General features: G+C 39.8%; 2 protein-coding genes across 6 annotated transcripts; both read left to right on the forward strand.

The window, feature by feature from the left end:
• The first annotated feature begins 1,700 nt into the window (after positions 1 to 1,700).
• PLAA (phospholipase A2 activating protein) lies at positions 1,701 to 36,572 on the forward strand. Of its 4 annotated transcripts, none has more exons than XM_058170915.1 (15): positions 1,720 to 1,797; positions 1,880 to 1,934; positions 4,222 to 4,415; positions 5,268 to 5,368; positions 5,484 to 5,604; positions 9,533 to 9,700; positions 11,338 to 11,473; positions 14,239 to 14,408; positions 16,888 to 17,045; positions 17,150 to 17,369; positions 20,587 to 20,655; positions 22,181 to 22,252; positions 25,842 to 25,934; positions 28,124 to 28,288; positions 35,846 to 36,572. In XM_058170915.1, exons 3-15 carry the CDS (start codon positions 4,244 to 4,246, stop codon positions 36,409 to 36,411), a joined length of 2,211 nt encoding a protein of 736 aa, XP_058026898.1. In that variant the 5' UTR covers positions 1,720 to 1,797; positions 1,880 to 1,934; positions 4,222 to 4,243; the 3' UTR covers positions 36,412 to 36,572. The 4 variants fall into 4 exon arrangements, 3 of the variants coding, with proteins under 3 accessions (XP_058026896.1, XP_058026898.1, XP_058026897.1); XM_058170914.1 differs by lacking the exon at positions 1,720 to 1,797 and adding an exon at positions 2,234 to 2,281 and having other exon boundaries at positions 1,836 to 1,934; XR_009153643.1 differs by having other exon boundaries at positions 1,701 to 1,934; positions 28,124 to 28,362; positions 35,846 to 35,984.
• A 6,591-nt stretch (positions 36,573 to 43,163) lies between these two features.
• Positions 43,164 to 74,581, forward strand: CAAP1 (caspase activity and apoptosis inhibitor 1). 2 transcript variants are annotated; one of them, XM_058170844.1, is made up of 6 exons: positions 43,164 to 43,408; positions 48,166 to 48,366; positions 51,400 to 51,484; positions 56,101 to 56,179; positions 60,446 to 60,519; positions 73,676 to 74,581. In XM_058170844.1, exons 1-6 carry the CDS (start codon positions 43,286 to 43,288, stop codon positions 74,011 to 74,013), a joined length of 900 nt encoding a protein of 299 aa, XP_058026827.1. In that variant the 5' UTR covers positions 43,164 to 43,285; the 3' UTR covers positions 74,014 to 74,581. The 2 variants fall into 2 exon arrangements, with proteins under 2 accessions (XP_058026827.1, XP_058026828.1); XM_058170845.1 differs by lacking the exon at positions 43,164 to 43,408 and adding an exon at positions 43,448 to 45,102.
• The last annotated feature ends 69,598 nt before the right edge of the window (positions 74,582 to 144,179 follow it).

Here is a 144,179-nt window from a genome sequence, read left to right on the forward strand (position 1 = left end):
TTAGTACAATTTTTAGGACCAGATTCAAACTTAATGTTAACCGCTTTAATCTAGATTGCAGAAAATATGACTTCTGTAACAGAATTATCAGTGCTTGGAACACATTACCTGACTCTGTGGTCTCTTCCCATAATCCCAAAAGCTTTAACCAAAAACTTTCTACTATTGACCTCACCCCATTCCTAAGAGGACTACAAGGGGGCGTGCATAAGAGCACAAACTCTTTTTAAACTAGAGTCGCCTCTAAATGAGATGGGGAGCACGTAAATCTAATGAAGTAATAAACACATGTTGTATTATACTATACTATACTATTGTTATATTATATTATGTGGTTATGTTATGTTGTTATATGTAAACCGCTTAGAGAGGGCTGCAAAGCACCATGAAGCGGTATATAAGTCAAAGTGCTATTGCTATTTATTATATATTATTATTTATAACAATATTACATATTGGATAACATAGTCACAGGACTAGTGTCTTCCTGCTAATGTAATTATCACTTTTTGTATGAGTAGAAATGCGACTGTTTCTTCATATACACAACTCCACTTTTTAACAATGGCACATATATTTTTATAGAAGAGTGTGGTACCCTAATGATGCTGCTGTTGCTATATCGTTAGTTACTGCTCTGAAAGTAAATTCACTACTCATGTTAAAAAGATGATGCATCAAACAAGAAAGTTGTAACAAACCTAAATCTAGTGAAAAGAAGTTAAGATCCATTAATTGCAAAACAACTGGGAGGTGCTTATGACTACAAGTCAATGGTAGACTCCTGGCAACTGCCTGAATAATGTCTCTACAGTTTTTCCAGCAAGATTTCAGAAGTGGTTTGCTGTCACCTGCTTCCACCAAACCACCAACATGCACTACCCCTTCTCCGTTGCCTAAATCCTACATTGGGTTCCTTATGGTAGTGCTTACTGACTTATATACAACACATGTCTATAAAAATTCTCAACCATCCAGGTCATGGTTGTCCCAAAGGTACTTTTTTAGGAGGCAACTGGACTTTGTTTTTTCTTTGAAGACATCTTCAAAGAAAAAACAAGAAAGTCCAGTTGCCTCCTCAAAAAAGCACCTTTGGGACAACCATGACCTGGATGACTGGTAATTGCTACAGACTTTTAATTATACAATTTGGGATGAACACCCTTTGAATGGTGTGGGAATAGGAATGGATTTCCAGAGTGGGGGGAAATGCAGATTACAGGAACCAGGAGCACTATTCAGGTGACCCTGAAGACAGGGACAAACCTCCAAGTGCTTCAACGACCCTCTAAAAAGGATGCAAATGACCAGCTGTCTGCAAGGAAGGAATATAAATCCTTCCATTCCCCACTATCCTGTCACAGCTGAAGAAGCTCCTTGGATGAGAAGCAAAAGATCTTCAAAGGAAAAAAACAACAACAAGAAAGTCCAGTTGCCTTCGAAAAAAGCACCTTTGGGATATATAACGAATGTTAAACGCAAGATTGCTCCCCCCGCCCCCGCCCCGTTAACAAGAAAACTAGGGACCTCCCTAGTTCTAGGTAGGTCTCCTTCCGTCCTAATTGATTTCTAAGGCACCTTGGGATTTGTAGTCCTCGTCTGTTTCTCGCCGCAGAGAACTGTGGTTCGTCGTCGTTTTCCGGCGCTCGGCGCTGACGTCGTACAGGGTTGGGGAGGGAAGCAGAAAGTGGGTGGGAAGAGGAAGGGAAGCGGGTGTGGTGACGGCTGCCGGTGGTGCCGCTGCTGGTGCTGTGTCAGTGTATATAATACCTGAGTGCGGGCGGGATGGCCACCCCGGTAGGTGTTTACCGGCTCCGCTGCTCCCTGGTTGGGCACGAGCTGGACGTCCGGGGCCTCAGTTGCTGCCTCTTCCCGACAGGGTCGTTCGTGTCCGTATCCCGAGACCGGACGGCGCGTGTCTGGGCTCCGAACAGGTTAGTACGGTAGTAACGGAGAGGGGAAAGCCGAAGAAGGTGCTGGGGTGCCGGGGTGGATAAAGACGTCCTATAGGGGCTGGGGGCGCTCTTGCCTTGCCAGCGTGCAGTATAAGATCTGATGGGCTTTTCCCCCCCTCCCTTCTTGAAATGGCAATGGTCGCAACTCGATCCTTTGGGAGAGAAATCGGAAGGGAGTTGGAACAATTGGCTGGTTAGGACAATACGCGGGGGGGGGGGTGTCTCTTGGCTGAAAATCTTTCCAAATTACTACTTTTTCCTGTTTTTACTATTATCAGAGGTTGATGGTCCCAGATAGTTTGAACTACAGCTCTCATCAGACATTGGTAGGTGCTTCTAAGAATTGAGGTCCAGAAACCAGGAGGGGTAGATAGTGCTTTTACCTGTCTTTGTAAACGGGCTCGTAATGTTTTTTTTAAAAAAACCAAACACAAAAAAAAGTTGTGTAGATGCTCATCCGTTGTGCATAGATAGATAGTGCCAGAAAATATGCATAATCGAAGTCTATCTGCCTTTATGGAAATAGAAACCAATGTTTTCAGTCGCCGCTGTGGCAGTAGGTTCGATTTCAACCAGAAGCAGCACCAAATCTGGCTTTTGTAGTGGAAGACAGAACTTTTATATGTTGTAATATGAAGCCCAGTTTTTTAAAATTTATAATGACTGCTTCAAGATTTCTTACAAACCTATAACAAAAATACAGTGTTCGTGTTACATGCACCGTCAGTATGAATTCATTATTAGAAATTATTCTCAGGTTTGCTTCTCAAAAATTTTCTCAAACTATTTGCTTAAATATATTATTGCTGTTGTTACCTAACTTCTGTAAGCTTTGAATCTGTTTTTTGTAAAAAGAATAGTGGTTTTCAGAATAATACTGTAAATCTAATTCATTTACACTTGACTAGATATACATATGAAAAACCTGAGTAGAAGTTATTTGATGTATTCTTTGGAGAAATAGAAAGCATTGTACAATTGGAGAAATGAAAAGCAAGCTGACTAAAGAAGTAAGAAGAAGAAAAAGAAGATGTTTCAACTTATAAAGTTTAAATTAGGTCCTTGTGGTTTGTGTCATAATAGTTCCCCTGAAGAATAAGATCTTCGAAGTATTAATCACATAATTTTTTGCAATATATTGAATATATTGAATTATAACTGAATTATTTGCAATAAAGTACATGTATACTTTTTCTTCACATCTCCTTGGTCTGGTGCATTTTTTTCTCTTTGCCTTCCAGTGAATGGGATAATGCTTTCAGTTAAAATGAATATATTGAACAATTACAAATCAAGCCTGCTGTACAGTTAGTTCTTGACTTACAGCCCTTCATATAGTGACTGTATGAAGTTACAAAAAAGTGACATGACCTTTTTTCACACTTATGACCATTCCAACATCCTCATGATCACATGATCAAAATTCAGACACTTGGCAACTGGGATATATTTATGATGGTTGCAGTGTCCCTGGGTCATGTGACCACCTTTAGGACCCTCTGACAAACAAAGTAAATGAAGTCAGATTCATTTAATAACCATATTACTAACTTAACAATTATAGTGATTCACTTAACTATGGCAAGAAAGGTAGTAAAACTCACTTAACTGTCTTGCTTAGTAGAGGAAATATTGGGCTTAATTGTGGTTGTAAGTTGAGGACTTCCTATATTTATATCTCTGGCTGAAACTCAATTGAAAACCCTGGAAGATTCCATAGCTCATTTAAAAAACAACAAATTAAATCCGATCTTCATCTGTTTACTCTATTAGATCAGGGGTGTCAAACTGGCGGCCTGCAGGCCGGATGGCTCGCGTGCAGGCCACGCCCACCCCAACTGAAGGGGAAAAACGTGAAATGTCACATGACAGCAACGTGAAGCCATGAGTTTGACACCCGTGTTTTAGATTGTTTCCATTTCAAATGTATTCCAGAAGAGTTAGGATTTACAAAGAATCAGAGATTTTTTTCAATATGAATTCGAGTTTTGTGGATAAAGGATCACTATAATAAACATTTTTAACCTTCTGAGCTTACTTGTCGAAATGTACATTTTAGTTACAACTCAGTTATTTTATTTTTTAGCAAAACCTCTATTCTTGGATTGCAGAGAAAGTAGGAACTATGACACATTAATAAAGTATATTGTATTTTAATTTTCTGTCTCAAAAGTTTTCTCTAATCTCTTCAGTATATTAACACTTAGAAGTTTTATTTGATTTGTTGATCTGATTTTGGTTATAAATTTGGAATTTTTGTTTTTAGTCCAAACAGAGGATTTCATGAAATGCACTGCTTGAGCGGCCATTCCAATTTTGTTTCTTGTGTGTGTGTCATCCCTCCAAGTGATCTTTACCCCCGTGGATTAATTGCTACTGGTGGTAATGACAGCAATATTTGTATCTTCACTTTGGACAAGCCTACACCACTGTATATCCTTAAAGGTCATAAAAACACTGGTAAGAAAAATCGGTTTTAACTATACAATTAAGCAATTTATGTGTGATTTCCAGTAAAAGGGCGTAACTTGTCATAGCAGCTGTTATATACAGATAATAATAATAATAATAATAATAATAATAATAATAATAATAATAATAATAATAATTTAATTTTTATACAGCCCTTCTCCAAAATATAAACATATTTTGTTAGAAATATTCAAACTTATGTTGCTTTGTCATATTCCAAATTAATAATTCATTCGGCAGGGCATTATGAATGTGCTGGTCACATTTTATGATGCTCTGAGTAGAATAAAGCTATATACAAGTCAATATTAATTTGTACTTTGTACACAATTTTATATTAATATCTATAGTTTTATAAAGGATTTTACATTTGTCAGTTTAGCCTTGTAAATAGGGCAAATACTTAGGGAATGGCTAAGCTAACAATGTTATATTGATATTTCATTTTGCTTATGACCGTAAGTTCCATCACTATACAATGCATCTTTACATTTACATTTCTACTTTGAAAAATCCAGAGCAATTCAGTAATTTGTAGGAATGAGAGAAAGAGTGATAAAAGATATTGAGGCCAGGGGAAACTTAACAGAGTGTTAATAGCTGTATGGAAAGGACATTGCTTTTTTAGGTAATTAATTTGGATGTGGTTTCCACGGTGGTTTAGCATAATTTTTATTGGTACTTCATAAATGAAATATGAAAATCAGAATATGGGATTTTGTTGATATATCTTTAGGATTGAGGTAGTTATCTGAAAAGCTACATCTAAGCTGTTCCTGATTGCTATCATATCAACATTATTTCTAAGTTCAACAATGTTGATTTTATTTTGTTTTCTAGTTTGCAGCCTCTCCTCTGGAAAATTTGGCACCCTTCTTAGTGGCTCATGGGACACTACAGCTAAAGTCTGGTTGAATGATAAATGCATGATGATGTTACAGGTATGGAAACTCCTTTGCTGCCATTAGTGAACAAATAGAAAATGTGTGTGTGTGTATATGCACGCTTCAGAAAACACAGATGGGCTCTGGCAGAGAAAATATCCTTTTTTTATAGGGCCACACTGCAGCAGTCTGGGCTGTGAAGATACTACCTGAACAAGGTTTGATGTTGACTGGTTCAGCTGATAAAACTATTAAACTGTGGAAGGCAGGTAGATGCGAGAGAACATTTACTGGTAGGTAATTGCCTGTACAGATTCTAAATACAAAATTGTGAGAAACTTCTTTTTTTAATGCAAAAATGGATACTCTTCCCTACCCTGAATGTTGAGATACAGAAAGGAAAAAAATCTTATTAATAAATACAAGCATCAGAATATTTTATTTTGCTAGCCTGGTTCAGCTTTGTTTATTCTTGAGAAATGCTGTATTTCAGTTGAGACTTTTGGCTACTGGTCATATCAGTGTTTGATTTTACAGTACACACAGTACAGTACAGTACACACACGTAAACGATCTTGATTGGGTTATCAAAAAAGCTTTTTACATTTCATAAATAACTGAACTATTGCAGGAAAATAATTGGGTTCATTTGATTGATGAGTGAATTGATAGCACTGAGTTGTATTTACAGAAAAAAAGTCTAAGCAAGTTTAGAGTTTAGCAAAGTATCTTCTCAGGTAAGTGAGTTTAAGCCAAGAATTCACTTCTGAGTCCTTTCATATGAGGATAACATTTCCATTGAATGTAGTTAGCTTACTGCCTGAATAAGCTTATTTGCAATTCATGTATTGTTCATTAATACACTGTTAGTACAGAGAATAGGAGAATGTTAAAATAGGAGGCAGGCACTAGAAATTTTTTTTCCTTGGGATAACTAGCTTATCGTAAATATTGTGACCTATTGTAAACTAACAGGCCCAGGAAAATTAAATTGTATTTAGCTGGTCTGTATGCACATTTGGGAAAAATGATTTTTAAAAAAATTTGGAGTTTTATTGAAAGTGAATAAACAGCTTTGGTTAGAATCTAAAGACGTGAAGATTTCTAGCCCTTTCTACTATTGTGGAAGGATATTCTGTGTTTGACTTTCCCACTAGAATGACGATTATTCATCTCTGAAGTCTCTTGTTTTGTGCAGGGTCTGGGCCTGACACCCCAGCAACAGGCAAAATTATTCTATTAGCTAATTAATCTATTAGCAAAGTTTCCTATGAATGATGCTTCATTATGGAAAAGTCTCAGATAGTAAAAGTTAACACCTTCCTTTCTAAAATTGATCAATTTAAGCTGTCTTTCCATATTGGGTGGGGAGGCAGTTAGTATCATACAGGATGTTTCTAACAGAAAGAAATGAAAGTAAATGTATGGTGGAGAAAGCAATTTATATAAAAAAATGGTATAGCTGTTTATGTTACCAATCAACTCTGGTTGGTTTATAACAGCAATAAAACTAGTGGCTATAAATCATAAACCAATGAAATGATTTAAAAAAACCCAAAACTCTGCAACTTAATGTCTATGGAGATTCTCAGTCATCCAGGTCATGGTTGTCCCAAAGGTGCTTTTCCAAGAGGCAACTGGACTTTCTGGTTTTTCTTTGAAGACGTTTTGCTTCTCATCCAAGAAACTTCTCCAATGCTTGGATTCAGAGCTGGATTCTTCACCTTGTCTGCACCTTAATCACCCCCTTAGGATGCCTCACAGGAAAATTCAGTTATCCTTAGTTTATTCTTCCCATCCCATCCCATCGCCTGAGTAAAAAGACAGGTCTGGATGGTCTTCCAAAAAGCTAAAAGAATGGGCTGCCAAATTGCAAGACAATTGCTGTTCCATAAGGTAGGGGCAACCACGGAAAAAACATGCTTCTGAGGTACCAGGTGGTAGGATTTTCTGGTAAAGTATCTGAATAATCTTAGGGAAAGTTAATACAGATAAGAAGAAATGAAAGTTACTTGACCAGTTAGGCATATTGAAACCAGATATTTGGCTCAAATACAAGTAGTCCTCGATTTACAAGTGTTTATTTAGTGACTGATTAAAGTTACAACAGCGCTGAAAGAAAAAGGGATTTACAGCCAGTCCTGCCAATTAACAATTGTTGCAGCATCCCCACAATCACATGATTAAAATTTGAGTACTTTGCAACCAGCATCTGTTTATGACGGTTGCAGTGTCCCGAGGTCAGGTGGCTGCCATCTGCAACTTTCTCAACCGGCTTCTAACAAGCAAAGTCAATGGGGATAGCAGGATTCACTTAATGAGCATGTGGTTCACGTAACAACTACAGCGATTTGCTTAAGGACCACGGCAAAAGAAAGGTCATAAAATCAGGCGCAACTCACTTAGCAACCGCCTTGCTTAACAACAGAAATTCTGGTCCCAATTGTGGTTGTAAATAGAGGGCTACCTTGTATAGAGCTTCGATCAATGGGACACACCAGTTGTTTCTGAGCTTATTTTATATCCTGCATTTTTGGACAGGCTTATTAGGGGAAGATTTCTGTTCCTTTCTGTATTTTGCATTAGATTGCTGGCGAAAGGCTATGGAAAAGTATGCAGTGAGAAAGCTGTTAATTCTCACATTTTTATATGACCGTAGAAGGAAATGAACTATTGTTTTTCCTTGCAAGGTGTTTTTGTGTGTGTGTGTGTGTGTGTGTGTGTCCAAAGCATCACAATTAACATGTAAGGCGTAATATATGACATAAAATTTAAAAGATGAATTTAAAATATTTCCTTGCAAGTGATGCATAGAAGGGCCTTTAACCACCCTATTGTGAGTTAGTTTGCATTCAGTTTCTGTAGTTTTAAAATTCTGATTTGCCTCTTAGGTAGCTAAATCGATATCCCTATCAATGTAATCAGGGTTCTGACAAGGAATGCTGAAGAAAACTATTTTTAAAACTTTTCCATTTTTTTTAAAAAAAACCCATCTTGGTGGTTTATTCACCTCGATGACTTGTTATTTAGTCTGTTTGGTTCAAGCTGTTGCTGCTTTAGAAGTTCCCTAGTGGCCGGCAAAAATCTCCCTAAGGCAGTGATGAAAATAATTATTGCAACCTGTGAAATATTGAGTTTGACTTACCCTGGTAGACTAGTTAACAAGTTGTTTTAAATAACATGAAAACAGTTTTCTACTATCTTAGATTACTGTGCAAAGATCTTTTTTTAAAAATTTCTATGAGATAACTCAAAGTATGATTGATAATGGTTAAGGACTGTTGACTTTCTGTTGGAGATGCCAGTTATTATTTGGGCATGTTCTGTTAATCTGTTATTGCTGGACAGAAAGCTGCAGGGATAGATTGAATTTAATGCTATGTTCTTCTTGACTATATGCTTAATACTTGGAATCTATCAAAATATCAAACATTGTGAATTATTCTGAGGAGGAAGTCACATATAAGAATCACCATACAATAATAGAAGTCTACATCTGATTTTCAGTTTTGATTCTTAATAAGAGTTATTTGTCAACTTTTAAACTAGTTTTTCTTGCCAAAAGAAAGAAGCAAGAAAATTTCTTCTTCTGTGTTCATTTATCGTAATAAAAAAATTGTACAGTATTGCTATTTACAACTTAATGCAAGTCTTCTTTAAGGTTTAGAAATAGTCCAGTGTTGTCGATATTTTCATGAGCCAGTGTGGCTTTAGCTGGGTATTTGTGTATGAAGAAACTCCAATCTATATTAATATATGGAAAAAATATATACGGTAAATGCCCGTGTTGAAAGGACTGCTGTAATTTTTGTATCAGTGAAAATGCTTTTCCATGCAGTAAGTTGCATCATAGATGTATGTAGTATAGATAATACATCAGTATATGGTTCTCCATTTAACTGTAGCTTATGTGCCAACTTAGCTTCTATTCTCAGAGAAAACTCAGGTAGAATAGCAATATTGATTTTATATACCGTATATTATGGATATTGTCTGTATTTAAAAGATTCATCTCACTAAAAGATGAGGAAAGTAAGAGCACTGATGGCAATTACCGTAAATCTGGTTACAAAGCTTGCTTACTGTCATTTAAAAGAGTCAGGTCTTCTTTGTAGGGCTGAGCACAGGGGCATGGCTCTTTTATAGGGAGAATATAAACTTTTGAACAAGTTATCAAAGAAATGGATTTCTAATTTATCAAACCTTTTTCCCTCCCCTAAGGACACGAAGACTGTGTAAGAGGCCTAGCTATTTTAAGTGAAACAGAATTTCTTTCCTGTGCAAATGATGCCAGCATTCGAAGATGGCATACATCTGGTGAATGTCTTCAAGTTTATTATGGCCACACCAATTATATATATTGCATTTCTGTCTTCCCTCAAAGTAAAGGTAAGACTTGGTCTGCAAAATAACTTTCTCCACTTTTTTTTTTCTTTTATAAATGGTAATATCATTATTTGGTTTTCTACATTATTGTCACCGTTAGGATAGAATTACTATTGAATAAAATCTTAGTTCCTTCCCTAATATTAGAATAATCGTCCAAGTTTATTACTTAATGTAATTTGAATTCTTCCATCTGCCGGGGCATTCATGGCCACCTGTCACAAACTCTGAAGTAGCAAGAATTGTAGTAGGAGTGTTTGAGGAATGAATACATAATGCCAAGCAATAATGTGGTTTGATTTTAGTTTAGCAGTTTGTGAGCGCAGTGATTATGATTTAATGTTGTGTGAACTATGTCATTGTGATTTATTCAGTCAGCTGTCCTACAAATAAATAGATCATAAATCAGTTTAACAAGTGAGCCTTAGCAGTGTTCACAGTGTGCTGTCTGGGTTTGTTTAGTCCTTTCGTTTGCCTCTTCTGAACTAATAAATAAACTTTTGTTTGACTCACCTGAGCTAATAATACATGAAAGACTGCTATTTATTTTATTTATATATAAAAACTGTTAATGATGACTGTTGGACATCTTCTTTCATACTATACTAATTCTATTCTACTCTACTCTACTCTACTCTATTCTATTCTATTCTATTACAGGTAATCCTCAACTTACAACAGTTCCTTTAGTGACCCGTTCAAAGTTACAATGGCATTGAAAAAGTGACATCATCATTTTTTCACACTTAACAATGATTACAGCATCCCCATGGTCACGTGATCAAAATTGACGCTTGGCAATTGATTCATATTTATGACTGCTGCAGTGGGTGATGTGATCCCCTCTTGCGACTTTCTGACAAGCAAACTCAATGGGGAAGTCACTTTCACTTAACAACATCATACTGACTTAACAACCACAGTGATTCACTTAACAACTGTGGGAGCAAAGGTTGTAAAATGGGGCAAATTCACTTAAATGTTTTGTTAGCAGCAGAAATGTTGGGCTCAATTGTGTTCGTAAGTCAAGGACTACCTGTACAATATTAATGTTAAGTCTACTCTACTCTAGAGTCTAGTCTAGTCTAGTTCTTGAAGGTTTCTCTAAGCAGGCATTTGAGTTAGAGGCCTAATAATTGGTGCTACTTTATTCTCATGCAATATGACACTGAAAAATTTCATTTTTGCTAAGCAAGCTTGGTGTGGCTTAATTATCAGATTTCTTGGTAGTTTTTCCTGAATTTGTTCAGGTCAGTAGCTTGGCTCCAAAGAACTTCTTTTGTGCAGTGCTGCTTCAATTGTGATGAGTTTTGATCCTAATACATTGCTGCAGAGAACTTCTTCTAATATGGTGTGCAATGTAGCACAGCAGTTGCTGCTAGGTGAAGGGATTTGGTCATGCTTTCAAACACATTATACCCACCCTGTAAGTCTTAACTGTAAGAGAACAAATGTTCCTGATTGTATAATGGTGTTGTGGTATCTAAGCCATTCTACATAATGTAGGAAATCACAGCTTCAAATGAGCAAATATTAAGGTGGAATTATCGTAATCTGCAATATGTTGATGTTTGTATGGACATAATGCAACTGTTAAATTGAATTCTTTTTTATAGTCATGCTTTGTTGCCTCGTTACAGATTTTGTTACAAGCGGTGAAGATCGATCACTCAGAATCTGGAGAAAAGGAGATTGTGTACAAACCATCAGGCTTCCAGCTCAGTCTGTTTGGTGTTGCTGTATTTTAGACAATGGAGATCTTGTGGTTGGAGCAAGGTATCTTGCCACCCATGTAGATAAATTAGTAACAGCACTAGGCAAGAACAGTATTTATCAGTTTTATACAATGTAATTAAATGATTTGCTGTATTTACTAATACTGTTATGTATCACTTCAGAATTATACAAATGACCCTTAGCATAGTTAGGGTTACACTCTGTCCTCTTAGTTAGCTTGCCTGTGAGAAGTGATTGGAAGCTTCTGTTTCCATTTTTGATTAATGAGATCAACTGAGCTGGCTTCAAGAAGCTATAAATAAGAAGAGTCACATTTTGTCAGAGTTCAGTCACTATGGTCAGTATTTTAGCTACTATGGTAAAACTTCCAGTATTCTAAAACTGAAGTTTTGAGATTCAGTCGTATTGCAGCGGGAATAGGTGAAACGTATAATATGAAAATAAGTACAGTATCACATTAAGTGAGAGTTTAAAATACATTGGAGAGTGTGTGGGTTTTAAACAGCAAGGTGAAGTTTAGCAACAAAGTATCACATGAAACAGAAGACATCACATTTTTTCCAAGATTACATTCACTCCCTTCTCCTCTCATCACTTGGGCAGCAACCTGTTTGACTTTGACGCAGGGGTTCCATAGCTGGTAATTAAGTATCAACTGGGCGCCCTTCCCTGGGAGTGGTATTATCCAGCTTTTGGCTGTCTCAAGGGAAAGGCAGTAATTAAGGGTATTGGGGCCCTTTTATGTAATTACTGAATGGATGACATGATGACATGAAGGTAAGGACCATATCTTCATACCTTCCATGATAAAATGTACAGATGAAGTATTTGGTGCTGTTCCTAGAGAAGATTATTAGAAAGTGGAGGTAGATGCCACAAATAGACCAGGGGTTTCCAACCTTGGCAACTTTAAGACTTGTGGACTTCAACTCCCGGAGTTTTCTCAGCTTTGCTGGCTGAGGAATTCTGGGAGTTGAAGTCCACAAGTCTTAAAGTTGCCAAGGTTGGAGACTCTTGCAATAGACTACTGACGTCCCAATCTGTTTCTCAATAACATCTTCAGGAAGTGGTGTAGCTCTCAATAATGAGCTGAATGAGGGATAACATAAATTGAAATTGAATCCAGACAAGATGGAGATGCTCATTGTGAGAGATCATAATTCCAGAGAGGTGTAAATATGTCTGTTCCTAATGGGATTATCCTCTCCCAGAAGGAGCAGGTACACAGTTTGGAGATGCTTCTAGATCCAAATTTCTCTCTAGCTTCCCAGATTGATGCAACCGCCAGGAATGCCTTTTATCAATTTCAGTTGATATGCCAACTGTGTCCCTTTCTGGAAGAAAATGATGTTAAAATTATGATATGTGTGCTGGCAGCCACCAGGCTTGATAATGGAAATGCACCAGTGGTGGGATTCAGCCAGTTCGCACCTATTCAGGAGAACCAGTTGTTAACTTTCTAAGCATTTCGGAAAACCGGTTGTTGGAAGAAATCTCCTTTTGTTTTTTTTCCACTTTATAGGGCTAATCCTGTAAGGAAGGCAGGAAGGAAACATTCTGGTGTTGTTTCTAGCCTAATCTTTATTGCCCTGCTTACAGAAACTGCCTCTCTGGTTAACCCTTATTACATTGTAACAGCTAAGGGGAAGCGCCTAGCGGCGTGAGTGACGTTGAGTTGGCCACGCCCACACAGTCACATGACCACTGAGCCACACCTAGGGCAGAGAACCGGTTGTTAAATTATTTGAATCCTACCACTGAAATGCACTCTATGTGGGGCTGCCTCTATATCTAATTTGGAAGCTTCAGCCGGTACAAGGCCATATTATGCCCGGGCTTTAAAGCACTCCACAGATCGCCAGTTTGGTTCTGGCCAAAACTCAAAGTGTTGATTATTGCCTTTAAAGCCTTCAAACCATTGGAGAGACTATCCCTTTTCTACAAACTTTTCACTTTTGCAGGGATCATCTGTGGAGGTTCACCTATAGTTGCCATGAGAATTTCTGGCAATAGATTGGCATTGGACCTTCTTTGTTGCTACTGTAGTTCTTTTGAATGCACCTCAAGCCATATTGAGGGGCCCAATATCTTTCATTTTTTTATTTTTAAAAAAATTGGTGATTGTTACTTCTAATTATTTTATGTAGTTTACCTGTTTTTATTAGGCTTATTTTAATTACTTTGTTTGATTTTAAATTAATTGTAAACTGCTGAGAAATTTCAGTGGCCGGCAGAATGGACAATAATTCCTAAAGAGCAAATTAGTAGTAGGCAGTGCCTGCTGATATTTTGTATTTGAAAAATGCACCTTGCCTTAGCCTTCTTCCTTTTCCCTAAGTAATTGATCATCCCAATTTAAAACAGAACCTCAATATTCAAAGGTAGAGAACTTTAGATACTGGAGAAAATTTTTCTATAGTTGAATCAGTGAAGTTCTTAGAGATATTGTACCAGCTATTCTGAATTTCATTCTAGTTCAAACTATATTAATCAAAGAAGTCATTTAACACAGGTTTTTTTTTTTATGAATTTCAGCATATCTTCTTCTTTTGTGACTTTAGGGCACATCGTTGGGGTCATGGAATCTAGCGTTTCCATGTCTTTAAAAAGTAGACTGAAATGTTAAAATAAGCCAGTCTGTATGATATTTCATTGCATTATTTTGAATTCATTGGGGGAAAAAAAATCTAAGATGGGGTTCTTTGTGAGCTGAATCTTTTAGACACAAACATAGCAGTAAATGGAAAAGTACTGATGGAAACTACTTTGTTGGATGACCAGAACAATTTTTACTCTTCCTTCAGTGATGGAATTATCAGAGTGTTTACAGAATCTTTGGAGCGCACAGCCAGCCTGGAGGAGATTCGTGCTTTTGAAAATGAGCTTTCTCAAGCAACCATTGATTCTAAAACTGGTGACCTAGGGGACATCAATGCTGATGAGCTTCCTGGTAGAGAACATCTGGATGAACCTGGTATGGCACTGTTGTATGCTATAGTGAAGTGCTGAATGATGGAATAAAAAATAAATAGAAATGTGATCAACTGAATGCATTTAGAGGTAACATTCACATGCTGAGTTCAAAATTTAGGTAATAGCTCCTTAATTGAAGTAAGGACAGATTAACAAAATAGCTTTTGATCCTTGAAATAAAATCTCTGAATTCATTTAAGTCTGGATTTGTCATTATTATTTGTCAACACTATTACAAGATAATGAGATCATGACTTTATTATTCTTATTTTTTGCCTAGCTATGGCAATACCATTCTCTCCATTATGTGTACACGGCTAGTTGGAAGAGAGCTTATCTGTAATCCAGCATATACAGAGTTACAGCAGACTAGAAATCTTAAGCATGTTTATAGACAAAACAAGAACAGCAGACTGGAAACCTTAAGCATGTTTATAGAAAAATAAAACAAGAATAGCAAGGTTATTATTCTTGAAATTTAGTTTTGTTTAGTCTTTCTGATTTGTTCTGTTCTTCTTTCTTATCTTTATTTTTGATGGAACCAATTTAACTCTAGTAAAATATTCAGTCTTAAATATATTTATTTAAAAATGGGAACTTAACTTTTTATTTCTTTGCTGTCTTGTTGGTTTCTTTGCTGTTGCTGCACGATTGCTTATTATTTAAGCAATTGTTTAGTAAGTTAGAGTTATTGTTCAGCTAATGTTTAAAAGATGCTGCAACCAGTCTCAATAGAAACAATTAAATCCTTATTCTTTGGAGTCTATATCTCAGTTCACAGATTGTGGCGAACCCACAATTTGTTTTGAGTTGTGGCATGTTGAACAACCTATTGGAACCCAATTCACATATAAAGCTAAATTGTAAAGCATGACTTATACACCTTAATGGTTTTAATTTATATAACTGGCTGCTTTTTTTTTTTAGAAATAGAGTAGATGGTCTCCTCCTCCCTCCCCATGTAGATTGATCCAAGATGATTTGTGCATTTGCATACATGCATTTTTGAAGTAGGAAGTATTTTGTGATACCTGTCAATTGTGTAGGATTAGAGACATGTAGAAACTTTTACTCCTGAGAATCTCTTACACAAGTTCCAATTTGCGACAAGAGAATGTGCTACAAATTCCAATTTGATTTCAAATCAGTCATGTTCAGTCACATTTTCACAAACTTACAGAATATTATTATATATGCATGTATTATATTTGGCTAATTGTGTAGCACTTTCTTTGTACATACGTATTTATTTATTTGCTTTTAAATCTGTCTTTAGTTGATGAATAATCAAGGGTCTGTCATAAGCATGACATCAAATGTTTGCATTAAGTATGCTACTTTATATTAGAAGTCTTAAAAGCCTTAAACTCTGGGAAGATGAATCAGTGAATTTTATTGGAACACCTTATGACAGAATTCTTACATACATCTGCATATGCTCACTGGAGTGTTTGTTTTGATGTAAGCAACATGCAGAATGCAAAAAAAGGAATAAGAAATAGTCAAGGAAATCAAGAGTCATGAATACAGGTAGTCCTCAACTTATGACTGGCCGCTAAGCCAGTCATTGACTTATGACATGGTTCTGTGGGCCAGTTTTGCCGATTTATTAAATTATGTGTTTTCCCAGTTATTTATTTGCTATCTGTTGCAGTCAGCAGTAGTATTGGTGTACCTTTTATATTAAAGGCGCACCAATACTACCAATCTATGGCTTCTTCCCTCCCCATATGCAGCTACAACAGCATATATGGCACTTCTGGGCCCAGAGACACTGAGAACTATTTGGCCTTTGGTCAATCAGGGTTTTCGCATAACGGTTTCTTCTAAAGAGGGTATAGAGTAAGTTACAAGCCTTAGTTGTACCCATGCTGTTAACAGCATTCTCTACAGTATAAATAGTACAAAGTCACATTTATTGGCGGGTATACCAGAGGCATAACCAAAACTTTACTCTGAAACCTGTTCACGCTACACTGCGCAAGATAGAAATGTTAATTTAGAGCAGGTTTTCTCAGCCTTTTTTACCTCAGAGAAACCCTTGAAATAATCTTTAGACCTCAAGAGAGCTCCTCCATAAAACTGGAAAAAAATTACAAAAATGTCACTATACAATTCACTTCGAGTCCACATTTTACAATGTTTAAAACAATGACAGGTAAGAATTTCCACCAATGCAAGTGGTGGGATTCTGCAAAGTTCAAAAATATTTCTTTTTAATCTTGACATCTCATGGAATCCCTAGTAACCTCAACCCTAATGGAGAAAGGCTGATTTAGACCAATTTGTAAGCCAAGCTAGGAGGTATACATAGTAGGAAGATATGAATGAGAAGAGTTTAAGGCAAATTATATATGCTACTGTATTTTAGGGTAAGACAGACCTTCCAGAACTATCACATTTTAGTGCAGGAAAACATGTTGGTTCTTAAATTATTTTCTGTGGTCATACAATGAATGTTATTTTCTGTACATTTTAAGGTACAAGAGACGGGCAAACGAGACTTATTAAAGACGATGGAAAAGTTGAAGCCTACCAGTGGAGCAGTAGTGAAGGCAAGTGGATCAAAATTGGAGATGTTGTTGGCTCATCTGGAGCTACCCAGCAGTCATCTGGAAAAGTTTTGTTTGAAGGAAAGGTAAATCCTTTTTCCTAAATGACTAATTGTTCAGTGTACTCATCTGTGTGCTTTGAAGAAAAATATAGGAAAATCATTGTTTCTATTTTGACTTCCGTTGAAAGGAATACGACTATGTTTTCACTATTGACGTAAATGAAGGTGGCCCCTCTTATAAGCTGCCATATAATATTACTGACGATCCATGGCTGACAGCATACAACTTCCTGCAAAAGAATGATTTGAATCCCATGTTCCTGGATCAAGTGGCCAAGTTCATAATAGATAACACCAAAGGGAAAACGCTGGGACGCACAGAGGCTGACTTTTCAGATCCTTTCACAGGTAAGGAAAAAAGTGAACTGCTGGAAAAAGCATGACCGAGTTATAACTCTGACTCATTTTTTATATATGTAATGCAGATCTTGGCATTCTTTTGCTTCAGCCATGTTCAGCCAGCACTGATTTGTTCAAATTTTAATCCAGACCTGGCCAAGCAGCAATTTCCTGAAAATAAAATGATACCTCAAACTTTATTAGATAATATGGGCCTAAACTTGTACTTCTTGATCTTAATCAAAGATATTAAGCATTTCGCTGTTTGTGTAGCCCTAAATACGTGCCTTCCGGAGACTCTACAAGGCGTGTTGGCAGAATTTAGCATCCAAAAAATTCAATTCATGGATTTTCATAACAAGGGACAAACAAAAAGAAAACTAGTATAACACTTTTTATTATAAGTTACCCTGTTCTAGATTGAACCAATCAAGCAATACCACCTCTGGTGATAAAATATTGTAAAAGAAAATGCACTAATGTAAAATATGTTCTTTATGAAATATATAGTGTCTTGGCTAATTAAAACAGATCATAGAAGAGAACATACAAGATTCTCGTCCAAGACACCAATGAAGATAATATTTTGGACATATTGTGCATGAAGATCCTGTTCTCATGTGAAGTTTATGATGCTGGCATGAGAAAAAGTTGATGAGTAGCAGCAAGTGGATTTAAGGGAGAGATAAGATGCTTCATTGGAAGGCCTGAATGGTTATGTTGAGGATAGACCCACGATGGCGAACCTATGGCACGCGTGCTGGAAGTGGCACGCGAGTCATGCTGTCGGCATGTGCGGCATCACCCATTCTTCTTCCGGGTTTCCGGGGCACGCATGTGCACCGGCCAGCTAGTCTGCTGGTTACTGGTCCGCATGCATGCATGACGATCAGCTAGCCCTCACGTGTACTGCAGTGACCAACCGATCATCATGCATGCATGTGTGCCAGTAACCAGAAGACTAACTGGCCAGTGCACAAGCGTGCACCAGAAACCTGGAAGTTCATTTCCCAGTGCGTGCATGCCCACTAGGCAGCTCCTCATAGCACACGTGTGCACCGGCCATGCCATCATTGCTCACATGCAGCCCCGGGACATCTACCCCTTGCCAGCCAGGAGTGCTGCCGCCAGTCACTCCCATGCGCCCATTTGCCTTCCTGCCTCATCACCACCACCACCGCTGTGAGGAAAGGCCCCGAAGCTGTGCTGTCTGGGATTCAGAGGAGCAGCCTCTGCCTCTTAGCTGCCACGAGTAGCCTGCTGCCACAGCCTGCTGCCATCTTCTCTGCCCCGCTGGCTGCTTCTGCCCTGCCCGGGAAATGGCTGCACAAAAACTGCTGCGGGCGAGGGGGTGGCGGCAGCAAGGACGGGAAAGCCAGGGCTTCCCTGTCTCCCTGCCTGAGCGGGCTTCTTGTGCGGCTTCAAACCTCCGAGGGGCAGGGGAAAGCCCCGGCTCGCCCATCCTTGCCGTTGCGAACCTTTGCCTCTGGTGGTAGTGGTCCTCACGCTGCTGCTTCTCCGGCAGCACCAGGAGCAGAGGGTCAGGGCTTCAGTCCCTTCCCCTGGAGGTCTGGGGCCGTGCCAAAAGCCAGCTCGGGTGGGGAGACATTGGCGGTTCTTGCACTGCCACTTCCGTGGCAGGAGCAGCCAGTGAGGAGAGAGGGTGGTGGCAGGCTGTGTTGGCAGGCCGTTTGCACTGGGTAAGAGGCAGAGGCTGCTCCTGGAGCAGCCAGGAGGTGATGCTGCTGGCAGGGGGGTGAGCTGCCCAAGGAGGACCGGAAGAGAGTGCAGCTCCTTACTCATGGAGACCCGCCAGCCAGGAAGCGGTCGCGGTAAGCCGTAAGAGGCGCGCCGACCGGGAAGCAGTCATGTTCCCTTGGAAGAAGTGGCAGGAGAGGATTGCACCAACCTTTGCCGGCACGAACGGCCTGCCTGCCTCATGCTCTGAGCAGCATCCAGCATGGCTGGATACTGTGGAGTGCCGGCAAAGTTTGGTGCAGGAGGCTTTCCAGGCCCAAAACAGGGCGTGTGTGTGTGGGGGTGCATGCGCAGGGGACTTTTGCATGCACAGTGTGGGGGTCATACATGGGGGGAGTGTGGGGGAGTTGTGCCCGCATGCGCAGGTAGGGGTGCACAATGCATTATGGGTGCCGGGATGCACGCTTTTTCACACGCGCACACATTTTTGCCACGCAATGACAAAAAGGTTCACTATCACTGCGATAGATCATCTCAAAAGATGGTCTATCTGTGTGGCCATTAAGAATTGATGCTAGCTTGGGATAGAAATTATAAATTAACAATGTCTACTGCATACAAAGAAAATCTTTATAAAATATTTTATAGATGGCATTTTCCACCCTCAAGGTTAGCAAAGATGTTTAAGGATAAATCTGCATAATGTTGGAAATGCCACTAGACACCTGGTTCGTACTATCCTATGTGGATACCCTATCCTATGTCAAAAAACAAAAAAATATTGGACAAAAATACATTCATAGCTGGAAAAAATGATAAAACAACATATAGATTTGAAACCAGAGACATTTTTGTTGGGTATTTTACCAGACAAGTACAACAAAGAGAATGGATATCTGATTTTACATGTATTGATTGCAGCGAGAATAGTATTTGCACAATGGAAAAGTGAAGAGATCCCAATAGATGAAGATGTGATTAGATAAATATTAGAATGTGCAGAAATGGATAAGCTAACACCTACAATTAAGGGGGGAAAAAACCCTGAATATTTCTTGACTTGGGACTTATTTTATCGATGGTTAGCTGATAAAAACAGGAGCTAGAAATGGAAATATATGAAAGGATTAGTGATATAAGGAATGTATGCTAGCATGGTTAAACAAATATTATGGTGATTACTATTAATATTATAATTCAGGGGTCTCCAACCTTGGCAACTTTAAGATTTGTGGACTTCAACTCCCAGAATTCTTCAGCCAGCAAAGCTTAAAGTTGCCAAGGTTGGAGACCCCTGTTATAATTGATATTAATGCAATGAATGTTGTTGTAAACACTTTGATTATTATTTCCTAAAATGACTTGTACCCAGACAACACCCTATTCAATTGAAATTGAAATTTTGGTATGTTATAAAATAAAATAAAAACTTATTACCAAAAAAAAATTGATGCTAGCTTGGTAGTGCATGATCAATCATTCAATATGATAATGAGCTCATTCTTCTGTTGGGTGCATCTTTTCACAGGTAGTGGTCGCTATGTTCCAGGTTCTTCCTCAGAATCTAATGAAAGACTTGCCACAGATCCATTTACAGGTATGACTTTATTCCAAGTCACTAAAAATTGGTTCACAATATGAAAAATACAGTGTTGACTCCATGCATTTAGAGCCAGACAAACATGCCTGACAAAAAAGGAAGAGACTATATTGCTAAATGTGTGCATGAATGTATACGATTTGAGCAGTGGAAACCCATCCTAATAAAGCAGTGTTTTATACCTTCAGATGCAATTTAATGCAACTGAAGTCAGAAAAGATAATGGATTATATTTTGTCCTCATATTTATGAATAATGCTATTGGCCTATATACAGCTTAAAAATGTAGATAGAAATGTGCTAGGAATCTGTGTTTTCAGACACATGTACAATTACACATGGTACATCAGGTATAACGTTTAGATATTTATTATGTATTTATTGATTCTTTCAATTTCTTTAGCTGTCCATCTCAAGTCCATCTTGGCAGCTCACAAATTAAAAAAAACAATCTAAAAGACCAAAACAATATAAGAAAAATAAAAACAATACAAGAAATCATGTAAACAAATTCATAACTGCCATAGTCTTAACTATGGGGCTAGGACGTTGAGCTTGTCAATCGAAAGGTTGGCAGTTTGGCGGTTCGAATCCTTAGTGCTGCCGTGTAACGGGGTGAGCTCCCGTTACTTGTCCCAGCTTCTGCCAACCTAGCAGTTTCGAAAGTGCGTAAAAATGCAAGTAGAAAAAATAGGGACCACCTTTGGTGGGAAGGTAACAGCGTTCCGTGCGCCTTTGGCGTTGAGTCATGCTGGCCACATGACCACGGAAACGTCTTCGGACAGCGCTGGCTCTTCGGCTTTGAAACGGAGATGAGCACCGTCCCCTAGAGTCGGCAACGACTAGCACGTATGTGCGAGGGGAATTTTTACCTTTACTTATAGTCTTAACATCCATCGATAATAATCAACACAGCACAAGCTTTACCACATTCCTGAGTCCCCATGCCTGTGGCAGAACTATATTTTCAGGGCCAGAAACCAGTCTGATTTCCAGGGGATGATGTTCCAGAGGGCGGGAGCCACAAGCTTTTGTAAATAGCTCAACCCTTATGAGGTCTCCTGCAGATCCTGCAAGATTTTAGTAAATTCTTGGCCGTTTGTTTTTTTTTAGCTTTTAAATTTAATTTGGTTCTTGACTGCCATCTAGTGGCATTACTGTCGTTTTGCCTACCAATTGGCGTACTAGGCTATAAATCTAGTATTAACCAAGAAAATGAGAATTGTTTGAGGCTGTTCTTTTTGTTGTTGCTTGCTGTGTTTTTACTTCGTACTCTTTCATTTATATCAGTCAATAGGAAGGCGGTGATTATACCGCAACCCTGTGAGGTGAGTTGGGCTGAAAGATGGACTAGAACTCATAGTCTAGAAAGTACAACAAACTTATATAACTGTATTAAGAATGAAATATGGACTTGATTTTTTGGGGGTCAAAATTGAATGTCTATATAAGCTTCTACTATAAATGTCTATGGAAGCTTTGTAAATATACTTTTATTTGTATATTCTGTTTTGTTTTTAAGGTACTGGTCGTTATGTCCCAGGTGCTACATCTGATCTTTCAACTCCTCAAAGTGGAATTAATCCATTTTCAGGTAAGTGGACAGGTTTTCACAGTTAAGAGATTAACTTGTATTCATTTTTCTCTTCCTTATTTGTCACAGTCAACAAATACAATTCCTTTGTTGCCATTTTCCTGTTTGGCTACCTTTTTATAGCTAGAACCACTGCTAAGCTATCACTGAATAATCATATTTTATATAAACCATGTTTTATTTTACAGTTTCTCCAGGCTTTGAAATATGATTGGTCTTTTAAAAGTATATAATAAGAAGGGTAACTATATTATGGTACAACTGGCTTCATCTATTGTTATAAATGATGGTTTACAAACCACAGCAATCGGATCTACATTACATGTTAAACCTGAACTCGAGAAACCACATTGCTTTCAGCAGTGTGTGAATCATATCAAAGAATTTGGGATATTATTATTATTATCTGTTCATAGCAGTGTGAAGTCACAGCTCTCAGTTCTTCAGCCAATATTAGCTTTCATATGCATCAAGTTCTTTCCAAGAACCTCGGATGTTATGTATCAGTGTATTATTCTTTATTTATATCCCATCTTTGATATTTTTATAAATCTCAAGGGGTGAACATACCTCATACTCTTTCCTTCTATATTCTCCACAATAACCACAAAGTGAGGTGGGTTGGGGTGATAAAGAGTGACTGGCCCAGCTGGCTTTTCAGCCTAAAACTCATAGTCTATTGTAACAGGTAAACGGGATTTATAACAAATGTAGTAGGCCGATCAGGGTATGACGAGCAGAGGTGGTAGGCAATGGCAAATAAAGCAAATTAAAAGAATAAACTTAGTGGACTTACTTTTGACATTTATAGGCTACATCAATAACAATAGTATATGCATTTATGTGCACATGCATTCACTCATGATAATCTTTTAAATATTACTACATTTCAGGTATATAACTTTCAGGTGGGATTTATAAAGCTTACTGCCTTGAATTTTTTAAAGCTATAATTTTGTTGTCATATTTATATTGTTCATACTTTAAGTGGTCCTTAAAGTTTGTGAGCCTTTTGAATTTTTGTTCTTTGTGGATAAATGTGATCTAAATGTAATCTGTTCTCTATACAAGCCTTAAAACTAGATTAAAAGAACCCAATTAAACAAATGAGTCAAACACATGATACTTGTTTATTGATTTATAGTTGATTGAGGAAAATTGTCCAAAACCACATATTTATCTATGGCAGAAGTGGTTGAATATTTGCTTTCAGTAATCGGTGTCCCTCCCTTGAGCAGCAATAATTGCTACTAAGTGTTTCTAATAACTGCTGATCATTCATGTAGTTTGGCTTGGAGGAATTTTAGTCCATTAAAATGTTGTCCATTAAAAGCCCACTCCTCCTTAGATTACATTAGATTTAGATTAGATTTATTAGATTTTTATACCGCCCTTCTCCTGAAGGACTCAGGGCAGTTTACAGCCAATAAAAAACACATATAACAAAAGTTAAAAACCATTTAAAAAACTAATTCAATGTGTGGCATAAAATTTAAAAGAAATAAAAACCCCATTTAAAATTTAAAATCATGTTAAAATCATGTTAAAACTAGCCCTGCACGATGGAATAAAAGAGTCTTCAGCTTGCGGCGGAATGTCCAGAGATCGGGGAGTTGACGAAGCCCCGGAAGCAGCTCATTCCAGAGGGCAAGAGACCCCACAGAAAAGGCCCTCCCCCTGGGGGTCACCAGCCGGCACTGCTTAACCGACAGTACCCTGAGGAGGCCCTCCCTGTGGGAGCGCACGGGTCGATGGGAGGCAACCGATGGTAGTAGGCGGTCCCGTAGATACACCGGTCTTCTGCCATGGAGCGCTTTAAAGGTGGTGACCAGTACCTTGAATTGCACCCGAAAGACCACCGGAAGCCAGTGCAGACTGCGCAGGAGAGGTGTCACATGGGAGCTACGAGGTGCTCCCTCTATCACCCGCGCAGCCGCATTCTGGACCAGTTGGAGCTTCCGGGTGCTCTTCAAGGGGAGCCCCATGTAGAGAGCGTTGCAGTAGTCTAGGCAGGATGTAACGAGGGCATGAATGACTGTGCAGAGGGAAGCCCGGTCTAGAAAGGCTTCAACTCACGGATGTTGGTGGGCTTCCTGACATGAACTTCCTACACCATGTCCTTCCACAAAATTTCTATAGAATTAACACCAGGACTTTGACATGGTATATCCAAAAACATTAACTTTCTTTTGATTTAGCCATTCTTTGGTCATACAACTTGTGTCTTTTGAGGGCCGTGAAAATATTTACAGATCCCTCACATGCTGGACATAAACTGTTTCAACTCCTACCCTCAAAACGACGCTATAGAGCACTGCACACCAGAACAACTAGACACAAGAACAGTTTTTTCCCGAAGGCCATCACTCTGCTAAACAAATAATTCCCTCAACACTGTCAAACTATTTACTAAATCTGCACTACTATTAATCTTCTCATTGTTTCCATCACCAATCTCTTTCCACTTATGACTGTAACTTTGTTGCTGGTAATCCTGATGATTTATATTGATATTGATTGTTCCTGATTGCTTATTTGTACCCTATGATTATCATTAAGTGTTGTATCATTAAGTGTTAAATTGTACCCTATAACCATCATTTGTGTTGTAAACGTTGTACCTTGATGAAGGTATCTTTTCTTTTATGTACACTGAGAGCATATGCACCAAGACAAATTCTTTGTGTGTCCAATCACACTTGGCCAATAAAAATTCTATTCTATTCTAGTCTAGTCTAGTCTAGTCTAGTCTAGTTTAATCTTGCTGCATGAGTCACTTTCTCTTCAGCTTCAGTTCACGGACTTATAACCTTGATATTTTCCTGTAGACATCCCCAAATGATGTTGCTTGTTGGAAACCAGCTGTGAAGATTGCAAATCACAACCACAGGACTGCAGAATGCTGCAGCTGTGAGCTGTCCAGATTGCAATCACATAACCACGGAGGTGGTACAACAGTTATAACTTCAAAGATAGGTCACAAATCTGGTCGCTGTAACTTTGAAGCATCATTAAATGAATGGTTGAACACAAGGAATATTTGTAGCTTTAGATCGGGGTGTCAAACTGGATTTCTTTGAAGGCTGGATCAGCATTGTACTTCTCCGCCGCAGGCCGGAGCATGGCCCCCTGGACCCCGTTTTGGCCGGCAGAGTGCTGCAGGAGGCCATGCAGGCAAAAAAAATGGGGCACAGGGGGCCACATGTGCCCCCACCTGGTTTTGGCTGCCAGAGGCACTGCAGGCTGGTCTTTTGCTATTTGCCAGATTTAAGCACCCTTCCGGCCCATGGGCCTTGAGTTTAACACCCCTGCTTTAGATCATTTTTCTCCATGAAGAAGTATAATATTTTTGTCTCATTTGCTTAAATGTGTTATCTTTATCTAGTTTTAGGAGAAAATGTGGAGAATAGATCACATTTTAGGTCATATTTACTGAAATACTGAAAATTCAAAAAAGCTCAGAAACTTTCAAGTACCCCTGTGGTTGGCAATCAAGTAATTTACTCTTCATTCAATATATCAGCAATAAACTGATTCTCTGCTAAATTGGCTGGGAATCTCTCCTTCTCTTTTTATCTTTATTCTTTAGATCCCAAATCAGTGGTAGCTAGCACTGAAAATATTTATTTTCCAAAGAAAGAAGCTGTTACATTTGATCAGGCCAACCCTTCATTAATACTGGGTGAGTATATTTGTAATGACTTCTTCAATAATTTGTGCAAAAATCTTATTTATTTTTTTGCATATTAGCCTTGAAAAAAAAATACTTTAATCCATTGGTATTTACAAACTTCTTCACTTTAGTTACATGTCCAAGTATAAATATAGAAAGAGAATTTATGCTTTTAATAGAATGAAGCTGCTCTTTGCTTCACATAAAGTATAGGTATTGCAGGTCAATTTTTTCCAAGAGTTTCTGTTTCCCCAACAATGCTCTGTTTTCTCCTATGGGAGAAAATGTTGGACTAGAGTAATGCGAAATGTGTTGTGTTTACTTTTTTGTTTTTCTGATAAGCCATCAGGCATAATCTTCCCTGGGTAACCGTTTTGTTTTCAGGCTGAGCATTAAAAGCGCTGCCTGTTTTCTACTCTCTACATAGCTGAAGACATAAGAGGAGGGCAGTGTTAATCCTGGTGGCAAAAATAAAATAAGAAAAAAATTCCAAAGGAGCAGCCTTTCTGACTATTCAATTTTATAAAAAAGAGGATAATTTGTGAGTTGCACTTACTTCATCAGATACCTTGAGTTTTTAGGTTTATATCTCACCTTTTTTTTTACATATAACTCAAGCCATTAAACTTACCTAAAACTCCTCTCTGCTGATTTCCCCACAACAACAATTCTTTGAGGGGTGTTGGGCTGAAAGAGAGTGATTGGCTCAAAGTCACCCAGACAGACTTTTTGCCTTAGGCAAGACTAGAACTCAGGGTTTCCCGTTTTCTAGCCTGCTGCCTTAAACACTGTACCAAACTAGCTCTCTGTGCACTCTCTGTATAAAGTGAGTGGCAATTCTTGAAAGTTTGTCTCTTTTAATAAAATCTCTTAGTTGGAAAGGTGCCACCTGACACATAGCTGAAATATTTGCTGAAGCATGCAGGTGGTGAACTACAATCAAATGAATTCTTATCTGACAATCAATACAATATAAACCATTTTTGTTCTTGAAACATCAAAGTTAATTAATTTTATTTTACCACATGAATAGCATTAATTATTAAAAAAATAGTTCAAATAGTCTTCCGAAATCCTGGATTCCAATAAATCTGAATTAGCCAGCTCATGATATCTTCTCTGACACAACAAGTTTCTTTAAGTGGGGCACTTATTTGCTGCATTATCACAACTTAGATTTGGTTCTGATATATCAGTTATATTCAAAAATATAAATGCTAATGGTAAAAATTTGGTTTTCAAAAGCTGTCAATAGGTTTTTACTCATTACTTCCCTGATCTTATAACCATTCCTAGTTTCCAAAATGTTCATAAGACTTTCTACATTAAGAATGGATAGTGGAAAGTATCTCAAGGCCACAATACCAAGTCTGATATCAAAGTTTTATGAAGTTATTTTCAAGGACTTAGGATTTCAGAAAGTGTTGCATTGAAAGTCATAACTTTAGCTCAGTAATCATTTTTATATCAGTTTTTGACCAGCATAATTAATTATCCCAGTAGAGACTGTCTTGACTAGCAGTAATTTTTGCCTTGTAAAATCCTTGCTGGTACTCAGGAACCCAAAGCATGTGTTTCTGCCAATATTTAATACAAGTTTAAAGCAGTTAGAAATCTTCTTCAATTACTTTTCATAATTTACACTTGTACTGCAATCTTAAATATATTTGTTTGAAAATATTTTCTACTGGATCTTATTTTCCCTGGTAAATATGCCTGGGACCAAGCATCTACATACCGTGTTTCCCCGAAAATAAGACCCTGTCTTATATTTTTTTTGAACCCTGAAATATGCACTCAAAAGCCCAGTTGGGCTTACTATCCATGTCTAGAGCAAATTTATTAATTGTGGCCAGTCTCATAGTGTGAGGAGATTACTAAAGTTACACCTAATTTGAACATAACGATGGAAAAGCCAACAAGTCATGCATGGATGAAGTATGGTGGGTTTGTCTCTAGGCTATCTCAGTTTTTAAACCTTTTTTTGGAAATTAGTAAAATGTGTTTTATAAACTGAAATTCATTAACTTATATAATTAATGCACACAGGTTGATGTTAAGGAATGCTCATACCTGATTGAATGTGATCCATTCAATAGTTACAAGAAAAATAATGCAATATTTTTATAACAAGGAATTAAATGCATTGTAGAGATAACTGGAAACTCATTTCAAATTATTTCATATCTCCCACGTAGGTAAGATGAAAGAACTAAATGGAGATGTACCTGAAGAACAACAGTTAACTGAAGATGATCTCGATGTTTTAGAAAAGATGCTATCTATAATGTGCAGTGTATCCATGGAAACACCCACACGAGAGCAGCTGAAAACTTTATGGAAAGCTATTAACTGGCCAAATGGTATGCAGTAATTGTTGAGGACAGATCTCACAAATTATATGGACTAAAGGCAGTGTCTTAATACATCCTTTTAAGTAAGCCATTTTTATCCCACACTTACCTTAGATCGGTACACTCCATATTTAAAGTTGACAATTTTTTGTATAGCTACAGACATGTTCAATATGCTCTTTCCTTTTGAAGTAAGCAACATTACGCTGAGTATAAAAAAGGAATAAAAAATAATATGCAAAAGTAATTCAAAGCATAAGAAAGGAGAAAAGAGAATCTAGCTAAAGCTACTTTGCCCTAAAGTTATTCATTTTATCCACATTTTCCTGTCCTTACAAACCATCCTTGTTTCTACTATATCATATGGTGATTCATACCTTGATTTTTTTTTTCCCCTTTAAAATTCTTAATTCTCTCTTTTGGAGGATGTGATCTCCATCCAATCATAATTGTTTTCAGTCTTCTCCTTCCTCTCAACTCTTTCTCCATTCATAATATTTACAGAAAGCCACAAATATATAAACTCTAAGTAGTATAGATGTAAGGAACAATTAAAAACCACATTACATTGCATAAAATGGCCTCTCAGAATCTTCATCGTGAATTTTCATTAAAAAAGAATGGATTAAAATACCTCCTAAAACATTGGAGGGACAGAAGCCATGCATGCCTCCAAGGGCTGCTGTTACATATAGTGCTGTACAGTTAATTACCAAAGAATGTGCCCTCTGGTCTTTCCAGAATTAGAATCTTCAGCAAGCCCTCCATAGATGACCTGACCTGGTCATCCTTAGCAGATGAACCTGCTAAATGTGACTCTACTATAATTGATCATTCTGATTAGAAATATGGCCACTACATTCTATACAAGTCATACCTTGTATTTAAAGGCAGCCCCTTGTAGGATGCGTTGCAGGTTCCATTCATGGTGATCAAGGCAGGAGTTACAGTTGCTGAGATTTCCTTGTCCAGGTAGGTTTGTAACTGATGTATCTGTTAGAGCTGGGCCTCCTGGCCACGATTTCCACCATTTGCTCCAGCAGGAAACACAAATCCAGGAGCCCCTCCTTCCTCAAATCATCAGGTCCGTTCAATCCCATCCTAGAGCAACTACAGCAGAACGTTTCTAATAAAGTTTAATCTTACTTTCAGATGATGATGAATACAAGCTACATAGAAATGTGAATTGCCTTAGGAATTCTCATGAAGCAATATAAGCTTTTATAATGCATATTTTTAAAAATTTGATTATAGTTGTCAAATAAGAGTGGATGCTATAAACTTTCTTAGAAATTAAGAGCAGTGTTAGTTGTAGCACAGTGTTTTGCTATTCTGATAAACGGGTACTTTATTATTCATTACATTCCATAGTTGCCACTGTGTGAATATCCAGGTCTTTGTGTAAGTCTTTCCACTTTGTAGAATTGCTTGACAAACTTCATAGTGTATCTACCCATGAAGAAAAATGCGGAATCCATGTACTAGAACCAACTAAAAGCAGGAAGTTCAGTTTAGATATGTAGTTTGACTAATTGAATGTAGTTTGACTAATTGAAGGACCCTGAGTCCTTCGGGCCGCCCTGAGTCCTTCGGGAGAAGGGCGGTATAAAAATCAAATTAAATAAATAAATAAAATAAATAAAAAACGCACACAGTGAACACATGTTTATGTTTAGATAATGCATTTCCTCTAGGAGGAAAACAATTACTAGGAAAACAATTTCCTAGAGGAAAACAATTCCTCTAGGAAAACAATGTTTGGAGCCTTTTCTTTATCTGTGATTTTTAAGGTTAGGACAATTAAAAAGAAAAAAAGCAGAAAGCAGCAGTGACATATGTCTTGTATTTTTGTCAAGAAAATTATATGGCTATGTCCTTAAGGCCACTAGGATGTAGGTTTCACTTACAAGAGTGATTTTAATGAATTGCTTGTTTGCTTTCCATTTTTTTCCTAATCGTATATCCAATTTTGCAGTTCTTCTTATCTTCTAAGAGCTTCCTGCTCATGAATAGTTGTGTTTTGGAAATTCATTCATTCATTCATTTATTTATTTATTTTATTAGATTTTTATACCGCCCTTCTCCCGAAGGACTCAGGGCGGTGTACAGCCAAATAATAAAACCCCACAAGATGCAGCTGCCCATCTTCCGAAATGTGACTGTTGTTATAAACAGTTGCTTGTTGTTGCAATCAGTTGCTGGACAATTTAGAAAGCTCGAGGCATAACCCATATTCTGTAGGCAAGAATGAGCAGATGGGGGAATTAGTTGGTGGTAGGGTGACATTCTCAGATTTTCCATTGCTGATATTTATTTCCGGCCATCCAGGAGGACGCCCAAGTTGCGAACCACCTCCTTTGGGGCCACTAACTGCCCCAACAGTCAGCTGCGGATGCAGCTGACTGTACCGAATGCCGGAATCCACAGCCACTCCGTCTTGGAGGGATTGAGCTTGAGTCTGTTTCTCCCCATCCAGACCCGTCGGCTTCCAGGCACCGGGACAGCACTTGACCGCTTCGTTGGGGTGGTCCGGGTGGAAAAGTACAGCTGAGTGTCATCAGCGTAGATGATAACTCACCCGAACCCACTGATGACCTCACCCAGCGGCTTCATGTAGATGTTGAACAGGGTAGGCGAGAGAATCGACCCCTGGGGTACCCCACAAGTGAGGCCCCTCGAGGCGACCTCTGCCCCCTGTCAACACCGACTGCGACCGGTCAGAGATAGGAGGAGAACCACCGATAAACGGTGCCTCCCACTCCCAATCCCTCCAACCGCAGCAGGATACCATGGTCGATGGTATCAAAAGCCGCTGAAAGATCTAATAGGACCAAGGCAGAGGAACAGCGCCTGTCCCTGGCCCTCCAGAGGTCATCCACCAACGCGACCAAAGCCGTCTCCGTGCTATAACCGGGCCGGAAGCCGGACTGGAACGGGTCTAGATAGACAGCTTCCTCCAGGTGCCGGGGAAGCTGCCATGCAACCACACTCTCTACAACCTTCGCTAAAATGCGAAGGTTGGAGACTGACGATAATTTCCCAAAATAGCTGGGTCCAGGGAAGGCTTCTTCAGGAGAGGTCTCACCACCGCCTCCTTCAAGGCGGCGGGGAAAACCCCTTCAACTAAAGAAGCATTTATAATCCCCTGGAACCAGCCTCGTGTCACTTCCTGAGCAGCCAGTACTAACCAGGAAGGACACGGGTCCAGTAAACACGTGGTCGCATGCAACCTCCCCAGCAACCTGTCCACGCCCTCGGAGCCACAGAATCAAACTCATCCCAAATAACCTCAACAAGACGAGTCTCTGTCACCTCAGCTGAATCATCGCAATCATGGTCCAAACCATCACGAAGCTGAACGATTTTATCGTATAGATAACCGTTAAACTCCTCGGCTCCACCCTGCAGGTCATCCCGCCTCTTGTTGAAGGAGGAACGGGTCACCCAAACAGGGCGGCCGGGCGGTTATCTGCCGACGCAATGAGGGTGGAAACGAGGCGTTTCGCCTCCCTCATTGCCACTAGGTAAGTCCTGGTAAAGGACCTCACTAGTGTCCGATCAGCCTCGGACCTGCTGGACCTCCAAACACTCTCTAGGCGTCTTCTCCGCGTTTCATCTCTCTCAGCTCCCGGAGAACCAGGGAGCCAATTGAGATCTGCGCCGGGTCAGAGGCAAAAGGCACGACACGGTCCAAAGCCCCAGCCGCGCCCGATCCCAAGCCGCAACTAGTTCTTCAGTCGTGCCGTGGGTAAGATCCTCAGGAAACAGCCCAGGCCCCGTCAGGACCCCCTCCGGGTCCACCAGGCGCCTGGGACGGAACCAACGCAGCGGCCCCGTCTCCCTGCGGTGGTGAGCAGCGGTTCGAAAGTCTAGGCGAAGGAGAAAATGATCTGACCATGACAATGGTTCTTTCACTATATCTCCTAATTCCAGATCATTAACCCACTGACCAGAGATAAAAATCAAGTCTAGCGCGCCTCCCCCGATGTGTGTAGGGCCATCAGTTACTTGAATCAGGTCCAAGGCCGTCATGGAGGCCTGGAACTCCTGGACCACTGTTGATGACAAGCGGCCCGATGGCAAGTTGAAATCTCCCAAGACCAAAAGTCTGGGGATCTCAACCGCCACGCCAGCAAGCACCTCCAGTAGCTCAGGTAGGGCTGTAGTCACGCAGCAAGGAGCCAGGTACGTGATCAACAACCCCATCTGATTACGATGGCCCCACTTCACAAGGAGGGATTCACAGCCAGCTATCTGAGGAACAGTGGACTCCCTTGGCTCCAGACTCTCTAATCACAACCGCCACCCCGCCACCCCTACCCTGGGCCTCGGCTGATGGAATGCACAGAAACCCGGCGGGCACAGTTCTACCAGGGTACACCCCTTCTGTGCCCAACCAGGTCTCTGTAATGCCCATAAGGTCATGGACTCCCTCTGAACCAGATCGCAAATCAGGGGAGCCTTATTAACCACGGACCGGGCATTGCAGAGCATCAGCCGTAGGCCCGAGCTCTGAGGATCTTGACCATCCGGGGAACGAGTAGGGACTGGGGGGCCGGAGCACGTGATCGCCTTTAAACATCGACCACGGGCTCCCAAAGAACGACCCCCCTGCCTCCGCCATATCTGCCCCTCCCACTTACCGTACAGATGGAATGATATTCTCTGCTCTGTTCAAACCCTCCTCCTGTCTTCGGACCAGCTAAAATAATGTCGTGAGCGCTAGGACTGGACATACCCTCCCGACGGGTTTCCCCATCACCCGCCTGCCCCTCCCCCTTTAAAATTCTTAATTCTCTCTTTTGGAGGATGTGATCTCCATCCAATCATAATTGTTTTCAGTCTTCTCCTTCCTCTCAACTCTTTCTCCATTCATAATATTTACAGAAAGCCCCAAATATATACACTCTAAGTAGTATAGATGTAAGGAACAATTAAAAACCACATTACATTGCATAAAATGGCCTCTCAGAATCTTCATCGTGAATTTTCATTAAAAAAGAATGGATTAAAATACCTCCTAAAACATTGGAGGGACAGAAGCCATGCATGCCTCCAAGGGCTGCTGTTACATATAGTGCTGTACAGTTAATTACCAAAGAATGTGCCCTCTGGTCTTTCCAGAATTAGAATCTTCAGCAAGCCCTCCATAGATGACCTGACCTGGTCATCCTTAGCAGATGAACCTGCTAAATGTGACTCTACTATAATTGATCATCCTGATTAGAAATATGGCCACTACATTCTATACAAGTCATACCTTCCAAGTCCTTGTATTTAAAGGCAGCCCCTTGTAGGATGCGTTGCAGGTTCCATTCATGGTGACCAAGGCAGGAGTTATAGTTGCTGAGATTTCCTTGTCCAGGTAGGTTTGTAACTGATGTATCTGTTAGAGCTGGGCCTCCTGGCCATGATTTCCACCATTTGCTCCAGCAGGAAACACAAATCCAGGAGCCCCTCCTTCCTCAAATCATCAGGTCCGTTCAATCCCATCCTAGAGCAACTACAGCAGAACGTTTCTGATAAAGTTTAATCTTACTTTCAGATGATGATGAATACAAGCTACATAGAAATGTGAATTGCCTTAGGAATTCTCATGAAGCAATATAAGCTTTTATAATGCATATTTTTAAAAATTTGATTATAGTTGTCAAATAAGAGTGGATGCTATAAACTTTCTTAGAAATTAAGAGCAGTGTTAGTTGTAGCACAGTGTTTTGCTATTCTGATAAACAGGTACTTTATTATTCATTACATTCCATAGTTGCCACTGTGTGAATATCCAGGTCTTTGTGTAAGTCTTTCCACTTTGTAGAATTGCTTGACAAACTTCATAGTGTATCTACCCATGAAGAAAAATGCGGAATCCATGTACTAGAACCAACTAAAAGCAGGAAGTTCAGTTTAGATATGTAGTTTGACTAATTGAAAACGCACACAGTGAACACATGTTTATGTTTAGATAATGCATTTCCTCTAGGAGGAAAACAATTACTAGGAAAACAATTTCCTAGAGGAAAACAATTCCTCTAGGAAAACAATGTTTGGAGCCTTTTCTTTATCTGTGATTTTTAAGGTTAGGACAATTAAAAAGAAAAAAAGCAGAAAGCAGCAGTGACATATGTCTTGTATTTTTGTCAAGAAAATTATATGGCTATGTCCTTAAGGCCACTAGGATGTAGGTTTCACTTACAAGAGTGATTTTAATGAATTGCTTGTTTGCTTTCCATTTTTTTCCTAATCGTATATCCAATTTTGCAGTTCTTCTTATCTTCTAAGAGCTTCCTGCTCATGAATAGTTGTGTTTTGGAAATTCATTCATTCATTCATTTATTTATTTATTTTATTAGATTTTTATACCGCCCTTCTCCCGAAGGACTCAGGGCGGTGTACAGCCAAATAATAAAACCCCACAAGATGCAGCTGCCCATCTTCCGAAATGTGACTGTTGTTATAAACAGTTGCTTGTTGTTGCAATCAGTTGCTGGACAATTTAGAAAGCTCGAGGCATAACCCATATTCTGTAGGCAAGAATGAGCAGATGGGGGAATTAGTTGGTGGTAGGGTGACATTCTCAGATTTTCCATTGCTGATATTTATTTGAGAAGAAGTATGTTTTAAGAATGGAAAGGAACAGTAAAGTTCTGAGGGTTATGATGCAATATCCATTCTGGTTTTTTTGGCTCTTATTTAAGCGATCTTTCAGAATTGTATAATTTTCAAGTAAAGGAAGGCAAATCTACGTGTCCCAGGATAATGTTGCAGGATCCAATCTGAGCTAGTCAATGGGACCAAAGGTTTATTCTTCCAAGCTTTTGGGCTCATGCTGGAGCCCATCCTCAGGAAACTTAGTATACTACTATATCATCTTACAGACAGGTTAACTTAGATTTTCATAATATGCTATATTCAGTCCATTGTTGCAAATGTTGTGACTTTGATATTAGTACAAACATATATAGATTAATTTTTGGTTAGCCAACTACCTTACTTATTAAATTCAAGTCTCTTACAAGTTGAGCTTGATTCCTGTTGATTTCATGAAGGCGTACCTAACTTTCTTGGCAACAGTACAGAAGCAGTTTGCCAGAGCTTTCTTATTGAATATTTCTTAATTTCCCAGCCTAGTTTACAGCTTGGTGTTTCCTTAATAGCTCTCCTAACCAATAAGACTTAGATTCAGAGTATGTAGAGGTACTACATAGAGGAGATACTATGTGCACACCACATGTATTTCAAACCATTGCTTCCCTTTTATATCCAGATTGCTGAAAAGATTTCCAGTCAGGCCTGGTGCTGCTTAGCTTCTGAGCTTAAACATGTCATCAGCCTAGACATTCTAAATGGAGTCCCTGTGTGTGAGTTCATTTTAATATCCATAATGTTTAGTTTTTCCATTTTTGCCAGTGGGAATATGAAATGTGTTTCTCAGAAAACCATTTCATTCCTAACCTTTGGTGAGTTAATTCTGCTCAGCTATTGGAATAGTGAGAGTTTTTAATTTACTGACAATTCTGTATAATTTAATAGGAAAAACATTGACTGCTTCTGTATTTCTGTTTTTAGACTTTGTCTTTCCAGCACTAGATATTCTTCGATTAGCAATCAGGCACCCCAACGTGAACGAAAGCTTCTGTGGCGAAAAGGATGGCCTTCAGTTCTGCAGTCATCTCATCAAATTCCTGAACACTGGAGGAAAGCAAGCCAACCAGATGCTGGCTCTGCGAATTTTATGCAATTGTTTTATTCACCCAGTTGGCCAAAAGCTCATGATGGCACAGGGGGACTCCATAATGTCACAAGCAATAGAACTGAAGCTGAGCAGCAATAAGAACATTCACATTGCACTGGCTACGTTGGCTTTAAACTATGCCGTTTGTCTACATAAGAGTAACAACATTGAGGGCAAAGCTCAGTGTTTGTCAGTGATCAGCACAGTCATAGAGGTAGTGCAAGACCTTGAAGCTATTTTTAGATTGCTTGTGGCTCTTGGGACATTGATCAGTGATGATTCAAATGCTGTACAATTAGCCAAGTCCCTAGGAGTCGATTCTCAAATTAAAAAATATTCCTCTGTATCAGAACCAGCTAAAGTAAATGAATGCTGTAGATTTGTTCTTAATTTGCTGTAAATCCCTCCCTTAAAAAAAAACACCACTTGGGAGTCTAGGACTATATCAAAGATACCCATTTTCGTATTTTACAAAAAGAAAAAAAAAGAAAAAAGAATATTGTGGACAAACTCTCTGGAAGTGAAATGATCAGAATAAATTTTTTTGCACTGATTTTAAAAGTGTTTTTCTTCGAAACTGTTAAGTGCGTGCTTATTTTAAAGATAATTTTAGTAGCTTCTGTGGGTTAGTAGTAATAAAAATTACTAAGGGAATCTTGATTCATTGACACGTATGACACATTTACTGCTGCTTTTCATCAGGCAGAAATCACTTGCAGAATGGATTCTTGTTTCATCAAGTGCCTCCATTTTGGTAAAACCATCTAGAACGAATTATATCTGGGATTAGATCCACAGGGCTGCATAGAAGAGGTGACTGAAAAGTTCTCTTGAGCAAATAGAAATTTTCTCACTACCAATTGAGAGAGCTGGAAGGAAGTTAACTACATTTAAGTTTTCTATTTTGGAAGAAATTCCAGCAATTGTTTTGATATTAGTTCCTTGCTTATTCTTTGAGCTTTTACATTGTATGACACTGCTAATAGTGGTCTTCATTCTTTATGAAACTGGGGATATATCAGAAAGTTGACTTCCCACATACAGATGTCTTTTTAACCACCGTTCCAGAAAAATCTAGCATACCAGGAAATAAATCTTTTGTATTTCCAGGTGTACTGTGCTCTTTTTCATTTTTGGTTGTCTTTCTATAGAATGTTTCTTCAGAATACATATAGTTCTATCTTTCTCTGAATTTAGTGATAACCTTCCCAGTGTTGAGTGCAATGTTATCTTCAGCCAGCCAGATTTGCAAAAATAATGCTACAAAGTATAAGCTGTCTCATTCATATTGATGAAATGCTCATTCTAAAGTCTAAGCCTTATACCTAAATGTCAGCATTATTTCTTAGTTCCTTATCAGAAACATGCAGCTCCTATGCTTATCATTTCTTGTGGATTTAGAAATGCAGCTGCAATGCTAAATATGCAAATAATTATTTCCATTCTGAATGTTCTCAATTTATTTTGGGAAGTTTCCTTTATAGGAGGTGGTTTCTTATTGAAATGGAAATTGTAAGTAAATTTTGTGTGAGACCTTCCTATCAAGTTTCAAAATCAAAGTCTGAATATCATATTTAACAGGGTTAATAAGATAGTCAAACTTTCATATATGCTGCTAAGACATAAACAAATCACAAACTACAATGTTGGGGTTGAGAAAATGTGTCAAACTGTTCTCTACTGTAGCATAAAGAGTAGCCCCAGCCATTATGGCTTAGTGTAGGAATACAATAATCCCTACGTTGTATTTGCTTCCTTGTACTCAGACAACCCCCAAATCATTCTACCATGAGTGTGATATATTTGAAACAACCAAATTTACTAATTCTGATCACAATGAACAAGATAGTTGGTGCCTATATGCAAAACAATCAGAATATCATAGGTTAAGTTTGAGTAACAAATAATATCTTGGCATCAGATATTAATCTATAATTGATTTGGTTTGCATAACACAGATGAGACCATTCAAAGTTATGGAAATAACAAAAATGTGAGTGGTTCAGCAGACATACATCTTACTGCTTTAGATGGTTGTAGTTCTTCTCTTGCTTTATACAGTACTAGATGATGAAGAAGAAGATGGGACCTCTGACTCATTCCAAAGTCAGACATTTAAGATGAACACATTACACTCACCTCTCTTCCTTTTAAGAGAGACTGCTGGTATAGCTGCCTTTCGGTATCTATAGGTACAAATGTTTGCTGTGGATTGTTATGAAATTGCCCTATTGCCTTGCTGTCAGTTCCACAAAGTGTTTCAATATTCTCTGCAAATAGTTTTAAAAAGCTGCTAGGATCAAGAGAGAATATTTGCAGGCGAATATTTTGGCTCTTCAAGCAGAAGAAACCTGGCAGAAACATTCCTCCAACCCTATAAAAATACTTGAATACTGCATTCCCCTAGAAGAAATGGGCAGAAAACAACCAAGTCTCCAGGGACTTCCTAAAGGCCAATGGACTTAGTAACAGAACCGATGTCATGGTCAGATCATTTTCTCCTTCGCCTGGACTTCCGAACCGCCACCCACCATCGCAGGGAGACAGAACCTATACGCTGGTTCCGTCCCAGGCGACTGATGGAACCTGAGAGGTTCCTGACGGAGCTTGGGCCATTCCCTGAGGATTTGGCCCGCGGCTCGGCTGAGGAACTAGTTGTGGCCTGGGAACAGGCCGCGGCTGGGACCTTGGACCGTGTCGTGCCTTTGCGGCCTCTGACCCGGCGCAGATCTCGTCCGGCCCCTTGGTTCTCCAAGGGGCTGAGGGAGATGAAACGCCGGAGAAGACGCCTAGAGAGTACTTGGAGGTCCAGTCGTTCCGAAGCTGATCGGACACTAGTTAGGTCCTATTGTAGGACCTACCTAGTGGCAATGAGGGAGGCGAGGCGTTCCTACGCCTCCACCCTCATTGTGTCGGCAGATAACCGCCCGGCCGCCCTGTTTCGGGTGACCCACTCCCTCCTTCATCAGGAGGTGCGGGATGACCCTTTGCAGGGACGTGCCAAGGAGTTTAGTGGTTATCTATACGATAAAATCGCTCAGCTCTGGGATGGTCTGGACCGAAATTGGGATGATCCAAGCGAGAGAGAGGAGGCACGTCTTGTTGAGTCTGTTTGGGATGAGTTTGACCCTGTGGCTCCCGAGGACGTGGACAGGTTGTTGGGGAGGCTCCACGCCACCACATGTTTACTGAACCCGTGTCCTTCCTGGCTGGTACTGGCCACTCAGGAGGTGACACGAGGCTGGCTCCAGGGGATTATCAACGTTTCTCTGTTGGAAGGGGTTTTCCCTGCCGCCTTGAAAGAGGCGGTGGTGAGACCCCTCCTCAAGAAGCCCTCCCTGGATCCAGCTATTTTGGGTAATTATCGTCCGGTCTCCAACCTTCGCTTTGTTGCAAAGGTTGTAGAGAGTGCTGTGGCGCGGCAGCTACCCCAATACCTGGATGAATCTGTCTATCTAGACCCGTTCCAGTCCGGCTTCCGGCCCAGATACAGCACAGAGACAGCTTTGGTCGCACTGGTGGATGATCTCTGGAGGGCCAGGGACAGGGGTTATTCCTCTGCCCTGGTCCTATTAGATCTCTCAGCGGCTTTTGATACCATCGACCATGGTATCTTGCTGCGCCGGTTGGGGGGATTGGGAGTGGGAGGCACCGTGTATCGGTGGTTCTCCTCCTATCTCTCCGACCGGTCGCAGACGGTGTTGACAGGGGGGCAGAGGTCGGCCGCGAGGTGCCTCACTTGTGGGGTGCCGCAGGGGTCGATTCTCTCGCCCCTTCTGTTCAACATCTATATGAAGCCGTTGGGTGAGATCATCAGTGGCTTTGGGGTGAGATACCAGCTGTACGCTGATGATACTCAGCTGTACTTTTCCACCCCGGGCCACCCCAATGAAGCTGTTGAAGTGCTGTCCCGGTGTTTGGAAGCCGTACGGGTCTGGATGGGGAGAAACAGGCTCAAGCTTAATCCCTCCAAGACGGAGTGGCTGTGGATGCCGGCATCTCGATTCAGTCAGCTGCAGCCGCGGCTGACTGTTGGAGGCGAGTTATTGGCCCCAAAGGATAGGGTGCGCAACTTAGGTGTTCTCCTGGATGAACGGCTGTCGTTTGAAGATCATTTGGCGGCCGTCTCCAGGAGAGCCTTCCACCAGGTTCACCTGGTTCGGCAGTTGCGCCCCTTCCTTGATCGGGATGCCTTGTGCACAGTCACTCATGCGCTCGTTACCTCTCGCTTGGATTATTGTAATGCTCTCTACATGGGGCTCCCCTTGAGGTGCACCCGGAGGCTTCAGTTAGTCCAGAATGCAGCTGCGCGGGTGATAGAGGAAGCTCCGCGTAGCTCCCGTGTAACACCGCTCCTGCGCAGACTGCACTGGCTGCCTGTGGCCTTTTGGGTGCACTTTAAGGTTTTGGCTACAACCTTTAAAGCGCTCCATGGCTTAGGGCCTGGGTACTTACGGGACCGCCTGCTGTTACCTCATGCCTCCCACCGACCCGTGCGCTCTCACAGAGAGGGACTTCTCAGGGTGCCGTCCGCCAAGCAATGTCGGCTGCAGGCCCCCAGGGGAAGATCTTTCTCTGTGGGGGCTCCCACCCTCTGGAACGAACTTCCCCCGGGTTTACGCCAAATACCTGACCTTCGGACCTTCCGCCGCGAATTGAAAACACATCTATTTATTCACGCGGGGCTGGCCTAAATTTTATTGGTTTTAAATTTATTACTAATTTTAATGGGGTTTTTAGTTTTATATATTTTTAAAGTTTTTAGGCCACCTATATAATAAGTTTTTTAATTTGTATTTTAAATTGTATATTTTTGTATCGTTTTGTTTTATCTTGGCTGTACACCGCCCTGAGTCCTTCGGGAGAAGGGCGGTATAAAAATTGAATAAATAATAATAATAATAATTTTTATTTACATTCTTTAGATTTTTATGGGACCTTACCAAATGTATTATCGAATCACAGAATACATCTGAGCTCATGGATTATATAGTTAAAATCATGGATATTCTGTTAAACAATATTAAAAAGGAAAAGGTTTGCCCTACCCAGTCGTATCCGACTCTAGGGAATGGTGCCCATCTCCATTTCCTAGTTCCTTCAGCCAGCATTGTTTGAAGACACTTTCATGGTCATATGGCTGGCATTGACTATACATTGAGGCACACAGAATGCCTTATCTTTCTACCAAAATTGTACCTGTTTATCTAACTAAGGAGAAATTTCCTGACAGTTAGAACAATTAATCAGTGGAACAACTTGCCTCCATAAGTTGTGGATGCTCCAACAGTGGAAATTTTTAAGAAGATGTTGGATAACCATTTGTCTGAAGTGGTGTAGGTTTCCTGCCTAAGCAGGGGGTTGGACTAGATGACCTCCAAGGTCCCTTCCAACTCTGTTATTCTACCATCTTCTATCTACTTGCAATTGAATACTTTAGAATTCCTAGGTTATTGGGAGCTGGGGCAAGAACAGGAACTCATCCCGTCACATGGTACTTGGGTCTCGAAGTACCAACCTTCTGGTCAACAAGCCAACCTCTTAACTGCTGGGCAAAAAAAAAAGGTGCAGTCATGAATCTTTTTGAGTGTTAAGGATTTTTACTAAGATTTTTCTTAAAAATGAGCAATTTTCATACAGTATATTGAAAGGAAATACCATTACATTTGTGTTTTCAATTATAATGCAACAGGTACAAATAACGGATCTGAGCATGGTGTTCATAGATTCAACTACTGTTTAGAGTGGAACCACTGAAATTCATAGATCACAATTGTGATCAACCAAATCATACAAATTGTAGAACCCTACTTTTCACAATACCAACATTGTGCAAAATTATAAATCAAAGCGAGGACTCTCATAAAATTTTATATTTTACAGGGAACAAACAAATGTCAGATTTCATAATTATGTTCATGATTAATAACTGACTTTAAAAGATCAGTTGTTAGGTGAGACAGTGGGAAAAATTAATCATTCATGATTGTTAAGATACAGAAATCAGATTTGTCCAAGGGGAGTGTACTATAACAATCAAGGATCTATTTTTGGCTTCACTGAGCCCCCAAACCTCAGTCTGATCCACAAAATCTCTTTTGCTTTTTATTATTATTTTTATACTGCTTCCAGATGAAACTACCATCAATTCAAATAATATATTTGAATCCATGAAGTAATTCATGCTTTGTCACCATGAAATTGCTCCAAGGAAGAGTATTTGTTTTCACTAAATCCTTGAGTGAAATCAAATTTACACAGGGTTTTTATTGATTGTCCTGAACTGCACATAAACACATGAAGATACCCATTTTAAATAAATGCAGGGATTCTTAAAGAATGTCAGGCTTTTATATATTTGGATGATTCCATGAAGAGAATTTATTAATTTTTGTAGGCTATCATATTACCAAAGTTGTTATTAACCTGCATGTTTCTTTAGATCCTTTATCTATCCTATCTAGGCTGCCCTTTTCATCTAAATGGTACAACTGCTTATTTCAGATTTTCAAAAAAGATCCTTGTTTGTTATCAATTGTTGGCATTTATTCTTTTTACTGAGTCAGAGTACTGGATGTGGGTTAAATGGCAGCAACCTGAGCAATTTTTCTTGAAGCCGGAATAGTTCTAAGGTCAGCTTTGGACTGATAATTCAGGTAGTCCTCAATTTATGGCCACAATTGAGCCCAAAATTTCTGTTGCTAAGTGAGATATTTATTGAGTTTTGCTCTATTTTAGGACTTTTCTTGCCACAGTAAGTGAATCACTGATGTTAAATTAGTAACACGATTAAATTAATCTGGCTTCCCCATTGACTTTTGCTTGTCAGAAGCTTGCAAAAGGGGATTACATGACCTTGGGACACAGCAACTGTCATAAATATGAGTCAGTTGTCAAGTGTCTGAATTTTGATCTCATGGCCATTGGGATGCTGAAATGATAAGTGTAAAAAATGTCATTTTTTCAGTGCCGCTGAAAATGTCATGTCACTAAATGAACTCTAAGTCGAGGGCTAGCTGTAACGTATCGTACATGAAGGTTCTGTAACAAAAAACAAAAGCCAATAGCTTCCAAATAAAAGATGCTTCTTTCACTCTATATAAGATTTCTATCTCTATGGCGAACAAGTCGCAAGAATGACGCAAGCAAACTGCGACAACGGTCCAGCTGAGCGTAACACTGATCCCGCCAGTCGCGAGATGGCTGTTCGATGCGGTTATTTATTTTGCAAGACCCTTTAAAGGAACTGCAACCGTTTCGGGGTGGCGGACGCCATGACGGGCCGTAAATTCTCTAAAGAGAAGAAGCGACATCGCTCCCGTTTAAGCGGCCCAGAGGAAGGAGGTGGCAGCGAAAGAAAACGGCGCAGCACTGAGGCAACCCGCGGCCTTCCGGAGGTATCCAACAGTCCGACAGCCTTGCGAGGGGAGAGCGGCTGAAATGCGCAGGCGCGTAGTAGTTATCGGAGTCACGTGACAAGAAGGCGCGACTTCAGCCTCTCCCTTCGCGCGCCTGTTTTGGCGGGATAACGGCTGTCTTTTTTTTTTACCTCTTTTAAAACTCGCATCACATAAAAAAAAAAGCCACTAAGGGAAAATCGTTATCTTAGTTCAATCAAATCAAAAGTGGGGTGGCAATCAAATCAAGTGATTAGATTGTGAAGTGAGCTCACCGTATCTTTTAATAGCATTTCTGACTCAGAAAAGGTGCTGCCAGGCTCCTGGTTTCCTGGAAATCTGGCGAGTGGTAGCACCTTTCTTGAGGAAGAAATGCTGTTAACGTTTCTAAACTGTCCGTGTGTTGGGTGAACCCATAAGATTGGTTGAGGGAGGTAAATTCTAGTTCAGGGGTCTCCAACCTTGGACCCTTTAAGACTTGTGGACTTCAACTCCCAGAGTCCCTCAGCCAGCAAAGCAAAGGAAGACCGAGATATCAAGGTCTGCGGGGGAAGGAGTTAGCAGCTTAATCCCTTCCCCGAAGCCCTGCCATGCTTGCCTGAAAATCAGGTGTTGCCATTTCCCCATTGCTCTCTTGGTCTTGTAGGAAGTTAGCACTTACCCCACTCCTAGAAGAATGAAATATTTTAGAAAATATTAAAAAGGGCAGAAAATTATTATTTCCCTGGATAAGAAATGGAGACACCTGTTTTAAAGAAATCAGCTTCCTGCCTCCCCCAACCCTTTGTCAATGGGTCAGAGACAGAAACTCACTCCCCCACACCTTTGTCAATGGACAATTAAGGCTTCAGCCAAGCTCACTCAATCCCCCCCACCTTTGTCAATGGACCATTATTTGCAACACAATAGGACTCATCTAGCAACAGAAACTCACCACATGGCAAGGCTCAGGCAAGCTTGAGAGACAACCTATAATGTTAGCTAAGACCGCTAAACCACCTGGGAGTTTGACAACCAATCAGGGTACATTTCTTATGCAGGAACAGGAAACACCAAGGTGGGGCGCCATAGAGAGTATAAACTCAGGCACTCAGCATCCCTTCTACCCTTCTCCCCTCCTCTTCTCCTTTCCTCTCTGGTTCTTCACTCAACACTTTGAACATGTGACCACCATTAAACCATCTTTCCAAGCAGTCTCCATGTTTCCAGTGACTTTTTCCCCACTTGGAACTGAACCCAGATGGATATTTCTTCCAACAATCTCTTTTCTCATCTGACCATAGCCTGGATCGTAAGCACTTTCTATTACTTGTGGCAGGACATCAAGCCTCATTCGGCTGCGTCCAACTGGTCTCCCAGCAGCAGTGGCATTGGCGGTGTTAAGAGTGGGCAGAGAAGCAACCAGTGAGTGACAGGATGCAGGGCTAGCAAATGGAGGCAAGGTGAGGCTTCCCAGGAGGCTGGAATGTGGGGCAGTTGGCTCCGTTGGTTGCCGTCCCCACCAAAATGACAGCCCCGGCGCAGCGGGGCTGACGAGAGAGAGAAGAAAGAAAGGAAGGAAAAAAGGGAGAGAGAAGGAGAAGAAAGAAAGAGTGATGTGAGTGACATCATGTTGGCCCTGCCCACCCAGTCACAAGCCACGGCCACAGAAACTCACTCCCCCACACCTCTCTTATGCCACCCATCTCATCCAGGTAACTATTAGCAAAAAAACCTTGAAAATTGTAGAAGTAGGTATGTGCAGGCTACCTGTTTTGCACCTGACTATAAAATGTCTTTGTAACCTTTGGCAATGTTTTTGCCTTATGCCTCAAATAAAACTTTTGAACACTGAATGATGGCATCTGGTGGTTTGACCTGAGTAAGGAATGCACAAAAGGAAAACATTTAGCAATTGTAAAAAACACAGTCTTCCTGCAAATGTGAGGTGGTGGCTGTCTGATATAACTGTCAGGGGTCTGCATTACTGTATTTTTACTAGTATAATTTGATATTAGGATACAGAGGCAGAAGTTTAATATCTAGAAGAAGCAATCCTGCAAGACAAGGGGAGAGCTGTCTCTGCAGAATATCCTACTGTATTTATCCAATTTACTTTTTCTTTTTTGAGTGGTGGTCACACTTGTAAACTAATCATTTGGCTGTGCCCACCCAACGGGGGAGTGCCACACTGGAGGTGGTTGATGAATTAAGAGACAATCCACCTCCCCACCTTGCACCTCCTGCTCCATTTCTCCCCATCTTTTAATTATAACTTTATCTTTGATTAGAATTCCATTATAATTCCATTTTTACCATTTTAGAAATATTTATCCTTTATGGTTTTAATGTTGTAAGCAGCCCAGTATAACTTCTAAATGAGATGGGGAGAAAATAAATCAAATAAATAAGTAAATAAATAAAAACTATCAAACAAATAAATAATACACATCTAATGGGAAGCAAATCACTGTTCCATATGTATTCATACATAGTCTTACGATCTGTTGGCCTTTCCTATATGTTTGAATTATGATTTTGGTCTTCCTACTTGGAAAGAATGTCACTAAGCATGATGTGATGTCTTAGTAATAGCACATATAATATATGTTAATACAAATAGTCCTCCATTTATGACCACAACTGAGCCCAAAATTTATGCTGCTAAGTGAAACATTTCTTAAGTGAGTTTTGGCCCACTTTGACTTTTCTTGCCACTGTTATTAAATGAATCATTGCAATTGTTAACTTAGCAACAAAGTTATTAAATGAATCTGGCTTCCCCATTGACTTTACTTGTCAGAAGGTCACATCACATGACCTAGGAACACTGCAACTAGATAAATTCAAGAAAGTTGCCAAGCATCTGAATTTTGATCATGTGACCATGGGTATAGCATAACGGTTGTAGCAGCAACAGCGTGAAAAATGGTCATAAGTCACTTTTTTCAATGCCGTTGTAACTTTGAACGGTCACTAAATGAACTGTTGTAAGTTGAGGATTCCCTGTACATCATTAAAAAAGGAATATTAGTAACTATGTGACTTTTTAATTAATTTAACTGCAAAATCTAGATTACATTTTGGAATGATATTATTATATCCAACAATTATATTCTAAGTATCAGTGAAAAAACATATTTTAAGCATCACAGCATTCCAAAATTTATATATATAAAAGTGAAAACCATTCACGCCGTAATCACAAAATCTCTAGAACCGTAAAGCCTGCAAACTTGAAATTTGCCACATATGTTCCTCTTGGCTTCTAGGTGCTCACTAAGAAAGGATTTTTCCAAATGAGCATCAGAGCATTAGTATTTCATATACAATATTATATTCACACACTCTGATGCTAAGGAGTTAGACATTCTACTCCCCCTCCCCACCTGAAAGGAACACTGTCCCAACTGCCAGTTGCCTTATATTAACATGCTCTGATTTGCTAAACCGGGCATGGGTGTGGCCAGAGTATGACTCATCCGCCTGCGGGCTGGGACATTGTACTCCCCCTCCTGCTCTGTTCCAACTGCCTTTTATTAACATGCTCTGATGCTATGGAGTTATACATTCTACATTAAGTTTCAGGCTTTAAGTGTCAATTTATCAAGCCTGATCACATAGTTTCATAGCGAAGCATGGGTATTCAGCTAGTAAGTTATAAAACACATTGCTCCAAATGACTTCATTGTATCTTATGGATCTTGGTACTGATATATTGAAAATACTGTACCTGAGAACTTCCAGTGTTCTCTCCTACATTTTATGTGTTATTTTTGCTTGTGTGAGCTATTATTGTTTTGCGGCCAACTCACCCTATTTCAATGCTTGTTAAAATGTATCCTTGGCTTTTCCTTTAGTGGCTTGCTTGCTTGCTTTGTCCTGCATGTTCAGTCCTTTGCTAAATTATGGAGCTAATATGGTTATTAATTTGTGACTTTTTTCTGACCTCTAGTAATTGATCTTTGGATCTTTTTATCCTGGTCATCTTCAAGTTTTATAATCTTCTCTAATCTTACATTCATTGCCTTATCTTTTTGTATGGAACATTTCTCTGTAGAAAATCATTCACTTTGTGATAATCAAAATAATTAGTAAACAAATAATGTGATAATTCTCCTTAATTTTTTCCAGTTCCTCTTTTTTCCAATTCAATTCTTCCTCTTTCAAGTAACTTTGAAAGAATTTGATTTTTTTTTAGACATAGCTCTGAATTTTTGTTATTCTCTTTTCATCCCCTTAGATGTTCAAAAATATTGTGTCTCCCTTAAATGACCCAATACTTTACCCTTCATTTATTTCTTAAAACATATAAGTTGTCCCTTGAAGTATATGCAACAATATAACAAAACTCTCTATAAAACATTATTGGTTTCTATTATTGCTTTTTTATTCTGTCAATTAGTCTTACATAATGATAACCTTATTCTATTAGTCTTCCTTTCCAACATTCATTTGTAAACTCCTTTGCTGGCCTTATGATCTTTCAAATAATGTTGACATGCAGAATTGAGCAGCTTAATGAACCATATTAAAATATTGTCACTGAATGTGTCATAATTTAGAGAGTGTTATGATGTTTAGACTATACAACAGTAGGAAGCAATTTTAGAAGCTTCATTGATTCAAACTGCAATTCTATATGGATTCACTTGTGAGTAATCTATACTGAACTCCATGAGACTGAACTGTCAGTTCTTTGTCATAGTTTATTTGCTGAGAATACCACATAGTCAATCAAGTATGTATTGGTTATTTTTGTGTGTGTCATATTTCAGGAAACCAAGTGTATTGCTCAAGTTCCAGAAAAGAAAGATGTGGTAGAAGAGCCCAGTGACATAGAAGAAGGTGGACTAGATCTGACTGTGCAATTAAAGCCTGTCAGTTTCTATATTACGGACAAGAAGGAAATGCTTCAGCAATGCTTTTATATCATAGGGGAGAAGAAATTGCAGAAGATGTTGCCTGATGTTTTAAAGGTATTGAAGTATACCAGTTAGAGCTGTGCAAATTCTTTTTAAAAACGGTGCCTCACAATACATTGGAACAGACATGAAATACTTTTTTAAAAAAAGATTAAAAAGCAAATATGTTTTTATCCATGAAGTGTATTGGTTATGCACACCCATGCCAAGAATAACTTCTGAAATTAGCCTCAGGAGCCTAGAAAAAGATGCAGCTTTAAAAACTGTTCTAAAATAAGTGCTTCATGTGAATATCTATGTTATCACATTTAAGAAAAGACTGAGTATATGCATGTATGTATGTGTGTGTGTCTGTGTGTACACACCAGAGGTGGGTTTCAGCAGGTTCTGACCAGTTCTGGAGAACCTGTAGCGGAAATTTTGAGTAGTTTGGAGAACTGGTAGTAAAAATTCTGACTGGCTCCACCCCCATCTATTCTCTGCCTCCTGAGTTCCAGCTGATCATATATTTTTGAAAGGAAATTAATGTTTTTTGTTTGTTTTCTATTACTTATTTCAATATCACACCAACATTTGAATATCTTCAGAACAAGACATCTGTATCTCAGATTTACAATCCTACCAATTATAGTGGGCTTTTTTTTTTACTTTTTTTTAAAAGAAGTTCTCACTGATTCATCAAGAAAGCTGTAATTGATTAACCTGCCAATTAAACTCTGCACCATTATTTAGTGTGCATCTTATATAATTGTAAGATGGTTCAGTAGTAGTTTATATGGATTAAATAGTTCATCTATTAAGACTGCTGTAAAGGCAGCTAGTGTTTATATATTTGTATATGGATGTATATTAATAAATTCTGTGATATAAATGCTGATGTACAGTCCTTGGGATAAATCAGACTGGAAATGTACATAATGTTAATTACTGTGGCATATGGAATAATGTAATATATAATTACAGCTTTTCCAAGGGGATATTGAAATTTTTCTTTAATTAGACATAACACCAGATAAGAATGTGGCAACCTGGCAGTTTATAAATAAGTCATTTATAATTAAAGAACATACTACTCCCAAAGGATTTTTGACATCTTTGCCTGGAAATAACTAACTAGAAATCAGAAAAGCAGGATTTAAAAATAAAACGGAAACATCATTAAGGTGTTACTATTCTTAAGAATATTGATGAAGCTTTTAGTAGGTGAGAAAGGCACTGATATTCAGTTGTGATATCCTAAAGCTATCTCTGTTTTTCTTTACAATAATTACTTTTGTAAAATTGTTTTAAAAAATCAAAAATATTTTTAAATTAAAATATTTTTTTAAAAAGGGAAGATCAGCAATTGTAAAACTTTTCAGCATACCCCAAAACAACAGGGAATGCCTGTTTAGAAGACTGTAGTAGAGATAGGTTTATGTCAAATTTGGGCTCTACTAGGAAAAAGTTGAGATTGTTGACATGGTTTCAATGAGTTAAACTACTGGACATTTGTGGGATTTCTTGACCCTTTAACTGTTCTGACAATTAAAAAAAGCTACACCTCTAATATTAGAGATGCTTTGGGGCCAGGAAACACATTGGAATATCCAGAATGGCTGACCTACAATGTCCATTCATAAAATGGCTATGCTGATGATTGCAAGTTCCAAAACTATTTCATGCAAGGGCAAATTACTAGGGCTGAAAAAATAGTAACTTGACCACAAAACAGGTTAACTGAATATAATTCATAGTTCATTTTTATTATTTACTTGTAGTTACCCCAAAACATTTTTTCTCTTTAATCAACGATTGATGTATAAGATACATCCCAACATGTATCTTTTGCATCAAATGTGGATCCCAACAAATTCTCTCTGTTTTGTATATTAACATAAAGATTCCCCTCGCACATATGTGCTAGTTGTTCCCGACTCTAGGTGGCAGTGCTCATCTCAGTTTCAAAGCCAAAGAGCCAGCACTGTCCAAAGACCTCTCTGTGGTCATGTGGCCGGCATGACTAAATGCAAAAGGCACACGGAATATCGTTACCTTCCCACCAAAGGTGGTCCCTATTTTTCTACTTGCATTTTTTACGTGCTTTCGGACTGCTAGGTTGACAGAAGCTGAGATAAGTAATGGGAGTTCACCCCATTACACAGCACTAGGGAGTCGAATTGCTGAACTGCCGACCTTTTGATCAACAAGCTCAGCATCTTAGCCACTGAGCCACCGCATCCCTATTTTGTATATTACTGATATATAAACTGCCAATTTTTTCACATAACTTTGTTTTCTCTGTAGTTCTCTCTATTGCAGTCTGGATCATTCTGTTTTCAGTGAAAACAACTAAACAGCTTGCATTCCAGAGTTGTGGCTACTTCATTGTTGGTGGCTTTCAAGAAAAAATGGACAACCATTTGTCTGAGATGGAATAAGGACTTCTGCCTAAGGCAGGGGGTTGGACTAGAAGACCTCCAAGGGCTCTTCCAGCCCTATGATTCTATTGGATTGTTTATGTAAAACGTGTTTAATCCATGATGCTAATTACTTATGCCAATAAATATAAATTATTGACTATATATTTTTTTAAATTAGCCACTTAAGAAAACTCTTTAAAATCATCTAAAAACAGCAGAACAAGTGGAGTTCTAGTATACTGAGCATAATTCACTATATTTTATACTTTTCTGATTTAATCCAATATATGTATTTTAGATTGATAAAAATAATATATAATTACTTACATATATATTTAACTTTTTGGTCAATAGTTTAATGAATATTTATCATGATTTAATAATGTATTAGGTTTGTATGTTATCATTTTAATTGTATTCCTTCTATTCAAAACATAATATTCAAGTTCCAAATCATGCATATCTGGATTTCTATTATTTTTACATTGTTTTATGACACTATTTCATTTTAATATTACTATTCAAAGTCAACTTTTCAGTTCCTTGTTTTAGTGAGTTTAGATTTAATTAGTAATTAATTACCAGATTTTAGTTTGTTTCAAGCATGTTTAAATTTGGCTTATCTAAAGTATCCCTTGTTTTAATTATTGTATAGAAACATTTCTTTTTTATTTAATTTCCTTAGAACTGTTCAATAGAAGAAATTAAAAGGCTTTGTCTTGAACAATTGGACCTTATGTCTGAAAAGAAGTTACTGAAAATTCTTGAAGGTAAATATCATATATACTGAACTAAATTTGAATTGTTTATTCTAAAATTTGAGAGTAACAACTATTAAAGACTAGATGAGGACACAGCTTTGTTTCGATTAAGAAAATTAGAAATATTTTTGTAGTAAAAAGCTAAATACTATATAAATGCAAGTTTACTAACATGTAACTTTTACTGAGTTCAGCAGGATTTCTTTGCAGATCATATATATGGTCTGGAATTATACATATATAATTAAAACCTATGTGTCTTTCTAGACATCAATTATAGCTACTAAAATTAGAATTTAAATATCTGAATTAGAGATGACAAGAGTTGAAAGCCCTCTATTTTATGTGTGCCATTGGATTAATTATTGAGCTTCAAACTATGGAGTAATTCATACCAAAAGGAATCAGTAGCCTTACAAAGATTGATCATTTTGACTCTATGAGTATTTAGGTACATTTGCATCATCTGAAAAAAGAAACATCTTTAGTTTCTGTCAAGTTATACAGTAGGTAGGATCATATAGGCTTCCTTTTCTGCAGAAGAACAACAAGATTTAGGAGGAATTAGAAGAGAATTGGAGACTGATGGTACCGCAAAACAGAATGCAGCAGGAAAAATGAGAAAGAAGTGGCTCCTACTGCTGGGTTATCTTTAGTTTTTGATCTCACTTAGGGCTCCTCCAAGCACTTTCCAAGTCCATGTGAGCCATGGCAAGAGTGAGACTGAAAGGTATAGGAGGTGAAGGAGCAGATAAGTTTTCTTTGGAATTTAGGGATCTATTTAGGGGTCTATTTAGTAAAGAAGTTATTTCAAATACTGAGGTACTTCCAATTCAAATCTCTTTCCTAAATCAGATGGTACATATTGGTTCATGTCACAATCTCAGTTCAGCTGGGAACAAGAGTGGGGTCTAGGACAACTTGCTGCGGCCAACCTGCCATGGCCAACTCACTGCAGCCAACTCGGTGCAGCCAACCCGCCATGGCCAATTCGTGGTGGGATGACTTCTTGTGGCCAACTCACCCTGGGCCAACTTGCTGCAGGACAATTCAACAATTCAATTTTAGGTATTTAAAATAATTAAAAATATTTTAATATCTGATATTCACACTTCATTTTGTCCACCATTTCTTCAATATTAGTGTAACTTGTCTCACAACAAGTTGTCCTGCGGCAAGCTGGCTGTGGCGAATTATCCTGCAGCAAGTTGGCCATGGAAAATTGCCCACACTGAGTTGTCCTAGATCCCACTGTTGTTCCCAGCTGAACTGGTCTGTGACATGAGCCAATACGCACCATCTGATTTAGGAAAGAGATTTGAATTGGAAGTAACTTAGTGTTTGAAATAACTTCTTTACTTGACCAAGTTATCAGAACCTTTGGCTTGTTTTCGAAGACTGATTACTTGGACCTGTAATGTGGTTTGTATACTAATCCTGTTCTTTTCTGCTGAGTTATTTCGCTGCTTGTCTCCGCTTCATCATTATTCTTGCTTGGCTATATGAAAAACCTAGCAAATCCTATCTGCCGGCCCAAAAGCTCAGTTATCCTGTGTAGGAGCTTAGCACTTTGGATGGAAAGAACAAATGTCACATGGCAGGGGATATAAGTGAAATTAGAGAAATGGAGGCCAGGAGAGACTGTTTTTCTGTCACTGTTACTGGAATAGTCTTCCTAAGGTTTGCTCCATATTCGTAACAATCAGGAAACTAAATAAAATGAAATTCTTATGAAGAATGATTGGTAAATAGTTCGCTATCGCCATTTTTAGTTCATCTTCAAATTATTTAAGTTGATTAATTATGTTATTTTAGTATTGATTTTGTTATTATCTTGTTTTCCCCAAAATAAGACATCCTCTGATAATAAGCCCAATCGGGCTTTTGAGTGCATGGCAATAAGGCGAAGCGCTTATGTCAGGGTTCAAAAAAATATAAGACAGGGTCTTATCTTTGGAGAAACACGGTAGTTTATTCATTTTTATGATTAGTGCATTTTTATTAATTAGTTGTTAATTGTGCATTTTTATTAATTAGTTGTTTTTTTATTTGTTTTATTTTTTATGTATGTTTGGGAAACTGCCATGGTCTCTTGATTTGGTGAAATGGTAGTAGAACAATTTATGCTGTATTGGAGAAAAGTAGAATGAATGAACTATCAAATAAGTCATTTGATTTTTAATTATAGAAAATTTTAAAGATGGGACCCTAGAGCATTGCCTTGTCCTCTGAGCGAAACCTCTACTTTATCTGTTAGTGTTTATTCCACCATGAATGCCCTCCATATTTATAGTGTTTAATCCCCAGAATTATCTGGACAGCTTAGTCATTGGGAGTTGAAGTTCATGCATCTAAACGGCGAGAACTTGTTGCTAATTGAGAAATTTGTTAGGGGAATTTTTCCCCATTTTACGACCTTTCTTACCACAGGTTACCAAAATTTGTTAAGTGAATCATTGCAGTTGTTAAGTTAGTAGCATGGTTTTTAAGTGAATCTGGCTTCCCCATTGACTTTGCTTGTCAGAAGATCACAAAAGGTGATCACATGACCCTGGAACACTGCAACTGTCATAAATATGAACCAATTGCCAAGTGTCTGAATTTTTATCACGTGACCATGTGGATGCTGCAACGATCATAAGTGTGCAAAACAGTCATAAGTCACTTTTTTCAGTGCCGTTGTAACATCGAACAGTCGCTAAACGAACTGTAGCAAGTCGAGGACTACCTGTACTGACATACAATAACTATCCCTACAATTTCTAATTCAAGATTTGGCAACTGATCATATAAAGGATTGAAACCTAGGATTTTTTTTCACGCAAAGTATGCAGAAAGCACTGAATTTTCATACGAAGTGTCTTCTCCCTTATTCCTGTGTCTTACAGAAAGAAGAGCAACTCCCATTTTTTTATATCTTCCAACTGTTCATCAACATTGTCTGTCTATGAAAATAGCCTTTCAGTTCATTCCTCAAGTATATAAACCAGCTCAATCTTCTGCCAGACCTACAGATAAAGACAAGGAAATTGTATTGCAGGAGAGAATGAGAAACCAGTGCTGGGATTTGAGGAAGATATTATATGATTTGGATAAAATAAAGCCAAAGTCTGAATAGAAGTGAAGTGATGGCAGGTGTTGATAGAGAAGATCAGTTATTTTAGAGAAAGCAAGACAGAACTAGAATATAAACATCAAACATCCATTTTCTTTGTCCTTATGAAGAAAGCATAAATTCTGTTTTGTAATTGCAGTATGAATAGAAATTTGCCAGTGTCCTTACTTGGCAATCAAGGGCAGCTCCTCCCACTAAAGGTAGATGTGATTACTGAGACATTGTTTGGATATTGAATAGCTCAGTAGTCCCAAATGTATAGATGTGGGCATTTAAAGAAGCACATGCATTAATTATACTGTGCTTTTGTTGTGTGATACATTTATATATTCCTAAAGCAGTGGAGTCTTTTTTGAAATTGTGGATCCCCAATGAACAGTAAGCAAAAAAGTGTGTTTGCATATGCAGCAGACAAATACAGCAGTCGTCTATAATATAACTAGAATAAGACACTTCTAGCAAGTGTAGGGAAATGTAGCTGGAATCTCTCTAAATATGGGGAGATTTAAGATTAATATTTTCAGAGTCAGAGTTGCTCACAAACGTAATACTTTTTTCTTACTTTGCAAATTAAAAATTGGAAGTTGTTTTGTGGGTATCTTTTATGTTCATCTTAATGAGGATTGGTTTTGTTTATTCAAATTACATGGTTGCGCTGTTCAAAATACCAGGGCAGTTTAAGAGCAAATTTAGAACCAAGTGCAGTATCAAATCTTAAAAACAAGTAGGGACAATCACTCAGTGCCATAAAACATACTCTAAAAAAGTCTCAGATTTTGTCTCACTCAGTGTCCTGGCCCAATTCTTCAATGCTTTCTGAAAGGCCAACAGGATTTCCATTTGTATTTTGGGAGATAAGCTGTTTCATCTAATTATTGGGTGGGGTGGGGAGGTAAGCAGATGCCATGGCAGGGAAAGCATTCTTTATTGAGTCCATCATATAGCATTGCTTGCATGATGAATAGCAATAGGACTTAGACTTATATATTGCTTCACAGTGCTTTACAGCCCTTGCTAAGCAGTTTACAGAGTCAGCATATTTTCCCCAACAATCTTGAGTCCTCATTTTACCGACCTCAGAAGGATGGAAGGCTGAGTCAACCTTGAGCCGGTCAAGATTGAATTGCTGGCAGTTGGCAGAATTAACCTGCAGTACTGCATTCTAACCATTGCACCACCAGGGCTCCTAACATAAATATGGGATTTTTTTTTTCTTGTGTGTAAATATGGAGCAACTTCCAGACAGACGATGCTTATCTTAAAACAGCCTGCTACTCTTCTAGGAAAGAGTACACCTTTGGAGCTTGCAGTGCCTTTTATTGCCAACTGTCTATAAAATGCAGATATTTCCTTTACTGATTGCAATTAGAGATTGCTTATTTCAAGCCCCCTTCTGAAACAGATGGACTATCTCTTCCTTGACAGTAATAACAATATTTATTGGTGAATAACATTAAGATAGAAAAATGCTACCAAAACATAACATTTCATATTGACATTTTATTTTAAGGTGAGAGTGGGGTGGATTCTGACAGTGATGATGAGACCAATGGTGCTGAAGAAAAGACAATAGTCGAATCAGCCAGTCAGTAAGTAATTGCCATAAATTAATTTTATTTGTTATTAGATAGTTTGTTTTAATTTTGTTTTGTAAAATGTCAGCAAAATTCCAGCTAAAACTTTGTCAAAACATTGGATGAACTGTCGAAATGTTGGTAAAAATGTATGAAATCTTGCTGCAATATGACAAATGAACAACTGTTGTGGATATTGCAAAAATCAAATAATGAAAGCCTGCAAAATTCCATAAAAAGCCTCAGTGAGCTCTACAGGATGTGCAAATAAACACAATATTGCATGACAAAATATTGTGAAACCCAGATGAAAATACCCTAAAAAATAAAGGACTGCAACGATGGTTAATTCTATACAGTAATTTTTTTCTGTTATTTTCTAAAATGTGATAAATAGTAAAAGTTTGAGACTATTTGCTGTGATTTGGTTAAAATAGTACTTTTTAAAATATTGATCTTGCACGATGGAACCCTACCTACTAATAACATTTTGCATATTTTTTATTTTTATGGTATTCCCAATAGTGCTTTTTAATTGAACTTTGAGCAGATACTATTAAATCAAGAAGTAAAATTGCCTATCTACTAGATTAGAATTCAGATATTCCAAATAGGTATTTTAATCAGCTGTCCAGAATTGTTAGGAATTCAAATTTGATAAATATATCAATCACTTCTTCATGTATGCCGTATGCTTTTCCTTTAAGAACAACTTTTTTTCTTGATTGCACATGTGTACAATGAATTTATTTATTTCAAAGTAAATCCTAATCTTTAATATTGTTCCTCTGAATGTACATAGATTGCAGGGTTCAATTGGGAATCATTGCATTCTGAACTGCATTCATAGGAGGGAATGGCATTATAAGAATTGAACTTGATCTTGAATTGTAATCTGCTTTGATACACCTGGGAGGCAGAAAGGTATACATTCCAACAGTATCCCCTGTAAAGAGATTGTATTACTTCTCAGATGGTAATCATTTTGAGTTATCTGAGGTCCTTGCTAAAGTACATTGTTTCTAGATCTGATTTCTCTTTCTGCCCCTCCAATCTAATATAAGCCTATAGTCGACTTGTTTAGTGGGAGTTATAAAACTTCAAAAGATACAGACATAAGCTAATAGGATAATTATAGAGCTATTGTAAAATCATAGCAGAAAAGGAAGAAAAATCAACCTAATCTAGGGCATTTTACTTTCATTGGCTTTTCCATAAGTGACTTTGAAATGATCTGTTTTTTTTTGTTTTTTTTTAAAGAAAAAAGCGACCAGGCAATATTTAATAAAGTCTTTTGATGTAAATAGATATGGGGGAATAATATTTTTAGAATATAGTAGGTTGTGAGAAAACAACATTTTCCCAGAAATAAATACATATAATGAATCTCTATCTTCTATCAGTTAGAAATGAATTGTGTGATATGACCTTTAAATCTCAAACAATCTTCATTTATGTAAAAAGGTATGCTATAATGACTTTATCAGTTGGCGTAGTTTGGTTAAAATGCAAATTAAGTGGGAAATGTGGTCCCTAAAATTTATACTATTTAGCCACAAGATGGCAGAAAATGCATGCATATTAAAAGACCAATTGCAGCCTACATCAGAAATTCTGTATGTGACAGCAAAGAATTGCTCAACGTTAGTGTTTTGGACAACACATTGTCTTATTAGTATATGTACAGTTCTGTTCTGCTGAAGTGGTTGATAGAAACCAGGTACTACATTTTTCTTCCAGATGGTTTTGTATCAGACTCTTCAGTTGTCAGAAAAATGACAGAGCTAAATAGGTCGGTTGTAACCATTTCCATGACCTCTACTACAAGCCATGTTATTAGAACTAAAGAAGTTACTGTTTTGAGTCCCAAATGAAATTTGCTAGCAAGTTTCAAGGAAGAAAAAATTGTATTATTTTGGAACCTATACCCTTGGGTAGTTTCTTCCTCAATAAAAGTATTTTGTGGCCAGCCATCCTTTTAGTTTGCTGATGATGAGTGCTTGATTATAGGATTATCATCTAATTCAGGAATTGAAGTCTTTATCTTATGTTCAGTTAGAAAAAAGGATATAAAAAACTAGGGGTATCATTGTCAAGTATCCTTCTCCTGTCTGCCAGCATGTATGAAAAATCTATTTTTAGTCTGATTGTAATATACTTTGAAAAACTGGTATTTAACTTGTATTGGAAGGGTATTGCAATTTTAAGGACATTGCAATTTGAATTTAATTCTAATGAACTGTTTGCATGTCCAGCTGTGGGATAATTTCAACATTGTATGTACCATTGATGTTTTGCATAGTTAAAATAGGTAGACATAGATAAAAGTCCTGTGAATTGTATGGTATTGTGGTATGATATTGTTATTTTACAAACAAGGAATCATATGGCATCTAAAACATTGCCAGAATTATTATGGTACAAGATTATTCCATGATAAAATTGTTTGAAGAGCAGAAGATTCTTTGCTGTTTTTTGTTTAACTCTGACCTGCAGTGTCATTGAATGTTTTGATTTTGTATGTATATTAACAAATGTACTTTGCAATTGTTAGACAAAATAATTCAGCTGTGAAATTACTTATATAAATATAAAATAATTTTATGACTAAAATGCTCATTAAGCTCAGCAACTGGACTAGGCTGCCTTGATTTCAAAATCCTGTGGAGAGCTTTATCCTGTTTTCTCAAGTGTATTTTATAGTCTTTTTCCCCCGTTACGGCTTTGTATAAAGACAATTAAACAACAGATAAGGTGCCTCCATTTAGCAGTTTCCCCTCACTGTACAGTAGACATTTTCACATTAAGGTGAAAGCATGTAAAAATCTCTTAAATTGGCCTCTCATCAACTCTTCAGAAAATGTGTTATTTTTTCTTTCAGTTCTGTATAAACTGTCAAACGTATAAGGATATTTTAAAGAGGTGTCCTTGCCACAGTTTTTAGCTAGGCTATTCCTTGTTGCAGATTGTATAATTGCGTCTCCTGAAATCATCTTTCAGTTTTGAGAATAAAGGCTAAATTACTGTTAAAATGTATTCCTTATCATCACTGTGATGATAGCAGTGGTGTTAGCAGTTGCAAATGTAGCATTGAGCACTGCATGTAAGGTTTGAATTTGGTTCTTTATGCAGCAGTTCTCTGAGGATAACCCTCAAGTGGGTTTTATGTTTAGTTCTTATCCAACACTGTAGGCTTATTTTAAGGCATCCTAGTTTGATCCTAAAACTGCTTGTTGGGGAACCTTTTAATCCTATCTAATGTAGAAAGAATTAACTTTCAGATTCTGCTTCTGAAGGTAGTAACACTAGACAGATTCACTGCTGGAGGCTTTGTGGGCCTGCCATTCATAAAGGTAATTGTCTTCAGATGTTTGTAGGTTATTAGTCCTTCTGAGTTCTTCAGTCAGACTTCTTTAGGACTTAAAATGCTGAAGGCCATTCTGGAAGATGGAGCTGGGAAAGTATTTTTATTAAGAAGTCAGAGATGGATTTTTTTTTCTAGAAAGGGTCATAGCCCATTCAGAGAATCAACAATAGGTGTAGCACATATCTTTGGGGTGAGGTCTATGATTAATATATCACATATTACTCTATACAGAAAATACTGAAACTATTGATTGTCATCCCTCGCAGGGAGTATGTACAACCAGGCATTACTCCGAATTGTAAATAAGCTTACTATGTTCCTAGACTCATTAGGTTGTGTAGTTGCAAAGAAAGGCAAACCTTCCTCTTTTAACTGTTATCTGAAATAAAGATTTTGAGTGGAAGCCACACTCACTTCTTTTTCATATTTATTAAAAAAAAACCAAGAACCTGTCCTTCTTTACATTTGGCTATTTTATAATATAGTTCATATAGTGCACTTTCAATGACATAGGGTCTTCTTCTTATGCCCAAATAATATTAAAATATATTATGCCTTCAGAAACCTCTAAAATAATTCTTTAGATTCATTGCATCAAGTTTAGCTTTATCCAGCTTGGTTCCCTCCAGGTATATTGGGACCATAAATTCCTAATTCTCAAGCTGGCTTGGAATTTTGAAAGTACCTTCCTCTATCAGATCTAGAGAGAAAAGTAGCATTAGGGAAACTAATGTAATTTTTTTCTGAAAACTGTCAATATACCGTCTATGCTTCATTGTATTACTATTATTTATGATTATGTCATTACATAAATCAAGCAATAAAATAGAGTGCTAAGCAGGTATTGATATATTTGAAGTGCTTATTTTATAATTATAAAAGGCAAACTAATTTAAATGTATTCTTGTTCTCAGGCAAGACAATAGCATAGATTCTACTTCTTCTTTGAAGGAAGAAAACAAATTGGAAGGGCTGGATTCAAAACAAGGTAGGGATTGGAGAAAATCAAACTGTTTTGTGTTAGGTATCCTGATGTGATGTGACTGAAAATTGGGTGGGTGGGGAACTTTTCGTGCGTGTATATAAATATATTGTAAAGAACCATTAGCATTACGTTTTATGACATAAAACTTTGAATTAGTTTTTTGTTGTCAGATAAGGAGAAGAACAGGCATAGATGGGTTGCCCATTCCCATCAGGTAAACTCAATATTCATAGTACCAATGCCATTTTTTTAACCTATGAGTTTTTCTTCCTGGTAGAATATAATGGATAAAACAGGTAAACTTCAGTAGCAGCATTGTCCTATTGTTCATACAGTTGCCATTTTATATTAATGAATGGTTTTCATTAAACCATACAGGAAAAGGAAAATGGTATTCCTAAACTCACAGTTGTGATGAGGATAAACTCCATCCTTTACTACTTGATAGACATATGTCCGACTTTATTTTGCCCCCAGTTGTGTGGATTTCAGCATCCAGAATTCTCATCAGATGACCTATCTTATCTCCTGTAGAAATTTTAAAATTGAAGCCTACCTATTTGATACCTCAGATTTGTAGTAGGCTGACCTACAAATCTGAGGTTTGGAAAGTTGACAGGAACAATGTGCGTTAGAAATTGTAGGATAACTTATTTTGTTAGTGGCAATTGCTATGAATTCAGTGAGAAATTCCATCTATGGGTCTGTTTGAACTTCAACAGTTCCCCATCTATTCTGTGATAATGATAGGTATGTGCAACAAACTATAGGGTTGGATCAAATAAGATCTTATTAGGATACATATTCCCACTAATTATTTCTTTAGAAATAAATGCTTTGTTTTTCTGTACTAGCCAATTTGACTTGAATAGAATAGAATTATGAGGCAATCAAGCTTTAGTAAAATGATGTGACTTTCTAAGGAATAGTTTTAAATACTGCTTTTTTGCACTCTGGTATGACCTTTGAATTGACATGTTTCCTGCAGATTTGTTCCCTTTCTTTTCTGCTATCAGGGGGAATTGATGACTTCTTGCAGATGATTACTTCTTTGTCCTTTTTATGACTTTATCAGCCACCATTTCATGATGGCTTTAGGCAATGACAACAGTGCTAGTCAGGATGTTAGGTTTTAAGGAGCTTTGGAGAATGTGCAAGCATAAAATGGCAAAACTTAGTAACTGTTCTTATTCTACACTGTGATGCTGAAGATGAAAAATACAAAATCTAAGAAAAAGTGATTCAGAGAGAGAAATTAAGAACCCGGAAATAAATTTCACCATTTTAGTTTAAAGTATAAATGCAGGTTCTCATTTTGATAAAATGAGAAAGATAATGAGAGAAATACCACCAGAGACTTTTATTACGATGTAAAATTACGGATGCAAAAAAAGAGACTAAAGCAGCTCAACTAATTAAACATTTCTTAGGCCATTATAGCCGTGTCATTATTGTGTAGCATACATCTGTGGAGATTTCAATCACTGAAGAAAAAACCCAGGCTGATAACACTTCCTTTCAGAGTCAGATAACTTCTCATTCTTGAGGAAAAGGAGAAATGATTTCTCTAAAAAATACTTTTGCCTCAGTCCCTCAGGACAGTTCTTCTTTCACTTGGAATAGTTGGCCTTTGACAAAAAGAGATGAGTATGCCAGAACATAACTTCTGATCTTTGAACTAGGTTTATTCAGTGGGGAACGTGGGGAACGTGACCACTCACTGAAGAGCTTCTGATTAGTTGAACAGTATATTAAGTAAATATGGACTATTACCCTGTAGCAATGCATAAGAATTTCCATTCCTTAATCCTATTGATTCCCATTTCATTTGGTCTTTCAGACTTCTCATTTGTTTCTGGCAGTATGATATTTGGTTGCTTTTCTTAGGTGGTAGAAGATTAAATATTGCATCTAGTAGGTACAAGTTGAATGTTTGATTATTATGTTGACAACTATTTCTCAGAAGGGAATATCAATGGCTAGATTTTTCAGAGGTTCCAAATTACTGATTTTGAACTTTTACTTTATAACTGTAGTAGTTATAATTCACCCCACACTCTGTCTCTCCTGCTGCACTACTCTGTGGTGTCAGTTCATGAATGAGCAAAGCATGTTGGGAATATATACCAAGAGTATATAATCACAGCAGAGTCATCAGAGCATGAAGGTCATTCCAGCTGCCCAGTTAAAGCATGTAGGCAGCTATATTGGAAAGCAGTAATATAGGAAGATGCTGACAAACTCTTTAGTGACAGTGGCAAAGACTGTGCAGGAGAAGGCAATGGAAAATGACTCCTGCATTTTACCAAAACTCCCTCCTCCACATATGCACATGATGCGTAAGATAAAGTGATTGATGATACAGCACCAGATGATGAGCCCTTAAGGCCAGATGCACTTAACGTGCTATTGAAGAAGAGCTCAGTGGTGTTTATGACATGGTTAGATTAAAGCCTTCAGGATGTCTAGTTGCTGATGTTGCCATGCAGACAAAAAAAAAAAAATCCAAAACGGCAAAAATAGAATTACAGTGGGAATATAGAATGTAAAAAACATGAACACAGGAAAACCAACACCATGAAAGGTAAAATAAAATGACTACAAATTGACATCTTAGACATCAGCAAATGGAAATGGATTGGGATTGCATACTTTTAGTTAGAGCATCATACTATTTACTACTCAAGACATGAGAAATAAGGAACAACAATGCTTTCATAGTTAGGAATGGCTAACAGTTCAGTTCAGTTCGCCATTCCTAACCATAGCATGGCTGCAGTTCAATAAGCGACCTAGTGATATCAATTAGACTTTATGAAAAAGCCTTTAACATGACAGTTTTAAAGTTTATGCTCCAACCACTCATGTAGAAGAGAAGGAGGTTGGTGAGTTTTTATGATCACATTTAATTTCAGATTACCCAAACAAATTAGTAGTGTATCAATGAAGGCATTGAAAAAGGTATCAAGATGCTGGGGTACGTACACCCACAAGAATCAGAATCATACAAGCAGTGGCTTTACGTGTGATACTGTATGGAAGTGAAAGTTGGACTTTGAAGAAACAGAATAGAAAGAGTGTTCATGGTTTTTAATTTTGGAGTATTCCCAGTTTTGAACTTTGGAGAAGATTCTTGAGATTACTGTAGATCACGGGTGTCACTTGTCATGTGATGTATTGCGATGTTTTTTGGCTTTGCGGAGCCGGAGTGGGCGCGGTCTGTGTGTGACACATCCAGCCAACAAGCCACCAATTTGACACCCCTGCTGTAGATAGTCAAGAAAACTGACAAATGGATCATCAAAAATACCAATCCCCCCAAGTATCCCCCAAGATGCAAGGGACCAGGTTCAAATTATCAAACTAGACCTATTATGTGAAGCTTTTCTCTAGAAAAGTCCATAATGCTGTTAACGGTTAAGCAAAAGAAAAGAAGAGGATATCTATCAGCAAGGCAGATGAACAATAGGTTGACCTTTGGAGGATTTGCAGGCCAGATTGGGAAGGATCCTTTCTGTTGGGAAGAATATCTATCTGTGTGGTCATTAAGGTTCCATAACTGTTTGATGGCACATAATCAGATGTAACTAAGAAATAGAAAATCACAATCATAGCTGTATTTCCTACACTGTAAGTGTTGTTCTATGCCCAGTTTAAGTATGATATATTTAATATGGTAGTCTAATGCCTTCTTCATCTGATTTTACTGGTTCTGCTAAACCTGATACACACACACACACGTGTGTGTGTGTGTGTGTGTGTGTGTATGTGTGTGTATAATAAATATATCAGAAAGGTATATAGTTTAACAAAAAAAATCTTAAAGTAACATTTTCTGAAATCAGAACTTGCAAATAGAGCTGTGTGCAGTTGAAAAGGCATAACTGATTATTTTGGTTTTGCCATTTTGATATTACTGATGAAATCATAATATTTATATACTACAGCTGTCTATTTATCTATATTTCTAATATCTGTAAAATTACTTGTGCAATGCTTTACTTTCCAGGGTTTTTTTTAAAGAAAAGCTACTTCCTACTTTATGGGCAAGAGCATTTATTATACATTTCTCTTAGTGTTCAGTATTGATTTTTTTCTCCCTCCAGATACCAGTTATATCATAAAAAGTCAAAGAAAGTATGTTTTTCTAAAGATTTTCTTTTCTAAAGATTTTCTTCCTAGCTCATAAACACAAGACCCAACGCACATACGCACACAATGAAAGTTATGGCATTTCTTTCAGACAAGATTTAAAACCAGAATAGTTTTTTTAAAGGCTTTTTCACTCTACTTTTGACTTGAGAGAAAAAAAAAGTAGTCTTGCTTTAAGTTGTTTGGAACTGCTGTAGATTAATTTCGGTAATATGTATTCTGCTGCTCAGTCTTTGGACAGACTTTGATGTGAATGGAAAGTAATTGGTATAAAGATCAAATGCAGAATATTAACTTTCGTGTGTGTGTGAAAGTTTTTATTTCTCTGTCCCATTTTCCAAAAGAAATATTCATGTTGCCAACTCATATATTATTATTGCCAAACAGTAGAATAGTTAGGGTAGCAACTCTCTTATAGAAGCTTTGGTTTCTGAAACCTTCACAATGAACAGAGACTAGCACATGTGGGAAAATATCAAGTGCTTAGCAGGCCTTTTTTTATTATGTAAAAATGACAAGCAACCTTCATATTGCAGTATCTGGGTAATTTGAAAAGAGCTAGTAATAGCAATAGCACTTAGATTTATATTCCGCTTCACAGTGCTTTACAGCCCCCTCTAAGCAGTTTACAGAGTCAGCATATGGCCCCCGACAATCTGGGTCCTCATTTTACCCACCTCGGTAGGATGGAAGGCTGGGTCAACCTTGAGCCAGTCAGGATCGAATTCCAGGCTTTGGGCAATCAGTTAGCCCTGCAGTACTGCATTCTAACCACTGTACCACCACATAGTAATGCCAACCATTTAATTCTAAGAATTAATCTACCTGTCCCAATAAAGTCTGATTAGATAGACATATCTGGGATTTTCATTCTGATTATTGAGATTGGGATTGTTAATGCCCGAATGCGCGCCTCCTCCTCTTCCTCACGCTCGCTCCTCTTGCACGCCCCTCAACCCCACCATCCCCCACCCTCTCCGCGCGTGAAGGTCATCTCCTTCCTCTTCCAGGCGGCGGCGGCTCCGGCTCCGAGCGGGGCGCCACAGCCGGCAGCTCCGCTTCCTCCCACGGTCCCAGTCCAGCCGAACGGTGAAAGCGACATGCCGGCGCGCTCGCTTTCACCGTTCGGCTGGATTGGGACCGCTTGGCTTGGTCCGCGCGGCGGGCGGGGAGCCGCCAGCCTTCTCGGCTGAGGGAGGAGGTTTCCCGAGCGGTGGCGTCGGCCGAGAAGGCTGGCGGCTCCCCGCCCGCGCGGACCCAAGCGGTCCCAATCCAGCCGAACGGTGAAAGCGGGCGGCGCTCGGCATGTCGCTTTCACCGTTCGGCTGGACTGGGACCGTGGAGGAAGCGGAGCTGCCGGCTGTGGCGCTCGCTGAGCCGGAGCCGCCGCCGCCGCCGCCTGGAAGAGGAGGAGGTGACCTTCACGCTGGAGAGGGTGGGGATGGTGGGGTTGAGGCGTGCAAGAGGAGCGGCGTGGAGGAAGAGGAGGAGGCGCGCTCCTCTTGCACGCCTCAACCCCCACACAGCCGGCAGCTCCGCTTCCTCCCTAGGGCACACAGGCGCGCACACACGCACACACACACAAAAGGCCTTTCCACGCCACTCCTCTTGCACGCCTCAACCCCCACAGCCGGTAGCTCCGCTTCCTCCCACCTTCCTCCTTGCCAAAGTCCGCGGTGCCCGGTTGCTCGCTGGCTCGCCGCCGCTCCCAGCGCAGGAGATCGGAGGACGGAGGCCAGGCGAACGGGAACAGCCCACGCTCCGAAGAGGGAAAGGGAGCGAGTGGGTGGGTGGCTGGGACGAGACCCCCACACAAACACACACACACGCCCCGTGAGACGTTGCTTGCATGTGTCACACACACGCACCGCTCGCTGGAAAAAAAAAGGATGGATGGATGGATGGAAGTAAGGAAGGAAGGATGGATTGATGGATGGAGGCGACCGCTTTGAAGCGCAACCCTTCTCCGCAACTAAGGGGGTCAATGTTTTCCCCAATCCTAGGGTGTGGGGAAACAGTCATTCTTTCTTCCCCCCTAGTCTCTCCCGAGATCGCACTGCAGCGCCCATCATCCCCAGCCGGCAATCTGAGCTCGTGCCATCGATGTGGTCCTTGAACTTCCCCCTCCTTGTTTCTAACTCAGGCTAGGATGGTGGAGTGTGTGGTGGTGGTAAAACGGCCAGGAGAAAGCTTTCGCTCTTTTCGAGAGGTCCTCTTGGAAGGCTGCCTTGGAAAGGGAAAGTGGGAAGGGGGCAGAGATTTCTCCCTCAAAGGTCCCCTTGGAAGGCTGGGTTGGAAAGGGAAAGTGGGGAGGGGGCAGAGATTTCTTCCTCGGGTCCTTCTAGAGTCCTTGAGAAACTGATATCATACAAGGTTAATAAATTATACTCCTCCTCCTCATTGATGAGGTTTCATCCTGAAATTGATTGAAACATTGTACCATCATATGCTGCCATAGTATAGTGTTAACAACATCTGTAAAGATGATATATGAGCATGACACTAAGTTTTTTCTATATTTCCCCCTTTATTGAAAAACTTCCATCATGCTTCTTTCTGAAAACAAAGGTCATTATAATATACCTCATTATATATTTGATTTGATGATATTTCAGTTAATAAATACCATTTAAGGTGTTAAGCTTCTTTTCTTTTTCAGCAGCAAAGTGAATTACAACTTTAAAGAACTTTATTACTTTATATTCATTTATTTTAAGTATAGATTTTAGATTTTTAAACAAATATGTTTAGAGCTTTTATATCTTTCAAGTTATTCAAATTATCCCCTCAGCAGGTATATAATGGCATCCAATTCCAATATCATGTTGGGGCTTTTGAGCAAGGGAGGAGGAACGTGAGCACTGGCATTCCGGGATTTCCCTTTGTTTAGAGCTGGGAATCCTCCTTCCCCTTTTGCACTCCTCCTCCTCCCTCCTCTCTCTCTCTCTCTCTCTCTCTCTCTCACACACACACACACACACACACACACACACAGACTTCTAAAGTCGATTGGCACAATGAAGGCAAAGACCACAATTGTTTTAAGAAAGAAGCTTTAGCAGGAGGGGGATGGGAGGGTGTTTTAAGTTTTGGCAAACAGCCAGGCCAACTGTATTGGAGAAGGTCACACAACTGGCCTTAACATTTTAGCTGCTGTCTTTTTCCTCACACTTGGGTTTAATGATATTAGAGACCCTTATTGCCCTGCCAAAAAAAAAAAAAGAGCCACCCCAACGTCTATGAAAATTAACCTTCTCTGCCAAGAGACACTGTGCAGGGTATTTTCACTATTGGTGTGCATACAGGCTTAGATTTGTGCTGGGTTCTTAGTGCTTAGAGCACTGACCTTCAGAGGCACCCTGGTCCCTTGGAAGCTAAAGGAGGACTCATTTTCATGCTTGCAGTTGTATTGTCAATTTCTGTGAGACAATGTTGTTGAAGTAACTCACTCACTCATTCATTCATTCATTCATTCCTTGTGTGTCCAATCACACTTAGCCAATAAAAATTCTATTCTATTCTATTCTATTCATTCATTCATTCATTCATTTTATTTTGTCAAATACATATTAAATAATTATATAAATATAAGCATGAATTGAATACATAAAAGGAATACAACTAAAGGGAACATTAGGACAGGGACGGTAGGCACGCTGGTGCTCTTATGCACGCCTTACAGACCTCTTAGGAATGGGGTGAGGTCAATACTAGATAGTCTTTGGTTAAGGCTTTGGGGATTTTGGGAAGAGACCACAGAGTCAGGTAGCACATTCAGGCATTAACAACTCTGTTACTGAAGTCACATTTTCTGCAATCTAGATTGGAGGTTCACTTTAAGTTTGAATCTATTGTGTTCTCGTGTATTGTTGTGGTTGAAGCTGAAGTAGTCATTGATAGGAAGTACATTGTAGCAGATAATTTTATGAGCTATGCTCAGGTCATACCAAAGGCGGCGTAGTTCTAAATTTTCTAAAGCTGGGAATCCTCCTTCCCCCTTTTGCACTTTTATTGTTTTTCGTTCAAATAAATATTCATGTTATTTTACTTGGCTCTATCTTTATTTTTTACATTGACCAGTAGCTGCCTCATTTCCCACCCTCGGCTTATACTCGAGTCAATAGTTTTTCCCAGTTTTTGTGGTAAAATTAGGTGCCTCGGCTTATATTCGGATCGGCTTATACTCGAGTATATACGGTAATAGCAATAGCACTTAGATTTATATTCCGCTTCACAGTGCTTTACAGCCCCCTCTAAGCAGTTTACAGAGTCAGCATATGGCCCCCGACAATCTGGGTCCTCATTTTACCCACCTCGGTAGGATGGAAGGCTGGGTCAACCTTGAGCCAGTCAGGATCGAATTCCAGGCTTTGGGCAATCAGTTAGCCCTGCAGTACTGCATTCTAACCACTGTACCACCACATAGTAATGCCAACCATTTAATTCTAAGAATTAATCTACCTGTCCCAATAAAGTCTGATTAGATAGACATATCTGGGATTTTCATTCTGATTATTGAGATTGGGATTGTTAATGCCCGAATGTGCTTTTTCAAAAGGCAAATTGACTTTTTTTGTTTTTTCTTGAAGACATTTCACTTCTCATCCAAGAAGCTTCTTCACTTCTGACTGAATGGTAGAGTATAGAAGGATTTATACTTCTTGCAGTCATCTGGTTGTTAGCAGTCTCCAAGTGGCCTCAGAATGGGTTGAAACTATCCAAATGGCCTCAACCCAGAGGGAGGGTTAATGACTAGATGACTGCAAGGAATATAAATCCTTCTATTCTCCACCATTAAAGCAGAACTGAAGAAGCTTCTTGTATGAGAAGCAAAATATCTTTAAGAGAAAAAAGAAAGACCAGTTGCCTTTTGAAAAGCACCTTGGGGACAACCATGATCTGGATGACATAGAATCTCCATACATGGCCATTCACATCAGAATCCATTCACATGCACTTTTTTTCCTTTTCTTTTTCTTACCTCTATGTCTCATCTTCTATATTTTTCTTTAAAGGTTCCTCCCTCCATCTTACAAAATATGTCTGTATGCTGCTTGTGGGAATATTTTTGAAGTGCTTAGATATGTGCTGGTATCCAATATGAAATTACTTCAGTGTGTGGTACTAAAGTTAAGTCTGTGTTTTCTGCATCATTCACTCAAAATGCCTTGAAGAGTTGCTTCGCTGGACTGATGCAGAGCAAAGCCCATTTCTGCTACTACCTCAGTTAGGATTTCCCATATTTTCTTACAATTTAATCTGCAAATAAGGTCAGGAATAAATTGGTTAAAGAATGGTGAAGGAATTAAATTTTAAGGTATTGTTGCTTTAATGATTATCAATAACTTTACAATCATTGTTATTTACATAGCAATTATGTTACTTTGTAGAAAAATAAAATTAATTTTCAGATTTCTAGATCAGAGTCCAGATTGTCAAAGCAATTTTTCCATCATTCTAGAGAATTAGCAACATGGTGCCCTGGTGTACCCCATACAGATCTACATTCCCCAAGGTACAATAAAGTCCTGCTACTTCCTTGATAAGAAATAGCAGCCTCTAATTTGGGGAAGTAGGTCAATGGAGGTACATTGAATCTGACATGATTATTTTGCCAGTTCTTTTAAGTATTATCAATTAAGTATTGCAATTCATTATTAGTTCTTTGACCAAGTTGAACAGATGGCCACAGCCAGTCAAAGGGGTTGCATTGAGAAAAGATAAGCCAGCTTGGATCCTTGTGTGGAAAGTCATCAGGAAACTTCTGTGCCGGAAAAAATTCAGGAAAAAATAATTTAAAAGTGATTAAGACAAAAAGGTAGAAAGCTTATAACATTTATAGCAAGGTTATAAAAGTGTTTATACACTTCATAAAACTGTTTAAACCTGCTGAAGTTCATTGTAAGTAAAAATAAAAGGTTTCCTACAATGCTTAATTATGTCAGAAAGGGTGAAAATAACTTCTAAAAGTGTTTAAATAACTTTGTTTTAACAAATTCACAGCAAAAACTATGATGTTTAACCATAATAGCTATGAATAGAATCATGAGACCTTGAAAGTATCTTCATTAGTAGCTTCAAAATGACATTTGGCTTTCTGTAGATGGTACTGTTAATGCTGAACTAATTGGGGCTTTGACCTGATCCAACAAAACATATTCTTTCTTTGTCTCTGTATTTTACTGCTTGCGAAACCTGTTATTGTACTGTTTTGTGGTATTAAATTGCTCTGTTAATAGTACTAAACGCTAGCAATAGCACTTAGATTTATATACCGCTTCACAGTGCCTTACAGCCCTCTCTAAGCAGTTTACAGAGTCAGCATATTGCCCCCAACAATCTGGGTCCTCATTTTACCCACCTCAGAAGGATGGAAGACTGAGTCAGTCTTGAGCCTGGTGAGATTTGAACTGCCGAATTACAGTCAGCCAGCAGTCAGCAGAACTAGCCTGTAGTAATTGCACTCTAACCACTGCGCCACCGCTAATAGATAGCTTCAAAGTATAAATGACTCTACATTCGTAGTACCTGATGACTTAATATCATATAAATATATTTTTTCTTTTAATATCAAAGCATAGTAATGTCAGTAATGTAATTACATAGTAATGTAATGTATTGTACATATCCTGTTCAACTTTCTTAAAATCTGCACTCTAGATCAATGTTTTTTCAACCTTGGCAACTTTTAAGATATGTGAATTTCAACTGCTGACCGGGGAATTCCAGGAGTTGAAATCCAAACATTTTAACCTTGCCGATGTTGAGAACATCAGTTTCTCTGGATTAAAAGATCTTCACAGCTGGTTTTGAACATCCAAGAGAATTTGGGACTTACATTTTTAGTACCTCAGTTATCTTGTTGCATTATTCTTAAACCTAATGGAAATATCAAATGCGGTACAATTTAAACAGGTTTGCCCAAACAGGTGTCCTCAATTAGTATCAGAATTCCTATGTAACAGAAAGTACTATACTGGAGAAGTTTGAATTATAAAATGGGACTCTAGTATTTTTAGAAATCACTTCTAAAAATTTCTGAGCCTTAGTGCATGCTCAGATTGGGCTAAGCTCACTCTGCAGTTGTTTACATTTGTGTATCAGTCACAAGGCAGTTTCCAACAATTAAAATACAAACTGTAAAACATTAATATATTAAAACTATAGAACAGAATCAGGAACATATGCAGTCACTGTCAGCACCACAGGAAAACTGTCACTGTAAATCTTATTAAGATGATATATCAGAGGAGAGAGGCTTTCCAACAAATTATTTGGCACTATGCTGTTTAAGGCTTTGTAAATCCATACCAATAACTGACTAGTACAAGTAACCAAGTGTAGATATAACATAGTTCTGTATTACCTAATGCTATTGGACCATCCAAAACAGTCTCATTTTACAGTAATATAGACATTATCACACCATGGATAACTAAACTAAACATTATCACACATGGATAACTTAACTAAAGATTGGGAAGTGAAAATAGATATTTGTAGGAGCAAGGTGTAAAGGCCTTATAAATATCCGGGGCAAAATGTTAGTGTACTTCATTTATTTATTTAAGAAAATTTATATGGCCTCCCAACTCACTCTCAGTGACCTCAGATGGCTTACAAGGATAAAAGACCAATAAAAAACCAATAAAAAAAGCAATAAGCCCCCTTCCGACAGGTTTGATGGCTCTGTCCCATTCTGGGATCCCCAGGCCCATTGGCAAAACCAGATCTTCAGAACCTTCCAAAAGAGTATCAAAGTGGGGGTTGATCTTATTGCCATGGGGATGATGAGCCACAGGGAGGGAGCGGCTATGGAGAAGGCCCTTCTTTTTGGTTCCGCTAGATGGACCTCCTTATTAAATGGGATTCGTAACATTCCCTGCCTCCCTGCTGTGATGGGTTGGGTCGATGTAGCTGGGAAAAGATGGTTCTTAAGATAACCTGGTCCCAAGCCATGTGGGGCTTTGAATGTGACAACTAGCACCTTGAATTGGACCCAGAAACAAATCACTAGCCAATGCAGCTCCCTCAGAAGTGATGACACATGTGCACATATAGGTCTGCACATGGGCTGCTGCATTTTGAACCAATTGAAGCTTCTGGATTTTTTTCAAGGGCAGTCCCATGTAGAGTGTGTTGTAATAGTCCAGAAGAGAGATGACTATGAGCAGAGATTGTTGGTCCAAGAAAGGATGTAACTGGTGCACAACTTGCCATTGCACAAAAGCCCTCCTGACCACAACTGCATTGCTCCTTGAGCAGAAGTTGGGGAGTCCAGGAGAACCTGCAGATTACGCACCAGGTCTTTTAGAATGAGAGATCTGGCCATCACCAACAGCTTTGTCTTCTAAGGATTCAAATTTAATGTATTGGCTCTCATCAAGCCTATTGCTACCATCAAAAATAGCTAAGCAAATAAGAATGCCGTAATTGTTAAGAAGGAAACCTAAATTGAAATCTAAACCTCACTGAATGTCTTTACATAGATATATCTAATATGTATACTACTTTACTGATAACAATTTTCGTATTTTTGTTACAGTACATAAAAGTAATTTTAAGAGTACTTTTAAACTGCACTTTAGGAATTAAATTTACTTCTAAAATAATAAACAGTAGTCAGTCCCAGAGGCTTCCCACATCAACTTTCATTTTGAAATGCAGACGCGTTCTTATGATATAAAACCTTATGACATTTTAATTAGGAAAATAGATCATGCAATTCCATACGATGGAATAAATTTTCCAAGCACTGCTGCTTTGGACTACTGCATGTTCTTGTAAATTGGAATAAAAATGCATTAAAACTCGTCTAAATTAAATCAGTCTTAAGGTAGGGAGAGGGCCGGAAAGAGAGAAACTTGTTTTTAATTTATAGATGACCTTTCTTATACTTTAAATCTGGCCAAGGGAATATTTGTGTGCAGAAGCAACTGCAAGGTGGTGAAAAGCAGCTCTTCCTTTTTTTTGTGAGCCTTCTGAATTTGTTCATTTTCTGCCGCAGGCAAAGGAGAAGATAGCGATATTCTCAGCATCAATGCAGATGCATACGACAGCGACATCGAAGGACCCTGCAATGAAGAAGATAATCCAGATGTGCCAGAACGGACGGTTGGAAGCGGAGACGGTCAGATAGATGACCTTCAGAAAGACATTGAGAAAAGCGTCAACGAAATCCTGGGGCTTGCTGAATCCTCCCCAAAGGATTCCAAGGCGGCAGCTTTAGCAGTTCCTCCAACAGATGATGTTCAGCCATCAGCACAGCAGCTGGAACTCCTGGAGCTTGAGATGCGAGCGAGGGCTATTAAGGCCCTTATGAAAGCTGGAGATGTAAAAAAATAGCCGCAGGGCTGTTTCATTTGTTAGATAGTTGGATTTGCTCTGATGAGTGTAGGGTCAGAATCTTTTCACTCTACAGTCTATTTGGACTAGTTCTGACATTCCTCATTCAAGCCCTTTGGGTATTCTAGCTCATAGCCAAAATAGTTGGCAGCGGTTTATCAGGGCCGCCAGTCTGCTTATATGACTTATGTAAATGGATTGGTTTGATGCTGGTTTTTTTTTTTCCCCAGCTGTCCTTTTTCCCCAGTCTGGGTTAGATTATTTCCCAAAGTGAATTGGAAACCAGAGTCAGAGGCAGTATGGATGCAGCTAAGCCCTGTGGCTCTACAGACCAGAATAATCCCAGGGTTAGCTCTAGTTTTGAGGAGTTGAAGCTTTGGTTGCTTTTAGGTAGCAGCTATAACTGCAGGAAAGTAAAACGTAGAAGCACCGCACATTTAAGAGAATACAGACCACAAGAATATCTTGCATCATCATCATTTATAATGCTTTGTGATTGCTTTGGTGCCAGCAACAAATGTTCATAATTCTATGGTTTGAAATTAAATTTAATTCATGTCTCTCTTAATGGTGACTTTGGATATCTGTGTTATCTTAAATTCTATACAGGCAGTCCTTGATTAATGATGGTGACTGTTCGAAATTACAATGGTGCTGAATGAGGGGGACTTATGACCAGTCCATGAAGTTGCAGTCATTGCAGCATCCCTGTGAACATGTGATCATGATGCAGGTGCTCAAGCACCTGGGAGAACTGCAGTCACATGATTGCCATTTGCAACCTTTCCTGCCAGCTTCCCACAAGCAAAGTCAATGGGGAAGCCGGCAGGGAAGGTCACAAATAATTTTGCAAGTTGCTCTTGCTGCTTTTTCTGCTGAGGAGCCCCACTAGGGAGTATGAGATACCAGGGATTTTGTACTCCATAGCGTTCCCCCAACCACCCTCTCCAGTGCTCCTGCTAGGCGGCCCACTACTTTCTGATGCCCACCTGCAGTACCCTCCATGCTCCTTACCTGGGACTCCTGCCTCTTCCCACTGAATGACCTGCATAGTCATTAAGGGTTACATAAGGTTACAAGGGCAACTGGAATTACTGGGATTGGTATCCTAAGTGATATCACATGATGTCACACATTTAGTGATGGCAATACCAGTCCCAATTGCCGTCATAACCCTATGAAGCAACTTTTGGTGGCTGAGCAGAATGTAAATTGATACTTAAATATAAATCTTTCAATCTGGCTTAGATTGCATAATCAATATGATGAAAGTAAAATTTGAAACTCAAAGGATGCAGTCAGAGGCACCTGACTGTTAGAACAACTGGTACAGAAGTACTTAATTTCTTGACCTGCCCTGACCTGTTCTTTTCTGTTCGTTATCAGTAATGTTTTGGAACTTCTCTTTGGCAAAGCAAAATTACATTTGCACTTAGAGGGAGTTATGTTTCTTTCTTAAATATTTGGCTATTGTGAACTATAGAGAAGAGTAAGGGCAGATGTGAAAAAAGAAGTGATTTTGTTTGAACATACAAATGCTTTGTAGTTCTTTGTTCAGGGTATGAAACGCAACAGTTTGAAAACACAGGTGGAAAATCAACATGTACAAATGACTGGCAATAAATTGATTTCTTAAGTGCAGATTTGAGACTTTTTTTCCCAATAAAAATGTTTGGGTCTAGTGGGGAATCTAAATTGGAGCAAGGCAGCACCTGCCAAAAAGCTTTGCAGGATATAGAAGTATATCAAACTCGGGGTGGTTACTTGCTCTATGTTACTGCAAAACAGAGAAGGAATGAAGACAAACTGGTCAGGAAATACCCATTTTATATTACCCTGTATTCTCCCATGTTATTTTGCTTAAAGGGGAAAAATGAAGATAATGGAAACAGGTAAACATCATAAACTGGAATAAAGAGACAAAGATGGGTCGAAAAAAAGGAAATAGGTTTATTTCTCTCCTAGTGTGTGTAGGACAATTGACCAAGGGAGAAATCTCGGAGAGGAATGAATAGAAATTGACCCTCTGATGTTTCAGCAAATCATGCCTTTAGTTTGCAGAAGTGATCAGGAAGCCAAACATATAACGGGCATTTAGAAGCCACATTTATGGACTATAGTTTTAGGTAAAGTTGGTTTCAAAATTTGAAATTTAAAAAGTAGAAACCTCTGACGAAATTTCAGCTAGTTCTTGTAAACAATGGAAGGAATCATATAAGCGTAAGTGATTGGAATGGTTTCATAGAGATATGAAACATAGAGGTAAAAGGTAAAGGTTTCTCTCACACATATATGCTAGTCGTTCCTGACTCTAGGGGGCGGTGCTCATCTCCGTTTCAAAGCCAAAGAGCCAGCGCTGTCCAAAGATTTATTTATTTATTTATTTATTTATTCATACTTTTATACCGCCCTATCTCCCTAGGGACTCAGGGCGGTGTACAGCCATATAAAGACACATAAATATACAAAGTAAAAACATTCATCTAAAAAACTTATTATATAGGCCAAAATTTAAAATAGACATATAAACAATAAAACCCAATTTAAAACCAAATCTAAAATTTAGACATTTAAAATTTTTAAAAAAATCTAGTCCAGTCCTGCGCAAATGAATAGATGTGTCTTGAGCCCGCGGCGGAAGGTCCGAAGGTCAGGAAGTTGACGAAGTCCTGGGGGAAGCTCGTTCCAGAGGGTGGGAGCCCCCACAGAAAAGGCCCTTCCCCTGGGCGTCGCCAGTTGGCACTGCCTGGCCGACGGCACCCTGAGGAGTCCCTCCCTGTGAGAGCGCACGGGCCGGTGGGAGGCATTCGGTGGCAGTAGACGGTCCCGTAAATAACCCGGACCTATGCCACTAAGATGTCTTAGTGGTCATGTGGCCGGCATGACTAAACGCCAAAGGCGCATGGAATGCTATTACCTTCCCACCAAATGTGGTCCCTATTTTTTTACTTGCATTTTTTATGTGCTTTCGAACTGCTAGGTTGACAGAAGCTGGGACAAATAACAGGAGCTCACCCCATTACATGGCACTAAGGATTCAAACCGCTGAACTGCTGACCTTTTGATCGACAAGTTCAACGTTTTAGCCATTGAGCCACTGTGTCCCTACGCATAGAGATTAGAATTATGTTTTTTATTAGTTTTGGAAATATAAAATTGGTTTATATTTGTTTTCATGTAAGACTTGTTTGGAAAACAACGCATTCATTAAAAATGAAACCTACACAATTCAAACAGTTCGCTTCTCAGAAATAGGTAGTATGAGTTTAGGACTATTTAATTTTGTATTTGGTCAATATTAACATTAGTTTGGTACTTAATCATCTGATTCGTGAAAGTTTTTCTCTGTTTTTTTCTCCTCTGTTTTTTTTAATGAACCATCTAAATATTTAAGCCTTAAAGCTTGTTATTGTTAAGTACTTTTATTGCAGCATCTTCTTTTATGTAACTGTATATTAAACAGTTCATGACTTTGTTTTTTCAAAAAGTCAGGTTTAGACTCACTGATGTCTAAAAGAATACAATGAGTGGGTAACCTTTTCCTCCTAGCTCACAGTTCTTCCTACTTTTACATTTACTTTTACATTTTGTTTCTATATCACTGGAGAAAGCAATTTTGCTTGGAAGAGTTAGCTGTAAAAGGAAACTAGGCCGTCAAAGAACACGGTGGCTGGACTCCATCAAAGCTGACACCAGCCAGAGTATAAAAAATTGAAAGAACTCAAGATTAGACGATGTGGAGAGATTTGGCCCATAGAATCGTCAAGAGTCGGACACAACTGAATGGATAACACCGTCATTTGTTCCTATGAGGAAAAAAATCACTTTTTCCATTATGTGTGGTATTTTAAAGAGTATTGGAACCAGATTGGTTCCTATTTAATTAAAGAAAAATTACATGTAGTGCATCTTATATGTTTTACAGTGTATCACATAGCAGAAGATACAGCTATGGATTTTGACCTGGGAAAGTTTGCAGACGATACTAAACTTTTCAAGGTAGCAAAAACCAAGAGAAGAAGAGCTTTAGAACAACCTTATTTAAACTGAAGAATGGTTGATCAAATGTGAATACAGTTAAAATTTAAGTTAGTGTGAAAAATGATAGATAAAATAAAATGCCCTAATGGTATACACATATGATGGAATCCGAGCTCTCTTTTTATTATCTTGGAGAAAGCTCTTAGGGTTACAATGGTTGGCACAAATATCAACTCAATATCTGGGAGCTGTGAAAAAGGCGAATTCCATGATAGGAGTCTCTAGAACGGGTGTCAAACTCAAGGCCCAGGAGCCAGATCCAGCCCACAGGGTGCTTAAATCTGGCCAGTGGGGCTGCCCTTGAAATGGCAAAGGACCAGCCCGCAGTGCCTCTGCCAGTAAAAATGGATCTCAGGAGGGCTGCGAGTTCCATTTTCTCTGACAGGATTGCAGGAGGCCGTTGTAGCTGAAAACTGAGCTCAGGAGCCTGTTTTCGCTGGCAGAGTGCTCGGGCCACCACAGGTGCCCCCGATACAGATGACATTGAGCTGGCCACGCCCAGATTGCCCCACCCGCCCCCCAAGTCAAACACAACCCATATGCAGCCCTCAGTGAAATTGAGTTTGACATCCCTGCTCTAGAAATTGTCAAAATTGTCATGCCTTTTCAGAAAGAGATAATACATTGCATCCAGAATTCTGGATGCTGTTCTCAGTACCACATTTGGGGGGGAGGTGGGGGAAGTGAAATAAAGTACAGAAGAGGGCAACCAAAGTGACTGAAGGCTCAATACTCTTCTGTGAGAAAAAACTAGAATGTTTGGAACTCTAGTTTAGGAAACAGCCAAGTGAAGGAGAATATGGTTGAGATCAGTGATGGGATTCAGCCAGTTCTCACCACTTCGGGAGAACCGGTTGTTAACTTTCTGAGCAGTTTGGTGACCTGGTTGTTGGAAGAAATCATTAGGGCAGAGAACCGGTTGTTAAATTATTTGAATCCCACCACTGGTTGAGATGTATAATATAATAATACATGCTGTGGTGAAAATGGAGCGTTTTGCCTCCTCTCTAAACATGATCCATGGAGTAATTTGGAGGGAGATTGAGAGCAGACAAAAGAAAGTATTTCTTCGCTCAGTGCAAAATTAACGAAATTCACCATCACAAAACATGATAATAACCATTAAGTTGGGTTGCTCTAAGAAAAGTTCAATAAATTCATGGAGAGCATGTCTATCAAGGACTACTAGTTTTGAGATTCAGGTTTACTTTGTGGCTGGGAGCAGTGTGCTTCCCAATGTTAGTTGCAGGGCAATAACATCAGTAGGAAGTATGTATCCGCCTCTTATTTATCAACAGTTGAGAGAAATCTGCTGCTTAGCCATTGTGAAATGGAAAATGAAATTCTGGACTGCAATGGACATTGGGCTGGTTCAGCAGGCCTGTTCTTTATTTCTTTCTCAAATGTGGAATTACAATAATTACATAATTACATAAGGCCATCACTCTGCTAAACAAATAATTCCCTCAACACGGTCAAACTATTTACCAAATCTGCACTACTATTAATCTTCTCATCGTTCCCATCATCCATCTCTTTCCACTTATGACTGTATGACTGTAACTTGTTGCTGGCAATCCTTATGATTTATATTGACCTATTGACTATCATTTGTGTTGTAAATGTTGTACCTTGATGAAGGTATCTTTTCTTTTATGTACACTGAGAGCATACGCACCAAGACAAATTCCTTGTGTGTCCAATCACACTTGGCCAATAAAAAATTGTATTCTATTCTATTCTATTCTATTCTATTCTATTCTATTCTATTCTATTCTATTCTATTCTATAATATAGAGCCAATTTGTTAAGGCACCAGGCTAGAAACTTGGAGACTGTGAGTTTTAATCTTACCTTAGTCATAAAAGCCAGCTGAGTGACCTTCGGCCAGTCGCTCTCAGCCCAACTTATTTTAATTAATATAGAAGATTTTTTTCTCTAGAGATGCTGTAATGTCCATGAGGACATGCTAGTAAATCAAAACAGTTCCATCAGAAGAATTTGTTTTGCTGAATTTACAAAAAAGGCTGTTTAAAATATTGAAGAAATTCATACCAAGAATAAACCATCTGAATGGAATTATAGACCAAGACTGTTGTTGTAAAAAGAAGGAATGCAACATTGGTTTATGGAACCAGAATTAAAGTGGGACATGTTGCTATTTTGGGCTGTTCTTTTTGGATGTGCTGATATCTGGACTACTGGATTTGCTTACATTTAATACGGTGTTTAACATTTTCCCTTACTTTATATATCTTAACCTGATTGCATTTAAACTGGCTATGCATTTAAAAAGTAAAGAAGTTTGGAGAATTTGCTCTTTCTAAAGGAAAAAAATATCCTTCTTTGTTACGTTAAATGTTAAGGTTTTTTTGTTCATATTAGGGCACTGGGATTACTTTTACCTTTGCTAGATGTGTTTATAATTAGGAACTGAGACATGGAATGATTACCTGAATGGGATATGTTGCTACCTGGAGGGATTCTTTTCCAAACTGTTGGCATTTGGAATGAAAGAAATGTTGTGTACTGAGTTTGTTTACAGTTAACCTGGTGTTTTCCCTACAGTTGCTCTAGAAGAAAAGGATGTTTATGAGATTTTTTAAAAAGGAAAAATGGTCCCTCTTTGTCATTTTTAACTGTAGGAGTTCGTTTGTTTATTTACAATAGGATTACAGGACCACTTTATGTCTTTTAAATGTGATTTTGCTTACATATAAGAGTTCAGATGTGGGATGTTGAGTTTTATATATGTTCATTAAAATTAATATTTTAGAGTTCTGTTTGGATTTTGGTGTTTTGGGGTTTGTTTGTTTTTTGCTGGCACCTGGATTGGAGAAGATGTTGAATTTGCCTAGAGTTAAGAGATGAGTGATGGAATGAAGAAATTTATATTTGTTAATTAAGAGCAGGTGAAGAGATTATGAAATTGTTTATATTCAATGCGATGAGGGTGGGAAGTTGATTTCTTGGGGGGGGTCCTTTTTCTTTTTTTAGTTTGCTATTATCTCTTACTGTTTTAACTAAAACCCTTAATAAAAATTATAAAAAAAAGAAGTGCACAATACACACACACACAGAGAGAGACAGATTTGTACGTGTACTGTGGATACCAGCCTACATTAACAATTCTGCAAACTGCCAGCTTCATGCCAGCTAGTTATTCAACCTTCAGTGAGTCAGGGATGTCATTTGGTCATTTGCTGAGACAAATTACCCAAGCCTTTCTTTCTTTGCTGGAAATAGAAAAATGTGACGTCTTTTTAAACAAGAACAGCAGCTATAGATAGGGCGAAAAATGCTGTCTATCTCTTCAGCAGTCTCAGTATTAATTTATAAGAATTCCCAGGAAATGGGAAGCCCAGGAATAATTAAGGGAGACAGAATATTTGTTTCATAAAACCGTTATCTCTGGAAAAAATAGGTAAAAACGTATCACTAGGAATATTGTGCTAAGTTAATTTCTAACATTTTTATTCCTCTGTACAAATTAGAAAATTGACTGTATCCCAGCCTTGCCTTCTATCCTTCAGGCTGACCTTAACTTTAGTTATAATCCTCTGGTCATGTGTATATTAATAATTTGCAATTCATCTATAGAAAGCTACCATCTAGTCCAGGGACAGGTTTTAAAACCGTTGCTACCGGTTCACTTGTGGGCGCATGCGTGTTCGCACAACGCTTCAGCGCAGAAGTGTCTGTGCGGTGGGCGGAGCCTCCCGCCTCCGCCGCTACCGATTTGCCCGATCCAGGGCGAACCGGTAGCAACCCACCACTGATCTAGTCGTCTACCTGGAAGTGCATAAGGTACCTTTTGTACAGATAGTCCTCAACATAACAAGCATTTAATGACCATTCAAAAATTACGATGACCCTGAAAAAATTGACTTAATGATCAGTTTTGCACATTTATGACTGTTGTAGCATCCCCACAATCACGTGATCAAACTTTGGCAACCAACATATATTTACAATGGTTACAGTGTCCCAAAATTGTCATTTAGAATAGAATAGAATTCTATTCTATTCTATTCTATTCTATTTGCAATCTTACTAGGGAGTTTCTGACAAGCAAAGTCAATGGGGGAATTTATTTATTATTTATTTAGTGTATGGCAATGGGGAAGTGAGATACGCTTAACAACCACATGATTCACTTAAAAATGTCAGCAATCTGCTTAAAAACCATGGTAAAAATGATCATACAATGGGGGCCAATTCACATAACAATTGTCTTGCTTAGCAATGGAAATTTTGGCCTCTATTGTAGTCATAAGTAGAAGACTGTGTACCTGTACTGCACCATTTGTTTTTAAAGAAAGTTTGATGCTTCATACCAGTTAGATTCTTCTGCCTACCAAGAGGGAAAAGAAGAACTGAAATCTCTAATGAATGTTCTAAGTCAGGGGTCTGCAAACTTGGTTCTTTTAAGACTTGTGGACTTTGCTGGCTGAGGAACTCTGGGAGTTGAAGTCCACAGGTCTTAAAAGAGCCAAGTTTGCAGACCCCTGTTCTAGGTTATGCAGCCAAAAGTCTGCCTTGCAGAAATTGTTTCATCCCCCCACCCCCAAGTTTCAATCTTTTATCAATCAAAAGGTAGCCTAGATCAGGGGTCTCCAACCTTGGCAACTTCAAGACTTGTGGACTTCAACTCCCAGAATTCCTCAGCCACGGAAGAGGAGGGGTGGCTGCAGGAACTACCATACCAATAATTCAAAGCAGGAATCAGGACAAGGATGTGACAGGATCCAATCTGGGTCGGTCACCGCAACCAGAGGTTTAGTTTTCCGAGCTTTCGGACTTGTGCTGGTGTCCATCCTCAGGGAACTTCTCTCTCATCCTACCTTGATGAACGTATCTTTTCTTTTATGTACACTGAGAGCATATGCACCAAGACAAATTCCTTGTGTGTCCAATCACACTTGGCCAATAAAATTCTATTCTATTCTATTCTATTCTATTTTTGAGAGGGGATGCGAGATTTCCAGTTTTCTAATCCACAAGCTGCAATGTTCCACTAAACCTGTCTATTAAACAGAAGCTGAACAGGATAAATGTCAGTAAACCAAAACAATCAACAAAGAATTCAAATAAGAAATCGGCAACATCACTTTTCATTGCTCCAGTCCTGACAAACTCAAAATATGAGGACTTGGTTAAATATCAAAGCAGTATTTGCAAACCTCTCCCTGCTAGTATTTTTGTCCTTGGATCCATCTTAGAGTTGGGATTTTTTTCCTCTGGATTATTTTTCGTTCAGATTATACAGCAATTCAATATTGATAGTTATGTTAATTTTTTTTAAAAAAATCCAAGTATTTGTAAGTTGTTTTAAAGACCCATTTCATATAAATGTATACAGCGATTTTTTTGTGACGGGGAATACAGGAGGTTAGGGCATTTTTGCAGTCCAGAGCAAATAAAGCAATGGTGGGTTTCAATTTTTTTTACTACCGGTTCTGTGGGTGTGCCTTGGTGGGCGTGGCATTGCTTGATGGGTGTGCCTTGGTGGGCATGGCAGGGGAAGTTTACTGCAAAATCTCCATTTCCTCCTGATCAGCTGGGACTCGGGAAGCAGAGAATAGATGGGGCCACCAGTCAGAGTTTTTACTACCAGTTCTCTGAACTACTCAAAATTTCCACTACTGGTTCTCCAGAACTGGTCAGAACCTGCTGAAACCCACCTCTGAAATAAAGGGATTACCATTGCAGTTCCCTTTTGAAAATGTTGGCACGGCATTGAGCTCAGACGCGTCTTTCACTTCTTGGCATCTTTCAGAGGTGTTGGAACTACAATTCCCAGAATTCCACGGCCAGTGGGAAAGCTAAAGTTGATTTTCTGTTGCTGGCATTTGGCATTTTAATAAACCAAAGTCAATGACATCTCAACTGCAAGTAATCTAAGACTAGCAAAACCTACAGAAAAGAGGTGTAGGCTTGTACATATATATAACTGACAAATTGATTGTGCGAAGAAAAAAAAAATTACCTTCAGGGCAACTAAAGACATTTATCAAAGAATAAATTAACGGATTCTGCTCTGTGCTGGAGGCTTTGCCAGCAACCACTTGTTTAGGAGCAACTTTGCTTTAGAACTGCTGAGGCTTTTATCCATCATCATTCTGCAAGCTTCTGCATCTGTTCCCTCCTCTTCCAGATAGTTTTTCATTGCTTTCAGTTTTGGATGTCTCTCAGAAGTGGGCTTCTCATAATTTAGCAACCGGTTCACCCAGCATCGAAAGTGTGAGTGCGCGCAGCCTTCCACACATGCTGTCGTGTCCCACTCCTCCGCTGACAGCTGGGTCAGGGAAATCCGAATCAGGCTGGCCTCTGCAACTCTGCCCAAAGTCCTAGCAAAGTCCTCAGAGCAGGCAGGAGACCAGTAAGTGACTTCAGCAAGATAAGTTCGACTTTTGCCTGACTCAGAGACTGCCAGAAAGTAGCTCCTTTATATAGGCCATGGGGTGTGGCTCCATGACTCAGCACTCATTAAGCCCTGCCCCTCCCTTCCCTCTGTTGCCTCCGCCTATCCAATCTTCTGATGCGAGGGTCACACCAATCAGCTGTTGGTAATAAACCCTCCTCAGGCTCACATGCTGTGGAGGAGGGGGAGGGGTCTAGCTGCTCCGTTTGCCTGGGCATGGAGTCAGGGCTGGGGCAGGGAGATTCTCCTTCTTCTGCAGTTTGTGTGGGCATGGAGCCAGGACTGGGACCGGGAGGCATACATTCCTCAGTGTTCGGGAGCAGGTAAGAAGGCCCCGGCTGCTCTGAGGGCGGGCAAGACACAACACATGCGTTTTGTTCACGTGTGGGGCTTGCACGCATGCACGGGGCTTAGAAAATGTGGCTAAATAGGATGGCATAGTGCCGGGGTGGGTGGGTGCGAGTGGGCGGGCCCGTCTGCAGGTCGATACTACCGGTTCACCCGAACTGGTCTGAACAGGCTGAATCCCACTACTGATGTCTCTTCAACTTACCCTTTTTATATTTGAGTCACCACTCCTCCCTAGACTATATGGCCAATGGTTAGAACTAACAGGAATTCTGCATGTAGGCCACCAAAAACATTTAGGATTTCAAAGTCACACATCACTGCTTTACATCACAACCAGCAAGACTTAGACTAACTCCCACCAGGAGCATAGGCAAAGGCGAATCATTGTTGAAAAAAAAACTCCAAGTGTTGTGACCCAGGTTCCTGGACCCGGACTCCTGGACTCGGATGATTCAGAAAGTGAGGGAGAAGACCTGGCAAGCCCTGCTTCTCTTGAGCCCTCTCCCTCCCTGGCACCCACTCAAAGGGAGGAGGAGGGGCCGGCAAGGCCTGATTCTCTGGAGCCTTCTTCTGATTTGGCAACGTCCCAAGAACAGTTTTGGAGTGATGCAAGACTGCGCAGACGTGACCGGCGCGCGCAGCAGAAGCAGCATTGGGATAAAGCCAAGTAATGATTGTCATGCAGTGACATCTGCAGAGACTATAAATAGGAGGCGGGACTTCCTGGTTTTTTGTCTTGGACAAAGCAATGAATTTGCGCGGGCAAACTGTATCAATGGAGGGAAGAATATATTCGTGAGTAATTCTGGCCTTATCTATAATTTCCTTGTTATCTCCAGAAACTTGGCAGGCCCGTGGGTAGACGTGGCCAGGACATTTATCTATGTAAATAAATTAGAAAAGAAGGCCTCTGTCTGACTCTTTGCTGGGAGTATTGGGGGGAGGGAAACAGAACACCAAGCCACATGGAAATATGGCCTTGCCTATAGGTGGTCATGACCACAATTGAGCCGAAATTTCTGTCCCTAAGAGAGACAGTTGTTAAGTATGTTTTGCCCCACTTTACGACCTTTCTCGCCACAGGTGTTAAGTGATTCACTGCAGTTGTTAAGTGAATCAGGCTTCCCCATTAATCATGCTCGTCGGAAGGCTGCAAAAGGTGATCATATGATAATGCAACTGTCCTAAATATGAATGAGTTGGCAAGCATCCAAATTTTGATCGACTGACCACGGGGACAGCACAACAGTCGTAAATGTGAATAATATTCATTTTTTGCAGTGCTGTTGTAACTTTGACCACTAAATGAATGGTTGTAATAGCAATAGCATTTAGACTTATATACTGCTTCACAATGCTTTACAGCCCTTTTTAAGCAGTTTACAGAATCAGCCTATTGCCCCCAACAATCCGGGTTCTCATTATACCGACCTTGGAAGGATGGAAGGCTGAGTCAACCTGGAGCCAGTCAGGATCGAACGGCTGTCACTGGGCAGAATTAGCCTGCAGTACTGCATTGTAACCACTGCGCCACCATGGCTCTTAAAGTCAAAGTTTACCAGTGTTTTGTTTCAGTTTGTTCTTCTATTCAATGAGCGGCAGGCCCAGGTATTAAGGACAGGGTTGGGCCCACAGAAGTTGATAGTTTTCAATGATGTTTGCTTTGAGTGGCCACATAAGAGGTTCGGGACCAGGAGGAAAAAAAATTCCTGCAGAGTTTAATGCAGTCAGCTTCAAAGCTGCATGACTCAATTGATATGCACGTATCCTCCCCCACCCCCAAAGTGATATAAATCATGTGAAGTCATTCTATTTCTGCAGAACCTGACCAGATGCTAGGCTCAGCCCATAAGCTGGAATTGGGAGACACGCTGCCTCTGATTACGCAGATGAAAACAGGGATCTGCTTCGAAAGCACATAATCCTGTATCAGAGATCAGTGCTCCGTTTTCAATCTTCCCCGAGGAACTATTCGCCCTGCTCAAGGCTCCGCTCCATCTGCTGCCTTATTTACTCTTCATTGTAATAGGTTCTTCGGCTCTCTTCTGAAGCCAAGGTTTTTGTCCCTCCTTCCTAGAAAAAGATAGGCTAGAGTAACTTAATTAGCCTATCATGAATTGTTCAAAACAGGTCCCATCAGCACACGCGGAAAGGCAAGCGGTGCATAACCTTGGCCTGTGCGTTTCAGTGGAGGTATGCAAATGGCAAGATGCATCCATTATCTATTTGGGGATTGAAATGGTGGCAATGCGCGCTTAATGAGCCTCTGGACCTCGCTAAATGGGCTGTTTCTCCCATGGCTCGGACAGTTCTATTATTAGGCAGAATGAGACAGCTGCCTCAGGCATAAGGTGCTCAGGGACAGATTGCAGATCGTGTGCCAGACAACTTGCTCTGGGCTCCCCATAGCCTGCTGTTCTCACACACAGTGGGGGATTCTGCCCTTTCATTAGCGCTGAAGTCAAAATTGACACTCTGGACGCTACCATAAGCTCTATAAAGCAGTTTGGAAGGGTCTTTCTGAATGCCTTTTTATTCCTGCTGAACTTGGAAAACTGGGAGTGATATGAGCCAATCTAAGATAGCCAGAAAGAGCTTGCAAAAAAAAAAAAGTTATCTGCAATGGTATATGAGAATGACCTTGGGAGATTAGAGGAAGAACTACAGCCAGGGGAAAGGTCAGATAAAAGGTTGCTTTGCCAGCAGCAGGAATGGGAGCATGGCAAACATCTCGGAAGGATCCTTTCATAGTTTCTTGGGCTATATAGCTCATCCTTGATTTAAAACCATTCATTTAGTGACTGTTCGAAGTTACAACAGCACTAAAAAAAGAACTGAAGGAGCTTCTTGGCTGAGAAGCTAAATGTCTTTAAAAAAAAACAAAACCCAGAAAGTCCAGTTGCCTCTTGAAAAAGCACCTTTGGGACAACCCTGACTTGGATGACTGAGAATCTCCACAGACATTTAGTACTGAAAAAAGTGACTGTTCTCATGCTGTCTAATTATGGTTGCAGGCTGTAGTGGAGGAAGAAAGAGGGTGGAGGGTGATACGTTCTATACCAGGGGTCTCCAACCTTGGCAACTTTAAGACTGATGGACTTCAACTCCCAGAATCCCTTAGCCAGCAAAGCTGGCTGAGTATCCCAGGAGGCAGAACAGACCCAACAGAACCCTGTCATCTTCTGAAGCTCAGAAGGTAAATGGAGAGTTTCCTCTGGTAGAAACAAAAGACTCATGAGCTTTGTAGAACTACAGTACATCCTTGTTGTTGTTGTCGTCGTCGTCATCATCATCATCATCATCATTATCAAATTATCATCACCCCGTTAAAGACCTTGGAGTTTTCATGTCAAATGATCTAAGTGCCAAAGCCCACTGTAACTACATAGCAAAAAAGGCTCTAAGAGTTGTAAACCTAATCTTGCGTAGCTTCTTTTCCAAAAACACTTCACTACTGACCAGAGCATACAAAACATTTGCTAGACCAATTCTAGAATACAGCTCGCCTGTTTGAAACCCTCACCACATCTCTGACATCAATACAATTGAACGAGTCCAGAAATATTTCACAAGAAGAGTTCTCCATTCCTCTGAAAACAACAAAATACCTTATCCCACCAGACTTGAAATCCTAGGCTTAGAAAACTTGGAACTCCGTCGCCTTCGACAAGACCTAAGTTTAACTCATAGAATCATCTATTGTAATGTCCTTCCTGTTAAAGACTACTTCAACTTTAACTGCAATAATACAAGAGCAACCAACAGATTTAAACTTAATGTTAACCGCTTTAATCTAGATTGCAGAAAATATGACTTCTGTAACAGAATCACCAGTGCTTGGAATACTTTACCTGACTCTGTGGTCTCTTCCCATAATCCTAAAAGCTTTAACCAAAAACTTTCTATTATTGACCTCACCCCATTCCTAAGAGGACCATAAGGGGCGTGCATAAGCGCACAAATGTGCCTACCGTTCCTGTCCTATTGTTTTTCTTTTCTTCTTCCTATATATATATAGATGCTTATACCTCCCAATATTTACTCATATATATGTTTATATACTATATAATCTTTTTATATGATGTTGTAACAAAATAAATAAATAAATAAATAAAAATCATGGGGTGGTGGTGCAACAATTTGGTTTACATCACTTTTGAACCAAAAGATATTGATTGAGCTGCTGAAATCAGTCAATCAAATGGGTTCTAGAAATTTAGGGCTCCTTAGAATCCTCTTGTGCAAGTATCTTCAGTCTAGACCAGGGTGTCCAAACTTGGCACGTCAACTCCTAGAATTCCTCAGCGATGCTCAGTACTGGCTGGAGTTGAAGTGTACAAGTCTTAAAGTTGCCAAGTTTGGACACCCCGGTCTAGAATGACATAACTTTTTATTATCTTGCTTGTCCTTTCCTCTGGATCAGTGTTTCTCAACCTTGGCGATGCTCAGTGGTGGCTGAAGAATTCTGGGAGTTCAAGTCCACATATCTTAAAGTTGCTGAGGTTGAAAAACACTGCTCCATACCATGAAAAGTTTGGGATTGGTTGACATTATTTATTTAATACTAAGACAAATTCCTTGGGTGTCCAATCACACTTGGCCAATAAAAATTCTATTCTATTCTATTCTATTCTATTCTATTCTATTCTATTCTATTCTATTCTATTCTATTCTATTTGTAATATGTTGCCTTATCTAAAAAACATGAGCCACCTTGGCTTTTGTTCTCTACACTAATTATTTTTATAATGCCTTCATTTATCTTAGAAATATTACAAATGCATACAGAAAGGAAAGATGAGAAGAAAATACGCACTAAGAAAGGAAAATAAGTGCTGTATTCTGTCCTGATGATCCTCATTCCCAACGTTTCTAACCGATGACCAGTTTTTGTATTAATTCCTGTAACGAAAGGAATTAATTTGCTAACAATGCTAATTCCTACTTTCCATGCAACAATCTATAAAATGTAGGCATTTCTATTGCTTTCCAATCTCGTGCAGTGTTTATTTAAATTGCTGTTTGTGAGCTTAATTGTAAATCCACAGGACCACTTTACCCCTCTTAATTATATTTAGCCTCTTATTTTAGGAATAATCTAAGGATTCATTAGTAATTGGATGAATATTATCAGTTGAATATTAGGTATTTTTGCTTATACTGTTTTAAAACCAGCAGCTGAAGAGTTAGAATATTTACCATCCACTCTTTTTGGTTATTTGTATGGTCATTCTTTTTACCATTTCTGCATCATATGAAAATTGGTACATAAAAAAACTTAATGAAAATAATGTCATTAAACAGGTATTAAAATAATGTGGGATTAAGGAAATACAAGTTATAATTTGATTCAGTTGGATTCCATAACATATATTTAATGTTTAAAAGTTGAGCTGTGCCTTTTCTTTTTAATACATTGGATTGTGAGCAAAAATATTATTTAATAAATCAAGCAAAAATATGCCAATATCCCTGTATTATAGGTATTATTGTGTAAATTAGATGCTGTCAATCAAACAGCCTGGACATTTAATTTCCGTTTGGTAAAGAAAAATGAGCAAATTAGAATAGCTTTTGAAAAGTTCCAAACATCGTATGAATAAAATAGCCAGTCACATTTTTAAATTTTACAAAGCTCCCCCATGCAGAAGTATATGGTAATGGAAAAGGAATTGGAGCAGGTTCCCCTATACTACTATTTAAATTTCTTTAACTAGAAACAAGTATGTTTAATTCTGATAGCAATCAGTTAGTGTGCTTACTTGTTCCAAGAATATACAGTAATAACAAAACTGGAGATGCAAATTAGAGAGCTAGATTTAAATTGCTTGTTTGCCATGCCGCAAATAACTCTTTATAACTTTTGGAGTCACATGGCAATTTTTCCTTGGAAAATACAGGCTTGACTTTTTCTGAGCTGCAGACAGGGTCATTTTTATGGTTGGTTACACAGTCAGCCAGATGTTTAGACTGGACTGGGCATTTTTATCTACCCATCGAGTCCTTCCCAAGGACTGAGATAAGCAGATGCTATTTGGTGGCATTTTAGATTGCAGGATGTAGCTGTTCCAAATAAAGCTACCATTTGCAATTGACTGGTGGTGAGTTTGTCAATGCCAAGGGTGTTCAAGTGGTGCTCCAGATGTTTTGTGATTGCACCCAAGCCGCCTATTACTATTGGTATTATCTTTGCTTTCTTTTGTCATTGTCGTTCTACTTCTATTTCAGGTCTTTATATTCTGTGATTTTTCTCCAAATTGATAGGCAGGGCTTGACAGGTAGATAAAAACGGCCAATCCAGTTTAAACATCTGGCTGACTGTGTAATCAACCATAAAAATGAACCTATCTACAGGTGCCCCTTTTCTCGTCTCCTATTTTCAGGTACTGCCACCTTTGCTATTCAAACTTAGTCTCCCAGGTTCAAATCAGCACCTGTCTGACTACACAGGTTCTTGGAGTTATCATTAAAGCTTTGAGATAGCCCCAATGTGGCTATCACATTGGGTATCTCTGATCTGGAAGTATAAACATGAATTTGGTTACATAACAGATGGATGCAGTTGGAAGCGAATTCTCTTGCTGCTCTGGTTGCTTTTAGTTGATAGCATCCCATTAATTTTCTTTTTTTTCCCCCATGGGACATTATAATCTATACAGGTATAGACTTAAAACAGTCCTCGACTTACAACAGTTTGTTTAGTGACTGTTCAAAGTTATAACGGCCCTGAAAAAAGTGGCTAATGACCATTTTTTACACTTGCAGTATCCCCATGGTCCAGTGGTGGGTTTCAATTTTTTTTACTACTGCTTCTGTGGGTGTGGCTTGGTGGGCGTGGCATGACTTGGTGGGCGTGGCAGGGGAAGGATACCGTAAAATCTCCATTTCCTTCCAATCAGCTGGGACTCGGGAGGCAAAGAATAGATGGGGGAGGGGCCAGTCAGAATTTTTACTACTGGTTCTCTGAACTACTCAAAATTTCCGCTACCAGTTCTCCAGAACTGGTCAGAACCTGCTGAAACCCACCTCTGCCATGATCATGTGATTTCCATTCGGATGCTTGACAGCTGACTCACATTTATCACCGTTGCAGGGTCCTGTGGTCGTGTGATCTCCTTTTGCGACCATTGGACGAGCAAAGACAATGGGGAAGTCTGATTCACTTAAAAACTATATTACTTATTTAACAACTTCAGTGATTCACTTAACAAATGTGGCAAGAAACGTTGTAAAGTAAGGCAAAACTCACTTATTCTATTTCTCACTTAACAGCATAAATTTTGGGCTCAATTGTGGTCATAAGTTGAGGACTACCCATAGTTTAGCAAGAAAGACTGCTCTGCCCATAAATTGAAGCTGACCAACAGGGATGGCATTAAGGTCACCTTTTTTTTTGGTCTTTTTTTCCCCTCAGTTGTGCATTTCTGGTAAGTTCTTTCTACATTAGTGACTTATAGAGTCCCCATGGCATCACTCAGCCACCACTGCAATAATTGAAAGCTTTTCTCATTACTGCTATTTTGAAAAAAACCCCAGAAAACTCTGGATAATGCTGTAACAAATTCTAACAAGAATGAAACCAGTCACATAGCGCCTTCTAGTGGCCAGTAATGAATACAGTTGCTGTAATATAAACTACAGGTAGTTCTTACAATTCAATTAGTGATCGTCCAAAGTTACAATGTTACTGAAAAAAGAAGAAGACTTGTAATCATTTTTCACACTTATGAATACTGCAGCATCCCTCTGATCAAAATTCAGATGCTTGCCAACCGATCCACATTTATGACGGTTCCGGGATCACGTGATCCCCTTTTGTGACCTTCTAACAAGCAAGGTCAATGAGGAAGCTAGATTCACATAACAACCAGGTCACTAATTTAACAACTGCAGTGATTCACTTAACAACTGTAGCAAGAAAGTGTTGTGACCCAGGCCCAAGTAGGTAGTAATAAACTTAGTCCCTGAAAAAAAACAAAAAACTTTATTCGAACAGCTGGGAATTACTTCATTCCCAGCGTCGTTCAATTCAAAGTAAAACAAATGCCTCTCAATACAAATTCCTTAGTTATCTCACAAACCTTGGTCCAATTAGGCAAACTGCCAAAGGCCCTTCCTGGCAAATATCCAGAAGCCACAAAAACAAAGCAGAAGACGGAGCAGAAGACGCAGCTACAACGTTGTTTTCCGGCAAAGGCCAAACGCTGGTGCTGGTCTGCTTTAAGCCTTATGGGAAGGGCCAATCATCTCTTGGCCCTCCTCCCGAGTTGTCCTCTCTGCTTGAGCTGCTCTTGCCTTCTGGCAGCTCTTCTCATGCGTGCATTAGGAACAGGCTCCTCCTGTTCCTCTTCCTCACTACTATCATTCTCTGGAGGCTCTGGAGTCCGCACCTCACTTCCCGATGGCCCTGGCCTCACCTCAGCCTCATCGCTGTCCGACTCCATTGCCAGCTCCATAGGCTGCTGACGGACCACAACAGAAAGGTTGTAAAATGGGGCAAAACTCAATAATAGACCTAATAACATTTAACTATTGATTTGTTAATAAAGGTAATCCTCAACTTACAATCACTTGTTTAGTGACCATTCAAAGTACTGAAAAAAGTGATTTATGACCAATTTTTCAAACTTAATGATTGTTGCATTTATTTTGTATGCCAGACTTTGTCAACTTTGGGGAATGTGGCACAATGGTGATTGGGTTCAGATACTGTGAAAAACCATGGTTTATTTAGCAGGAGTTTAATGAATAAAGTGTAATTGTCTATTTCAACTCCCAGAATTAAGAATTAATTAAAATATTAATTAAAATTAGAGTAATTAAGAATTATTTCAACCTGGAATTAAGGAGAAACTCCCTAACAGTGAGGACAATTAACCAGTGGAACAGTTTGCCTTCAGTCGTTGTGAGTGCGTCATCACTGGAGATTTTTAAGAAAAGACTGGGCAGTCACTTGTCTGAAGTGATATAGGGTCTCCTGCTTGATCAGGGGGTGGACTAAAACAGGGGTCACCAACCTTTCGGATCTCAGGGATCACTAAATTTATAATTTTAAATCCTGTGGACCACTAATATGATCTGCCTAATGACCGGCTGGGTGGGTGTGGGAAGGTGGTCATGTGACTGGGTGGGCAGGCCAACTCAGTGTCACTCACATCAAGAGGCATCTTGCCAGCCTCTACTCGCTATTACTCCTCACCCGCCCGCCCGGGGCTCTTTAGGGCCCCCACGGGAAGCAGTTGTTGGAGCTAAGCAGTCACCACGAGAAAGAGTTGGCAAAATAGCTGGCTCAGTTCAAACTGGATTGCGCGAGAAGGAGGCTCAGAAGAAGCACCTCACTGAGGACTACAAGCCTAGGTTTTCCAAGCAGAGGGAAGACCTGCGGGAGTGCAAGGCCAGGCCAGATGGTCAGCCACTTCCAGGCCATGAGGCAGTCCCACTGGAACAAGGCCCTCAGGCTCTTCGCCACCAGCGGCCCTTCCCTCCAGCCTTCACCCAAAGCCCCACACTAGGAGGCTGAAGCAGATGCCAAGTTGGAATTTCTGCCCCACTCTGCCCCCCACAAAAAGACCCCGAAGAGGGAGACTCTCTGCAGCAACATAAACATTCATTGCATGTATCCCACCCAGGGGCCATAGTTTGAGGACCCCTGATTTAGTGCAATATAAAAAAATGCAAATAATTTTTCTGGGGACCACCAAAATTTTCTCACGGACCACCAGTTGGTGACCGCTGGACTAGAAGACCTCCAAGGTCTCTTCCAGTTCTATTCTGATTCTGAATTCCCAAGTCACGTGATCAAAATTTGAGTGCCTGGTAACTGGCATGTATTTATGACAGTTGTACTGTCCCAGGGTCATATGATCACCTTTTGAGACCTTCCCAGCTGGCTTCCTACAAGCAAAGTCAATGGGATAAGCTTAACAACCACATGATTAATTTAATAGCTGCAATGATTTGCTTAACAACTGTGGCTAAAACAGTCATAAAATGGGGGAAAATTCACCTAACAACTGGATTACTTAGCAACTGAAATTTTGGGCTCAATTGTAGTTGTAAATCAAGGACTACCTGTATAGAACTCCCAATCCCATTGGGAGGCCGTGAAGCATCTAGTATAAAGTCCAGATAAATTCATATCTAGATCTGTCTACTTGGAGAGTTCAGCTCAGATGACTATAATCCTTCTTTCTTCCTTATTTTATTTTCTCCCCACCCCAATTTTATCCAGTCCAATAGTTGGTTAGGATCAGAATAGCAAATGGCTTAAGGTAGTGTTTCTCAGCCTTGGCCACTCTTAAGATATGTGGACTCTAACACCCAGAATTCTCCAGCCAACAATCTCAGCTGTGGAATTCTGGGAGTTGAAGTCCACATATTTTAAGAGTGGCCGAGGTCAAGAAACACTGGAGCAGCTTAAGTACTGATCCGGTGACAAGAAAAATCATCCCATATTATATAGCACAGGGATGTCAAACTCGCGGCCTCACATTGCCGTCACGTGACTAAATTTCCCTTCCCTTTGCTAAACTGGCAGTGGGCGTGGCCAGCTTGTAATGCATCTGGCCGGCAGGCTGCTAATTGACACCCCTCATAGAGCAGAGGAATACCAATCCATGAAATAGTTTTTTGGTTTTTTTTTTGCTGTTTCATTATTGGCATGATTGCTGCTGAAATTATCGAAATAAAATGGTGTGACACCCTGCAAACAGAAAGTACCAATTATTGCTGGCAAGAGGCTTTAATGCTGTTTATATGGTGATTTGATGAGAATAATAATTAAACATCAGAATGTTACTTTTAAAAGACAAATTATAGGCATCTCTTCCATACACTTAAGGTTGTTTGGAACACTTTCCCCCTTCCTCCATTAGAGTATTGCTTTCTCCCCCCAAAAAAAGTTTTGCCTAAATTGTTTTAGGAAACCAGAGACCTGGTTGATTTTCTTCCAAATACATTTGAGATTTTTGCCATCTCTGCGGTTTTTGAGGTATTTAGTCAGTCACTGCAAAGGTGACAAAGAATACACACGGACAAGGAATTAGATGAAGTTTCTTAAAGACTGCACAGTAAAAATATTACCAACATTTCAAAAATGCAAATACTTTTGAACCAAAACTGCAAATCCTTTTTCTTCAGATTCCATACAAAACTATTCAGCTATGAAGCTGGGTTATATTGATGACAATGGCTAGTCTGAAATAATTTCTAGAAATTTCCACAGAACCATTGGGTTGACTCCCTTAACCTCTAAAGTAGTTTTATGTTGTCACATGTCCTCACTAATGTTCTTGGAGGCTGGCTGGCTGGCTGGAATGAACAAAGAGAAGGATGGGTTAAAAAGTTAGTCAGATTATCAAAGAATAGAATGAATAGAATAGAATTTTTATTGGCCAAGTGTGATTGAACACACAAGGAATTTGTCTTGGTGCATATGCTCTCAGTGTACATAAAAGAAAAGATACGTTCATCAAGGTACAACATTTACAACACAATTGATGATCAATATATCAATATAAATCATAAGGATTGCCAGCAACAAGTTATAGTCATACAGTCATAAGTGGAAAGAGATTGGTGATGGGAACTATGAAACGATTAATAGTAGTGCAGATTCAGTAAAGGTAGACTATGTTCAAAAGAAAGGGAAAGGGGTGGCGAACTCTTGGCTTCATGAGGAAAGGGACAATCCCAAGAGCTGGGAGCAGGAGGAGGTGGGAGGTAATTGCTAATGGGAAGCACAGTCAAAGAACTGGAGGCAGTCCTCGACTTAGGACCACAATTGAGCCCAACATTTATGTTGCTAAGAGAGATGTTTGTCAAGTGAGCTTTGCCTCATGTTACAGCCTGTCATGCCACATTTGTTAAGTGAATCACTGCAGTTGTTAAGTTAGTAGCATCATTATTAAGTGAATCTGGCTTCCACATGGACTTTGCTTGTCAGAAGGTCATAAAAGGGGATCCCATGACCCCTGCCAAGGTCATAAACGTGAGTCAGTGGCCAAGTGTCTGAATTTTGATCCCATGACCATGGGGATGTTGCAACGGTCATAAGTGGGAACAGTGGTCATAAGTCACACTGTGCGGTTGTCACTCTGAATGGTCACCTAAATGAAATGTTGTAAGACAAGGACTACCTGTAGAAAAAAGCTTGGACATCCCTGAGAGGGTAGCAACATTCTACTGCCTCCCCATCACAGTGCCTCCAGAAAATTAAGCATCTAAAAATAGAAGATGAAATGGTGGTTTCATTCAATGTCAGAACACTGTTTAGGTCCCTAGAATCCAGAACTGATCCAGTGTTGTGGTCTGCCAGCAGCCTGCAGAGCTGGCAACGGAGTCAGACAGCGATGAGGCTGAGGAAAAACATGGGCCAGTCCTGGAGGCTGGAGAAGGCCCGGACGAGGACTCTGCATCGCAGGCAGGGGTGGGGACAGGGCCATTGGGGAGTGAGGTGCGGATTCCAGAGCCTCCAGAGGCTGACAGTAGTGAGGCAGAGGAACAGGTTGCACACATGAGAAGAGCTGCCAGAAGGCAAGAGCAGCTCAAGCAAAGAGGACGACTCGGGAGTAGGGCCAGAGATGATTGGCCCCTTCCATAAGGCTTAAAAGACCAGCAACAATGTTTGAGCTCTTTGCCGGAAAACAACGTTGATAGCTTTGTCTTGTTGCATTTGTTTTGTATCGGTGTCTTCTGAACTTTTGCCAAGAAAGGCCTTTGGCAGTTTGCCTAATTGGACCAAGGTTGGTGATAGCACTGAGGAATTGTGTGGGAGGAATTTGCTTTAATTTAGTTAAACTACACTGAGAATGAGTTCTCAGCTGTTCGAATAAAGTTTGTTTGTTTTTACACTAACGGAGTTTCCAACTACCTACTTGGGCCTGGGTCACAACAGACCCAGCCAAATGCACTAAAGTCAGGGGTCCTTGGTTGTCTCTGAGCTTGCTTGTTTTCTTGCATATGTTTTATTACCCTAACTAGGTAGCATCATTAGTGCACTGTATTTCAGACATTAACATGATTAAGCGGGTTCAGAGGTATTTCAGGAGAAGAGTACTCCACTCCTCTACTCACAATAGAATTCCCTGTGCCACCAGGCTTAAAATTTTGGGCTTGGACAATATGGAATTGCACTGCCTGCATAGTACACAAAATTGTCCGCTACAACATCTTGCCTGTCAATGACTTCTTCAGTTTCAACCACAATAGTACACAGGAAAACAATCGATACAAATGCAAGGTAAATCGCTTCAAACTCAACTGCAGGAAATACGATTTCAGCAACAGGGTGGTCAACACCTGGAATGCTCTACCCGATTCCATTGTTATAGTCTTAAACCATCACTGTTTCAACCTCAAACTGTTTACCATGGACCTCACTCCATTTTTAAGAGGCCCATAAAGGGGGTGTGCATAAGCGCATCAGCGTGCCTACCGTTCCTGTTTTACTGTCCCCATTTATTTGTATTTATTTCCTTTGTTTATGTTTATGTTCATATCTATACTTGTTATCTTGTACATGTTTGACAAACAAATAAATTTAATAAGAAAACAAGCAAGCTCAGAGAGCACCAAGGACCCCCCCATTTCAACCCTGAGCAAACAAATATTCTCCTTTATGGACACTAAGATCAGCCAAATATACTAAGATCAGTATACCTAGAATCATGGATCTCACCAATCTTTGTCTTACTACCTACTTTCAGTTTGATTAACATTGCCGGTCGAGAGATATTTTGAACCATCGGTCCATTCTTTTTCCTGGGTGGATTCTTTTCTTCTTTTTTTTCTCCAGGAAAGGAAAGAAAGATGGGAGAAGTTGTAGGAGAAATCAGGAAGGCGGGAGGGAGGCAGAGGTGGATTTCAGCAGGTTCTGACCAGTTCTGGAGAACCGGTAGTGAAAATTTTGAGTAGTTTGGAGAACTGGTAGTAAAAAGTCTGACTGGCCCCACCCCCATCTATTCTCTGCCTCCCGAGTCCCAGCTGATCGGGAGAAAATGGGGATTTTGTAGTAACCTTCCCCTGGATTGGGGTGGGAATGGAGATTTTACAGTATCCTTCCCCTGCCACACCCACCAAGCCATGCCACGCCCACCAAGCCACACCCACAGAACTGGTAGTAAAAAAAATTTGAAACCCACCACTGGAGGGAGGGAGGAGGATTGCAGACAGCAGCTGGACTCTGAGGCAGGAACTTGCACAGAAGATAAGTTGGGACCTGAAGCCTACCAAACTGCCTGCAAGGGGGCAGGAGGTGTTGACAATGGGGTGGGGGGAACATAGATAACTTTAGGAGTGCGGGTCCCAAATTAAAATCTGATTATTAAACCCTGCAGTTTAGTCATGATAATATAAAGCTTTGTGTTTATGGCTAACTCAATCTGCAATATGTGTAGAGAGGGGGGGAAAAAACACACCACCAACCACCTCTGTTTATTATGTTTACCTTATTTATGGCCAAATTTAAATGTTAAAATACTGCCATTTTTTTTGTCAAGACTCGTGTTTTATGGTTGCTTCTTTCCATTAATATTAAAATATGTAAACAGGATACATAAAAGGTGAAGAAAAAGTCTGAAGCCCGTAAAAAGGTTTTTGCTGCATACCAGTTAATCAAAGTGACTCTCTAGGCAGAAGGGGAAGGAACCAGAGAGCGTAACTATAAATATTGCATGGTTATTAAACTGTAGAGGACAAGTTATCATCTCTAGTTTTAAATGCATCGTCATATGGTCCAACAACCCTGTCTACAAATGCATGGTCCAATTTGGCCCACACTCTTTTTTTTTTATGGCTAATCCCTGAAAAATGGCAAGCTTTGAGAAATCTTTAAATGCTTCCTGCTCTTTGAAAGATACAACTGTCACATCTATCTCAACTTCCTTTCTCTAATTTCATTCATTTGCACTTAAATGTAAGGACTTTGAAATAAAGATTAAAGACTTCATTGCTCTAATCTGGTGCAAACCTTCAGTGAATTGGCATATGTGGCCAGTCAAAGTCAGGCAGTCGAACAGATTCCAGGCATTGATTTAAACAGGGACGTTAAGAAGGTGCTTGACGCAAACTTTAATTCTAAGTATTTATTGTTAAGCATCGAAATACATTTCATTAAATAAATTAGTGGGTTTAGATCAGGGGTGCATTCTACTTATCTTTACTACTGGTTTGCAATGGGACTGCACGTGTGCGTGCGCTTCACTCGATCGTGCGCTTCTGCGCATGCACAGAAGCTTCCTGATGATGTCCAGGTCAGTGGGAGAGCCTCCCACTGGTTTTACTACCGGTACTTGCGAACTGGTCCGAACTGGGGAGAACCCACCACTGACTTAGATTTAGATAATGCTTAGTCTATTTAATCCGGATAGACAAATGAAAAAAAATAAAACCTTAAATTCTAACGTTTTCCTAACTGGCAGCTTTTCTAAATTTAAAAAGCAAAACTGCAAACAAAACTCCAAGATTCTTCCAAACAGGGAACAACTACATCTTTGTCTGGAACATTTCTTGCAATGTCAAAAGCTCCCAAACTATTTATTAAGTTCCCAAATTGACCTTATTGCAAAAGGCAACTATGATTGCAAATGTCTTCCAATTTTGCTAAGATATGACCATCTCTTAAATCCCTGGTTTTTTTTAAATAGTAATATAAATTTAAAAGGGTATTCATAACAAAATCGTTTTTCACTTGATCGCCAGTAGTTTATCAAGGCTTTATTCACCAAATGGAATAAATAAATACATAAAAAATGATGGCCATTTGTTAATTTCTAATTCTACCCAAGTTGGACTAGGCAGCCTCTGAATCAATCCAAAGCAAAACTGGTTGCTTTCCAGATTGGGCTCCAAACTGCATTTTGTAAACATGTATCCGTCTTCCGTTCTTATTCTGGAAGCATGTCGCTAGATTTTTTTAAATTGGAATGACGCGGTTGATATGGGCGATCTGTTTGTTTGCCCACAATCCCCAGGAACTGTTAACAACTGATGTGTAAAAGGCATCTCACCCATAAGATGGAAATGGTGGAAAAACAATCCTCATAAAAATTGTGTTTTACCGATGTGCCACCAGTTGCCAAATTGACTTTGCTCACATTTGGCTGATTCTGTTTATTTGTAGTTCAAAGATGGCCCACTAATTGCTTCTCAATAAACAGGCAGGTGAGAGAATGCTACTTAGTTAAAGGGCCTAGATCAGAGGTGGAGAATTATGGCCCCTTCATGACTTGTGGACTTCAACTCCCAGAATTCCTGAGCCAGCCATTCTGGGAGTTGAAGTCCACAAGTCATAAAAGGGGCCATAGTTCCGACCTGTCCTAGATAATTAACACTGAGAATGTTACGTTTAGCCTGAAAAAGTCTAGGAATTACTAAATTAACTCCTCACTGTCAATTACCTCTCCCCATCACACTCTGATGCTTGATGACATCTCGGATCAAAATGCAAGCTTAGCAAAACTGCATATGAATGGGGTTACTCTAGCATCCCATATCGGTCATCATCTTGCCATACAGGTGGTCCTCGAGTTACAACCATTCATTTAGCAACCGTTTGATGACACAATGGCACTGAAACAGTGACTTACAACTGGAGCCTTGCACTTAAAACCGTTGTAAATCACGTGATCGACAGTTGAGTGCTGGGCAACCAGCATGTATTTATGATGTTTGCAGCATCCCGAGGTCATGTAATTACCCTTTGCAACCTTCCCCAGCCATCTTCTGACAAGCAAAGTTGATGTGGGAAACACGATTCGCTTAACGACTGCATGATTCACTTAACAAAGTGCAGTGGCTCCTTTACCAACCGTAGCAAAAAAGATTGTAAAAATTGGGCATGACTCATTTAACAATTGCCTTGCTTATAGCAATAGAAATTCTGGTCTCAATTGTGGCTACCTGCGAGTGGTGCGATGGCCTAGAGGTGGAGCTTTGGCCTCACAATCAGGAGGCTGTGAGTTCGATCATAGGTAGAGGCAGCTATTTCTCTCTCTGGGCAGGATGAGAATATATCTGCTGAATATAACTCCACATTGTTGACAGGAAAGGCATCCGGCCAGTAAACACTCAGCTCCATTCAGTTGCCCAGACTCCTGCAAGGGATTATGGGGGTCATTAAAAGATGATGATGATGATTTGTGGCTATTTGCATTACTCCCATATACTCCCATATATACCCATATACCCCAAATAGAGAGAAAAAAATCTCCTAGGCCAGCTAGTAAACTATCTTCTGACTGATTCACTGCTGATGCGATGAGTTTATTCAACAGGTGTAGAGGCTGTTTGGCTCTGCTGTGTCAGGTGAACTTGACCATTGCTTGCCTGCTTCTCCTCAGCTTTCCTTTGTTTTTGCAAAAAACAAACTAACACCCAAAACCCAATAAACTTAATAAGGAGGCAGTCTTCCCTCCCAGCAAGAAAACCACCCTCTAAAAGGCTGCTATAGGAATTTCCTAAAGCTTGGAGACAGAGAAGCCTTACTTAATAGCATTTACTTCCAATTAACGGCCTTGTACAAGGGCATCTAATGAAATCTATAATTTACTCACTGAGCCCTCTGCTCCACAGTTACCAGCCCTGTTGTCTGAACAAGCTTTGAAAGGGAGGGCTCCAAACCGTACTTTTTCCTCATGGAGGATTTATAGGTAACTAAGGACTCTCTGAAAATCTGGCTGCGTCCCAAACCTGTCCTCTTCTTTTAAGGAAAGGAGAAGGAGAGGGGAGAACTGCTCAGCCATTAGAGAGGGCTTTCTGTTCCCATTTTGCTGCCAAGGCCGATAACGTTGTCACTCCTGTTCATTAAATATCAATAGGCTGAAGGGAAGGAACCTGATACAAGTCAGATCTATAGTCGATGAAGAGCTGTCTCATAAAGCTGTTTGGAGGAATGGCTTTGGAAGATATAATCTATATTTCTCTCTGAATGCTGTAATCAGCCAGAAAAATCAGCAGGCTGAGTTTGATACATTGGGTATGTAAAGATGATAACAATTTTAATTTAAAAGCCAACATTTAAAAAAACAAAAACAAAAAAAGGTGGACAAATGCAGACCAGACAGGGTGGGTGACTGTGTCTATTCTACCCTGTCCCTGGCTCCTGTAATATATGTAAATGCAGACAAATTTTCTGGGATCTTTTCTCATTTAGTGTGACTAAATGGCTCCATGTGAACAGTGAATACTTTGTGCAAGCCATAAATTGTGTTGGAATTTTTATTCAGGCAAGTTTGCGTGTTCAAGAATAATCACAGCAAGCGCCTTTGTCCTGATCTGCAGCCGACCCCCTTCTGTATAAGCCTTAAGTCTGAAAATTATTTTTTAAAATTTAAGGAGTGTTGCTTTTCTCCTAACGCACAGTGCTATATTGGTACATTACAAGAGACCAAATCTAAATTCCAAGTTGTAAATTCTTTGCAAAAAATCTGACCGTGATTCATACATGTAAATGTACATTTGACGACTGCAGTATTTCTTCTACAATACTTGCTTATATTTAATTTCTGTTTGTAGCACTGCCCCTCCCGCCCTCCTACACACACACACACACACACACACACACACACGAAAAAAGAAAAAGAAAAAGGAGACCTGGGTTATTCATTGTAGCTAAATGCAACTCCTTGTATAGATGCACTCTATCTCCGAATTTCAGATGTTGAAATTAAACTCTGAAGAGAGAATGAACTCTCCACTTATTAGCTAACCTAAGTAATATACAGATCATAAACCATTGCTTAATATTTACCACATTCTGGCATTGTTCATTCAGCAGTCATTCCTGTCAGTTACAGCAGACTGCAGATACAGCTATCTAGACCCGTTCCAGTCCGGCTTCCGACCCGGTTACAGCACGGAGACAGCTTTGGTCGCATTGGTGGATGATCTCTGGAGGGCCAGGGCCAGGGGTTATTCCTCTGCCCTGGTCCTATTAGACCTCTCAGCGGCTTTTGATACCATCGACCATGGTATCTTGCTGCGCCGGCTGGGGGGATTGGGAGTGGGAGGCACCGTTTATCGGTGGTTCTCCTCCTATCTCTCCGACCGGTCGCAGACGGTGTTGACAGGGGGGCAGAGGTCGACCGCGAGGGCCGTCACTTGTGGGGTGCCGCAGGGGTCGATTGTCTCGCCCCTTCTGTTCAACATGTACATGAAGCCGTTGGGTGAGATCATCAGTGGCTTTGGGGTGAAGTACCATCAGTACGCTGATGACACTCAGCTGTACTTCTCCACCCCAGGTCACCCCAATGAAGTTGTCGAAGTGCTGTCCCGGTGCTTGGAAGCCGTACGGGTCTGGATGGGGAGAAACAGGCTCAAGCTCAATCCCTCCAAGACGGAGTGGCTGTGGATGCCGGCATCTCGATTCAGTCAGCTGCAGCTGCAGCTGACTGTTGGAGGCGAGTTATTGGCCCCAAAGGATAGGGTGCGCAACTTAGGTGTCCTCCTGGATGATCGACTGTCGTTTGAAGACCATTTGACGGCCGCTCCAGGGGGCCTTCCACCAGGTCCGCCTGGTTCGCAGTTGCGCCTTCCTTGATCGGGATGCCTTGTGCACAGTCACTCATGCACTCGTTACCTCTCGCTTGGATTATTGTAATGCTCTCTACATGGGGCTCCCCTTAAGGTGCACCCGAAGGCTTCAGCTAGTCCAGAATGCAGCTGCGCGGGTGATAGAGGGAGGATCTCGTACCTCCCACGTAACACCCCTCCTGCGCAGACTGCACTGGCTGCCTGTCGCTGGGTGTACTTTAAGGTTTTGGTTATGATCTTTAAAGCGCTCCATGGCTTAGGGCCTGGGTACTTACGGGACCGCCTACTGTTACCATATGCCTCCCACCGATCCGTACGCTCTCACAGAGAGGGACTTCTCAGGGTGCCGTCCGCCAAGCAATGTCGGGTGGCGGTCCCCAGGAAGGTCCTTCTGTGGGGGCTCCTACACTCTGGAACGAACTTCCCGGTTTACGCCAAATACCTGACCTTGGACCTTTCGCCGCGAACTGAAGACGATCTTTTATTCGCTGGGCTGGCTTAAATTTTATGGATTGTATGGTTTTATTATTAATTTTAAACGGGGTTTTAATTTCTATATATTTTAAAATTTTAGGCATATTATAATAAGTTTTTTAATTTTGCATTTTATAGATTATTGTCTTGTCTGTTTTTATTTGCCTGTACACCGCCCTGAGTCCTTCGGGAGAAGGGCGGTATAAAAATCAAATAAATGAAATGAAATGAAATGACATAAGCCTTCATCAGCATGGCTTATGTAAAATATAATACATACTTTGTGTTGCTTCTGGAAAAAGCTGAAGGAGATTCATTTCTGGCCTCTCTCACCTCCATAGTGTTGAAAGAAATGTCCATCTGGGTTTAGTTCCAAATGGGGAGAAAGACACTGGAAACATGGTGGCTGCTTGGAAGGATGGTTTAATGGTGAACAGGCCCACATGAGTTTGAAGTCCTGGGTAGCTGACTACATGGAGTGGAGAGTGAATGTTATTTATACCCTCTCTTGAGCTTTCTGTTCCTGTGGCAAGGGCATGTATCCTATTGTTTGCAGACTCCCATGTGGAGTCATGGTTGTCTGAATTAAGTTGGTTGAACCTTGGGCTGATGTAATATCCCCAGGTGCCATGTGGTGAATTATATTGCTAGATGGGTAGTAGGGGGCTAATCCTATTATGTCCTGAGAGTCATGTCTTAATCTCATCAGCCTGGAGTTGAGGCAGTGGTGGGTTGCTCCTGGTTCAGTCCGGTTCTATAGAACTGGTAGTAAAACCGGCGGTAGGCTCCGCCCACCTGCTACGATATCACCATGGATGATCTGCGCATGTGCAGAAGCTTCTGTGCATGCACTCCCATTGCGAACCAGTAGTAAAGGTAAGTAGAACTCACCCCTGAGCTGAGGTCTTTTGTTTTGTAGATAGGCTAGCCCAGTCCTCAATAGGCACCAAATATCTGCTGGAGGCAGGGAGCTGCAGGGAGCTGCTTTGTCTTTAAAAACATGTTTCTCCTTTTCTCATCCAGGGAAATATAATATTCTGCCTTTTTAATATTTCCTAAAATATTTCATTCTTCTAGGAGGGGTGGGTGCTAACTTTCTTCAATAGTAAAGCCAGTTTGGTGTAGCGGTTAAGGCACCAAATTAGAAACCAGGAGACTGTAAGTTCTAAGTCCTGCCAGGTGGATGGATGATCTTGGGGCAATCATTCCCTCTCAGCCTTAAAAAGCAGACAAGGGCAAACCACTTCCAAAAATGTTACCAAGAAAACTGCCGGGACTAGTCCAGAAGTCAACACTGACTCAAAGGCACCAGCAAACAACACACACACACACACAAACACATGGTCAAGCAGTTCTCCAGAAATCTGCCTTTTCACTTGCACTTCCTGGAGAGTCCAGGTACAATGATCATCCAATTGTGTGCATCATAAGAACTGTCAAAACAGCAATGCTCAGGGCTGTCAAATTCCCGGCCCGCAGGCAGGATGCGTCACGCGCTGGCCACACCCATGCCCGGTTTAGTGAAGGGGGGAAAAGTCGGGATACGCCACATGATGCTGCCATGACGACGTGAGTTTGACACCCCTACTATCTAAAGAAATGGCTTCCCTAGTGGACTTCCAGCTTGTTTCTGAGTTGTTAAGAAGGGGAAAAAAGACCACCATAGGGTAATTAATTGTGTGTTGTTATCTATGATCACTCAGAGGTGAGCTTGCTTGATTTCAATAGGACTTTCTGCCAGCTAAATATATCTAGGCTGGAAGACGCTTTTAGTCCTGCCTGTCTTTCTTCCTTCATATGTGACACATGTGCCCTTATCTACACACATGGATGTACACACCAACATAAAGCAAAATCGAATAATCCCTCTCCCTCACTGTGGTCTCTCTCAATTCCCCGAGCTGCTGTATACCTAAAGCAATAGAAATATTTTACTATGGCAGTTTGCTCTTTGTGGCTTCTCATGTTGGTATTGATAAAGTGTTATAATCAACACTTTGTCTTGCTACCTCATTTTAATTTTTTCCCCCTGTGTTTATCTCAGTGGGGAACTCTAAACTATATTTTTATAATGTCCTTTTCCCCCTGCAAACTTTTATCTTCAGCTGGTGAAAAAGATTAATAATCCTCTTACCTTTGCTGCAAAAGGTTTAATAAACAATGCTTAATTAAAACAAGAGAAGCACAATAAACCCAAAAGGTTTTTGTTTTAGTGTTGCATATTTCTGTCATTTTTCTTCTTTGTTGTGGGGGCTTTCAAAAAATAAGGGGGTTGTGGAGGGAGAGGGGAAGGGCTAGAAGAGAACATCAGAGTTTTATATTTAATTGAACTAACAGCATGTGCTGACAAGTAATAAATAACAGCAGAACGGAGTGACTAAATAAATTGGTTTCCTGGAGCAATGATTCATTCTCTGTCTTTCATTGCCATCAGGTTAAAAGAGAGCTTTTTGTCAGCTACTAGGAGAAATATTTAATAGTATAACCATCTTTTTGTTTTCCACTGAAGCTTCCACAGACTTTTAAAGTTGTTGAGATTACTAGCAAGAAATTAAAAAGGAAATAAAAAAGAGCGTTCCAAGTTTGCAAGTTTGTTTTATGGAAGCCAAATGATCACAATAGGTGGTGATGCCATCCTGCTTACATTTAAAAAAAAATAAAAATTAATAGGCAAATTTACATCTGTCCATTTGGCAGCTCACCACAGGAATTGCCCCCATTGCATATTCCTCTTTTGGAGATTCCCCCCACCCCTCTAAATTGGGATTTTGTAGGAGACAGTTGTTTAGTTCACCCATTGTGTTAAAATACCTTATTTTTTGATTAACGATAGACTAACTTCAGATCCACCCAAAATAAACTTTTGAGATCTCTATAAGTTTTCCTCAGGCAAGATGTTACTAAAAAAAATGGCATGGAGACAGAAGAAAAATGAAAGTTCAGCTACAGGTGGTCCTCGACTTACAACAGTTCATTTAGTGACCATTCAAAGTTACAACATCACTGGAAAAAAAGTGACTTATGACCATTTTTCACAGTTACAATCTTTTCCGCATCCCCATCATCAGTGGGTTTCCAATATTCTTACCACCGGTTCGCCACACAGGCCTTCCATGCGTGTGCCTGGCCTTTCATGCATGCGCTTTGCTCACTCGCCAGTGGTAGGTTTCAAAAAATGTTACTACTGGTTCTGTCTGTGTGGCTTGGTGGATATGGCTTAGTGGGTGTGGCTTGGTGGGCGTGGCAGGGGAAGGATACTGTAAAATCCCCATTTCCTTCTGATCAGCTGGGACTTGGGAGGCTGAGAATTGATGGGGGTGGGGCCAGTCAGAAGTGGTATTTACCAGTTCTCTGAACTACTTAAAATTTCCGCTACTGGTTCTCCAGAACTGGTCAGAACCTGCTGAAATCCACCTCTGTCGCTCGCACACCTTCCGCGCATGTGCCCGGCCTCAAAACATGTCTAAATAGGACGGCATAGAGGCCCACCCATAATCTCTGCTATTGATTAGCCCGAATCGGTACAAACCAGCTGAATACCACCTCTTGTCCCCATGATCAAAATTCAGATGATTGGCAACTGGTTCATACTTGGTCCATTGCTATGCCCCAAGGTCATGTGATCATCTTTTGCAAGATTTTGACAAGCAAAGTCAATGGGGAAGCCAGATTCACTTAGCAACCGGTTACTAACTTATCAACTGCAGTGATTCACTTAACAAACTGTAGCAATGAAGGTTGCAAAATGGGGCAAAATTCACTTAAATGTCTCACTTAACAACAGAAATGTTGGGCTCTCAGTTGTGGTCGTAAATCAAGGACTACCTGTATTAAGTTACCTATTGATATCTCATAGCCATAGCATTCAGTACACCCAGGGCAAATGACCTGATTAAGCTGGGGGATCTTGTTTCCATGTGACTGCATGAAGTTAGTGGTTGGGCTGAACAGACATTCATCAGCATCATTTATGCTTGTGACATATTGTTTATTTGGGTACATTTTCTAGGTGCTTCCTGATTTGCCCAAGTCTAATTCTCCCTTTGCAAGCACACTTAAATCTGATTTACTCTGTTCCTTTGAGTTTTTGTGAACGCTTGGCATTTTATGAATTAACCTGGATTTCTGGGCTCAGTCAATGGAATCAATCAAATGTAATTTCCTCATTGAACATTTTCTGAGATCACATGGAATAAGATCCATAAATATTACCTTTTTAGTAGATGTTTCTCAAGTATAACTGTAACCTAACGATAGTCCTAATTATGCTAGAAGAAAAGAATGGAAGTAGAACTAACTGGTAAAGGGCTATTAGTTTCTGAATGTCTAGAGGGTTAGCTATATAATGCAGGATCAATTTCAATAAAGAAAATTACGTCTTGACTCTCCACCAAACCGAATTTGAGTTGTAATATTGGAAGATATAATTGGTTATCTAAAAATTCGAACACCACCATTTTCTGTAGGTTGCAAAACCTCCATAAAAAAAACCAAACACTTTAACTATATATCGTAAAACCTGTGTGCATCCTCAGATCTAATAATCTTACTTACTGTAGATTAAATTTTTGGTTTTCTGCTGGTTCAGGATAGAAGGCAAAATCAAAACAAATCCATCAACTGTTGCTTTTAAAAGTGTCCATCAGTCTAATGTGTGATTCACAACAGTATTCAGGATGGCGTTTGAAAAGGCCACCTGCTCTTTTCAGAGAAACACGGCAGCTAAATTATTCACCATCGCTCCGTTCGCAAGATACTCAGCCATTTATGAGCTTTTGAGAGAAGGAATAGCAGGGGTGATTGTGTTCCTTTGCTCTCCTTCTTACTTCATGTGGCAGGGGGCAATTATAAAAAGTAAGATACACTTTTAAATTTTGGAGGAATCCCCAGGCAATGAAATATGCCGATCTTTTGAGAGTTGCGGTTGATATCTACAGAGTGAGAATGTTTCTGCATGGGAGAAAGTGATGGAGGGATGGCCGAACTGATGAGCTGGGTCCCATTGATTTTCTTGGGTGAAAAAGACGAAAGGAAATTCCCCTCCTCCCCATGGAAAACAATTAAATTGGTGGAAAATCAGGCTTTTGATTTTGCAATAAAAAATCATTGTTCTCCAAAATGGCCGGACAGTGATTAAATATCAGCCAGCTTGTTTAATCATTACTCCAGCTCTGGAAGATCGTTTGCCTCATTTCAGAAGCAGGTAGGGGTTGAATGGGAGTGAGGGCGTGCATATAAATTGAATCCAAATCATGTTCTTCTATAGAGATCAGCCTTTTCAGTCTCAAAGCCTGCAGGAGAGTTAACAACCATGTCTTCAGAAACTTCAAGGTGTGGCGTTTGTACATGCCCTGATTCGTACACCCTTTTAGCTAGGATTGGAAAACTGGATTCAATTTGAGGGATGGACTCTTTCTCAGAAACCCCTGGAAAAGAGGAAGTGAGATCACACAATGCTGCTTTGTGGGGAGGAAAGAAGCAAATGTCACAATTCCCTGATATTCTTCTTCGTGCAGCATTTTTCCTTCCTGCATTGATTACAGCAGGGGCCTCCAACCTTGGCAACTTTTAAGACTTGTGGACTGCAACTCCCAGAATTCCTCAGCCAGCAAAGCTAGGATTCTGGGAGTTGAAGTCCACAAATCTTAACGTTGCCATGGATGGAGACTCCTGGATTACAGTATTAGTGGTGTGTATTGTTTTAAACTTATCTGTTTGACTATCCATTTCAATACAGAATACACTTCTTATGAACAGAATTTAAATAATTTATTTTGCAATGTCACACAGCTGATGTCCAGCTGTAATTTAATTTGATTTAATTGTTTAAATTAATTTAAGATTTTATATCCTTCATATTATATTATCATATTGGATTTAATATATTATGCAACATAGCCAACCAAAACAGACAACAATTATATCCAACAGTTATTTTAATCATTTACTTGTGACAACTACTTACTTGTTAAAGGAAAATATTTGTAGCTCAGGATTGAAATAAGGGGTCCTTGGTGCTCTCTGAGCTTGGTTGTTTTCTTTCAGATGTTTCCTTACCCATGCCCTTGTTACCTCCCGTCTGGACTACTATAATGCTCTCTACATGGGGCTCCCCTTGAAGAGCACCCGGAGGCTTCAACTGGTCCAGAATGCAGCCGCGCGGGTGATAGAGGGAGCAAGTCGAGGCTCCCATATAACACCACTCCTGCGTAGGCTGCACTGGCTTCCGGTGATCTTCCGGGTGCAATTCAAGGTATTGGTTACCACCTTTAAAGCGCTTCATGGCATGGGACCTGGTTATTTACGGGACCGCCTACTGCGACCGACGGCCTCCCAGTGACCAGTGCGCTCCCACAGGGTGGCCTCCTTGGGGTACCGTCGGCTAGACAATGTCGGCTGGTGATCCCCAGGGGGAGGGCCTTCTCTGTGGGGGCCCCAACCCTCTGGAACGAATTACCACCTGGTATTCGCCAACTCCCCAATCTCCGGACTTTCCGACGCGAGCTGAAAACATGGTTGTTTCATCGCGCAGGACTGGCCTGATAGTTTTAATTGGGAATTTTAAACGGGTTTTAAGGAGTAGCCTAAATTTAAATATTTTGTTTTAAATTATTTTAATGTTTGTATACTGTTTTTTATACGGCTGTAAACCTCCCCGAGTCCTTCGGGAGAAGGGCGGTCTAGAAATTTAAATAATAAATAAATAAATAAATAAATAAATAAATTACCCAAATTAGGTATATAACTACCTAGTTGGGATAATGAAACATCTGCAATAAAACAACCAAGCTCAGAGAGCACCAAGGACCCCTTAACTATTTCTTCCTTTATTTATTGACCTTTATTTACTACTAAAGACAATAACCACAATTCAGAATACTGATAATTCATCAGGGTGGGAGTTTGATGATGATCTTGACAGGCAACTATGACGGCTGGAATACTGTTAGCATATCAATGATTCTGAACCCTGGCCACACTTCACCTTATTCATTTTTTGAAATGCAGACCACCCCAACATGATTCATGAGGCAAATATGGCTGCAATTCAAAATTGATTGCTCATCCCAATCTATCTGTGTACAGCAATATGATCAATAAGGCCATACATTTTTTTTAAAAAAAAGCCTTACGAGGCAGATAATTTCTTTTTCTAAATGTTAACTATGATTCACCTACAGCCTGCTTTATATAAAGTGCAGTGGTTTAAATAAACCCCTTAGTGTAATGCATTATACAGCTGGTAGAATCCATTCAATCATAATGGCGGAGCCATCAAGTGACTGGGTAGAGTCTGGTTAAAGCCATTCTATTTAACTATCAACTGCTGGCATTATTTGCAAGCAGCAATCCTTATTTCCTGTGATATTTCAGAAAGCAAGAGGTCATTAAATAATTCAGGTAGCAAGCTTGATAATGAACTTATAAAAGCTGTCTCTTATATCATGACATTTGAACCATGTTGGATACTTTCTGCTTATATAACTGACTAATGATAGCATCTGGGTTGTTGTAGAAGCATAATAATGTAAGTATAATTGTTTCAGTGAATGTTTGCTTGGCCACACCATCTGATTTCCTTGTGAGCTCACTTCATGAGCATCCCACTTCATGGCTACAATGAAAAAAAATGTATTTACAGCATAAATATTTTGAAGGACATTAGCATATAAATAAACACAGATAATGGAATTAAAAGGTGCAGATATTTCAGCAGCTAATGTAATTTCCTCCAATGAAGTAAAGTTAGATATTTGTGAATGCCTTACTAAAAATGGTGTTGTAAGGACTATAGGTGAAAAAGTAAGGTTTTATTTCTAATATGAATTTAAAATAGGTTACTCAGCCATATGTTTTTAGAAACACATTTCTTAGCCGTGCTTACTGAAAAATGGCATTCACTCCAGTTAATAATCCTCTTATACATTTGATGTCCACACAATGGGACACAATAATGGCATTTTAAGATCACATATCAGTTCTTGGAAAAGCGTGCATAAAAGCCTGGCCCATTAAACAAGTAGCGCTTCCTTGCTTCAATCTCTTGATACATTCATCTGGATTTTTAAACCAATGTGTTAGTGAACATTCTTACAAGATAAACTCAGTTTGAAACGAATCCTTTTCTAACATTTTAATATTTCTGAGTGAGGGCCACTAAAACAAACCACTGTTTCTTCTTGGCATCAAACTGCTGACACAAGTGTCTCAAGAGATTTTGCTGCTTGGAGTGGTATAGTGAATTCCCCAAGCCCTATATATTAATATACATGTTACAATGTCCTACCTGTCAATGACTACTTCAGCTTCAACCACAACAATACACGAGCATACAATAGATACAAACTTAAGGTAAACTGCACCAAATTCAATTGCAGAAAATATGACTTCAGCAACAGAGTGGTCAATGCCTGGAATGTACTACCTGACTCTGTGGCTTTATCCCCAAATCCCCAAAATTTTAACCTTAGACTGTCTACTGTTGACCTCACCCCATTCCTAAGAGGTCTGTAAAGGGCGTGCATAAGCGCATCAATGTGCCTACCATCCCTGTCCTAATGTTCCCTTTAATTGTATTCATTTTATGTATTCAGTTCATGCTTATACTTATGTATATTATCTAATACGTACTCGACAAATAAATAAATAAATAAAGTTACATAACACCCAAGGCTAGCCAAACCGTTTTATCCCTGGAGAAATTAAATCTCCACCTTGTTGATATCAGAATAAAATCATAATAAAACAATTTGATGATCTAAAAAATATGGTCTTAGAAAGATATGAAGCTGGAGTTTTTATATTATGCCATACTGGGGATAAGTTAATATGGTGAAAATGAGGATTAAGGGATATGTATTGTTTGCCTTTTCCTCTCTCTGTATGCGTATTTATACAACATCCATTGCCTGAACCTTTCCATGTGGGCATGGTGGAAATATCCTTATCCACCCATTCCACTTTTTGCATGAACCTCTCTGTGTTCCCTTTCTGATAGAGTTTCTGAAAACTGCTATGAGGAATGTGGAAGGGGAATCCAAGTAAGGATCTCTCATCTAATCATCTCCCAGGCTGGAGTCTTTCTCTGACTTTGGAAGAGAAAATCTCACAAATCCTGTGTCTCTTGGCTTGCTGTTCCAGGAGTCATAGAACTGTAGCTTAAATCTGGGGTCTTCAACCTTGGCAATTTTAAGACTTGTGGACTTCAACTCAAAAAGCTTTGCTGGCTGAGGAATTCTGGGAGTTGAAGCCCACAAATCTTAATGTTGCCAAGGTTGGAGACCCCTGGCTTAAATAGTAGAGTAAACAATCTTTTAACCTATTATGCAGTGGTGGGATTCAATTTTTTTTACTACCGGTTCTGTGGGCGTGGCTTGGGCGTGGCATGGCATGGCTTGGTGGGCGTGGTAGGGGAAGGATACTGTAAAATATCTATTCCCACCCCATTCCAGGGGAAGGATACTGTAAAATATCCATTCCCTCCCCAGTCCAGGGGAAGGTTACTGCAAGATCCCCATTTCCTCCTGATCAGCTGGGACTTGAGAGGCAGAGAATAGATGGCGGTGGGGCCAGTCAAAATTTTTACTACCGGTTCTCCGAACTACTCAAAATTTCCGCTACCGGTTCTCCAGAATTGGTCAGAACCTGCTGAATATCATCTCTGCTATTATGGCTTTCACGGTTAAGTAGCTGAGAAGGCTAACCCACATGCCCAAATGTAGGGATGCTTTGGATTGTTTTTAAATGTTGACTTCTGAAGGAAGAAAGCACAGCCACGAGAAGCAGCTATTGTGAGGTTTATGCAACAGCTCATGACCGTTTCCCATGCTCTTTTTTTTCAGTTCGGCGTTGCAAGTAAGCACTGATATCAACACAAGACAATTCATGATTAAAGACAAATATTTTGCATCCTTTGCAACAGGACGATTTTGTTGACAGCATTACCTGGGGGCAGGGGGGATTTTATTTTAAAGAAGTTTTAACCAAAGACTATCTACTATTGACCTCACCCCATTCCTAAGATGTCTGTAAGGGGTGTGCATAAGAGCACCAGCGTGGTCCTTTGATTGTATCCAATTCGTATAGTTATTTCATGCCTATGCTTATATATATGCTTATATATCGTATAGCTATTTCATGCTTATGCTTATATATACTGTTGTGACAAATAAATAAATAAAAATAAATAAATAAAGTTGAGTTTTTAGGAAAATGGAAACCACCCTGGAAAATATGTGGATATAATTAGTGGGCCTTATTGATATTTTAAACTAATGCTGATAGTTGAAGATGAAGGCTGTTGGGTATGAAGATCATAACATCCAGAGACATTACTTACTCTTACTGTTATCCTACAGAACTGCTGAAAATCACCCTCTAAGGATGCTGTTTGCTCCAGGAGGAAAAGAAACTAAAATATCCTTGGCCTCAAGAAGATTTTTTTGCACTCTTGAAAAATGGTAAAGAGACAGAAGGCTAAAACCTTGTGTTTACTTATCCAATTTGTAATCTTCAAGTCTGACAGATCTGGACAAATTCTTCAGAGAAAGTCAATTTGGCAAGTCTTGGATTTCCCTTTCCATGAAGGATACATGATGAGGTTCTCTTCCTCATTTCCTTTACAGGATCTGTAATTAGGATCCTGGATATGATCTCTATGGCTGCAGATTGCATTATATATACTCACTTTCATGACCCTAAGTTCTTACGGTTTTTGCCTTCCAATACATTTCCCACCATCAAGACATTTTACCTAGAATGAGTCTAAGTAGGGAGCTAGATGTTGTTGATCAGGATTTTGATACTTCCTGATAATTGGCCAAAAGGTTCTTAAGTTAAAATGGCAAAATTAAAATTCAGGCCTTAACCGGCCTTTAAGGTTGTGAAAAGTTCCATAAGAAACCGCAAGCCTCTAGGTTAGACATGTGATCCAAACCACAGAAGGCATACATAAGAATTTTTATAACTTCTGTACCTTATCTTCTGTGTGCCGGCTTCCTCTTATATAACCAAGTAAAAATGAGAAATCTATGTATGCTTGCTTCAAATTGCATTCAACGTTCTTCCAATCTTATTGGGTGGACCCACCTTTGTTCAGCTGAATAAACATGTTCATTTATCAAGCGAGATCTGGACTCTATCTCTCTGTATGCACCGAGCCACACCAGATTCCTGCTTAATTGTGTAGGGCAGGAGGATTCCAAGTAGCTAGGGCCAACTTCTGGGTAAGAAGAACTGCCCTATTTTATATTCTTGCCATCCCCTTACTCAGCTGGAAAAGCCACTTGACGTTCTACCAAGACTGAGTTTTCTTCAGTCATCTAGTTGATAACATTCTGTTTGCACCACCTTTGCCAAAAGATGTTTAATGAACTTTGGAGAAAAAAAAAAGAGAAGAAAAAGGTTCTGAATAGAAAAGGTTCTATTATCAACAAATAGTAGCTGGAAAGAACTAAATAGGATTATGAAGATTATCCTTCTTTAACAATGCCTTAAATTTTTATCTCCTTATCTTTTCCTCATTGCTTTCTCTCTCAAGACATTATGGTTTATTGTGTCTCTGCAAGCTACCTTGGATGTGATTTACACACTGAACGGCCTGGCTTTCAGAGCAAGTTAATGATATAATATCCCCATTTATATTCAGAGCAGTCAACACTTTCTAGCTCTCGGAATAATAAAACCACCTGCATTTAATATACATGGAAAAATGGGAAGGCAAATAGCAGATATGGCACAATCAGATAAGTGTAATCAGATAAAATATCACAATATTATAGCAGATCAGCAGCTGGTAATGACTTGAATTTTAAAAGACTGACAAACAGCATGGCCCAAAGCAATCAGGCATACCTCATTCGGAGCTACTTATCCCAGATATGATTGCTCTTCTCATATGTTTCTGGCAGATTAAACATTCAGGCTTTCTTAGTTTAACACTTTTAGTGCTGGGTGTCTGGCAGAAAAACACTCGCTGCTCCCCCTCTTCTCCCCAAACAATAGGACCCAATGAATGGGGGAACAAGGATTCCCTTCCATTGTGGCTGCTCACTGAGCCATCACATTCCCAGCATTTCTCTCTTTTTTTATACTTGCTTTTATACCTGCAGGGAGATTGGTGTTATCTTTGCATTCCCCGCAGGGTGTTCTTATTTTGCTTCAGCTTTTTGGGTCAAAGATGAAGAAACATGGACTGAGCCGATGCCTCCTGTAGCCAGCTGTATGAGCATCTAGGAAGTGTGCAAGATTGACATAGAACCCACTGTTAGGAGCCCTTCCTTTAGTAAACTAGCATTTCTGATTGGAAGAACGATTGAATTCATACAACAGCAGTAATTCGAAATTGTTGAGAAGAACACAGACGTGAAAGCAGTGAGTCGTTGCTTCTTGCAGGGCATGTGTGTGCTTGTTTGTGATATATTGGTTTACACCAGTGGTGGGTTTCAAATTTTTTTACTACTGGTTCTGTGGGCATGGCTTGGTGGGCATGGCAGGGGAAGGATACTGTAAAATCTCCATTCCCACCCCACTCTAGGGGAAGGTTACTGCAAAAATCCCCATTTCCTCCCAATCAGCTGGGACTTGGGAGGCAGAGAATAGATGGGGGCGGGCCCAGTCAGAATTTCCACTGCCGGTTCTCCAAACTACTCAAAATTTCTGCTACCGGTTTTCCAGAACTGGTCAGAACCTGCAGAAACCCACCTCTGGTTTCCACATAGAAAGCAGGAGTCATCCCAAGTAAGCTTCAGTGTTTAAAATTACCATATGAATTGATTAGGGATAATGTATTTGGCTGCGGAAAATCACAAGATGGTAGCAAAGAGAGAATTGTCATCCTTAGGCTCTGAAAGTCTCCTAAGGGTTGTGCCCAGAATCGTCTTTTAAGATAAGGCGGCCATACAAACCTTGTCAATGAAAAAAAATTGCTAGTTAAGGTGTTCTCTGCCCAGTGACTGGAGAATTGGCTTATGGTGAGCTAGGCCGCAAACCAATTTAATAATAAATAAATAGCAAAATGCAGAAATAATACTGATCCTATGCCTGGAATCATTCATGGTGAGCAGCAGGCAAGGAAGTCGTTAGTTCTTATCTTATTAAGAAAAAGACTGACACTGAATTAAAAAAAAAAGATCTGTCCAACTAAAATGAGCTGTACTTATTTGGGGAAACTTGTCCCTAATAAATATAAGATCCATTAGAGATTTACAACGTGGGCTGTTTCATAGGAAGTAAAATAAGTAAAATAAGAGAGAATGTCATTTACAGTGGCAAATGTATGTCTCTGAATCGACTTAATCAATGCGAAATCAGTCTTTGGGAAGAATGAGAGGGCTTCTAAAGGTGCCATTGATAGAAATAAGAGAAGGGGGAATATTAGTGTATACATTTTTATACCAACAAATGAAAGTAATAACAAGAGAATACGTGGAATAATTCAACAATGATAGACTATAAGTTAATACAAGTGGGTGTTATTATTAGAAATACATAAGTGGATTGAATGTAATGATTATGATTAACCTGATTAGTTTTACTTCAGTGGCAGGATTCAAGTAATTTAACAACCGGTTCTCTGTCCTAATGATTTCTTCCAACAGCCAGTTTGCCAAACTGCTTAGAAAATTAACAACCGGTTCTCCCGAAGTGGTGTGAACTGACTGAATCCCACCATTGTTTTATTTGTATTGGAATGCATAACACCCAGGTACAACACTGTTCATGCATTGATTTGATACCTTTATAAAAAATTAAAAATTAAAAACTTGGGAAAAAAATAAAGGTGCCATCGAGGAGCATCAGCTAAACTCATAAAAATGATCAGATGAAGCTTGTTTGCAGAAATATAACATTGAGTGGTAGGCTTAAGCTTTCATGAGTTATAGCATGCCCTGATGAAGTCAGCCGTAGTTCACAAAAGTCTAGGCCTTTTAATAAAATGTGTCAGTGTGAAAACATGCTACAGACTCCTGATGTTTGGCTGCTATAGGCCAATGCAGTTCTCCTGCAGTGTTGTGCTTGTAATACCTACATTTTAGGTATTAAAACTAAGCTGCTGGCTAACAACTATAGGGTTAAAATATCCAGGCTGCAGATATCCGTATCACCACTGGCAGCAGAGATATTGAAGATTAACTTCTTATTCTCATCTAATAGTCATCTAGATTTTATGCAGCCTAGATTTGGTAACCCTAGCAAAAGCTTCTTTAAGAATTACTTGGGGAGTGGGAAATGTCAGCAATAAAATCTTGTGAAACATCTCTGAAGTAGGTGTGTTTGGCTGCAAAAAACCATGTTCCTGAGATCGTTGGGAAAAAAAGATAAAAGTTGCTGCTGTAACTTCATTTTTATTTTTTTTGTTTAGCCTTTTTAACATTGACAAACGCAACTGGTCTGCATATAAATCAATGGAGTATGATGCCTCTGTGTGTAGCTACTTGCTTGATTCGTCTCAGGAGGAACTGTGTGGAGGCAAATAAAATAGATGCATTATATAACTTTTTTATCTTAAGTCCCACCAATCACTTTATGAAACAACTTGGGTATCATCAAGAGAGAAGCAAAAAATTCACTCTTTCCAGAGAGGGAGAGGGAAGCAGGGAGGGAGGGAGGGGAGAGAAAGGGATAGCTACCTAGCTAGATTTCCAAAATCTAATTAAAATGCATTTAAATAACGAGTGAGCTCTAATTTGGGATGATGCAAGACTGTCAGAGCAGTCTTCCCCTAGGCCCAAACCAAAAGTACAATAAAATAATGAAAGAAAGCTCATTGGTACAAAAAGATTACTGGTACTTCTAAGTCTCAGCTGTTCAAATGCCACTCTAGTCCCAGATATGGGGTCTCAGTTTATTTGAAATAGGTGGTTCTGGTTGTCTTCTCTGCTTCCCTCTTCTTTTTGTGGACTCTGTCCCAATTTGTGGAGTGAATGTCATTATTCTTAGACTACTGCAGACCACAAGTCAGACCACAACACTGGTTGACACGTCAGGCCCAGGCCAAGCATGACATAAAACAATCCAGTCAAAGTTCAGTTCTTTATTTGCTTGCACACAGTAGACAAAGTCTTGCCAGACTAAATTCTTACTACTCTCCTCCTAATGGAGATACCCAGGAGATTCTAGCCAATAGCCATCCTAACTCTCTTCCTCTGTCTCTTATTCAGCTCTGGGCTGTGTTGTCTCTTGTCTTATTCTCCCTCCTTGGAATATGCTCCTTCTTTTAGGGAAACTACTGCTTAAATGTAGTCCATCACACTACCTCGCCCTTTGTAGGCATCATTCTTCATATCAGTCTACATTTCAGGAAAAAGTGTGTTCTAAAACTTATCAACACAACCCTCCAAATTACAATGGTATTTGAATTACCAATTGTAATAAAGGAATGTAGAGACGGGGAGAATTAGCTGAGTTCATTTTTTAGGGCAAGGTTGTTGTTTTTTTAAAGATTGCATTTTCAAGCTTCTGCTGAAAGCCAAAAAAAGGTGCGGCTGCTTTAAGGTACAGAGGCTGTATCCCTCCCAAAACATCCTCTTTCTCCCCTTAATTTCTTTGGAAGGCTGAAAAAAGACAGGGTGCTTTAATGATCAGGAAGAAGGTGCTGTGCTTATGTGAGTTCCAAGCCCAGGTTCCAAATCATGTTTGACATCTGCATAACATTTGCATTTACTAAGACATCTGCTTTTACTAAGAAGCCATTTTAATTGCTGTTTGCGTATGCATTATGACCTCTCAGGTAGTAGCTACTAGAAAAATGAATCAATTTTCTCACATTTTAGTTCTAGGAATTATATTAAAGCAATTTCTTTTTCATTCCTAGGGCTAAAATGTGAAGGGCTCTGGATTTTCCATCAGAGGCAGGTAAGCAGGATCATCAAAGACACAAACTTCATTGCAACAAGCAAAATCTGCTAAATGAAATTACTAATAATAGATAATCTTTAATTTGGAGGAGATTATTTCATGTTTGGGGAATTTATTCATTTGGCTATACCAAATCTTGAATGGTCTTTAACTGGCATGAAATAAGTATATTCTGCATAATATTTAGAAATGTTTCTGAATGTTATATAATACATTAGCCTAATTAATAAAACCCAGTTATTTGTTTATGTTAACGTAACATTTTATAGCAGTGCACATCAATTTTATTTTTAAGTGTTGGTGGCCTATGAGCTATATATATTCTCTACTCTGAAAATATTTTTTTCAGATTAATCAGATGGGCATACCTTATATTTCATATTTTCAATAATGGGCATCTGCCTGCAGATCCAAATAAATGCCCTTGAAACCATTGCACATGTTAATGTTTTATAGGAGCCTGAGGGCGGGGTCAAATGCATCATCAGTTTGGAGTCTCTACGCCTCTGTAAAAGACCTAAGTCCAGCCCCCATTGAAGTCCTTTGGCTCGTATCTGGCACCAAATTGCCTTGATAGTAGATCAGTTTCTTGTGAATAGGTTGCATGGAATAAACTTGTGGTGCCTTTTGATCCTCACTCTTGATTCTTTGCGCCTGCATGTTTACATCATCAGTCTTCATGTGTCCTATGCATTTGTTTCTGTAATTCCTTATGAAAATTATTATGAAATCTGAAAAAAGAAAAGTCCACATAAAGCATCCCCATTTGGGGGCCCTGTTAGAAATTCTGGGAGTTATAGGTAGTCCTTGACTTACAACAGTTTGCTTAGTAACCAATCGAAGTTACAATGAAAAAAGCGACTTATGACCATTTTTCATACTTACAACCATTGCAGCATCCCCATGGTCATGTGAGTTACATTCAGATGCTTGACAACTGACTCACATTTATGACGGTTGCAGTGTCCCGGGGTCATGTGATCATCTTTTGCGACCTTCTGAGAAGCAAAGTTGATGGGGAAGCCAAATTCACTTAACAGCTGTGTTACTAATTTAACAACGATTAAGTGATTCACTTAACAAATGTGGCAAAAAAGTCATAAAATGGGACAAAACTCACTTAACAAATTTCTCACTTAGCAACATAAATTGTGGTTGTAAAATGAGGATTTTCTGTAATAGGCAGTACTTAATCTGGAAGGGGTTCTCTGAACATTCATCCTTGTTTTTGCTGAAGTATCCAGCATGTTCTTCACATATCTTAACCGGGCAATTTCTTTCACAGTTTACAGTACATGAGGGAGGATAAAGAAAAAATTGAGATGATGACATCTGTGATTCTTAGTGTTTGTCCTCACTAGAGACTTATAACATTTTATAGCATCACCCACCCATCATTAAGGCAATATAAAACCTGTCTCTATTACTCTTATATCAGCACAATGATTGGAGGCCACCAGACATATAAATCAATGGTGAAAACAAAATATCTTAGTGAAGAACTGAAGGAATGTATCCATGAATCATTATTCTGGAAATTATTTTTAAAAAGGAATTCAAAAATGCCTTTTTAAAAAATGAAAGCCAAATTTTAACATCAACATGAAGAAGTTTAATGAAATAATTTGACCAACTCCCTGCCAGATTAATGTCTGATGCTTGTCCATAGAAAAAAACCAGAAGTTGGTAATACAAGTGGCAATTTGGACAAAGAAGAAGTCCAAGTCACACATGTGAAAGGTCTCTAATGAGGCTAAGAACAGCTGATCCTTGGCTCTACAACTGATAATTAGCTAAAACAACAAATTTATCTAGTTAAAACAGCTAAGGCCTGGCTAAGCTGTTGTTGGAAGAAATGTCCATCTGGGTTCAGTTCCAAGTGGGAAGAAAGACACTGGAAACATGGAGACTGCTTGGAAAGATGGTTTAATGGTGGACAGGACCACATGGTTTGAGGTCCTGGGGGAAAAAAGCACATGGGTGAGATAGAGAGAGATTTATACCCTCTCTTGGGCCCTTCCTTGGAGCTTCCTGTTCCTGTGTAAGAAATCTATTCTGATTGGTTCTCAGACTCCCATGGAGCCATGTGGTTAGATGGGTAGAGGGCTAATCCTATTATGTCCTGAGGGTGAAAGTCTTATCTGTGTTGTAGATAAACTGGCCCAGCCTTTTGTCTTGTAAATAACCAAAGTATCTGCTGGAGGCTGGAACTTGGGGCTGAGTTCTGTCTTAAGATTTCTATTTCTCTTTTAGGGGAAATATTCTGCTTTTTAAATATTTCCTAGAATATTTCATTTTTCTAGGAGAAGGGTGGGTGCTAACTTCCTACACTGCTATGTGACCTACAGAATGTAGTTGGATCCAAAACTCTCTAGTTTCAACAGCAAAGGGAATATTAGATTCTGGCTGATTTGTTAAAGTAAAGCCAGGCTTTCTCAGATTAGATAAGTGTTTAATAAATTAAGTAAACAATTAATTGTTTATCCTGATTGATGATTCCTATTATATTGGCTGCTGCTGCTAATGAGTGATTATTAATTTGAACTTGACAATGGTTTTGAAGTGCTGAATTGAAATAAGGTCACTGTTATATGCAGCGCTAATCTAATTTTATTTGAAATTTCTCAGTTTTATACATCTTGTACAACTTTTTTCAATCTTCTTTTTTCTTCCTTTTCTCTTGTCTTTTTCATGGTTTCACTTTTAAATACCTATTAACGCTTAAAGTGAAAGGAAAGGAGTGCTTTAGGGATTAGATCTTGGATTTGACAGGCTGGAAATTATGAAACATGACTGAAATCAAGCAAAGTCATTACAGAAAGAAATCAGGTTCTTGCAGTTCATACAAGTGAATGCCTTTTAATAAAACTTCTGCTAAAGCCTCTTACTATGGTGTAACTTCCTTTATCTAAAGCCTGTTTATATAAATGTGTTATGCGGATTATTCTGCAGTCTAATATAGAAGTAGTCTTCTCAAACTTGCCAACTTGAAGACACATTGATTTCAATCCCCAGAATTCCCTAGCCAGTGTAATGATTGCCAAATTTAAGAAACACTGAAGAGATCAATGACTCCAAGGGTTAATCAACCACTTGCATTTTGTGTATCAAGGGCAGAGTAAGAGATTCGGGTCAGTCATGTAAACTGAATCCCAGGTATCATAATACAGCCAACATTACCAATAAAGGAAACTATCTGTAGCTCAGGGTTGAAATGAGGATTCCTGACTGCTCTCTGAGCTTGCTTGTTTTCTTGCAGATGTTTCATTACCCAGACTAGGTAACATCATCAGTATTAGCACTGATTGGATAATAAAATGTCTGCAAGAAAACAAGCAAGCTCAGAGAGCATCAAGAATCCCTCACTGCCAACATTATTAGACCTTTTTTGAGGGGAAGGATGGAAGGGGGAATGGATCTAGGGAAAGAGAGAGGAAGAGATGCATCCCGGATTTCTTTCTGCTTTGATTTTGTTTTCAGATTAAGCAGATTTCTTGCCCCTATAAAAAGAGCCTCGTTTCTGGCATTGTGTTTTTCTCCACAGGTTTCTGCCATTGTGTTTTTCTCCTCTATATTCTTCCCCTTCTTGATAAGTGCAGGAGATTGGTGAGCAAATTTATTAGGCATGCATTATGCCCATGGAAATACTGCCAAGAACTGTGGTAGCACAGTGGTATGTGGTATGGTTAGAATCAGAGGTGGGTTTCAGCAGGTTCTGACCAGTTCTGGAGAACCGGTAGCGGAAATTTTGAGTAGTTCGGAGAACTGGTAGTAAAAATTCTGACTGGCCCCATCCCCATCAATAGATCAGCTGCCTCCCAAATCCCAGCTGATCGGGAGGAAAGGGAGTTTTGCAGTAACCTTCCCCTGGAGTGGTGTGGGAATGGAGATTTTACAATATCCTTCCCCTGCCATGCCCACCAAGCCATGCCACTCCCACCAAGCCACCCCCACATAACCAGTAGTAAAAAATTTTGAAACCCACCACTGGTTAGAATGCAATTTTGTAGGCTAATTCTGCCAACTGCCAACAGTTTGATCCTGACTGGTTCAAGGTTGATTCAGCCTTCCATCCTTCTGAGGTCGGACCCAGATTGTTGCGGGCAATAGGCTGACTCTGTAAACTGCTTAGAGAAGACTATAAAGCCGTACCTTCCTTGTGACTTTCTTTTGTCTGCTACACTCCTCATCTTTTCTACCTGTAGCAGTTTGGCTCAAGATTGTAGCAGATGGCTTGCCCACATGATAAGCTGCAACTCTGATATCTCTGCGAATGGCACCCATTGGTACCATACTGAAAGATTTTTTTTTAAAAAAAATGAATAAATGACACTTAACAAAGAAAGCAAACACAGGTTGATAAAGGTATGGGGATGCCAAGAGTCAGAGTATCACACCTGGTTTCCCCAGAGCTGCTGTAAGCAAATTTTGAATTGGCAAAGGCTTCTGAAATTGGCTTTTTGCTACAGCTGTGCATTTGTGGCATTTAATCGTTGTTTTCTGGTACATTTTCATAGACCCATGAGGAAAATAACGGGGGCGGAGAGAAAGGAATTGCAGGAGGACTGATGGCTTCTTGAGATGAAGCAGCACTTCTCAGTTTAAATTTCGAAAGGCCAATTCAAAAGGTTGGCTTGCCATTGTAGTTGTGACCCCAGTCAAAGCCTGAGAAAAGCCCTCATCTAACTGCAAAAGTTTTTACTAGTTTGCAAATGTGCATTTTGTGGAGTTGGTAGTCTACCAGACAAATGGGGTGATAAAATTTCACTTTCAGTTGTCTTCCTTTGTACCCCTTGAAATTGCAATCAAAAAGTTATAAAAATTGATAAAGCGATGTGCTTTGTTGAAGCAGGAAAAAATGCAATCTGTAATAGGTAACCAGTAGGGCGTGAAGTGTGTATGTCAAGACACTCAAGAAACCAACATGTATATGACCCTGTAATCATAATAGAGACTGATAGTCTATATCCTACAAAATCACTTTGTGTTTATCTGTTTGCCTATATGTACCCTCAAGCTAACCCAGACAATGCATTATATCACAACCCCAAATCCACTCATTTAAAGAATGCTTAAAAAAAATCTGGGACTCATTATTCCAATCGAACTAAAATTTCCAGGTTGTTCAGATGAGTTTTATTCACAAAGTTTTGGCCATTGCAGTGTCTCTGTGGTCATGTGATCATGATTTCTGACACCTTACAAGCTTCTCACAAGCAAAGTCAATGGGGAAGCATGCAGGAAGTGAAAAATCATGATCATGTGGTCGTGGGAGGGATATTCCTCAAGTTAAGTATCTTTCTTCTTTAATACACTGACGTCTTCTTTAATTTTCAAAGCAAATGGATAGCAATATCATTCAGGAAAACTTAATGCTCATTTTTGTCTCTTGAGACTACATGACCTTTCTCTCACGGGTCACAGGGTTGTCTCGTTCGTCATAATAGTGGGATGATTAAGAGGCCATGCTCAATGAAAATTATGGTCACACTGGCTAGGGACAACGGATGCTATCCCGAAGACGTGAGAAAGAAAAAATAGTGTAATTCTTGGTGCAGCTAGGGGGTAATCCAAAGAAATACAAGAATGCAGCTTAGATAAAGAAAATGGAGTCAGCAGAAACATCAGAAGCTTTGTGGAAAGTTCAATGGCACAGTGGAAGGCACAGTTGCTAGTCAACAGTGACAGACTCAGAGAGGTAAACAACAAGAGAGGAGTCTTTCAAGGAGACTCTACAGCCATGATGGCGAACCTTTGACGTGCCCGCGTGCTGGCTTGCATGCTGGAAGTGGCATGCGAAATCATCCCGCAAAGTGTGCGTGGCCCTGCTGGCCTTTGCGTGCGCGGGAGCACCGATACCCAGAAAACCAGTGGTCCATCGCGCATGCGCGAGCCGGCACCCAAACACCCTGATACTGGCATAGAAGCATGCCCGATGAACAGCTGGGCATCGTGCATGCGCGCAACGTCAACCCGGAACGCCATGTGTCAGCCTGCACATGTATGACGGAACACCGCTCTTCCGGGTTCTGCTGCTCCCGCGCACGCGATGGCCAGCTGACCGGTGCATGTGTGATCACAGGAATGCAGAATTGAAGCCAGTGAGGCCACGCATTCTTCGCGGGATGGTTTTGCGTGCTGCTTCCGGTACACATACTATAGGTTTGCCGACACTGCTCTACAGTTTGTCATTACATCAGTTAACATTGAACCAATCAGATCATGGCTATCAAACATCAAAATATATATATCTGCCAGGTCATTCCATCTCCTTTACATGGGCAATCTGAATCTGCATAGAAAAACATCTGAAATAGAATAGTTGCTGAACACTGAAAATACGGTCAAGCTATTTGGCCTGGACAGATGTGCCACCCTTACCATCAACAGGGGAAAAAATAGTAAAAATGGAAGGAATCAAGAGATCTTTTGGAAATAACATAAAGAATCTGGATGAAGAAGATCCCTACAAATACCTGGGCATCCTTCAGGCTGAGAGCATCAAGCACACTGAAGTGAATAATAAGGTCAGTATGAATATATCAGAAAAGTGAAGTCCACATTTAGTGGCGGAAGTACCATAAAGGGGGCGGTGCTCATCTCCGTTCCAAAGCCGAAGAGCCAGCGCTGTCCAAAGACGTCTCCGTGGTCATGTGGCCAGCATGACTCAATGCCAAAGGCGCACGGAACGCTGTTACCTTCCCACCAAAGGTGGTCCCTATTTTTTCTACTTGCATTTTTACGTGCTTTCGAAACTGCTAGGTTGGCAGAAGCTGGGACAAGTAACGGGAGCTCACCCCGTTACACGGCAGCACTAGGGATTCAAACCGCTGAGCTGCCGACCTTTCGATCGACAAGCTCAACGTCCTAGCCCCAGTTATTAGATATATAGCTAGAATAGTGGACTGAACTCAAGCTGAAGTAGAAGCCCTGGATAGGAAGACCAGAAAAATAATGACAATGAATCTTGCACTTCATCCACTCGACAATGTTGACAGACACTATTTACCAAGGAGGATCGGTAGCTGTGGAACGTTGCAAGTATACCAGACAGTTAAAGAAAAATGGACATTGAAAGAATATCTGAAGGACAGGGAAGAAGATGCAAGGAAACTAATACACCATGAAGGTTTTACTGAATACCAAAGAGACCAAACTGGCCTACAAGAAAGATCAAATGAAAAATAGAAAAGAGACATGGCAAGGCAATTACATGGCTGGTACATAAAATAAAATAAAATAGCAGGTCAAGTAGATAACAAGACCTGGAAATGGCTAAAAGCAGGAAATTTGAAGATGGAGACAGAGAGGGTAATTCTGGCTGCACAAGACCAAGCCTTAAGAACAAATACAGGAAGTCCTCAACTTATGACCACAACTGAGCCCAAAATTTCTGTTGTTAAGTGAGATATTTGTTAAGTGACTTTTGCCCCATTTTACGACCTTTTCTGCCACTGTTGTTAAGCGAATCAATGCAGTTAAGTGAATTTGGCTTCCCCGTTGACTTCGCTTGTCAGAAGGTCAGAACCTCTTCACAATTGGATAAATGCCTTCCTGTCAAACAGACAACAAGTGGTCAAAATTGGCAAAGCTCTATCAAATCCCGTTCCTGTCAAAAGTGGCATTCCCCAAGGTAGCATTCTTGGACCAACGCTCTTCATACTATACATAAATGATCTCTGTGACCTTATCTCAAGTTATTGTGTTCTCTTTGCTGATGACGTCAAACTATTTAACACCACCAACAATACTTCTACCCTTCAAAAAGACCTTGACTTTGTATCCGATTGGTCTAAAACTTGGCAACTCCAAATCTCAACCAGCAAATGCTCAGTCTTACATATTGGGAAAAAGAACCCTAACAATAAGTACAAGCTTGATGGACATTACCTTCCAGATGACCCCCACCCTATTAAAGACCTTGGAGTTTTCATATCAAATGATCTAAGTGCCAAAGCCCACTGCAACTACATAGCAAAAAAGGCTCTAAGGGTTGTAAACCTAATCTTGCGTAGCTTCTTTTCCAAAAACTCTACACTACTAACCAGAGCATACAAAACATTTGCTAGACCTATTCTTGAATACAGCTCATCTGTCTGGAACCCATACCACATCTCTGACATTAATACAATTGAACGCATCCAGAAATATTTTACAAGAAGAGTTCTCCGCTCCTCTGAAAACAACAAAGTACCTTATACCACCAAACTTGAAATCCTGGGATTAGAAAACTTAGAACTCCGCCGACTCTGACAAGACCTGTGTTTAACACACAGAATCATCTATTGCAATGTCCTTCTTGTTAAAGACTATTTCAGCTTCAATCACAATAATACAAGAGCAAACAATAGATTCAAACTTAATGTTAACCGCTTCAATCTTGATTGCAGAAAATATGACTTCTGCAACAGAGTTGTTAATGCTTGGAATTCACTACCTGACTCTGTAGTCTCTTCTCAAAATCCCAAAAACTTCAACCAAAAACTGTCTACTATTGACCTCACCCATTCCTAAGAGGACTATAAGTGTGCATAAGAGCACAGAAGTGCCTACCGTTTCTGTCCAATGTTCCCTTTCTTTATATCAAATTAATATAGTTATTGCATACTTTTGCTTATATATATATGGTTTTTTTTTGCTTATATATATGTTGTTGTTTTATGTTTTTTTTTAATTTAATTTTTATACCGCCCTTCTCCCGAAGGACTCAGGGCGGTGTACAGCCAAAGATAAAAACAGCAAGTATACAAAGTTAAAATATCAATTTAAAATACCTATTCAATAGTGGCCGAATTAAAACCATCAGATTGACCTAACCTAAAATACCCCATATAAAATTACAAAGGATTAAAAATTAAAAATTTAAAATTTAAAAAATCAGTCCAGTCCCGCTTGAATAAATAAGTGAGTTTTTAATTCCCGGCGAAAGGTCCGAAGGTCAGATATTTGGCGCAAAACGGGGGGAAGGTCGTTCCAGAGAGTAGGTGCTCCAACAGAGAAGGCCCTTCCCCTGGGGGCCACCAGCCGGCATTGCTTGGCGGACGGCACCCTGAGGAGACCCTCTCTGTGAGAGCGTACGGGTCGATGGGAGGCATAAGGTAAAAGCAGGCGGTCCCGTAAGTACCCGGGCCCTAAGCCATGGAGCGCTTTAAAGGTGGTAACCAAAACCTTGAAGCGCACCCGAAAGACCACAGGTAGCCAGTGCAGACTGCGCAGGAGCGGTGTTACCCGGGAGCAACGAGGAGCTCCCTCAATCACCCCCGCAGCTGCATTCTGGACTAACTGGAGTCTCCGAGTGCACTTCAGGGGTAGCCCCATGTAGAGAGCATTGCAATAATCCAGGCGGGAAGTGACGAGAGCATGAGTGACCGTGCATAAGGCATCCCGGTCCAGAAAGGGACGCAACTGGCGGACCAGGCGAACCTGGTAAAAGGCTTTCCTGGAGACGGCCGCCAAATGATCTTCAAACGACAGCCGTCCATCCAGGAGAATGCCCAAATTGCGTACCCTCTCTGTTGGGGCCAGCGACTTGCCCCCAACAGACAGCTGCGGTTGCAGCTGACTGTACCGGGGTGCCGGCATCCACAGCCACTCCGTCTTGGATGGATTGAGTCTGAGTCTGTTTCTCCCCATCCAGACCCGTACGGCCTCCAGGCAACGAGACAGCAGTTCAACAGCTTCGTTGGGGTGGCCCGGGGTGGAAAAGTACAGCTGAGTGTCATCAGCGTACAGCTGATAACTCACCCCGAAGCCACTGATGACCTCGCACAACGGCTTCATGTAGATGTTAAACAGGAGAGGCGAGAGAATCGACCCCTGAGGCGCCTTACTTGTGGGGTGTCAATGCTTGCGTATATTGTCAATGCTTGCGTATAGTGTATGCTGTCAATGTTTGCGTATACTGTTGTGACAAAATAAATTTAAAAAAAGGTTGCAAAAAGAGATCACATGACCTTGGGACACAGTAATGGGCATAAATTTAAATTTTATATTGATTTTAATTGGTTTTGGTAATCAGGCTGGTTAGAATAAGTTTTTTATTTGTGTTTTAATCTGTATTTATATGTCCTTTTTATATGCCTGTTAACCGCCCTGAGTCCCTCGGGAGATAGGGCGGTATACAAATGTGATCAATAAATAAATAAATAAATAAATATGAATCAGTTGCCAAACATTTGAATTTTGATCATATGATCATGGGGATGCTGCAAAGATCATAACTGTGAAAAATGGTCATAAGTCACATTTTTCAATGCCATGTAACTTTGAACGGTCACTAAATGAACTGTTGTAAGTTGAGGACTACCTGTACATACAAAGCCAGAATTGAGAAGACAACAGGAGACAGCATATGCTGCCTCTGCAAAGAAGCTGAAGAAATAGTGGAACACCTAGTTATCTGCTGCCAAAGGATTATATAGACTGAGTATCAACAATGACACTCAACCGTAATAACATGGCTTACATTAGGACTTGCTTTAAAAAGTGAAAATGCAGATCTTTCTCTCATTCCAACATTAGCCCCTTTCTGTTTTTTCAATAGACCAGAAATGAAACATATTCTGAATTATTGCTTTGAAAGAACGCCATCTTTCTTTATCATTTGAAAGGAGCCTCTCTCTCTCTCTTTTTGTTTAAACAGATAAGATCTCTGAATGGTATTTCAGCTACCAAATGAAATATCAGAATGGAGGAACTTGATATCTGAATGTCACTGGGGTAATATTTCCATTTCAAAGGGGAAATTTTCTTTACCCAGAGACTTCAGTTAAGAAGACCAGATGGAGAAAGGGACAAAACGAACACCATTTTATTGATTTGGTTGATGGAGTAAAAAGTATCTCTTGGCTTCACTGAAGTCTGGAGTACCTTCTTCATAGCCACCCACATAGTCTTTTTTGCTTCACAACAGCTAAAGAACAAGGCCACTGAGAAACTTGTTATCAGCAATGAAAGTGAGATGAGTTATGCAACTCAAAGAAAACTACAAAAAGAAAGAAACTTGTACTACCTTAGAAGTTAACAAACTTATCTTTACAGAAGCTTTCATGGCTCATGCAACACAAGCAAGGATCCCACGCAATACCATTCTGAGAAAAAAAATAATTAGATTTCTAGCTGGCTAGAGGAGAGAACAATGCAGCTCCGATATATGGAAGATAACTGGGGAGAAAATGTAATCTTATTATGACCCGTGTTCTATCCTCTAACTATTTTAATAATTTTGAAGGGAAAAAATAAGGAGAAAAAAATTCAGAAGAACTCTGTTCAATTAGCAGAAACTACCCTGGCATTTCACAGGCATTCTGCTTTGATTGATAAAATGTTGAAATGTCTCACGTACCGGAAAATACTTTTTGAAGAGAGCTCACTAGATGTGAATTAACATTCTACAAATATCTCAATTTTATGGCTGGGCATATCTTTGGCCCTGTACAAAATTAGTAATGCTAAATACTAAGACCCTGTTAATGTCTTAATAGGCTGATGACCCAACCAAGCATGCACAGAAGGATAATTTAAACCAGCAATCGGTTCCTAACAGCAGCTACATGTCTTGTGTTTTTCTCTGTGTCATCTTCCAAGGAACCAAATTATCCCTGCAGCTTGATTTTATGCCTTGACGGTACTGTAGAACAGTTTTGTGCAAAGAGAGGTTATTGTGTGCATATACAACATGTACCATAAAGGAATTCAATGTATCTGTATCTATGCTGCTACACCAATAGATCGTAGTCAGTTGGCACAAAGCTAATTAATGAAAAAATGTAGGTTTCTAATTAATGAAAAACATGTAAGTTTCTCTCTCATAGAGAGAGAAACCTACATGTTTTTCATTAATTAGCTTTGTGCCAACTGACTACGATCTATTGGTGTAGCATATCTTTGCCATAGGATTGAAGGTTGGTATCCATTGGGGTACTGTTTTGGTCTAGTTTAGTGAAAAGAAGGACTAGGGGAGCCATAATAGCAGTCTTCCAATATTTGAGGGGCTACCCAAAGAAGAGGAAGTCAACCTATTCTCCAAAGCATCAGAAGGCAAGACAAGAAGTAATGGATGAAAACTGAACAAAGAGAGAAGAAATCTAGAACTAAGGAGAAACTTGATGACAGTAAGAACCAGTGGAACAACTTGCCTTCAGAAGTTGTGGGTGCTCCAACACGGGAGGCTTTTAAAAAGGGACTGGACAATCATTTGTCAAAAATGACTGTCCAGCATGGCTGGCTCAGGAATTCTGGGAGTTGACGTTCACAAGTCATAAAAGGGCCACAGTTCCCCACCCCTGCGTTAGAACATGGGTTCCAAACTCCTGGGCCGTGAATTGGTACTGGGCCGCACAAGCAGCAGGAGCGCAAGCAAAGCTTCATCTATTTCTGTGCAGGATCTTCATCTGCGCATGCGAAAAAACCCCACCCCAGTCTGTGGAAAAGTTGTCTTCCATGAAATTGGTCCCTGCTGCCAAAATGTTTGGGATCCACTACTTTAAAGCATCACTGACCGATGGCCAACCTATGACCAGTGTTCTTCAAATGAAGGTTTTCCATAATTACTGTCAAATAACGATTGAATATATTACTCCTATGCTTCCTCCAAAGCAGGGGTCTCCAACCTTGGCAACTTTCTTGTGGACTTTAACGCCTAGAATTCCGCAAAGAGCAAAGCTGGCTGAGGAATTCTGGAAGTTGAAGTTGACAAGTCTTAAAAGTTGCCAAGGTTGGAAACCCCTGCTCCAAAGAATTTGGTGCAGGATAGTCCCATTTCATCAGGAGACAGGAGTTACCCCATTGTGTCTCTGGGAGAGATGTAAGGCTCGGAAATTAATGTTTGCCATGTCTGACCCATGAGCTTCATTGTTCAGGAGGGATTTGCGACTTTTCCCACCAATCATTACAATGTTCAAGATTTGTAGAGGTCAGTTGGAACTATTCCTTCCTTAGAGTATATGAAAAATAAGAAAGAAATAGTTTATCCAGTCAGGAAGAAAGAATTAAAGCAGGCACAATGAATCCGTCGCAGTAAAAAATTCAATCCATTACTTGTGACTGAAACTTTTTTTTTTATTAAAAGAATGTTAAGAAAGAATGAAAGAAGGCTTCACTTCCCATAGAGCTAAAAAAGAATAAAAGCAAAATTGAATATATTTGTATTATGAATCTTTTGATCTCAGATGTAGCCTTTTAATTGAAGAAATGAAAACAAGAGAGAGTTTTGTCTTTCATTTGTCTTTCTTAAAGCCACAAGATGAATAGAGATCAAGGCAGTCAGAGATGTGCAGATAAATCATAAGTCTTTTATAAGAATCAAAACAGGCCCATCTGAGTTGCAGGGAAGAAACCAAGTCTTTAAATTTGAAGAGGAAGCTGATGCAAAAGTCCTTTTTTCCTTCAATGCCATCAGATTAATGCCCTGCTATCGATAGTTCTTTGTTATTCTTTCCAAGATTCCAATAATCTAAAATATCGGCATATTTTGATTAATAGAGAGAGAGTTTAGGCATCAGACTAGAAACCGGCAAACTGTGAGTTCTAGTCCCACCATAGGCATGAAAGCTAGATGGGTGTCCTTGGGTCAGTTACCCACTTTTAGTCTATGCCATTGATGGCGAACTTTTTTGCCGTCGCATGCCAAAAGCAGAGGCATTGCGGGGGGGGGGTTGCATGTGTGTGTGCCCACACCCATAATTCAATGCCCCTTGTGCCCTGCCCCCTCGTGCATGCACATGCAACCCCCCCCCCCATGCTCCCCGCTTTTGGCACCTTTTGGTAAAAAGGTTACCGGTGGGCCCGGTGTATGTAGGCCCATTTTTCATCCTCCCCAGGCTTCAGAGCTATTGCAAACTTCAATCTGTTTTCAAAGCATGTCTTAGCTTCTCTTGACTCCAAAGAACAGTGTTTCAACTCCCAAAACTGAAGATACAGTATGTGGCCTTCAGCTCCCAAAACAGAAGATATGTGGGATGAATGAGGAACAACTAGTGAAGAAATGATCTAGGGTCTCTGCCATGAAGTAAAAGTTTTTGGCAAGGATTCGTGTTTGGATTTTTATCTTCAGGCATGCCTGCCCGATATTTGGCAAGTGTCTGGTAAAAGTCTCAAGGAATTTGCCTCTTGATTTCCCCCTCAGAACTCTTGGATGTTTTTGTTCTATCTAACTACATCAGATCCTGCCTTTCTGGATTTCATAGCACACTGAGGAAGACGGATACTTGAGATACGGCTTATACTTTCACCAGTGCTAAAGACCGTATTTTTCCATCCAATCGTAATTCTTTCCTCTTAACAAAAGCCCAAAGAAAGTTTTACTCCTTTGTCTCTTGGTTTTTTTAAAATAAACATGGAAGTTTGAATCTAATGATTAATGGTTTTGTTTTCATCTCCTCAACAGGAGAGAGGGATGCTGTTCTCTGGCCACACGCCTCAAAGCTATGAAAGACAGGGCTGTAGATGATGGTACAGAGTTTAAGTTTCCTTGTTTCTTATTATTGTTGTTCTTGTTATCATCATAATCATCACTCTAATTGTGATGAGGTTGAGTTTATGGGCAAGTAGGTGGTTCAGGCTGGGACAACCCCTTTGTTCTCACAAACTGCTATTACAAAGGAGGAATGGGTGGATGATGGCAATAGGAAAGTACTACGTAATCCATAACTAGAAATTGTATGAAGGCAGGAAGGTTGGGGCGAGGTGGACAGGGCTGGAGTGAGATCCATCTCACACCTCTCTTCTAGCTTACCACTATTCTATATTATAACTGCAATTATTAAATACTATTGGTTCTCATGGTCTGTCACATTTGCTCCTCCACGAATATTTCCCACAGAACAGGGGCACATTCCCTTATATTCTGCCATGGGTGCAATAAATCATTATTTCCCCCAGAAACGAAGGAAAAATGAATCAGAGCTATAAGCATATCTAGAAAAACAATCAGTTCCAACCAAATGCATGTTTAAAATAAATTTAGACTTATCATTGCAAAGATATTTGGTTTTGCCTGCTTGTTTTCCTCCGTTTTCAAAACAGTTCACCTTTGGGCTCACTTTTTGTTTTAAATTAACCTCAGTTGTATTTATTTGTGTTCCTGCAAAATGCCCAGAGCCTGAAAGAAGTGGATTCAAAGAAAATGATCTCCATACCCATAGTTATAGAATTGCTGCTGCAGCGCTTTTGAACCAATACAGCTTGACCACAAACACAAAACTTTTCCAGCATATTACATTTTATTTCCTTTCTGGGGCTTTTGGCAATAAGCTGGCTGGGGAAACCTTTATTGTTTTTTTTTAAAAGGGCATGGGGTGGGGAGAGGGAAAAAAAACATGAAAGAAGAAACTTTCCCTTTTGAAATACAAGCTGGTATTATTTATTGTATCACTTTGTAGAAAAGTCCCATTGGGGTCTACCTTTCATATCACCGGCTGCACCAAAGGCCATATTCGGTTCTAATTACCAGGGTAAACAGGGGTGCGTCTCTCAGTTTTACACAGGTATGACTGAGAATAGCATATGCCCCTGGGTTTTCGTATGAGAAGGTGAAGAAAATCAATTTCAATATTGAATAAGATGCCTGTGGAGAAGGTCACTAAACTCTGTAGGACTGGAATGTTAATGAAGGAGTCTAACAACATAGGAGATCAAGGAAAACTTTAATTTCTGCTCTGCAGAGATGTATATGAAGAGGGGGGTGGGGGCGACTGTGTGGATATCAAGTTGTGAATTGAATAAAAGGGATAAGCTTTGAAAAAAATTCCTGTAGTTGTTCATATAAAACAGAGGTGTCAAACTTGATTTTATTGAGGAACACATCAGGGTTGTGTTTGACCTCCGGGGGTGGGGGAAGTGGTTGGGGTAGGCATTGCCAGAGTGGCATGGCCAGGATGGGTGTGGCCAGTTCAGCATCACTCGTGTCAGGGGCATCTGTGGTGACCAAGTGCTAAGGCAGGACTTCCCTCAGACCCTCCTTCATTATCATTTCCTTCCTTCCTTCTTTCCTTCCTTCCTTCCTTCCTTCCTTCCTTCCTTCCTTCCTTCCTTCCTTCCTTCCTTCCTTCCTTCCTTCCTTCCTTCCTCCCTCCCTTCCTTCCTTTTCTTCTTTTTCTTTCCCTCTTTCTTTTTTCTTCCCCTCTTCCCCTCTTTCCTTATTCCCCCCCCCCCCGAGCTTCCTTCTCCCCGACCTCTGTTTTTGCTGGCAGAGGGTTGCAGGAGGCTGTTGTGGCAAAAACAGAGCCCAGGAGGCCTCCTGAGCTCTATTTTCACTGGCACAGGCACCGTGGGCCGGTCCTATGCTGTTTCCAGAGTGACCCCGCGGACCAGATCTAAGCACCCTGTGGGCTGAATTTGGCCCGCGACCCTTGAGTTTGTCACCCCGATATAGAACCAGAACAGTTTTGTGAATTGCATCCCTGTTACATGGATAGACTTTCTTTTGGGAAAAAATATTTCTCTCCACTATCCAGATTCTTGATCCCAAAAGCTTATAATTTAACAACTATTCTTGCAAAGTTTCTTGATTTCATATTTAGTAATTTTTCTCTCTCTGTCTCCCTCCCTCTCTCCCTCCCTCCCTCTCTCTCAATCTAAGTCTGCTTCTGTTTGTGTGCAGGTTCGTCAATTCTTATTTCAATTCTTTACTTTCATTTGTAGACCTTTGCTTGTTTCACTAAAATTCTCAGATTGGCTTATAAAATGCCCTTTGCTGAGGATGACACAGAGAGCTCCCTATTGTTTTCTCGGTAGCTGTGTGGTTTGGTCTTGCCTTCCTTAAGATTTTTTTTTTCAAGTTCCGATTTTATATTTATAGTTCTAGGGTTCCTGGGGTTCGCCCATCCAAATATTAATCAGGTCTCCATTTTGGCTGTTTCAGGTTTGGCCAAAGTTGGCTTTGATGCTGCCCTGTGCTCAAATAGAGATATTTGAAAGATACAAAGATACTCTTCATACATCAAAATTAATGGTATTAATGATTAAAAAATAAATCCTAAGAAATTACTTCAAACCAGTGTTTTTTTAAATTTGGCAATTTTAAGATGAGTGGACTTCAACTCCTAGAGTTGAATTCTGAGAGTTCTGAGAATTCTGAGAGTTGAAGTCCATCCTTTTTAAAGCTGCCAAGTTTGAAAAACACTGCCTTAAAATGCAAGGAGGCCATCCCAGAGAGTTTTCTCAACAGAAGTTCCCACAGTTCCCAATTGGGCTGAGAGAGGTTGACTGGCCCAGAGTCACCCAGACAGCTTTCATGCCTAAGGTAGAACTAAAATGCACAGTCTCTTGGTTTGTAGGCCAGCACCTTAATCCCAACACCTAACTAGTTTGGCAGATTAAACCTTCTACACAGTGGTGGGATCCTTCCGGTTTAACAACCGGTTCGGTGATCGCGTGCTTCGCTGCGCGTGTGTGCGCAGTTCAGAGGAAAATCGTCTTCTGTGTTGGTGCTAGGGAATTAAAACAGCTGAAGGAGGGCAATCTGCTCTGCCACAGCTAATCAGCTGTGAAGATAAAGGTAAGTAAAGCACAGGGGCGGGTGGGCAGGCCCAGCTGATCATCGGAGTGAACCGGTTCGCTTCCAGCTGACCACCGGAGCTACCGGTTTGCCTGAACCAGTCTGAACCAGTAGAATCCCACCCCTGCTTCTACGTGCGCCAAATGCTGTAAGGTTGAAAGCAAAGCAGGCAAAGAAGGCGCCCTTCACGGCTGTACCTCCTATCTGTTCCTATCACCACTTTTCTTGCCTCGAGAGCAGAGGCCTAAAAGGGAATTGTACCAGTGTTCACTTGAACGTGTGCTTAGCTCTGTGCACACAAGGCTGATCCTCAGTAAAGTAGAGGCTTTGAAAAGATCTGCACTGCGTCTTTTAGCTGCTCCTGACCTGTGTTGTTGCTGGCTTCAAATGGACTTAAGAAAAACCCGCCTGGACTGAGATGCTCGGGCAACAACTTGAAGGGATTTTAGTCCAGTTGGGCTGAACGACTTAATGGTTCTTCACTAAAATTCTCCCTGTTGCTGTCCTCATTTTTTTTTATTCCAGGAAAGCAACTAGCAAGTGCTTTTTATGGGCAGGCCTCACTGGGCATATCACATATACACATACATAAAAATAAATGTGTACCCAGTTAAATTTAATTTTTACATTTAAATGAAAAGGGTCAATAAGTATGTAGGCAGAACAACCTGTTTTAAAATGAAAATCACATCCTTGCATCTTCCCAGCTTTTTTTCAGGAATACCTGCTTGAGCTATTGATACAGGTATTTCTCAGGGGCCTAGTACAGATAGTCCTCAACGTACGACCACAATTGAGTCCAGAATTTATGTTACTAAGTGAGAAATTTGTTAAGTGAGCTATGTCCCATTTTACTACATTTGTTAAGTGAATCACTGCAGTTGTTAAATGAATGACATGGTTGTTAAGTGAATCTGGCTTCCCCATTGATTTTGCTTGCCAAAAGATGGTCACATGACCCCAGGATGCTGTGACTGTCATAAATATGAATCAGTTGTTAGGCATCTGAATGTATCATGAATCACATAATCATGGGGATGTTGCAACGGTCATAAGTGTGAAAAATGGTCATAAGTTATTTTTTTAGTGCCATTGTAACTTGGATCGGTCACTAAATGAACTGCTGTAAGTCAAGGACTATCTGTAGTTAAAATACTTGCTTTGCTATGCAGCAAGTAAGCAGTTTGAAACCTGGTGGAAATTTGCCTTTTTTCATTACTGCTTTTGTTTTCTTGAGTTAGTCCCCGCAAATGACTAAGATGATAAAATGGTGCACCAGAGATCTTTTAGTCCCCTTCCAGGTTCACTTACTGGCTGCCTCATTCAGCAATCATTCAAAGTTATGACGTCACTGAAAAAGTAGGTTTACAAGCATTCACAATAACAGAGTTGGAAGGGACCTTGGAGGTCTTCTAGTCCAACCCCTCTACTGAGACAAGAAACATTTCAGACGAATTCTTCAAACGTGTACCCATTATGGCATCTCCAAGTCGTAAGATCACGATCTGGGTGCTGGCTGACATTAACGATAGTCACAGTGTCTTGCAGTCACATAATTGCCATTTGCAACTTTCACAGCTGGTTTCCGACAAAGAAAGCCAATATGGATACCGGCAGCAAATTGTAAAGCTGTAGTCATGTAATATTTCACTTAACAACCAATGGCGATTTGCTTAACAATTGCAGTAGAACTGGCAGGGTAAGTCCAGCACAGTCATAGGACACTGCATTTTATGACTGTTGCTTAGCAATGGAGTTGCCAGTTGAAGTTAATAAGTGAGGATTACTTGTATTCATATCAAGGCAATTTGGCAGTGCTAATGTGCCCTTAGCTTACTGGATGAGCTGACTTTACATTTGTTAAGGCCTGGACTTTTTAGATGCCCCATCCCAACTCGGAGGTCAGGCAAAGTGAATCCTAAGGTAGATGTAGAATTCAGGTGTACTATGACTAAGATGCAGAATTTAGATGTAGGGCCAGTTTGTTGGGCAGGTGGTCCTCGACTTACAACGTCATTGAAAAAAGTGACTTATTTATTTGTTTATTTATTTATTTATTCAAATTTTTATACCGCCCTATCTCCCGAAGGACTCAGGGCAGTGTACAGCCAAATAAAAACATAAGAATAATACAAATAAAAACAACAATTAAAAAACTTATTAATTAGGCCGAAATTAAAATATCACTAAAATAGTATAAAACCCCATTAAAACTAAATTTAAAACTAAAAACCCTAGGCTAGCCCTGCGCAAATAAATAGATGTGTCTTAAGCTCGCGGCGGAAGGTTCGGAGGTCGGGAAGTTGGCGCAGCCCTGGGGGAAGCTCGTTTCAGAGGGTGGGAGCCCCCACAGAGAAAGCCCTTCCTCTGGGTGTCACCAGTCGGCACTGCCTGGCGGACGGCACCCTAAGGAGTCCCTCTCTGTGAGAGCGAACAGGTCGGTGGGAGGCAATTGGTGGCAGTAGGCGGTCCCGTAAGTACCATTTTGACCATTTTTCACACATTTTTCACGACTGTTGCAGCATCCTGTGGTCATGTGATTAAAGTTCAGATGCTTGGCAACCAGCTCATATTTATGACGGTTGCAGTGTTTTAGGGTTATGTGATCACCTTTTGAGCCCTTCTGGCAAGCAATGTCAATGGGGCGGCCAGATCTATTTAACAACCATGTTACCAACTTAACAACTGCAGTGATTCACTTAACAACTGTGTCAAGAAAGATTGTTAAATAGGGCAAAATTCACATAATAACTTAGATTTGCTTAGCAAATCTTGGGCTCAATTGTGGTCGTAAGTCAAGGACTACCTGTACTATGTCTAGGATGTGGAACTTGGATGCGTGGCCAGTTTGGTGTAATCGTGAAGCTGCTGGCCTAGAAAGTAGGAGACTGTGAGTTCTAGTCCTGCCTTAGACATGAAAGCTGGCTGGCTGACCAGTCACTCTCTCTCGGCCCAATCCACCTCACAGGGCTGTTGTGAGGAAACGAGAAGGCAGGAATCTTAGAAGAGTTTGCTGCCTTGAATTATATATGAAAAGGATGCTAACAACAATAACAACTTGGGGGTCAGTGTATATGCCTCCAATTTTGGCTCTCTATTAAACCCTCACACAATTGTCTGGTTTGATGGAAATCTACAGTGATAAGCTCCACTGAAGGTTCTTAAACATAGATCTTCCCTGTCTGAGACGGAAGCTAAATAAAAAGGTATTCTAGCCGTCACTGCACAGTGGAGAGTGAATAATTAATGAATAAATGTGTCGCTGAACACACTATGAATAAGTATTAATTTTGAAGAGAATAATGGTGGAAAGAATTGCATAATGCCATTGAATAATGGCAAGAAAATGGACTTCAAAGCGCTATGAGGGAATTAAAAAAAACAAAAAACCCAGAAGCTGTGGAGATTTACTAGCATTTCAATTCTGCTGTAAAAAGGGAGCTAATTAAAGGAATTGAATTGAGAGTAAATGAAAGCCGATAAGGAGAGGATGGTCAGAGAGCACTGAAACACCATACACAATATTGTTAATGAAGAAATATTTACATTTTAGAATGTTTGCTGTAGTGAATTTTTAAATGCTATCTGGTTGTTTTTGTGTCATTTTCCTTCTTATTTTGAAGATAAACAATTTTAACTAGAGTTTTTAAGCCTTCTTTCCATCTTTAGACATTTTTTGTTAAAGCTTATATTATCTTGGATTAGCTATGCCACGTGATATTATGGAAATTATAATCCACGATTATTTCATGGGATGGGACAGGTTAGCTGGCTTCTCTTCCCAATATATGGTTCCTTTTAGACGCAGTGTGGTTTGACTAACCATTTTTGGGTTGTTGATTTATCACATTTTAATATGTCCATTCATAAGAGAGCTCAAGATGGGGTACAAGCTTCTTCTTTCTCGATTTGGTCTTCACAGCAACCATGTGGATGTATATTATGTTGAGTGATGGAGACTGGTCTATGAAGTAATAGCTTCATGGTAATAGTAGGTTTAAACTTAGGTCTTCCGGAGCTTAGATCAACACTGCAAGAAAGTCATATCTATCTTTCTATTGATGATGATGATGATGACGTTATCCATTCAGTCGTATCCAACTCTTGGTGATTCTATGAGCCAGGTTTCTCCACATCTTACGATCTTGCACTATTTCTTTGAGTTTTTTCTATGCTTTGGCTGCTGTCAGCTTTGATGGTGTCCAGCCACTGTGTTCTTTGCTGGCCTAATTTCCTTTTATCACTAACTCTGTCCAGCATAATTGCTTTATCTGGTGAATTTGCCCACACAACATGGCCAAAATAAGAGAGACATAATTCTGTGATTTTGCCTTCCAGTGACATGACTGGTGTTTTTATATGCTCCTGTAATTGCTTGTTGGTGAGCTTTGTTATCCAAGGAGCCTTCTCCAATACCATTTTCTGTCTATACCACTGCATTAAATTTCCAAAAACAATACAGGTAGTCTTTGACTTACAACAGTTCATTTAGTGACCGTTGGAAGTTACAATGGCACTGAAAAAAGTGACTTGTGACTGTTTTTCACACTTATGACTGTCGCAGCATCCCCTATGATCACATGATCAAAACGCTTGGCAACTGGTTCACATTTGGCTGCAGTGGCCCCGGGTCACGTGATCCCCTTTTGCGATCTTCTGACAAGCAAAGTCAATGAGGAATTGAGAGTCACTTAACGCCCATGTTACTAACTTAACAAATGCAATGATTCACTTAACAACTGTGGCAAGAAAAGTTGTGAAATGGGGCAAAAGTCACTTAACAAATGTTTCACTTAGCAACATAAATTTGGGGCTCCGTTGTGGTCATAACTTGAGGACCACCTGTAGTAAAAATCCTGGCTATTAACCATATGAGAATATGTAGCAAAAATGAATTCCCATCTAGAAGCCAGGTTGGCCTGGAATGCCAAAAATTAATATGTGGAAACATTGAAGTTGGAGAGCGTTGATTGGTATGGACTTCATACCAAAAGCTGCTTCCTATAGATATCTGCTGATTAAGACCATGGGATTTGGTAGCTTTTGGTACAGCTGATCCAACCCTTAAGATTTGTATTTTCTATATATTCTAACTAAGAATTTTAAAACTCTATCAAGAAGACATCGATCTCCCCTCTTATGGAGCTGATGCTATTGGTTATTTCTTTAGCAAGTAGTTAATGGAAGATATATTTTGCACAGTAGCCAGAATAAATTGCATTGCATTAGAATGCTGTTTTTTGGCTGGAGGAATAAATTAGATGAGGGATATCATTTAGGGGGCTTTCCCTACTGGGCATAATACCCAATTTATTTTCATTTACATTAATTTTTCTACATCAGTGGCTGCAAGATGTATTAAACTATTAAACGCAGGCAATTCCCAGGTCAGGAGCTACAAAAATTGAAAGGTGTAATGAATATAGATTTTTAATGCCCATAAACTCCACATTGACGGGATGATTCTGATATGCAAAATGGCAGAACTCGGTTTAATCAATCTGACAATTGGATTTCATAGAGGACTGTAAATTTTCTGGGGATTCCTGTAGCAAGGCAAAAGAAACACATTTAAACAAGACCTAATCTGATGATACAGTAATGACACCTTGAGGGAAATGCTCAGAAGAAGAAAAAAAAAATCTACATTTAGGAAGACATGCAAGAAGATTAGGTCAATAGTAGCGAACTGCTTCCAGGATATTACTGTTTTCGAAAAGAAAGTTTACACAAGAGAACTTTAAAAAAAAAATCATGCCATCTCTTTGAAAATTACTTCACCTTAAAAATTATTCTCCTAAAACTTAGCGCAGTTACAGTGGGAATTGATACACTCTGGTTCTTCATACGCCACAGTGATAATACAAGTAGTCCTTGGTTTATAACAATTCATGTAATGATCATTAATTTACAACGGCACAGAAAACAGTGACCCAGGACTGTTTTTCACAAGCCAATGGAGAAGCCAGATTCACTTAACAGCCATGTTAC

The sequence above is a fragment of the Ahaetulla prasina genome, chromosome 2 (assembly GCF_028640845.1).
Source record: "Ahaetulla prasina isolate Xishuangbanna chromosome 2, ASM2864084v1, whole genome shotgun sequence".
Lineage (NCBI taxonomy): Eukaryota > Metazoa > Chordata > Lepidosauria > Squamata > Colubridae > Ahaetulla > Ahaetulla prasina.

Coding starts and splice junctions, on each gene's coding strand:
- PLAA (XM_058170913.1), top strand. CDS start 1,786: ATGGCCACCCCGGTAGGTGTTTACCGGCTCCGCTGCTCCCTGGTTGGG. Junction 5,605..9,532: donor ATGCGAGAGAACATTTACTG/GTAGGTAATTGC, acceptor CCCTCCCCTAAG/GACACGAAGACTGTGTAAGA. Junction 9,701..11,337: donor TGTCTTCCCTCAAAGTAAAG/GTAAGACTTGGT, acceptor GCCTCGTTACAG/ATTTTGTTACAAGCGGTGAA.
- CAAP1 (XM_058170844.1), top strand. CDS start 43,286: ATGACGGGCCGTAAATTCTCTAAAGAGAAGAAGCGACATCGCTCCCGT. Junction 48,367..51,399: donor TGTTGCCTGATGTTTTAAAG/GTATTGAAGTAT, acceptor TAATTTCCTTAG/AACTGTTCAATAGAAGAAAT. Junction 51,485..56,100: donor GTTACTGAAAATTCTTGAAG/GTAAATATCATA, acceptor TTTTATTTTAAG/GTGAGAGTGGGGTGGATTCT.